Source organism: Chlorocebus sabaeus, chromosome 2, assembly GCF_047675955.1.
Source record: "Chlorocebus sabaeus isolate Y175 chromosome 2, mChlSab1.0.hap1, whole genome shotgun sequence".
NCBI classification, from domain to species: domain Eukaryota; kingdom Metazoa; phylum Chordata; class Mammalia; order Primates; family Cercopithecidae; genus Chlorocebus; species Chlorocebus sabaeus.
In genome coordinates this window covers 18,794,819-18,935,458 of record NC_132905.1, presented here as the reverse complement: position 1 = coordinate 18,935,458, position 140,640 = coordinate 18,794,819, and the positions used below count along the sequence as shown (strand labels likewise).

At 46.5% G+C, this 140,640-nt stretch overlaps 6 protein-coding genes across 10 annotated transcripts; 2 read left to right on the top strand and 4 right to left on the bottom strand.

The window, feature by feature from the left end:
- Positions 1–17,589: 17,589 nt before the first annotated feature.
- Positions 17,590–19,925, bottom strand: SLPI (secretory leukocyte peptidase inhibitor). The gene is made up of 4 exons (XM_008016163.3): positions 19,800–19,925; positions 18,921–19,079; positions 18,351–18,500; positions 17,590–17,770 (listed from the first exon to the last, which is right to left on the bottom strand). The coding sequence occupies exons 1-4, from the start codon at positions 19,882–19,884 to the stop codon at positions 17,766–17,768; spliced, it is 399 nt and encodes a 132-aa protein (XP_008014354.1). The 5' UTR covers positions 19,885–19,925; the 3' UTR covers positions 17,590–17,765.
- Positions 19,926–55,749: 35,824 nt separating this feature from the next.
- On the bottom strand, positions 55,750–72,180 carry MATN4 (matrilin 4). 2 transcript variants are annotated; one of them, XM_037982733.2, is made up of 11 exons: positions 70,786–72,180; positions 68,089–68,195; positions 66,483–67,052; positions 65,645–65,767; positions 63,603–63,725; positions 63,384–63,506; positions 63,169–63,291; positions 60,488–60,901; positions 60,236–60,388; positions 56,175–56,282; positions 55,760–56,092 (listed from the first exon to the last, which is right to left on the bottom strand). In XM_037982733.2, exons 2-11 carry the CDS (start codon positions 68,159–68,161, stop codon positions 56,034–56,036), a joined length of 1,869 nt encoding a protein of 622 aa, XP_037838661.1. In that variant the 5' UTR covers positions 68,162–68,195; positions 70,786–72,180; the 3' UTR covers positions 55,760–56,033. The 2 variants fall into 2 exon arrangements, with proteins under 2 accessions (XP_037838662.1, XP_037838661.1); XM_037982734.2 differs by lacking the exon at positions 65,645–65,767 and having other exon boundaries at positions 55,750–56,092.
- On the top strand, positions 68,781–80,648 carry RBPJL (recombination signal binding protein for immunoglobulin kappa J region like). Of its 4 annotated transcripts, none has more exons than XM_008016113.3 (12): positions 68,781–69,557; positions 70,754–70,862; positions 72,157–72,282; positions 74,201–74,271; positions 74,452–74,567; positions 74,837–75,011; positions 76,113–76,250; positions 76,682–76,791; positions 77,060–77,212; positions 78,808–78,963; positions 79,098–79,201; positions 79,307–80,648. In XM_008016113.3, the coding sequence occupies exons 1-12, from the start codon at positions 69,536–69,538 to the stop codon at positions 79,578–79,580; spliced, it is 1,554 nt and encodes a 517-aa protein (XP_008014304.3). In that variant the 5' UTR covers positions 68,781–69,535; the 3' UTR covers positions 79,581–80,648. The 4 variants fall into 4 exon arrangements, with proteins under 4 accessions (XP_008014304.3, XP_008014314.3, XP_072862382.1 ...); XM_008016123.3 differs by having other exon boundaries at positions 79,098–79,208; positions 79,307–79,541; XM_073006281.1 differs by lacking the exons at positions 68,781–69,557; positions 70,754–70,862 and having other exon boundaries at positions 72,256–72,282; positions 74,201–75,011; positions 76,136–76,250.
- Positions 80,649–87,055: 6,407 nt separating this feature from the next.
- Positions 87,056–109,926, bottom strand: SDC4 (syndecan 4). Its single transcript, XM_008016063.3, has 5 exons — positions 109,806–109,926; positions 97,312–97,450; positions 94,821–94,867; positions 92,166–92,364; positions 87,056–89,208 (listed from the first exon to the last, which is right to left on the bottom strand). The coding sequence occupies exons 1-5, from the start codon at positions 109,863–109,865 to the stop codon at positions 89,057–89,059; spliced, it is 597 nt and encodes a 198-aa protein (XP_008014254.1). The 5' UTR covers positions 109,866–109,926; the 3' UTR covers positions 87,056–89,056.
- Positions 109,927–124,546: 14,620 nt separating this feature from the next.
- Positions 124,547–129,197, top strand: SYS1 (SYS1 golgi trafficking protein). The gene is made up of 4 exons (XM_008016054.3): positions 124,547–124,742; positions 124,956–125,120; positions 126,728–126,795; positions 127,986–129,197. The coding sequence occupies exons 2-4, from the start codon at positions 124,959–124,961 to the stop codon at positions 128,224–128,226; spliced, it is 471 nt and encodes a 156-aa protein (XP_008014245.1). The 5' UTR covers positions 124,547–124,742; positions 124,956–124,958; the 3' UTR covers positions 128,227–129,197.
- Positions 129,198–133,637: 4,440 nt separating this feature from the next.
- On the bottom strand, positions 133,638–138,707 carry TP53TG5 (TP53 target 5). The gene is made up of 4 exons (XM_008016044.3): positions 138,633–138,707; positions 138,306–138,436; positions 136,113–136,626; positions 133,638–135,084 (listed from the first exon to the last, which is right to left on the bottom strand). The coding sequence occupies exons 1-4, from the start codon at positions 138,705–138,707 to the stop codon at positions 134,980–134,982; spliced, it is 825 nt and encodes a 274-aa protein (XP_008014235.2). The 3' UTR covers positions 133,638–134,979.
- Positions 138,708–140,640: the final 1,933 nt, after the last annotated feature.

The following is a 140,640-nucleotide window of genomic DNA, read 5'->3' as shown; positions in this document are numbered from 1 at the left end:
AACACTAAAAACAAGATGCTCTTACTCTGCCAGGCACACATTTACCTCCTGATGCCAATCCTAAAGTCTCTCGTGACCTCTGTACTAATAGGACCCCAGGATCTAACAGTCCCCCAGAAAGAACAGAGAAAATGTATTGCAACAAGCCCTAGGAAAGTCCCTGATCTACTAGTGCCATGAGTATTCCCCAAGTCCACAGCAGCACATCCCTTCACTTAGCTTAAGAATTGTCCTACTCCTATAGCATATATTTAGATACAATTACACCAAAGAGTGGTATGTGAAGTCTCCACCACTTCAGCAAGAGTGAGTGGATTTAAAAATGTCATCTGTGGATGGAAAGATCAGAGGACCAGGCCAGAGTCTTGGGGCAGGTGGTGTGTTAATAATATAAATTCTACTCCTTTTATGCCCTTTCACCCTCTATTCTAAAGATGCTTCCAGGGAAAGCCAAACATCCAGGAGAAGAAGCCAGAATAGAGGAATAAGAAAAATCACTAGCCTGGGAATAAGAGATCTGGATTCCTTTCTAGCTCTGTTTTAAGAACTAGTACATCTTTAATTAAATCTTTTCTTTCCTGCAAGTTTAAGTCCCACATCTGCACATGAAAAACTTTAACACAGTTAACTTCATAGTACATGCTGACTAAATATTGTAGAGCTTCCTTAAAAAGAAAGAGAGAGAGAGAGATGGAGGCAGAGGGAGAAGAGAGAAAGAGAGAAGACAAAGAGAAAGAAAGGAAAGAAAGAGAGACAGAGAAAGAAAGAAAAGAAAGAGAGAGAGAAAGAAAGAAGCAAGAAAGAGAAAGAAAGAAAGAAAGAAAGAAAGAAAGAAAGAAAGAAAGAAAGAAAGAAAGAAAGAAAGAAAGAAAGAAAGAGAAGAAAGGAAGGAAAAAGGAAAGAAGGAAAAGAAAAGAAGGGAAGAAAGAAGAAGAAAGAAAGAAAGAGAGAGAGAAAGAAAAGAAAGAAAGAAAAGGAAAGAAAGAAAAAAGAAAGGAAAGAAAGAAAGAAAGAAAGAAAGAAAGAAAGAAAGAAAGAAAGAAAGAAAGAAAGAAAGAAAGAAAGAAAGAAAGAGAAAGAAAAAGAAAGGAAGGAAAGAAGGAAGGAAGGAAGGATCTTCTCTATGAGGTCTCATATTGCTTGTAGATGTGTGATAAGAGACTTGGTCATAGTGTTATGAGAATCCTGTCTCTCTTCACTGCATCCTTCCCAAAAACACAAAGGCCCTGTGTTCAGCCACCTGCCTTATTTTACCAGCCCACCAGTTAAAGAGGAGAAGCTGTGTTGGGCTTAGGGGCCTTAGCATCAGGGAAGCTACAATTACCTGCTACAGTCTACTGAACAGACTCTCTTCTCTATATGTGGAGAGACATACATTCAACAGTTTCCCTGACATGTTGCTGATTGTGCAGGGAGGGAAACCTAAATTAGCATGCAAATAACCAAGACAACCAGAGTCATAAATGCTGTGTGCTGTGTTACAATTAGCTTGAACTGTGGATCCCACCGCTTGCATAGTCTGGGAAAGTAGAGTTCCTTCATCTTAATGTGGGGATAATAATAACCATCTCACAGAGGTGCTTAGAGATATTGAGTGAGATGATCTCAACCCCAGTGCTCAAAAAAAAGTGCCAGGACAACAAATTTGGAAGTAATAATAATAAAATATTTTTTTATTACGCCTTCTTTGAAAGAGAGGTAAAATACATATAAAGAAAAGCACAGATCTTGTGTATTTACTTGAATGAGATTTGACAAACACATACATGTGATTGCACAACACATAGATGAACATATGGAACATTCATCTTGCCTTATGTCCTTTCAAATTCAGTCCCAGTTCTTCAGGGGCAAATATTATACTGACTTCTAGAAACTCATAACTCACTGTTTTTAATTCTTATATAATGAAATTATGTAATAACATTACCTTTTGTGTATCACTGTTATTCAGTGTTGGGATTCATTCTGTTTTGTTGTATCACAGTTCATTCATTTTATTGCTGAATAGCATTCCATTGTTTGACTCTCCACATTTGTTTTCTATTTATCTGCTGATAAACATTTGGTGTTCCCAGTTTGGGTCATTGTGAATTAGGATATCACATAAGTTCTTGTACAAGGCACAGTAATATATATTTTTAAATATCTGTGGTAAATAACTAGGAGTAGAATTTTCTCCCAGTGTGTGGCTTGTTTTGTTTTTTTCTTAATGATGATGCATTTGGAAGAGCTAAAGTTTTAAAATGTGATGAAATCAAACATATTCATTTTCCTTTTAATATGAATATTGTGGTATCTAAGAACTTTTGCCTTCCCCAAGGCTGCAAAAATGTTCCGTCTGTGATGTCCTTCCCTAGAAGCTTCATAGGTTTAGCATCTATACTAAGGTTTATGGTCCAACTTGATTAATATTTGCATTCCACTCAAGGTGCAGCTCCAGATTCCTTTTTCCCAGATGCTCTTGTTTTTATTAATTATTAATAATGCTGCTATGGGCACTCATGTGCAAATATTTGCGTGAATACATTTTCAGTTCTCTTGGGTATAATTATGGAAGTGGAATTTTTGTATCTGGTGTGCTATAAGGTTCTAACTATATTCTTTTGCATGTGGATATCCAGTTTTCCCAGTATGATTTGCTGAAAAGACGACTTTTTCTACTGAATGGTTTTTCTACCCTTGTTGGAGATAAGTGAATTGACAATGTAACGGTTGATTTTGGGACTCTCAATTCTATTCCTTTGATATATGTGTCTATGCTTATGCTAGTACCACATTGTCTTGACATTGTAGCTTTGTAGAAAGTGTTGAAATAGGAAAGTATGAGTCTTCTAAATTTACACTCTGTTTCAAGATTGTGGCAGCTATTCTGGATCCTTGCATGTACACATGAACTTTAGGATTAACATGTCAATTTCTACAAAAAGTCATCTGGAATTTTATAAGAATTCCATTTAGTTTTCAGATAAAATATGGAAAATTGTCTGCCTAACAATATTAAGTCTTCAATCCACAAACATGAAATGGCTGTCTATTTTTATGTCTTCTTTAATTTCTTTGATCATGATTTGTTGTTTTCATGTAGAAGTCTTGCCATTATTTTCTTAAATAAATTCCTATGTGTTTCATTCTTTTCGATGCTATTGTAAATGGATTTTTTTCATGACGCAATTGAGAGGTATAGGTTGATATTTTGTCCTGCACCTTAATGAGTTTGTTTATTAGCTCTAATAATATTTTGGAGTTATGTGGATTCTTAAAAGTTTTCTACATATGCCATCATGTCAGTGTTTCATGTATGGGAAATCTAATGGTGAAAAACATGAAGTATTTGTGTACCTGGGAGTATCTTAATTTTTCCCTAACTTGTGAAGGATAGATTTGCCAAGATATAGAATTCTTGGTAGACTGATATTTCTTTCACCACTTTTAATATGTTCTGTATCTTCTGGCTTGCATGGTTCTAATGATAAATCAGCTGTAAAGCTTATTTAATAGTCATTTTGAATTACTTATCTCTTGCTGCTTTCAAGAATTTCTCGGTCAAGCGCGATGGCTCATGCCTATAATCCCAGCACTTTGGGAGGCCAAGGTGGGCAGATCACAAGGTCAGGAGTTCGAGACCAGCCTGGTCAACATGGTGAAACCCCGTCTCTAACTAAAGATACAAAAAATTAGCTGGGCATGGTGGTGCACACGTGTAATCCCAGCCACTAGAGAAGCTGGAGCAGGAGAATCTCTTGAACCCAGGAGGCAGAGGCTGCAGTGAGCCAAGATCGTGCCATTGCACTCCAGCCTGAGCAACAGGACGAGACTCTGTTTCAAAGAAAAAAGAATGTTTCTTTGTCTTTGTCATTGATATTTCCATTATAAATTGTCTAGGTGTGGATCTCTAAGAGTTTTTCTTAGTGTTCACTGAGATTTTTATACATGGAGATTTGTGTTTTAAAGCAAAATCAAATGTTTTTAGCCATTATATCTTCAAATATCCATCTGCCTCTTTCTTTCTGTCTCCTCTCTTCTGGGATTCCCATTATGCACATGTTTTTCCATTAGACTGTATTACACAGGTCTCTGAAGCGCTATTTATTTTTGTTTGTTCTTTTCTTTGTCGTTCCTCAGAGTGTATAATCTCAATTGACCTATAATTATATTAGTTATTCCTCTCTTCTGTCTATTCCTATCTGCTGGTAAGAACCTCTTATGAATTTCTATATCAGCAATTTTACTTTACAACCTCATCATTCATCATGAATTCTTTTTATGATGTGAGACTGATTTTTATACTTTCTGTTAATCTTTTTGCCCACGATTTTGTTTAGTTCTTTGAGTATAATAGCCGATGTCTTTGACCACTAGGCCATTGTCTGGGATTCCAAAAGGATCATTTCTATTTATTGTTTCCCCTCTTTTTTGTGTATGGGTGGTATTTCATGTTTCTTTAAACATCTCATAATTTTTAAATAAAATTGGACTTTCCACATAATATAATTTGGCAGCTTTGGAAATAAGACTCTATCTTCAGCATTTGTTTGTGTGGTTTTTATTGCTGAATACTTGCTTAGTAGCATTCCTGGACTAATTTTGTAAAGCCTGTGTTATACATCGTGTGCAGTCACTAAATTCCCTGTTTTGTTTGCTTGCTAGTCAGATAATGGACACCAATGACCGTAAAATCCTGTAAGCCCATAAGTTGGTCTTTTGACTTTATCAACTAGTGAAGTTTTCACACAGTCATGAAAACATTAAGACATGAATTAAATGAGAAAATTTTTTCACGAATTAAACTTAAAGTCCATAGTGCAAAAGGAACTAGAATTTTCATAAATCTAGAAATTGTCTTGCTAATAGATCAATATCTGGCTTTGACTTTCTGTCTGTGTTTCAATGTTAATGTAGTAAAAGTAAACACTTCAAATGCACCCTTGTCTGAACATGGCTGTGAGGAGTCGGTTTCAAATGTTCTGGATACACAGTGGGAAGAGGGAAATTGGTCAGTCCTGATGCAGTCCCTGGGAAAAACAATGCCCTCCTATTACCTAAAAATTCCACAGTATAAAGTAAGAATGACGAAGAGCCAAGACAGTTCTGCAACACCCTGAAAAAAGGAAAATCCATGGGGACTCTGAAAAATTACGCCCCAGAAGTTGTTTCACGTGGTTGCTTCCTGGAAGTGAAAGAAAACAGCTGGTGCTTCCCGGTCACGTTGAAGCGCCTCTAATCTCCAGCCCCCGGAGCCACAGCACCACCTGCTGGTGGGGCCCCGCCAGAGCTGACATAGGTCCAGCCTCCAGGTGCGCCCAAGCCCTTTTGAAGCTAAGCAGCCTCTCTCTATTCGCTGTGACCGTCCCCCTTTGCCTCCACCACATGGCCCAGCCTGGAGTCCTGAAAAGTGGCGGGTAGGGCGTGGCGACCCGTAGTGTGGCTGGAGTTGGGGAACCTTTCCTCTGAGGAGTCCGTGCGACGACCTGGCTCTCATGCCTGGAAGCCACTTGGTGTCCCCGACTCACCCTGTGGCATTTTTCTCCAGCTGCACAGAAACCTGGAAGTTGCCCAGAGTTTTCTCTTGACTGCCCTTTCATCCTGTTACCTATGTGCTGGCGGGATAAAAGCTGCAAGGAGGTCAAATGGTGTTGCTACTACAAACGTCGGCATCAGTATAGGGAGCCCTGCTGGACTTTGGATCGAGGTGAGGAGCCCCAGATCTGCTGCCCGTGAAACCTTCCTGCAGAAGCATTGTCTTAGAAGGAGTTGAGAACTGCCTATTCCCGTAGAAAATCACTGTGATCAGAGGTTTTAAATTAGGTCGGCCCATAGATCTGCCTCTGGACAATGAAGGGAGAAGCTCAACAGAACTCCTTGCTTAGATTATGCACCTTCCATTTCACATAATGGACTTCGCCCTTCTCCTCTCTGTAAAGAGGACATTTCAGCAAGACTCATTAAGATCCTCAACAGTTACTGGCTTTTTATTATTTTTGATTCCTATTTTCTGCAGCTTATAATAATGAAACACTTTCCTGTTCATATTTACATTGTGAGTGTTTATGTAATTTCACAGTTCCTTAGGATGGCTTGCCTAGAATCCCTGATCCCAGTCCTTGATTCCTGGATAGCACAAGCCAGTGTTCTTCGGAGGAGAATACGTAAGAGGATCCAGACAATGGCGTCCTATTGCCTCAAAATCTGCTGGATAAAGTAAGAATGATGAAGAGCCAGGACAGTCCTGCAACACCCTGAAAAGAGGCAGTCCATGAGGGCTCTCAGAAGTTACATCCCAGTTGTTTTACGTTGTCTCTTTCTGGCTTCCTGGAGGTGAAAGGAAACAGATGGTGCTTCCGGGTTAAGCAGAGGCACCTCTGACCTCCAGCCCCGGAAGTCAAAACGCCGTCTGTTGATGGGGCCCCACCAAAGCTGACATAGACAGGTCCAGGCTGCAGGTGCCCCCACACCGTTTTCTTGCATTATGAAGCTGAATGGTTTCACTCTACTCTCTGTGATCATCCTCCTTTGCCTCCACATGACCCAGCCTGGAGTCTTGAGGAGTGCGGGTAGGGCCTGGCGACCCTGGATGTAGTTGGGGGGGAACGTTTCCTCTGAGGAGTCCATGAGGTGACCTGGCCTGGAAATCACACATTGGTGCCCACTCATCCTATGGCTTTTTTTTCTTTTTTCTTTTTCTTTTTTTTTTTTTTGAGTCTCGTTCTGTCACCCAGGCTGGAGTGTAGTGGCGCAATCTCGGCTCACTGCATCCTCCGCCTCCTGGATTTAAGCGATTCTCCTGCCTCAGCCTCCTGACCTATGGCGTTTTTTCCAGCTGCACAGAAACCGGGATATTGCCCAGAGTTTGATCTTACCTGCCCTTTCACCCTCTTACCTGTGTGCCGGCGGGATAAGGGTTGCAAGGGAGTCAAGAAGTGTTGCTACTACAACTGTTGGCGTCAGTGTATGGAGCCCTGGTGGACTCTGGATTGAGGTGAGGAGCCCCAGATCTGCTGTTCTTCTTGCTGCCCCTAACTCCTTCCCTCAGAAGCGTTTGTCTTAGAGGGAGTTGGGAACTGCCCATGCGTTTAGCAACTACTGTGAGCAGGGCTTTTAAGTTGGGTCAGTCCACGGATTTGCCTCTCTAACGTGAAGGGGGAGGCTCAACAGACCTCTTTGCTCAGATATGCACCTTCCACTTCACATAATGGGCATCACGGTTCTCCTCTCTATAAATCTCTATAATGTCGACATTTCAACAAGATGATCTCTAAGGTATTCAATAGTTACTGGATTTTGTTATTTATTTTCAAATCCTTTTACTTACAGTTTACAATCATGAAACAGTTTCCTCTTTACATTTACATTGTGAGGTAAGTTTATAATTTCACAATTCCTTAGGATGGCTTGCCTAGTGTCCCTGATCCCCAGTCTCTGAGTCTTTGGCAGCACCTGCCAGTGTTCTTGTGAGGCGAATACCTAACAGAAATCACGCCTCAGTGCCCCTGGAACACAAAACCATGTGCCCTGTACATTTTGCATCTTCCTATATCTCTGGTTTCCTGTTCTCTCCCAAGGTGGAAAGCCCTTCTTTACCAGGACTGAGGAGACACAGGTGCTACAGGCTCAGACTGGGATAACTGGTCTCCATGTTGTCCATGATCGCTCAGGCCCAGGACTTCCTTTTAGCAAGAGTTAAATGTTTCTTACTATGATAACAAGACAAAGAAATAAAGCGTTGTATATTGAAAACTCCACGAACATTTGTAAGTCTGCTGGATTGATCTCTTGCTCTCTCTCTCTACTCAGCCGTGTTGCATAATCCCTCAGGAACTGTAAAAAGGACGGAGTTACTGTTTCACATTTAGTTTCATCAATTCCTGCACTTGTGTTTTTCTGATATGTTTGTCTCTTTCAATATCTCCTGACACTCAGATTCTCTGTTGGTCAGATTCCAGGTGCATTTTGGAGTTAAATTCTCTGTGTTTGCATCCTATGAATGGCATGCCAATTAATCCTGTAATGGAAGAGCAAGCCATTTTTGCTTCAGTTTTTCTGGTACTACTGCTGGTGGCCTTTCCACGTGTTGGAGTAATATGATCTGCAATTGGATTTGGAACTTAAGGTTGGAAATTGAGCAAGATGTACTTTAGTTCTAGGTACTTTCATTCCTAAAAATTGAGCCACCCTCTGTAGAGGACTGTGTGCTGGCAAACGAGAAGTTCCCGATAAGCCCTGCTCTTGCAAACAAAGCAGGACATTCCTTCTCTGCAAACAAGAAGGATAAAGGAGCCAGCTGTAAGCAGCGGGCTCTGGTAACTGGTCAATGTTTTACTGATCTTGCGAGTCAAGGAAAGGTCAGAGAAGCAACACATGTCCCGTGACTTGGCAACATTCCACAAACGGCTGGATAAAAATAAAGCAGTGTGTGCCGTTCGGGGCGGCCGCCATGTACGTCTTGTCCTGTGTTGTCTTGTGTGTTCATTCCTTTGTTTAGGAAACACGCGGACCCCAACACCCTCAATTTGGAGAACAAAATCCTTATGGTTCAGCCTACCTCCCTTGAGTCTTTGGTTGGGGGTTGGGCCCTAAGTCTACCTAATAATGAAGTGTAATTAGCCATGAATTTTCCAGATTTGTAACTCTGTGCTTCCTTAACTCCCACAAAGGTTTCAAGGGTCTGGGAAAGTTATTTTCCAAAATTTTATTTATCTCTAACAAGTATCTTAACAATTTTGAAAAACTACTTTTTCCCAAGCATGTTTCAAATTGACATCTAATATTTTTATGATCATTGCATAGTTTCTTTTTTTTTCCATAAATAAAATTTTATTGGAACACAGACACGTTCATTTGTTTACATATTGTCTATGTACGTTTTCATTCTATGCTGGCAAAGTTAAATAATTGTCACAGGGGGCCACATGACCCACGAAGTTGGCACAATTTACTGTGTAGCTCTAAATAGAAAAAGTTACTCACCTTCTGGATTTCAGCATTAATTCCTAAGAGAGAAATTAATACCTGAGAGAGGGTGCAGGTGCAGTACTGAGTACTAATGAGTACTGCATAGTACTGATGAGATCTGACCAAGCAGTGGCTGGATAGATTTAAAAACTAAATGATAAATGAACAAACAAAAACTCTGAAGATTTTTATGATTTTATGACAAATTTAAAGTTTTAAAATCAGGATTTGATAAAAACAAAAGCAAAAACAAAAACCCTAGCAAAACATAAACCTGCCAGTCAGGAATAGTCTAGATTTTTGTGAAATAACTTAGATGACAGCAGTCATTGTTATGGGGAAGCTGGATATAATGGAAGGATGTGGAATAAAACTATTAATTTGCTTTAATATGTATAACGTAGGCAGAAAATATCTAGCAGAGATCTCCTGAAAATAGTACAAAATGGAATTGAAAAAAGTGATTTAAAAATTCAGATGTAGATTGATACCCTTCAATCTTCTCTTTGCTGTTTATGTGCCAAGTCTAAGCAATTAAAATGCTTTACTAATTGCCCAGCACTTTGGGAGGCCGAGACGGGCAGATCACGAGGTCAGGAGATCGAGACCATCCTGGCTAACACAGTGAAACCCTGTCTCTACTAAAAAAAAAAAAAATACAAAAAAACTAGCCAGGCTAGGTGGCAGGCACCTGTTGTCCCAGCTACTCGGGAGGCTGAGGCAGGAGAATGGCGTGAACCCAGGAGGTGGAGCTTGCAGTGACCTGAGATCCGGCCACGGCACTCCAACCTGGGCAACAGAGCAAGACTCCGTCTCAAAAAAAAAAAAAAGCTTTACTAATTGAACACTATAAGAACCTAACTGGCTAGGTTATCAGTCTAGTCCTACTATAATCTACCCTTAAGAGGACATTCAGGCCAGGCACGGTGGCTTACGCCTATAATCCCAGCACGTTGGGAGGTCGAGGCGAGCAGATCACCTGAGGTCAGGAGTTTGAGATCAGCCTGGCCAACATGGTGAATCTCCGTCTCTACTAAAAATACAAAAATTAGCCAGACTTGGTGGCATGTACCTGTAGTCTCAGCTACTCAGGGGGCTGAGGCAGTAAATGGCTTGAACCCAGGAGGTGGAGGTTGCAGTGAACCAAGATGGCATCACTGCACTCTAGCCTTGGCAATAGAGTAAGACTCCATGGCAAAAAAAAAAAAAAAAAGCACATTCAAAATGATTGTCCTAAAGTAGAAAGTTTAATCATGCTGTGGAACTTCTGTAGCTAATTTTTATTATTATTATTATACTTTAAGTTCTAGGGTACAGGTGCACAATGTGCAGGTTTGTTACATATGTATACATGTGACATGTTGGTGTGCTGCACCCATTAACTTGTCATTTACATTAGGTATATCTCCTAATGCTATCCCTCCCCACTCCCCCAACCCTACAACAGGCCCCGGCATGTGATGTTCCCCTTCCTGTGTCCAAGTGTTCCCATTGTTCAATTCCCACCTATGAGTGAGAACATGCAGTATTTGGTTATCTGTCCTTGTGATAGTTTGCTCAGAATGATGGTTTCCAGTTTCATCCATGTCCCTGCAAAGAACATGAACTCATCCTTTTTTATGGCTGCATAGTATTCCATGGTGTATATGTGCTATATTTTCGTAATCCAACCCAGTCTGTCATTGATGGACATTTGGGTTGGTTCCAAGTCTTTGCTATTGTGAATAGTGCCACAATAAACATACATGTGCATGTGTCTTTATAGCAGCATGATTTATAATCCTTTGGGTATATCCCCAGTAATAGGATGGCTGGGTCAAATAGTATTTCTAGTTCTAGATCCTTGAGGAATTGCCACACTGTCTTCCACAATGGTTGAACTAGTTCACAGTCCACCAACGGTGTAAAAGTGTTCCTATTTCTCCATATCCTCTCCAGCACCTGTTGTTTCCTGCTTTTTTAATGATCGCTATTCTAACTGGTGTGAGATAATATCTCATTATGGTTTTCATTTGCATTTCTCTGATGGCAAGTGATCATGAGAATTTTTTTCATGTGTCTGCTGGCTGCATAAATGTCTTCTTTGGAGAAGTGTCTGTTCATATCCTTTGCCCCCTTTTTGATAGGGTTGTTTGCTTTTTTCTTGTAAATTTGTTTGAGTTCTTTATAGGTTCTGGATATTAGCCCTTTGTCAGATGAGTAGATTGCAAAAATTTTCTCCCATTCTGTAGGTTGCCTGTTCACTCTGTTGGTAGTTTCTTTTGCTGTGCAGAAGCTCTTTAGTTTAATTAGATCCCATTTGTCAATTTTGGCTTTTGTTGCCATTGCTTTTGGTGTTTTAAACATGAAGTCCTTGCCCATACCTATGTCCTCAATGGTATTGCCTGGGTTTTCTTCTAGAGTTTTTATGGTTTTAGGTCTAACATTTAAGTCTCTAATCCATCTTGAATTAATTTTTGTGTAAGTTGTAAGGAAGGGATCCAATTTCAGCTTTTTACATATGGCTAGCCAGTTTTCCCAGCACCATTTATTAAATAGGGAATCCTTTCCCCATTTCTTGTTTTTGTCAGCTTTGTCAAAGATCAGGTGGTTGTAGATGTGTGGTATTATTTCCGAGGGCTCTGTTCTGTTCCATTGGTCTATATCTTTGTTTTGGTACCAGTACCATGCTGTTTTGGTTACTGTAGCCTTGTAGTATGGTTTGAAGTCAGGTAGCATGATGCCTCCAGCTTTGTTATTTTGGCTTAGGATTGTCTTGGCAATGAGGGCTCTTTTTTGGTTCCATATGAACTTTAAAGCAGTTTTTTCCAATTCTGTGAAGAAAGTCATTGGTAGCTTGATGGGGATTACATTGAATCTATAATTTGGGTTTGACTTGTTCTTGCTTTTCTAGTTTTTTGAGATGCTTTTTTAGGTTGTTTGTTATCTTTCCAGTTTTTTTATATAGGGGCTTATTGCTATAAACTTGCCTCTTAATAGTATTTTTGCCATGCTCCATAAGTTTTGTTTTGTTGTATTTCTACTTTTGATTTTTCGAGGAATTTTTAATTTTATTGTTAATTTATTTTTTCATCCACTGGTCATTCAGGAGCATGTTGTTTAATTTCCATATATTTTGTATAGTTTTGAATGTTCCTGTTGTTTTTGATGTCTAGTTTTATTTTCTTATGGTCATATAAGATACCTGATATGATTTTGATTTTTTTTAATTTTTGAGACTTCTGTAATTTAGCATTTGGTTTGGTCAATCCTGGAGAATGTTTCATGTGCAAATACAACAAAAGTGTATTCCATAGTTGCTGGGTGAAATGTTTTGCAAATGTCTGTTAAGTTCATTTGATCTGTAGCGCAGTTTAAACTTGATGCTTCTGTGTTAATTTTCTATCTTGATTATCTTTCCAATACTGAGAGTACGGTGTTAAAGTCCTCACGTATTATTGTGTTAGGGTCTATTCTCCCTTCAGATCTAATAATATTCACCTTATATATCTGGATGCTCCAGTGTTGGGTGCATATATATGTATAATTGTTATGTTCTCTTGCTGAATTAGTTCCTTTATTATTATATAATGTTCTTATCTGTCCCTGCTTCCAGATTTTGACTTGAAGTCTGTTTTGTCTGATATTAGTATAGCTATTTCTGCTTGCTTTTGGTTTCTGTTTGCATGGAATATCTTTTCCGTACCTTCACTTCAACCCCATATGTGTCCTTACAGGTGATGTGAGTTTCTTGTGAGCAGGACACAGTTGAGTTTAGGCTTTTTGCCCATTCAGCTAGTCTACATATTTTAAATGGTGAATTTAATCCATTTATATTCAGGGCTATTGTTGAAAGGTGAGAGCTTAATTCTGTTATTTTATTGATTGTTTTCTGATTGTTTTATATATCTTTTGCTCCTTACTTCCTCTCTTATTGTATTCTTGATTCTTTTCTCTTCCTCCTTTGTGTATCAGCTCTGCCAGTGAGTTTTAGAGTTTCTTAAACTTTAATGATGGTGGCAGTTGTCTTTTCACTTCTAGACATGACTCTCTTGAAAATATTTTGTAAGGCCAGTCTAGTGGTGATGAATCCCCTTAGTTATTGCTTATCTATGAAGGATTTTGTTTCTGTTTCATTTCTGAAAGATAATTTTGCTAAGTATTCTTTTCCACTAGTTTCTTTTTTCTTTTAGTAATTTGAATATATTGTTCCATTCTCTTCTGGACTATAAGGCTTCTGCTAAGAAATCCCCTGTTAGTCTGATGGGTATTTCATTATACGTGACATTATGCTTTTCTCTTGTTGTTTTAAGAGTTCTTTCTTTGCCTTTGACTTTTGACAATTTGACAATAGTGTGCCTCAGAAAGGACCTGTTTGGGTTGAACCTAAATGGGGTGTTTTGAGCTTCCTGGACATGTATGTCCATCTTGCTGCCAATACTTGGGAAATTTTCAGCTATTTTTAATATGTTATTTATACATTTTCTGTTCTCTTTTCTTCTGGAATGCCCATAATGTGAATATTTGTTCACTTGATTTTGAACAAATGGTGTCCCCAGAATCCTGTAGGCTTTCTTCATTTTTATTCTTTTTTCTCTTTTTGTCTGTTGATGTTATTTCAAGTATCTAGTCCTCTAGTGTAGAAATTATTTCTACTCTGTTGTTAAAGCTCACAGTTGTATTTTTTTTTATTTTATTCATTGAATTCTTCAACTCTAGAATTTTTGTTTGGCACATACCTTCGTGGCCAGCCTGGGAGTGTTCCTGCCAGGGGTAGCCCATAAGGCTGTTTCTCAGGTGTGATTTTTTAAATGAGCAAAGGACCTAAATAGACATTTCTCAAAGGAAGTATACAAGTGGAAGACATACAAATGGCCAATAGGTATATTTCTTAAAAAGTTCAACATCACTAATTCTTAGGGAAATGCAAATTAAAACTACAATGAGAAAAACACTATGGGATACCACCTCATGCCTGTTATAATGGCTACCATCAAAAAGACAAATGATAAATGTTGGAGAAGATGTAGAGAATGGGGAACCCTTGCACACTTTGCACACTGTTGGTGGAAATGTAAATTAGTACAGCCATTATGGAAAACTGTATAAAGGTTCCTCAAAAAATTAAAAATAGAACTACCGTATGATGCAGCAATTCCACTTCTGGATATGTATCCAAACAGAATGAAATCAGTATGGTGAAGAGATAGCTGCACTTTCATGTTCATTACATCATTATTCACAATTACCAGATGTGAAATCAACCCAAGTGTCCATCAAGGGATTAATGCATAAAGAAAATGTGGTATATATATTCAATGGAATACTATTCAGCCTTTAAAAAGAAGGAAATCCTGTCTCTTGTGACAACATGAACATCCCAGAGGATGAGACGCTAAATGAAACGTCAGGCACAGAAAGACAAGTAGTGGGTGATCTCACTTGCATGAAAAACAGTTGAACCCATAGAAGTAGAGTAGAATGGTGGTTGCCAGAGGCTGGGGTTGGGGAGAGAAGATGTTGGTCAAAATTTCAAGTTTTAATTAGACAAAAAGAATAAGTTTTTGAGCTCTATTGCACAGCATGGTGAATATAGTTTACAACAATGGGTTATCTATTTAAAAACTGCAAAAAGAGTAAATTTCTAATGATTTTAGCACAAAAAAGTACATAAGGTAATGGATATGTTAATTAGCTTTATTTAATCATTCTACATTGCATGCATATTTCAAGACATTGTACCCCATAAGCATATACAATTATAATTTGTCAATTAAAAACTTAAAAAGAAATTTAAAATGTAGTGGCTGAAAAGAATAAACAGAAATCAAATAACCATGTTAGAGATTATTGTTAAACTCCATAAAAGTTATTAGTTTGAACTTTAAAAGAAAAAAAAGCCAATTGCTGTCATTACTAGTATGAGCTTTGCTCTACCCAGCTGTAAAAATTCCTCTCTTTCTTATAATAAATGTCCACAAATATACAAGTCTCCTTGTAGATAGTCTTTTTTTCATATAGTGTCACTCTCATGATGTCCTTGTAGGTATTCCATTCCACTGGACTATTTGTTTATTCCTGTGCCAACATCATACTACACTAATTATTATATCATCAGCACGTTTTGATACCTAATCTAGCTACCCTCCATTCTTGTACTTTTAAAAAACTTTACGGGCTCTACTGCAACCTTTATAATAATACATTAACTGTAGGATCACTTGGTCAAGTTCTTCTCAAAAATTGTATTAGGTTTTTTATTGTAATCACATTGGATTTAGAAATAATTTTAAAGAAATCATTATCTTTACCTTATTAAGTCTTCCCAAACATAAACATTATTTTTTTATCTACTGAGTTCATATTTTAGACCTTTATTTCTAAAATTTGTTTTTAATCCATGAAGGTCTGGCACAATTTGGGGGCTTATTCCTAGGTATTTTGTAGCATTTGTTTCTTTGACTACTTCTGGCTACTTTCTTTGACTATTTATGTCTACTTCTATTATTTCTGATTGGTTATAAACCATGTGTAGAAATGCTATAGAATTTTGTGTAGGCCTTATACCCAGCAACTTTGGTAAATCTTATTTTATCAGTCTTATTGAATGTCTCAAATTGTTATACAGGAAATGATACTGTCTGCAAATAATGACCATTTTGTATCTTTCTTCCCAATCTTTTCCTTTATCTCATTTAGCTGCACAGTTTTAAATATTTCACACATTGTTGAAAATACTGATGATCCTTATTGTCTTACTTCAGTGACAATGCCTCTGAAAAATTAACTTAATGTAGATTTTGCTACAGAATTTCAGGTATGTTACCTTTTCTGGATTTATTTCTATTTTTAATTTTAATTTAAAAAATTCACATTCACATTGAACTCTATGAAAGCTTTTAAAACCTTGATGAATTCTAATTTTTAGCATTTTACTTAGGATCTTCATACTTATGTTTGTAGAAGATGACATTGGCTCATAATTTTCTTTTACTGTCCATATTTGGTTGTAGTATCAAATTTTTGCTAAATTCATTGTATTGCTTATCAATTGCTGTATAACAACTTTCCCCAAAACTTAGCATCTTAAAACCATTAACATCAATTCACAATTTGAGAGTCAAGAATCCGCTTAGATTAGCTTAGCTGGGTAGTTGTGGTTCAGGGCCCTCATGAGATTACAGTCAAGCTATCTGCTGGGACTGCAGTCTTTTCAAGACTAGAGCGGGCCAGGTGCAGTAGCTCATGCCTGTAATCCCAACATTTTGGGAGGCCAAGGCAGGATGATTGCTTGAGCCCAGGAGTTCTAGACCAACTTGGCCAACATGGCAAGACCTCGTCTCTAAAAAAAGTTTTTTAAAAATTAGCTGGATGTGGTGACGTGCACTTGTAGTCCTAGGAAGCGAAGGTAGAATGATCACTTGAGCCCAGGAATTCAAGGCTGCAGTGAGCCGTGATCATGCCACTGCACTCCAGCCTGGGCGACAGAGTGAGATTCTATCAGAAAAAATAAAAGACTAGAGCAAGACTGAAAAACCCACTCACTCCACGCTCACTCATGTGTTTATGGATGGGCCTCCGTTCCTCATGGGCTCTTGGTCAGAGGTGTTGGATCCTCACCCTGTGGGCCACTGCACAGATGGCCTGAGTTTCCTCATGACCTGGCAAAAGAATGCCCTCAGAGTAAGTGATTGAGGAGAGAGAGAATGCCTCCACAATGGAAGCTGCAAACATTTATCATCTAGTTTCGTGAGGACATAACTGTCTCTCACTTTCGTAATGTTTTATTAGTCACACAAACTAACTGTGGAAAAATGCAGAAGGGGGCTACACAAAGGTGTGAATACCAACAGGCGAGATCACTGGGGGCCAACGTGAAGGGTGACTGCCACACTCATCAAATAGTTAAAATGGTTCTCCCTCTTTTTCCTCTTCATTGACTTGTTAATTTAATATATTCCCTTGCTGCTCTTAGAGCATTGTTTGAAAGTAGTAAGGAAGAATTTTTAGTTTACTGACTTTTTCCAGGAAAGGATTGAATGACAATATTTTTTAAAATCTTATCTAATCAAGTTGTCTCTTTCCTCTGGAGTCCACAGAGCAGAGCAATGTGGAGCAAGGCCCTTTGCCTGCTCCTTAGCTCTTAGCAGTCCCAGTTCCTGTTACTCCTGCTCCGTGGAGTCAAGGACACCACCACCCTTGCATGGTATGGCCAATAGTGTGCCATAAATGCTACCCATTATGATAACGTTCTCATCATAAAATAGAAGAAATAGTGTCTTGGGAGAGAGAGGAAATTAAAGAGACTCAAAATCACTCCAGTAGGCCACAAGTAGCCCCTATTTTTTGAGAACTTGCTGTGGCCTAGTAACATTGCTATTTATTACACACACAATGCTTCCTCCAATGTTCTAAATGCTGTGAGAAGTTGACTTTTATTGCCACTTCACAGACAAAAGAATTGAAATTTAGGAGATAAAAATCACTTGTCCAAAATCACAGAGCCAGCACTTATAGACTCATGATATAAATTCAAGTCCCCCCAGTCCCTAAGCCTCTTCCTCCCACTATATATCCATAGGAGGAAGGCCTCATAGCTAGATCTTCCCTCATAGCCTCCCACCCCACTCATAACCCCAATGAATCACAGAAGCAGGGTACAAAGAGAAATAGGCTCATTTATTTATTCATTGATCAACTGGCACTTCCTGAAATCCTGCTGTGTGCCAAGCCTTTCCCCAAAGGAGGATATCAGTGGTGGAGCCAAGTCTGGGGGTGGAAAGGACCTGGACCACACAGAGCAGGACTCCAGAGCCTCCTCCAAATCACAGGAATCAAGCTGTGAAAGAAAATCAGATAAGAGCTTCAGCATAGAAACCAGCCAAATCATATTCACATCCTTCCTCCTGCCCAAGGATCCTCCTGAGATAAAGAAAACAGCAAGATAGTGCTATAGTAGAGAGACTTAGTGTCAGGAGACAAGTCTCATTTTCACCGTAAAACTCTAAATTGAAAGCATTGAATTAGATAATCCTCAAACTCCACGGATCGTTTGGGATTTAACCTCAGAAAACATGACAGAAACAACCTGAATAATAAATTCTTAGTGCACATAGTGTTTTGCAGAGCACTTTCAATCTCATTATGTCCATTTTACCGATAAAGAAACTGAGACTCAGAAAGTCACTTGCCCAGGACCCCCACCCAGAGACACTAGAATAGAATCAAAGCCACAGGTGATCCTATGGAAATCCTGGCCCTGAGACCTAGAGAACAGTTCTCTTGAAGGACAAGGGAATCAGACAGAGGCTCTGCTTGGAATAGGGGTCAGGAGTCCCCCTGCCCATATGCCTGGGTCTCCAGAGGGTTGAGGCTGAGAGGGCTGGAGGGAGCTCAGTGTGCCCTCGGCCCCTGCTTACCTTTCACAGGGGAAACGCAGGATTTCCCACACATGCCCATGCAGCACTTCAAGTCACGCTCGCACTGGCCATCCATCTCACAGTAATTGGGGGGGTTAAGCATCATACATTGGCCGTAAGCCGGTGGACAACGCCCAGGCTTCCTCCTCGCTGGGTGAGAGTGAGGCTACCAGTCAGAGGCCTTGTACTTTACACAACCCCTCCTATCTCCACTTTTTAGAGTGAACCCCTCCTCCAACCTGAGCAGGTCGGATCATCGCCTCCCATCTCTATCACCACCACTTTCTCCGTAAGGCATCCCCCAAACACAGCACCTGGCTGTCCTAGAACATCAGGCCCCCGTTGATGCAGGGGGCCAGTCGTCCAGTGCTGACTAGGTGGGAGGCTTCCAACTACCTGGCTATCTAAATGCCCGCTGCTTCACCACCTGCTGGCTACCTTCCTGCTTAGGGCATGTGACTCATTGACTGATTGACAAGGAGGCCTGGCAGGACCCATCACCCAGTGCCCTCCCCCTAATGCTGTGTCCTCAGGCTCACTCCTCTCTACCCAGTTCCCCGATCTGCTTACTTGGGCTTGGGGTGTCAACAGGATCCAGGCATTTGATGCCACAAATGTCAGGACAACATCTCTTCTTCCCTAGACACTGCCAGTCACTCTGGCACTCAGGTTTCTCATATCTAAGGCACTGGGCAGATTTCTTAGGAGGACAGACTCCGGCTTTGAAGGCTTTTGAAGAGAAAGTCAAGAGGTCAGGAGTAGGCTGGGCACTGAGAAGTCATCATGCCTGCTGAACAAAGCACCACTTTTGAGGGGGAGAGACCCTTACCTCAGGAGCTATCCACAAAGCCCAAAGGGTCATGCCTGCCTGATCTCCGGGTAGATTGATGGGCTTGATTAAATTGGACAAATGGACAGGGGATGTTTCAGACCCAAGAAAAGGGCAGCAGGCTTCTAGTCAAGACCTCCCACCCCAGAGCAAAACAGGGCTACACAAAGGCAGAGAGGAAGGCTGGGAGTGATGGAGATGGAGAAAGATAAACAAAGATAAATAGAACCAGTATGAGAGAAGTTGAGAGCTAAAGCCCAAGGCAGAAACACAGAGACAAAATAGCAGAAGCGAAGACACAAAGAAGAAGCAGAGTCAGAAACTAATGATTTGAGAGTCGCAGACAGGTGAAGAAGGCAGAGGATAAGAGAGAGAGAGACAGAGAGAGAGAGAGTGGGATCTGGGCCGACAGCATGGCTGCATAGAAAAAGCATTTCCAGAAGCTCAGAAACCCTCACAGAAACCTTGGAGCTCAGCCAGACATGTATTCCACTCTCAGGGAGGTCTCCTGAAACTAAGCTGAGAGATCAGAGCCTACAGAAGGGGACACACGCACATCACCAGGAGACCGCACCTCTGACCCTGCAGCCCAGATTAGACCAGAATGACTCCCAACTTACACTTTCCGGAGCCTTCCACAGCCCAAGGTGCCAGGGTTCCCAGGGCAAGAAGCATCATGAAGGGGAAAAGGCCACTGGACTTCATGGTGAAGGCAGGAGTGACTCTGATGGCCAATGCCAAACCTCACTATTTATTCTTTCACTAGTGGGTGTGGCCCAACCAGAATTCTTTTGGCCTCTCCCAGCTACTATTGCGTAAGCAGGAAGCTTAGCCAGAGACCAGAAATCCTGACACCAAGGAGACGGTTTATCTTTCCTATGCCAGGTAAGGCTTTGAGGCCAACACAGTAATTACCAGAAAAGAAAGGGAAGAGGTTGGCCTGAGAGGTTGGCTGATTAAAGAGGCCATTTCAGTGTCCATCTGAGCCCTAAACATCACGAGACCCCAGGCCATTAGCCTTACAGGTGGAGAGGGGAAGAAGTGGTCAATTGCAAAGGTGCTACCTGGACCTGGAACTGAAACCAGATGCAGACCCCCAGCTGAGACTTCGTGCATTACATCCTATTCTCACATTACGAATTCTGATTTTCACATTATTGGACTCTAAGGCATTGTGAAATTCTACTGAATGCTCAATGCAGTTTCTTTCTCAAAAGTTCGGCTCATTCAACCAACCGATACTTAGTTCCCTGAAATATTTACACCGTTTATCCCCAGTGCCTGTCACAGGAAAAGCATTCACTCAACAAATGAAAGCTGAAGAAGAGCTCTGCTCTCAGCAAATCTCTTCAGAGCTCAGTTTTCTCAGCTGTGAAATGAAATGATACTAACAAGTCAGCCCTTCTCAGAGGGTTATGAAATTAAGGGCATGAAGGGACTCTGAAAAGAATAAATGAATTGTATCCCTTCCCACTAAAGAGAACTGAAATGAGTCTGAGATAAAGGGGGAAAGCAGCTCATCAGTCACTGTAATCAACATTTAGCTATGAGATAATTTGAGATCTTAGAGGACTGCTTCCTAAAATTCCCCAAAATCCCTTACAGATCTCACATGACAGCAAAAAATTAAACCCGTTCTATATGCTACCCAGTCTGCATAGATTGCTTCTATTTATAAAGAGAGTCATCATTATCTCTAAAATTCAGCCCATAGCTGAGTGTAGGGTCACATACATACAGTCTCAGCTGCTGAGGTGTGTGGATTCCTTGAGACTAGGAGTTTGAGATTAGCCCTGGCCAGATATTGAGACCCTATCTCTACAAAAAAAATTTTAAAAATTAGCCAGGAATGATGATGTATGCCTGTAGTCCCAGCTACTTGGGAGGCGGAGCCAGGAGTATGGCTTTAGCCCAGGAGTTTGAGGCTGCAGTGAACCATGATTATGCCACTACATTCCAGCTTGGGGAACAGAGCGATACTCTGTCTTAAAAAAATAAAATTAAATTAAATTCAACCAAAGCTCATCTGGCTGCAAACTCTAAGCTCTTGACTCATTATCTTCAAGCTTAGAATTCTCCCATTCATTCCTAAAGTGAAGGTTTGTGGAACTTTTCACAGACATGAAAGACCCACTTATTATCAAGTAGTGACAGCCCCACATGAAGTATTTAAGTATTCCACAACCAGATAGTCAACTGGCAGCAGATCTGTTTATGCAAAAGTCACTCCATGGTTTAAATTTTGGTGGATCAGAAGACTTGGACATAATCAATCAATCATCAATCAAATTTTGGTGGAAAAAGAAAAGGATGAAAATTAATATGCACGAGGTAACTACTATGAACCAGGTACATTCAGTCCTATTTGGTATTTAGTAGGGCAGGTAAGAGAGAAATGGAGGATATGATTTCCGCCAATGGGTAATGACACTCTTAAGTCAAGATTTTTGTTCTCATCTGCACCACCCAGGGGACAATTTGATTTCTCTCACATAGTTCCTGTTCTCTCTCCCTCTCTGTTCCTATTTTCCTCAGTGCTACACTCAATAAATTATCTGGAGTTTTCTAAATATTCGTTTTTTAAAGAATGAAAAGGGATTGGGCATGGTGGCTTATGCCTGTAATTCTAGCACTTTGGGAAACCAAGGTGGGCGGATCACTTGAGGTCAGGAGTTCGAGAGCAGCCTGGCCAACATGGTGAAACCCTGTCTCCACTAAAAATACAAAAATTAGCCAGGCATGGTGAAACGGTGAAACGCACCTGTAACCCCAGCTACTCAGGAGGCTGAGGCAGGAGAATCACTTGAACCCTGGAAGTAGAGGTTGCAGTGAGCCAAGATCGTGCCATTGTACTCTAGCCTGAGCAACAGAATAGGACTCCATCTCAAAAAAAAATTAATTAATTAATTAAAAGGAGAATGCTACAGCTTAAGGTTTTTTTTTTTTTTTTTTTTAAATCTCCAATTGGCTGGTTGCTTAATGTGTGATTGACCGATTAGAGCCAACTCCTTTCTCATCAGAAAAGTACCCTGTGCCCAATTAGCAATGTCTTCCATGGGTGTCAGAGGAGGATAATAATATATAATCATTATTATCTTTGACATAATTGGTTCTAAATCTTTACATCATAGAATGTGAAGACTAAAGAGGACTTCAAGGGTTTTCTAGATCAGCAAACTACAGTCCTTGGACCAAATTTCCACCTAGTCACCTGTTTTTATAAAGTTTATTGGCACATAGCCATACATCCATTAATTTATGTACTGTCTACGGCTATTTTTCCACTACAATGGCAACAGGGACCTAAAATATTTACTGCCAAGCCTAAAATACTTATTGTCTGGTCCTTTACAGAAAATGCTAACTCCTAGACCAAACCCGCAGCTTGCATAACAGAGACTAAATCCCTTAGAAGAAGATCCAGGCTCAAAGCTGCATAGCGGATTAATGACACACACAAGATTGAGCTTTTCTAAAACAGGTTACTCACATGCTGATCCCCAGAACCTGTTTGGTGGAGGACACTTCCGCTGCTAACCCAATCTTAACCTGAGATTGACTCATTAAATCTATTTCAAAGCCGGGAGCAGTGGCTCATGCCTGTGATCCCAGAACTTTGGGAAACTGAGGCGGGTGGATCACTTGAGTTTGGGAGTTTGAGAATAGCCTGGCCAACATGATGAAATCCCATCTCTACTAAAAATACAAAATTTAACTGGGCATGGTGGTGTGTGCCTGTAATACTCAGGAGGCTGAAGCAGGAGAATCACTTCAATCAGGGAGGTACAGTTGCAGTGAGCTGAGATCACAGTACTGGGCTATGAGAGTGAGACTCCATCTCAAAAAAAAATAAAAAAATAAAAATCTATTTCACACACCCTTTATTGTGTTCTACCTAAATCCTACAGATTCCTTCATTCATTTATACAATCCATTCCCACACAAGTTATTTAACATTTCTTACCGCATGTCAGGTATTGCACTAGGCCTAGGGCTACAGAAAAGAGCATGCACACAGAGTCGACACCACATGGTTTTGAGAACCTGAACTTCAAAGTCAGACTTACAGGTTGGAAGCAAATCACTGAACCTCTTTGAACTTCAGCTACCTCCGCTGTAAAATGAGAGTGTTGCTGCCTCTGGAGTCGTACAGCTGTTGTGAGGAGTATTTGGAAAGCACTTAGCACAATGTCTGGTCCTCTCAGTACAGTACATATTGTTTTTATTACCGGCGTGTCCCTGCACACATTAAGCGCACAGGGAGCTGTCAGTCTTTAACTGAATAGCTTAGTCCTTGGGTCTGGACCCATCTGGCTCTGCCCCATTAAATGTTTGACAAAACGTGGTCTCATTTCTTGACAAAATAGACCTGATTGGACCTATTGGTAAGTAGGTAGATAGATAGATCTTAACTGACAGATAGATATAGATTAGATAGATAGATAGATAGCCAGATAATCAGCTATTGGTTCTCTTTCTCTGGAGAACCCTGGTTGATGGAACCTACTTGCCTCTGCATTTCCCACTGCCATTTATTAAAGTTGGTACATCATTACTTGTGAGGCTGCATCATCTTTTACGTCTCCTCTGAATATTGGTTTCCAATTACTGTCTCAAATGTTGTTAGTGTGGTCCCTCGTCCCTGACTACCAGGGTGCTGGTGACAGAGGGAACCTGCTAGCTGGTGGGTCCTGCACACACCAAGTAGTAGGACAGGGACTCTGCACACCTCTGAGGGTCTGCACTCTCCCTGTGAGTATCTACATGCTTATGGAGGAGCAACAGCAAATACGTTTTTTAACACCATGGCAGATCTAGAGAGAAACTGCCAAAGAAAATTTAAAAATTAATTTTAGTACCTTTAACACTTTTTTTCCTGCTTTTGAACAAGGGACTCCACATTTTCACTTTGCATTAAGTCTTGTAAATTATGTAGCCGGCCCTGGAGGGGCTCATGGGTGAAGTGAGGGGAGCATCTCATTTGCACAAGAAATGTCTCTCCCTAATCCATCATGGCTCAAGACCGACCTGAGAGAGCACAGGTCAATCAGAGGCAAAAAAAAAAAAAAAAAAAAAGACATCAACTGAAAAGGCCCTTTGGAGTTGCACAGAGATGGCCTGGAAAGCCCTGAGGAAGAGACAGGAGCAGCCACAGGCTCCCACCAGGAGCCATCCAAGGCGGTAGGATGACTGCCCTAGATTCTAGCAATGGGGGAAGGAGTACAGAGTGGGAAGCACCCCCTTGGACTAGAACCTATGCAGTTCTCAGTCCAAGCTGGGATTCTCTGCCCCAGTGACACCATTGATCCTGGCTGGCTTCAGGCACTAGAGGGGAACATAGACAATTTTGAGGAAGATACCCCAAGGCACAAGGCGCCCTGAAGTGTGAGGTGCAGGGAAGGAGCCCCATTGCTCAGGCCTAAGGGAGACGTGTTTTGGGTCTCCCCATTCTGATAGCAGATGCCACCTTCACCCTTAGCTAAAAGTCACTATGTTCTTACCTAAAATTCACTATGTTTCCAAGTCTCAAAACCAAAAAACAACACGGAACAAAAAACTCTTTCGGAATCTGGCAGACGACCAGGTTTTCACAGTTCATTCCTGTGTGAATAAGGCAGCCACTACCTTTCACTGGGCCTCAGTTCCTCTACCTGTCCCAAGACGGTAACTGTGACTCTAAGAAACAGTTTCATCCTGCTTCCTCTGAGGCCATGAACTCACCCCAAGAGCCTCAGCCAATTTCCTGACTTTCATAGTTGCCTTTATAACTTAGCTTAAAATGTTGTCTTAAACAAAATACATAAAACGTTCAATAATGACGAAATGGGAATGGAGACACCAAGCCAGGGAGTATGGAGAAGTAACAGGTATGGTGGGGAGAGTACTAGGGGAAAAAACTCCGAGCTGGAACAGGAAGAGCAGATGAGAAAGAGATGACTGCAAGGGAGGTGGGGTCATTTCAATCACCTCTGGAGGTGTCATCCATAGGTGGTGGACATGGTAGCCGGATCTCCCCAGACCTTTCAGAGAAACAGATGGCTTAGCCACTCCTTAGCATTTCCCCACCCAAGAAAATTTGAATTCTGCAAGGATCGTACTTACTCACCTGCTGCTCATCATAGTTTTAATAAAACCTGGAAATGTGAGCTGTCCTTTCAGGCCCACAAGTGAATGGGTGAGGGGCAGTAAAGCTCTAGACAAGGGTGAAATCTGGACAAGGGTGAAAAACATCCATCCATCAAAGAATTAGCAGGAGAAATTAACCAACAATGGTGGATCTCAAGTGTCTTCCTACTTATTGCCAGGCAAGAGATGGTTGGTGTACAGATCAGGGTTCTGCACTTTATTCATTCAAAAGCTGTATGTCTGTCTCCCTAGAGGAAGAGATCCAGTTAACCTAAGGTTAAAGAAAGAAAGTCTGTGGTATGTCATGAGGAAATGCTTTAGGGACCTGATAAAACAAAAAGAAAAACAAGTGCTAGGCATTAAGAACACACACACAAAAATTAGCTGGGCGTGCTGGCGGGCACTTGTAGTCCCAGCTACTCGGGAGGCTGAGGCAGGAGAATGGCGTGAACCTGGGAGGCGGAGCTTGCAGGGAGCCAAGATCGCCTCACTGCACTCCAGGCTGGGCGACTGAGCAAGACTCCGTCTCAGAAAAAAAAAAAAAAAGAAGAAAACAGAGAAAAGAAAAACTGGATTATCAAACTGTAGAACAGAGCTAGAAGCAGCTTGGGAAAAGATTTCCCCAAATCACTGGAATCCATCTCCTTTGGTTTAGCATGTTTTATTACATTTAAGCGTCACACAAAATGTGGTAGATACTAATGTCAAGTCAGTTTACAGATGAGAAAAAATGAGTCTCAGAGAAACTTTCCTGTTGCAGATCAGGAGACGGCAGGATCTTGGATGGACATGGCAGACGATGCCTGGTTGATCATTACTGTGGGAGAGTTTGGCATCCAAGCCTGGGTTCAGTGGAGAGCACCATTATGAGGAACCCTCTGTGGCCCAAACAGAGCAGAGCGCCAGAAAGATCATGAAAGACTCACACTTGACAGCATCACTTCTGGCCTCCGGGGCCCTGTGGTCAGCTAGAGGGGTATGACGATGACACTGGACTCGGGAGACTGCTGGAATCCCAGCTCTGTCCAATTTGATGTAGAACCTTCCTTTCTCTGGGCCTCAGTTTCCCTATTTGTAAGATCAGTGCATTGGAACAGATGCTGTTTAGAGGCCCCAAGTCTTAGATTCTAGCTGGGTTTTTACCTTATAGAGGACTCTCAGGACCAGAGCGTTTACCTTCCTGAAGAAAAAGCCTAGGAATAGACAAGATGCATGACCCCGAACTTCACAGTGGTTCAAGCACTTTTATATCCCATTTTAAAGAAAAGGAAATGGAACCTCAGAGAGTAAGCCCGCTTGCCCAAGATGACACAGCAAGTCAGAGGTACTGTAAGATTCAAACCCAAGTCTTCAGAATTCAGCCACGTACTGCTTCATTATGGTCCCTCCAAGACGTCTTTAGTCCTAAACCCAGAGTTGGAGGTGCCTGGGATAGTAGCACTGTCCAGATAATCCTGCAGAGGAAAGTTAAAAAATGATCTTAAAGATGCAAGAAGTGAGAGTGCTGAATAAACCAAGAAAAATAGGTGTAATTTTCAGGTGCAATTTGAGCAAGGTCTCAAACTATAGCTCCCACAAGATTCTCTCCACGACAGTTCTCTTCATGTTGGCTTCGTTCTTAGTCAGACTTCCTCTTAGCATTTATAATATGGCTGTAGCATCTCCTCCCGTCTTCCCACATTCGTGTCTAGTAAGGGCTTTTTCTGGGCGACTCAACTAACTAGGAGTGGCTAGAATTAAATCTTTAAATCAATGATCGGGACCAGGGAAATGGGATGTACCGATTGGTTTAAGCCAAGGCCACAATACTCATCACCATTGAATGCTCCAAATCCAGTAGAATTTTCAGAGTGGGAGAAGGAATGATTCTCCTGGGGTAAATTAGGATATAGCTACCAGAAGAGGGGCAAAAGGATGCTCAGTGGTAAAAATAGTAGTGAGTGTTCTCTAAAGTCTACCCCTTTTGGTTACTGAAATCTACATAGCTGTAAATTTTTTCAAATACTTTCTAAACCAACATCTACATAAAATGCACTCAACCTCTCTCCCAAAGAAAGACAACAAAATGTCTCTCTGGGTACTATATTCATCTCCAGTTCTGAAATGTGGGTGAAAGCAGTTCTGTCAGTTAAATTTATAGTCTTTACAGATTAAGTTTAATAAGCTTAAGTAAATTTAACCACTTCAAATGCACCCAATATAAAATGGTAGAGTGAGGGCGGAATGACTGCAATAAAAAGTCCTATTTGCAAAAGGGAAACATAGGAAGATATATACAAATTGTCACTGGCCCATAATATAGATTGTACATCCTGTAAGACAGGGATGGGGGGACTTCCTACCTAATGTTGGAGTGACTTCCTTATTCAATAAATCCGAAGAATTCAGTTCTGCTGTCTGGAAGCCTCTCCCTTGCCTTCCATGGCTACATCTCAGAGAAGTATTTCAGAGGATGCCCTTTTGTTGGGGAAGGAAGGGCATCTGCGCCTTTTCAAGAATTCACTTTATACAGGTGCAATAGGACCTGGGGATTGACATGCGCAATCAGTGGCCATTTTGAGGCTTGGTTTTCATGTTTAGTTGGCTCCTGGTCCATTTGCTTCAAATAAAAGCATGAACTAGAAATTATTGTCAGAAATCTTGCCGAGTCATGTTTGCCTTTTATTTATTCTGCTTTACTCCAAATATGCACTTTTAATCTGAAGATGCATGTCTTAATTCTAAAAGAATAAAAAATAAAAATAAATAAATAAAAAAGTCCTTTCTTTATCTCTTTGAATATTACTTCTGTGCCATTCTCTCCGCTCCTTCCTGGAATTTCCACTGGATATTTACTAGACTTTCTATTTTTATTATCGTTGTTTTACCTTTCTCTTATATTTTTCTCTTCATCTCTCTGTGCTGGGCTCTGGGTGAATTTCTCAGTACTAGCTAACGATTGACCAAGTTTTCTTTCAGCTGTATCCAGTCTAAACTCTATTTTATCTCATGTTTTTCCAACTTTTATTTTAGGTTCAAGGGTACCTGCGCAGCTTGTTAACATGGGTAAATTGCATGTTAATATTTGCTGTACAGATAACTTTGTCACCCAGGTAATCAGCATAATACCCAATAGGGACTCTTTCAGTCCTAACCCTCCTCCAACCCTGCATCCTCAAGTAAGCCCCAATGCCTATTGTTCTCTTCTTTGTGTCCACATGTATTCAGTGTTTAGCTCACACTTATAAGTGAGATGATGTGATACTCTGTTTTCGGCTTTTCTGGGTTTTCTGTTGCTGCTTTAATTCACTTAGGATAATGGCCTCCAGCTCCATCCATGTCGCTGCAAAGGACATTATTTCAGTCTTTCTTATGCCTGCATAGTATTCCATGGTATTTATGTACCACAGTTTCTTTATACAGTCCACCACTGATGGACATCTAGATTAATTCCATGTCTTTGCTATTTTGAATACTGCTACAATGAATATATGCATGCATGTGTCTTCATGGTAAAACAATTTCTATTCCTTTGGGTATATATCCAGTAATGAGATTGCTGGGTCAATTGGTAGTTCTATGTAGTGAGTAATGAATTTTTATTTCAATAATCATTTATTTCCAGGATTTCCACTTGGTTCTTTTTTTTTTTATATGTTCATCTGGTAAATCTAAATAATGTGCAGTTGTCTGCCACCTTTTTACCAAATTAGGCAGGACAACCCTTTGGCCAATTGCTAGGTATCTGCATTCCCTGAAAATTCAGCCTCAATGCTTGTTTTAAAAGAAATAGAAAGAGACTTAGCATCATAAACAATAAGCACGTAACCATAGCTCTCTTGTTTGATCTTGTTCTTCCTCCTGTGAACATAAATCAAATTATCAATCAGCAATGCCTCTATGTGTGTTTATTTTTAAGGACCTCCTCAATTAGACAGCTAACCAAGGTCATCCCCTACAAAAGACGACATACAAGTTATAAATTGACACAGGCTGGAAAGGAAGGAAATTAGCATGATTTGCAAACCTAGAGTGTGCCTTAAGATTTTCCCATAGAAAGGAGGCAATTATATCTCTATTCTGGTGTCTGTAATCCTAGCACTTTGGGAGGCCAAGGAGGAGGATTGTTTGAGCCCAGGATTTCAAGACCAGCCTGAGCAAAACAGCAAAACCCCATCTCTAAAGAAAAATAAAAGAAAAAAATCATTTGTGGAGACAGGACAAGAAGAAGCTGAGAAAGGAATAAAAACATGGGAGGGGCCACATGTCCAGTCATCCCTGTTGGTCTAAGAGCAGCAACGCACTTCAAGGGAGAGGCTGGGTGTCCACCTCCTTCTCTTTTACCAGAAGGCTTGAATTCCCTTGGCTCGAATTTTGCCATTTGTCCAGGTTGGATTTTTCTTAGCAATTCTAGAGAGACTGAGAAAGGTGGTTGCCCTCAGAGAAAAAAATCAGCACAAAGAAGAGATAGAAAATTCAGGGATGGGGAGAGCTGGGATCTGGGGCAACAGCAGCGAATGTCTGAACCAGAAGTAGAAGCCAACATAATTCAATGGTGGCAGGAGAATTCAAAACCTCCCCGCCCAAGAAATGATTTGTGATAATGTTGGATTGAAGACCAGGATATTTCTCACATTTTTCCCTCACTGGCTGGCATGTCTCCCCAAAGGAAGACATCCGTTTACTCAATGACCAACAGAAAAGAAGCTGTCACTTGTCACTAAGGAAGTGGTGTGGGCCTTGATAAGACATAAAAAAAAGAACACGGCCTCTGTGGTGGTTGAACATGTGCTTGCTTTGTAATTGTTCTTTAAATCTTACTCTTATTTTATGTGCTTTTCCTAATGCATGTTTTGTTTTACAATTTTAAAGTTTTGTGAGAAAGAATGAGTATTGGAAATTAGGCAATTGTTAGCAATGCTGGCACCTACAGGGGAGGCCAAGAGGAGAAAGAAAAATGACTTATCAAACTCTAGAACAAGGAGGATGCAGACCCCAAGCTCCACAGCCTAGACAAACATCTCCCAAATTATCCTATATCCTTTTGCTTGATCTCAGCGACATTCATTAAAAGATTACAGACTTTGGAATCAGACTGAACAGCTTTTAAATCCTGTCTTTCTCACTTAATAAATATGCTCTCTTTGATAATTCTGATACTTACGGCTAATAATTACTGAGCATCTGTTTTGTGCTAGGCACTGTGCTAAAGGCTTTGCATGCTTTTTCACATTTAAACTTTAAGACAATGAATAAAGCAGGTACTACAGTATCCAATTTTACAAACAGGAAAAATAAGGCTCAGAGTCAGACTCCTATACAAGGTGACAGGAGGAAGGAATGCTTTGGGTGAATTTGACAGGGGCTGTCTAAGGAATAATCCTTCTTACCCAGGTCTGAAGAGCAGCCAAGAGGATTCCCTATGCCCAAAGCTGGGATAAGGAGAGAGAACCACTGAGGGTCACCTCTGCAGTTCATGCAATCGATGTGCCTGCTGTATAGATGGTGCGTGAGCTCCAGATAGAAGTATCAGTTAGCATAAACTGTCTCTGGTGTCATCTTGATTAAAAATAGGACAATCTCCAATTTTATAAACACATTTTTAAGTTGTATTTTCCACATTTAAGTCATTAATCCATTTGGAATTTATTTTTGTGAAAGGTTTAAGTAGAGACATTGTTTCATTTTTTTTCCCAATATGAAATACCAATTGTTCCCTATATCATTGATTCCCCCTATTGATCATAAAACTGTATTTATTTTGTACCAGTTTTCATATGTGGATGGATGCACTCTGCTAGGTTTTCTTACTCAATTTGCTCGTTCCCAGAACAATACCATACTCTTTTAACTTGCATCTATATTTTTTATAACCTGGTGCTTCACAATAGAAGTCTCTTCTGTTTTACTTCTTTAGAATTGTTTTGACTATCCCTGTGCTTTTACTCTACCATATAAACTTTAGGGTCAATTTGACAAGGTCCTTAAATACTCTGTTGAATGTTTACTATGATGGCATCAATGTTATAAATTACCTGGAAGAGCCAAAATATTTACCACAGTAAGTCTTCCCAAGTATAAAAAAAAATAAGTATCATTCTATTTATTCAAGACCTCTTCAAGTCATTTAAAAAATTTTTATTTTCATCATATAATTTTTGCAAGTTTTTCCTTGGTTCATTTCCAGGCGCTCATAAATTTTATGGCTGTTGTGAATAGTTTACCCATTGAATCTCTTGGATTTCATTCTAAGACAATCATATCATTTGTAAACACTCACAATTTTATCTCTCCCTTTCCAATCCTTACACCTCTTTATTTTTAAGTCCAATTTTATTGCATTGGCCTAAGATCACTATATGAGATTGACTGGGAATGGAGATGGAGAAATTCTGCCCTTGTGACTGTCTTTAAGGATGCCACTTACTTTTTTTTTGAGACGGAGTCTGGCTCTGTCTCCAGGCTGGAGTGCAATGGTGCAATCTCGGCTCACTGCAAGCTCCGCGTCCGGGATTCACGCCGTTCTTCTACCTCAGCCTCCTGAGTAGCTGGGAGTACAGGTGCCTGCCACCACGCCCAGCTAATTTTTTTGTACTTTTAGTAGAGATGGGGTTTCACTGTTTTAGCCAGGATGGTCTTGGTCTCCTGACCTCGTGATCTGCCTGCCTCGGCCTCCCGAAGTGCTGGGATTACAGGCGTGAGCCACCGCGCCAGGTCAAGGATACCATCACTGAGTATATTTGCTGCAACAGTTGGTAAATACTCTTTATCAGGTTAGTTATGTTCACTTTTGTTCCTAGTCTAGGGTGTTTCTATTTTTATTGTGCATGAATGTAGAACACAATATAGAACGATTTTTATGAAGCAATTTAGAGACTCATTTGGGTCACCTTTAAACTTTTAATTTGCTTAATCCCCTTGATAGATTTTTCTGTTCTTGAACTATCTTTGTATATCTATTTATTTATTATACTTATTATAGGGATCCCCTACTATTATAATAAATATCCTAGCATGTATTATACTTGTCACTTTGAAATATTTCAAATGTATGGAAAAAATGGGAAGAACAGTACAAAGAACTACCATATTCCCTTCACCTAGATTCACTAAATGTTAACATTTTGCCACATTTGTTTTGTCATTCTTTCTCTTCTGTGTGTGTGAGAGAATAGAATGCTTTATTCCAACCATTGAGAGTAAGCTGTATACATCATGCTCCTCTATCCATGAATACTTCAGTGTGTATTCCCTATGAATAAGGACACTTTTATATAACCACAGTACAGTTATCAACTTCAGGAAATTCAACACTGACAATTCCCTAACATTTAGGATTTTCCCATGTATTCTCATAAGAAAAAAATGTCCAGTTTCTTAAACTCTGATTATGATATCAAACACACAATATCAAAGATAAGCACCACAAAGTTTCCACCTCTGCTTTCCCTTTTTTCAGTCCCTGAAATCATTTGGGATAGAAATTTCTTGTAAATTTGGTAAAAAATGAATACATTTCATAATATTTCCCATTTTAAAATTAGAGATTTAATTATCAAATAAAAGCCTCTTAATCTGTTTTCTTTTATAAAAGGAGAAATTTAATGATTAGACATTTATTCAGGTTTTAAATTTCTTCTGAAACCAGAAAGAACAAAGAAGAGGAAACTTGTCATGCCTGGTAACCACTGAAGCAATTCATTTCAGATCTGTGTTACAACTCCTCATAAATAAAATCAAAGAGGATCACACCCACTACAGTAATTTCCAAATAGTTCCCAAAAGAAAGTGCTAAACCTGACCAACAATAGTAACATTCTCAATAGGAGGTGGAGTGAGGATTGGTGCCACAAGGAACTGGGAGCTGATCCTAAAGGAAAATAAATATCTACTAGTTGTTGACCTATGTCACTGTGCACTTGTCTCACAAACAATGCCTTTAATCCTCACCACCATACAAGAAAGGAATTATTATTAACTCCATACATACATGATAAAACTGATGCTCAGAAAGATGAATTCCCCAGCAATTCAGACATAACTCACACAATTATGATTCAAGATATGATCTGTCTCACTCAAAACCCACTATTGTTTCCACTCCACATGCGGAGAGCAAGGCCACAAATCCCACCGCCTCTCTCACTTCTCTCCTTTCTCCCCATCATCCCCCATGTCCTAGACCATGGGCCAGGTGCGGTGACTCATGTCTGTAATCCCAATGCTTTGGGAGGCCGAGGCAGGACAATCACTTGAGGCCAGGAGTTGAAGATCATCCTGGGCAACATAGGCTGGTCTTGAACCAGCCTATGAGACCCTATCTCGAAAGAAAGATAGAAAGATAAGAAAGAAAGAAAGAAGGAAAGAAAGAAAGAGAGAGAGAGAGAAGAAAAGAAGGAAGGAAGGAAGGAGAACAAAAGAGAGAGAAAGAAAAAGAAAGAAAGAGAGAAAAAGAAGAGAAAAAAGAAAGAAAAGAAAAAGGAAGGAAGGAAGGAAGGAAGGAAGGAAGGAAGGAAGGAAGAAAGAAAGAAAGAAAGAAAGAAAGAAAGAAAGAAAGAAAGAAAGAAAGAGAGAAAGAAAGAAAGAAAAGAAAGAAAGAAAAAGAAAGAAAGAAAGAAAGAAAGAAAGAAAGAAAGAAAGAAAGAAAGAAAGAAAGAAAGAAAGAAAGAAAGAAAGACATAAAGGGAAAGAAAGGAAGGAAGGAGGGAGGGAGGAAAATAAGGAAGGAAGGAAGGAAGGTCAGGTGTGATGATATGCACCTGTAGTCCTAGCTACTTGGGAGGCTGAGGCAGAAGGCTCCCTTGAGTCCAGGAGTTCAGGGTTACAGGGAGCTGTGACTGCACCATTGCACTTCAGCCTGGGCAACAGAGTAAGACTCTATCTCTTAAAAATAAACAGATAAATAAATAAATAAAGATGTTGGTTCTAACAGGGTGGAAAAACACTTAGATAATCTCTAGAGACTCTGACTATGATACAAGTCTAGGCTTGACTCAGCAGTCATCTCATGTCCATTCCCAACCCACCCAGAGATCCCAGCAAATCTGGGAGATCCTAGCAAACCATTTTTTAAGTGAAGAGCGGAGACTATGGCAGAATCTACAGACTGATGCACTCCACATCCATTTCAACAATGTTTTGTGTACCTCTCTATAATGCAGAGGCTAGAATGTTAAAAGCCACATTCTCCAGACTCCCTGAAGCTAGGCTCTGGCTGTGATTTACGTTTCACCAATCAGATGCACACTCACAAGAGTTGAACCAAGACTAAGTTGGAGGAAAGTGGAGTGTAGGACACATATTTTGCTGGTAGAGACCATGGCCGAAGCAGAATGGTTCTCCAGCCGAGAGTTTCCTGAATTGCGGCCAAGGCACCATGACTCAGGGGGAGGAAATTTTCCTGATACACAGTGTCCAGGTTTCTCCTTCAGCCCTCCAAGTGATTTTGTAGAACACCTAATCCTAATAATAAATCACTTTCTGTTTAAACTAGCTAGAGTAGTTCCTGGTTTTGTAACTGATGCTTAACCAATATAGAAGATAAGAGAGATACAGGAGTTTGATGAGGTCAATCAGCCAGTTGATGGCAGAGCTGAGATTCAAAGTCAAGAATCTTAGGATGTGGCCTTCTGCTTCCAATCCCCAAGTAACCTGCACTCTCAGGACACCGATCAGAGGAGTTGGGGTAAAAGGAATTCTTAGGGAGATCCTGTGGTCCCGGTTTTAGCTGACTCCTCTTCACCCCATTGGTGAAGGAGGAATTTCTGACCTAGGGTTATAAGGATGGCCAACCACATGACACCCAACACTGAACAGATGAGGTCCATAGCCGTTTATTATTCACATCCCAGCCTGGGGGACAAGGACACTGCATGCCACCCAGGGCCACACGGAGATTGCACTTGGGAACCCAGTGTGCCACCAGGGGCTGTGATAGGCAAGGTTTATAGTGTCACAAGGGTGGGATGTTCTCTGCCTCCCACAGGAGGGTATGACTGGCTTGCTTGAATAATCCTGCAGCCTGTCAGGAAACTGAAACCCATTCATCAGGAATAAGCAGGACCTGTAGCTGCTCCCTTAATAAGGAGGTTGTTTAGCTAGGAGACTTTTCCCATGGGAGTACAGTAAAGAGGGAAACCTGAGGTTAGTAAATTCCAGGTCCCTTCTGATTTTATCAGATGTCACGGCAGCAGATAAGATTGAATTTGAATTTTAAATTTTGGACCACATCTCCTTGAACAAAATTGTTGAGATGATGAGAAAAAAACAGTGTTGAAGATAGCAGTGCCAGGCAGATACTCCCTCTAAGGGATAAATAAGCAGGTGACCTCTCTTATGGATGGCCCAGGGCACCAGCAGTTGTGGTCATAAGTGAGTTACATGAAGTCAGCCTCTCCTGGATTTTTCACAATGTGAATACATGCTTTTCCAAACATGCCCTTACAGTACTAGAATTCATCTTAGCACTGACCTTTCTTCTCACAGTTGTTTGGGGGTTTGGGCATCACATACTGGCCTCTGGTACTTTCAGACCTTCAGCATAACAAGAGAGAGCAAGACCATATGTCATCCCTGTCCCTAGGATTCTGCCCCACCACTTTCTGTGGATGCAATCAAGCCTGAGGATTGCCTTCAGGAACAAGCAACCACCCTGTTGGCCAATGTTGAACTTTCCTTGGCAATACAACCCATAATGTTAGTCAGCTTCTGGTCTATTTGCTTCCACGGACTTGTAACCAAAGCCAAGTATCTTGTTCTATAGATGTTAATTAATTCATTATGCTCCATATTTCATGTATGCTTTAGAGGCGATCACTCACATCTTTCTTTAACTCTTTAAAAAAATTACTCTCCATACTCCAGCCCCAGTAGAGGTGAACCCTTAGCCAGCTCCTAGCTCCAAGCAGGTTTCTTTGGGAAGGGCAGGGGGTTCTTTCTTAAATGAGGTCCTTCTGGCTGTCCCCTGACTCCACTCTGAGGCCTTATTTCTCTATCAGGGCTTTTTTATCTAAGGTCCATACATCCCTTCTGGGATCCCTAAATCCCAGGAAATGATATGCCACTGTCATGTGCATTTTTCAGAGGAGTGAGTTCCTCAGCTTCTCAAAATGGCTTAGATCCCAAAAAGATTAAGACCCATTGCTGGAAGTCTAGTTCATCCCTCTATCACTTAACTTCTGATTTCCTTGTCTGTTGGCTGCTCCTCTGATATTCCCCAACCTTCTCCTTTTTTGCTCTACATTACATCTACCTGTTAATCTGTATCTCCCCGGACTGGATTGAGAGCCCTTTGAAAGTAGGGACTGTATCAATCTTTTTCACCTCTGTATTCATAGCAAACTAACACATACCCAGTACCGAATAACTAGGGATGCTAGCTCCATGAATGTAGGAACCTTTTGTGTTTGGTTCATATCTTTATCTTAGATGCAAGGCATAGGACCTGACACATAGTCAGTGCTCGATAAACATTAGATGCAGACAATAACTTGTGGAATGAACAAATGAATGCATTCAGAAAGAAGCCACTTCGCTCTCCATCTTTGCCCTTCCCTGGGGCCCCTAAACAGTGTTTGGACATTTATGGTTTTCTTTGTTCTTAATTACAAGGGTCCTTTAAAAATGATAACTCATACCAAGTTGGGATAAAGACACTGGCATATCACCCTCCAGTCTGGGGTCAGGCGACTGGGTTGGTGGCCAGATGCCCTCATGGTAGTGTTGGCCACAGTGAAAAAATTCTCTGCTAAGCTGGATGACAAAGAGAAAGATTGGGAAATGAGGAAAAATAAGGAAAGATCAGATCATTCAAATCCTCCCTGATAATCAATGGGTGACAGATGACAGATGGGACTGCAACATCTCCTCCTACACAGATGACAACCGTGTGGTCCAACCACTCCCCAGCTGGGGTTTTCCCACCTAAACCATTCCTGACTTGTACTTGTTAAATTTCCCCCCGCCCTCAATGATTTCCCAGAATAAAATTCTATGTAGGCTGGTAAGAGGGTGCTTCTCCTCAGAGATGAAATCCCTACAGAGGGGAGCTTGAGGTCTCAGGAAAGATGAGACCTCGAACCTGAGGCAAAGGCAGAAAAGGTTTGTGTTCAAAGATAGGGAAAGAGACTGGTAATGGGGGAGCTTGAATGAGTTCCACCAACAATCACCCCAGGAATGATTTGTGTCAGAGATATACTGGGGCGTTTCTGGTAATCTCTCAAGAGTTTAGAGGAAGGCATCCCATTTAGCAAATTGCTAATGAAGGAAGCTGCAATCTGTCATGAGGAATTGATGTTTGGAGCTCTGACAAGACCTTGAAAAAAAGATCATTGGAGATTAAGTGTCTGTCAACCAGAGCTGAACACTATCCACAAGAGAGGCCTGGGACCAGAGGGGGATTCTATAAACTATTAAACCCTAAAGCACAAATCATTTTTGGTTCTATCATACATGTAATTTACATTCAATAAAATGCATGGGTTTCAAATGTACTGGTTGATGTGTTTTAATAAATGTATACACACATGTAACCACCGCCCCAGCAAGATACAGAATGTTTCCATCACTCCGGAATATTTTTTTTGTGCTCCTTTATAATTAACTTTGCTACCCTCTAGGGAATAAATCCCTGCCCTAGGCAGCCACTGATCTGCTTTCTTTCACTATTGATTAGTTTTGCCTGTTCTAGAATATCAGATATATGCAATTATATTGTATGTAATCTTTTGTCTAGTTCTTTTGGTTAAACATAATGTTTTTGAGATTCATCCATGTTGTTGCCTGTGTTGACAACCTGTTCCTTTTTATTGCTAAGTAATATTCCATTATATGGATATCCACAATATTTTTATCCATTCTTCTATTGACAGGCATTTGGATTTTTTCTAGTTTAGGGCCATTATGAGTAGAACATTTTAAAATATTCTTTTCAAATCTTTATATGGACACATGCTTTCATTTTTCTTGAGTAAATGCCTAGGAGTAAAATCGCAAGTCATAGGGTAGATGTATATTTAACTTCATCATAAACTACCAAAGTTTTCCAAAGTGGTTGTACCATTTTGCATTTTCAGCAGCAATGCATAAGAATTCTAGCTGCTTCACATCCTCACCACCACTTAATATTGTCAGTTCATTTTGTCTTAGCCACTTTAGTGGGTACAAAGTAATGTCTCATTGTGGATCACATTTGCATTTTCTGGTAATCAACAATGTTAAGCATCTTTTCATGTGCCAATAATGACCATTCATGTATCTTCTTTTGTGAAATACCTGTTTAAGTCTTTGGCCCTTTTTTGTGTTTTGTCTTTGTGAGACTGAGTCGTAGGTGCTCTTTATATATCTATATTATGTTAATATACACATGTGCTTTGCATAATATAATCATCCATTGTCAGGTACATGTATTGTGAATATTTTCTCCAAGTCCTGGTGACTGACTTTCACTTTCTTAATAGTTTTTTTTTTTTTTTTTGAAATGCAGAAGTTTTAAATCTAAAAATCAACTGCAGCCTGAAAAATAACAACTCCCAAGGCCATCCAACTGGCTGTCTGCCCCAGGTACAAAAAGAAGATAGACTCTGACGTCAGAGTGAGCTGAGGTCCAATTCCACAGGCTATCTCTCATTTAATTTTCACAGTAAATTTTATGAACTAGCTACTTTTATGATCTTGTTATACCAATAAGAAAACTGAGATGTAAGGATGTGTTCCTATGTCACAGTTCAAGAGATATTTCAGACTTGAGGCAAAAGCAATGGTTTCCATGGCCACTTCCATGGTCAAAGGAGAGGACTGTTGGGAGGGGTGTTGCCTGCAGTTTTCCTGAAGCAGATCTTGGAGAGACACACTTGACAGTGGCATTGTGTGTCAACGCACAATGATAGACAGTACTGACCATCAAGGGCTAAGGAAAAGGCTATTGCTCTGATTTGAAGGGTCCTAATAAACCTTGAGATTCTTGTAGGAGCCAATGGAAGTGGGAGAGAGACTCAATGATGTAAATGACTTATATACCACACCAGTAGGTGGGGTGGGGTAAGACAAGATTTAATTTAATTTAGGAAAAAAAGCAAACAAAACATTTCTTACATCCAAATATTCTAAAAAGTATATATAAATATATAATATATAAATATATAAACATAAAATATATATTATATATAATATAATATAATATATATCATATATATATATATCTGTTCCTTACAGGCACTTTCCAGTTCTCTTATGAACTCTTCATAAACATCACTTTCATACCCACATGACATTGCATCCAGTAAAAATGTCCACCACAGTGTACTTAGCCAGTCCCCAACTGCCTGTTCATGTTATTTCTAGCTTTCCCTATTATAAAAGCCCTAACATAAATATCATCTCATCATGCACAAAACTTTTTCCTATATTTTATGTATTTCCATTGGTCCATATTTCCTGGGACAGATGTTCAGAAGTAAAACTATGATGTCAGTGAATACCAATATTTATAAATTCCTTGGTGTTGATTGCAAGACTATTTTCCAGGAAAACTGTACTAATTTGCAGTCCCATCTGCATGTCTGAAGGAGACTCAGCAACATTCTCAGTGACTGATTGGGTTTTCCATGTACCATAATAGAAGGAAGGGCAGGGGACAGGCTCCAGACCTCATACTTGAGTGTTGGGAACAGTGATCAGGTAGATACTCCATGGAATAAATTATTAGGGTATGTTCCAGACTCTCTCCAGGAGTGGCAAGAACTCTGGGCTTGATTTCAGCTGACTTTGATTCTAGGTGTCACTTGCTAGTTATGTGTTCCTCAGCAAGTCACTGCTTCCTCTTTCAACCTCTCTTTAACTTATCTGCAAAACGGAGACAATAATGCCTCTATCTGGAGAAGATCGCAAAGAGCAAATGATGCCGTGTATGTTCCCACTGTGTTATAAACCACAAGCTCCTGTGTAGGCTTGAGTCTTCTCTGTATTTGGTTGATGCACTCCATTCCTAGAACATCAGCATCTCCGATGAAGCTGCTAAGATCAAGTTTGGGAATGAGAAAAGTTGAAGACTCAATCCTAGACCCGGTCAGGTGCGGTGGTTCACGCCTGTAATCCCAGTACTTTGGAAGTCCAAGGCGGGCAGATCACCTGAGGTCAGGAGTTCGAGACCAGTCTGACCAACATGAAGAAACCCCATTTCTACTAAAAATACAAAAATTAGCCGGGCATGGTGGCACATGCCTGTAATCCCAGCTACTTGGGAGGCTGAGGCAGGAGAATTGCTTGAACCCGGGAGGCAGAGGTTGCTGTGAGCCAACATTGCACCAATGCACTCCAGCCTGGGCAACGAGAGCGAAACTCCATCTCAAAAAAAAAAAAAAAAAAAAAGAAACCTCCTAAACTCAGGGGTTCCACCACAAAAGCCCAACATTTTCTGCTCTTAGCACAAACACTTCAAAAGTCTGAACTCAATGTTTCCCCCTTCCCACCTTCCCGCCGTGTGTGTGTGTGTGTGTGTGTGTGTGTGTGTGTAGAGAGAGAGAGAGAGCTCTGAGCACTGTCTACCCTGCACTCCACTCAGGATGCCCCCCACAGGGTAGGTGTTTCCATGTTAGTGCCTTTCCCCTTTTCTAATAGGGGAATGAGACAAGACTCACTGCTGGGCTTTCCGTTTTTCCTTACACTGCCCCCCTTAGCAGTGTTAGGAAGGAAGGAAAGGAAGGAAGGAAGGAAGGAAGGAAGGAAGGAAGGAAGGAAGGAAGGAAGGAAGGAAGCAGGCATTTCACGTAACAAGAGCAGGAGCAAGAGAGAGTAGTGTGGGGGTGGGGGTGTTATACACTTTTTTTTTTTTTTTTTTTGAGACGGAGCTTCAGTCTTGTTGCCCAGGCTGGAGTGCAATGGTACACTCTTGGCTCACTGCAACCTCCGCTTCCTGGGTTCAAGTGATTCTCCTGCCTCAGCCTCCCTAGTAGCTGAGATTACAGGCACCCACCACTACATCCGACTAATTTTGTATTTTTAGTAGAGACGGGATTTCACCATGTTGGTCAGGCTGGTCTTGAACTCCTGACCTCAGGTGATCTGCCCGCCTTGGCCTCTCAAAGTGCTGGGATTACAGGCGTGAGCCACCGCACCTGGCCACACACTTTTAAACGACCAGATCTCATGAGAACTCACTCGCTATCATGAGAACAGCACGAGGGGATGGTGCTAAACCATTCATGAGAAATCCACCTCCACGATCCAACTACCTCCCATCAGGCCCCACTTCCAACACTGGGGATTACAGTTCAACATGAGATTTGGTGGAGACACAGATCCAAACCATATTACCTCCCATCCTCTCTTGCCTATGCCTACTCCAACCAGTGTGACCCCACCACCATCTTCTCATCACTCCACTGCCAACGTCTTTGTCAAAGTTACCACTGTTCTCCAGCTTGCTAAGTCCTTGGTCAGTTCTCCTCTCTAGTCCTAGCTGGCCCACCAGTTGCATTTGCCATGGGTGATTGCTCACTCTTCCTTGAATTACTTTCTTCACTTAGCTTCAGGACAGCATGATGTCTTGGTTTTACTCCTTCTTCATGGATTACTTCCTTGGTCTCCGTTGTTGATTCCTCCTCTCCTCCCCAAAGGCCAAATTCTGGGAATCCCTGGGCTCAACTCTTGATCTTCCTTTTTATCCATACTAATTTCTTTCCTTTTTTAACTATTATTTTAAGTTCAGGGGTACATGTGCAGGTTTGTAGTATAAGTAAACTCATGGCATAGGGGTTTGTTGTACAGGTTATTTTGTTACCTAGGTCTTAAGTCTAATACCCATTAGTTACATTTCCTAATCCTCCCCCTCCTCTTACCCTTCATCCTCAGGCAGGCCCCAGTGTGTGTTGTTCCCCTCTATGTGTCCCTGTGTTCTCATCATTTCGCTCCCACTTATAAGTGAGAACATGTGGTATTTGGTTTTCTGGCCCTGCATTAGTTTGCTAAGGATAATGGCCTCCAGCTCTATCCATGTTGCTGCAAAGGACATGATCTCATTCTTTCTTTTCTCACCAATATCATAGCTTCAAGTACCAGCTGAATGCTGATGACTCCCACATTTGCATCTCCAGCCCAGCCCTCTCACCTAAACTCCAAACTCATATATCCAGCTGACTTCCTGATGTCTCAACATAGATGCCTCATATACATCTCAAACTTAGTAGATCCAAAACTACATTCCTGAGCCTCAATTTCTTTGAGTCTGACATCAAAGAATGATGACATCATCCTTTCGGTCACTCCAGCCAAAAATCCTGACAACATCTTTGACTCCTCACTTACTTTCACACTCCATATCCAATCCATTAGGAAATCTAATTCATCCTACCTTCAAAATGTGATTATAAAAGTATATATGAAGTACCCGTAATTTCCTAAATTGAAATATTCTTAACCCACACAGTGGTGTAGGGGAAGGGGTCCACCGTTCCCTCCATCTCTTAACATTAGGATGTAACACAAAGTGACCCTGGAGTCCTTCCCAGCTTGAATGCTGCCTGACCCCAGCACATGGCTGCAGCACATTAGCCTCCAACCCTCTGAAGTTCTAGCTCTACCCCACCTAATTTCTATGTTCTGTACTCACTCTGATGTGCCCTTCATTCCTGCCCCAGCCTGGGCTACCACCTCCCTTCCTGCCATTTCCTCCCTGTTCCTTTGCTCTTGGCTACCCTGGCTCCCTCCTGCACCCACAATGCATACGTCTTCCCATATACTTCACCTCTGAAATAGGAGGTGTCCCCAGCTGGCCTCTCATCCCAGACTATATGCCAATCTAGACAAGCCTCCTTGAATTCTTTGCCACTGCCAGGTCTCAGAAAGTCTCTTTCTAAGACCTTACAAGCCAATGAGGTTGTCCCAGCTTCTCTTCTATATGGCTCCCATTTATCGAAGCTGCACCAAGAGGTGAGTTCAGGTCCTAGCTTTCACCTTCCTGGCTGTTTAATGGGGAAAATAACAACACCTACTTCATGCACCAATTCTGAGGATTAAATAAGATGTCTGGCACATAACAATCACGCAATAGGCGTTTGTTGTTGTTACCTTGCTGTTACTACTGCCCTCTGCACCACGCTTCATTCACATGCATGCTCTAATACAATCCCTGCGCTGTGGGTTGAGATTTACAAATCAAGATGTACTATCATTTTTTTTTTTAAAGAAATTGAGGCTCAGAGGGGTTTCAAGTGAGATTTTTTTCCAACACACTGCAGCTAGAAAGTGGCAAAGCAGAGATTCAAACTCGGGTGGGCCTGGCCCTAAAGTGTTAGCTCTTGCTATATGATATACTGTATCCTCAAAATGACTTTCTCTGGGGAAGAGCAAATCCATAAAATGTACATACATGCACACTCCTTCTAAAAAGTAATGAGGGGCCAGGCTCGGTGGCTCACTCCTGTAATCCCAGCACTCTAGGAGGCCAAATCGGGTGGATCACTTGAAGTCAGGAGTTCAAGACCAGCCTGGCCAACATAGTGAGACCCCATCTCTACTAAAAATACAAAAATTAGCCAGGCATGGTGGTGCATTCCTGTAATCCCAGCTACTCAGGAGATTGAAGCGGGAGAATTGCTTGAACCCAGGAGGCGGAGGTTGCAGTCAGCCGAGATCGCACTACTGCACTCCAGCCTGGGCAACAGAGCAAGACTCTGTCTCAAAGAAAAAAAAAAAAGAAAGAAAAATAGAAAGTAATATGGAAATATGTACCAAAAAGTCTTACAGATGCTTGTACAGTTTATAAAATGCCTAAATAAAACAGTTGGAGTTATGTATAACAAGATATTATTAGTTTCTTGTTTGTGGAACTGCACGTGATGTTTTACAGTCAATTACTATTTCTGCTATCTCAAGACCACTCCTGGCCAGACTCAGTGGCTCACTCCTGTAATCCCAGGACTCTGGGAGGCCAAGGCAGGTGGATCACTCGAGTCTAGGAGTTCGAGATCAGTCTGGGCAACACGGTGAAACCCCGTTTCTACCAAAAGAAAAAAAAAAAAACTAGCTGAGTGTGGTGGTGTGCACCTGTAGTCCCAGATACTCGGGTAAGCGGATCACCTGAGGCTGGGAAGTAGAGGTTGCAGTGAGCCAAGATCTTGCCACTCCACTCCAGCCTAGGCAACAGAGTGAGACTCTGTCTCAAAAAAAAAAAAAAAAGATAAAAGACCACTCCTTTCTCTGGGTTGCATGGCATAAGAAATTACAATGGGTATACAAGACATCAAGGAACAAAGAGACCACACCTCCTTTGCATGCCTCCCAGGGGCAACATGACTCTGAAATAGATGTGACACCCTCTGGGGGAGGGGGACATGAACAATCTCTGTTGGGGAAAGTAACTAGGGTCTTAATTTTCTCATTTCTGTTGCAAAATGTCATCATCCAGAATTCTTTCCAATAACACATCAGCCCCTTTGAATTTACCTCACACATTTTTAAAGGTGTTGTTTGCTTACTGTTTTTTCCTTTCTACTCTCTCTCCCATCCTGTTGTTTCTATATTTGATACAAATATTTAAATTAAACATAGTCGAAGAAGGATGGTTTGCATTAGGGCTTCCGTTGCACTTGGCCATGATGCCCAGGGCCCAGGTGCAGGTCCCTCCAACAGCAAGGCAGACACCTGTTAGCCAATGATTTTTTTATAAGAAAAATAATACAAGAACTTCTGATTAAAGACGGCAAAATGAAAGTGATGTAGCTCCACTTTCTTCTCTGAAACCCACAGCCTTCCTTCTTTGATGAAATTAGAAAGCAGTTTCAATCCTGGGCCGCAGTTGGTTTTGAAGATCTGGATGGGAGGGTAACAGGGAAACCCACTGGGAAGGGTTAAAGTGCAGCTCAAGTGAAAACAACAGAGGTGAAAGCCCCAAGCACAGACCCTGGCACGTAGTAGGTGCTCCATGACCCTTATTCATGAAGGACGCTTGTTTTCTTCAAGCAGAGGGACTGCTAAGCTTGAGCCAGGCTAGGAGGAAGGGTGGGAAGAGCCAGCATGATTGAGGGCCACTGCCAGGAGAGGTGTCTCTTTCTCTCACATACACACACAAACACACACACAACACAAACACACACCAAAACACACATACACATGGAAACACACAAGCACAATACACACACAAACATACAACACAAACACAACACACACACCAACACATACACATGGAAACACACAGATACATACACATGTACACACACACAAATACATATACACACACACAAACACATATACACAACATGTAGGAATATACACAAATACACAGAAGCACATCACACACACACAAACACATATACATGGAAACACACACACACACTTTCTCCAAGAGAAGGAACAGAGTCCAGGCCAAACCCATGGAATCAGATCCTGGGGCAGAACCAGCCACGAGTCAGCCAGTGGGAGGGGTCAGGGAGATCTGGAGGACATGTGGATGACTTGGGGGGTGGCCCCCACTCGAACCAGACCCCTCTGTCTTCTGACATCCCCAGCCTTCAGGCAAACCTCTGCCCGGCACCCAACCTGAGGTTGGAGAGAGGGTGTGGCTGAGCTTCAGCCCTGACAAAGGCCGCACCTCTCTACCAGCCACAGCTGTGGCCCGTAGATCGCAGGCTGGGGCCCAAAAGGTCTGGCCCCACCCAGCACAGCGATTATCTTGACATGTTAACTTGGGCAAGTTACTCTCCCTCTCCAGTACTGAATTTTCCCTTCTGTAAAACGGGAATAGCCACATTGCCTTGTCTTCCTCCAAGGGGATGGTTGTGTGACTCCGCTGAACTATTCACAAAAGGAAATTGCTTTGCAACTCGCCCAAAACATTAGTCACTGTGATTATTAGCAGCATCATCATCATTATTGTTCCTCAATCCACATGCCAACTGTCCTCCACCCTCTCTCTCCTCTTGCCCTCTGGAATGCAGCTGAGTTGACAGTGGAAGGCTCTCCAGCACTCCCACGAGTCCTCCCCTGACTTACCTCTCTCCTCTAAGAACCTCCACCTTTTGCCAGCTGGTATTGAGTCAAGGGAAGGACCCTGCTTTCACCCCAAACATTCTCCCCACTACTGACCACCCTGATGAAATGGGAAGAGCCCTGCCCATCAAGGGGCTCACTGATGGTTTGGGGGCACATCTCATTCTCTCTCTGACCTCAGCTGCCTCATCTGCAGAGGGAAAGTTGATGCAAACCTCACAGTGTTGGCATGAGCACTACACAGGATCATGTAAGATAAAGAGCCCATTTCAGGCCAGACGTAGTGACTCGTGCCTATAATACCAGTGCTTTGGGAGGCTGAGGTGGGAGGATCACTTGAGCCCAGGAGTTTCAGACCAGCCTGGACAACATAGTGAGATCTCATCGCTACAAAAAATGAAAAAAATAGCTGGGTGTGGTGGCATGCACCTGCAGTCCTAGCTACTCAGAAGTCTAAGGTGGGAAGATCACTTGAGCCTCCGAGAGCAAGGCTTCAGTGAACTGTGATTTTGCCACTGCACTCCAGCCTGGGTGACAGAGCAAGACCCTGTCTCCAAAAAAAAAAAAAAAAAAAAAAAAGCCGGTGGGGATAGGGTGCAGGTAGGGGCTGGAAATAGGCTCTGAGAAGCTTGTCATTGCATTTGTCTGTGTAGTGTAGAATAGCTAAACTATCCAGATATCCATCAATAAGAAATGATTAAGTGAAATACAACACATACACAGAGTAGAATACTATGCAGCCCTTAGAAAGAATGGAGCAAGGCATGGTCAGACTTCTTGGTTGCAAGCAACAGACATGCCACACGTGGCTGATATCAGAGAGACCATTTCATAACTCCAGGGTGCACCATCCACACTGGGTTCCATGTAAATACCTGCCTCCTGCTATGTTTTTTGAAACTGTGCAACTTTGAAGCTTTGCAAAGATACCAAGGAGTTTATAGAAATAACGATGAGAGGCCGGGCGCAGTGGCTTATGGCTGTAATCCCAGCACTTTGGGAGGCCGAGGCAGGCGGATCACAAGGTCAAGAGATCGAGACCATCCTGGCAAACATGGTGAAACCCCGTCTCTACTAAAAATACAAAAAGTAGCTGGGTGTGTTGGCATGTGCCTGTAGTTCCAGCTACTCGGGAGGCTGAGGCAAGAGAATCGCTTAAACCTAGGAGGCGGAGGTTGCAGTGGGCCAAGATCACGTCCCTGCACTCCAGCCGAGCAACAGAGCGAGACTCCATCTCAAATAAAAATAAAAATAAAATAAAATAAGAAATAATGATCAGAAACCAAGAAATTCAGCCAAAGTCACTGGCAAGAATCAACTGGTCAGGATTTTTTCAGTGGCTCTCAATATCATCTCCATTGTAAATGACTTTCCAACTGTTCCTACACCTTTGCCTTATTCTCTCAAGACTATATCCCCGAAGAAAAGGCATAGAATAATTAAACCTCAGCCATGCATTGTATTTATTAACAGACACTCATGTTTGTACATACTATATGCCAGGCACTATTGTAAGAATGTTAAGTAGATTGTCTCCTGATTGCTTTATTTGAATTAATTTAATCCTCACAACAATTCTATGAGGTTGGTGCTATTATTAACTTCATTTTCTGAATGACGGCACTGAGACAATTTGTCCAATTTATTTGACAAATAAGCAAACCTGGGATTCTAAACCAAGCAAACTGGTTTCGGAGCACTACGCTAGCTGCCTCTATAAGCATAGGAGACATCTAGAAGGAATCACAAGAAATCATTCTGCGGTAATCTCTAGGGAATAGGATTAATGGGAGCAGGGGATCTTTTTTCACTTGATAGGTTCTATGCTACATAGGAGTTATTTGTTTATTTATTTTTTGAGACAGTCTCACTCTGTCACCCAGGCTGGAGTACAGTGGTGCAATCTCAGCTCACTGCAACCTCCACCTCCCAGGCTCAAGCTATCCTCCCACCTCAGTCTCCTAAGTAGCTGGGACTACAGATGCATGCCACCATGACCACCTAATATTTGTATTTTTAGCAGAGATGAGGTTTCATCACATTGGCCAGGCTGGTCTCAAACTCCTGAGCTCAAGCGATCTGCCCACCTCGGCCTTCCAAACTGCTAGGATTATAGGCATAAGCCACTGTGTCCGGCCTAAGTTTTATTTTAATGATGACCCTGAGTGGCTTGTATGGTGAAAATATTTTTAATACAAAGGTTTTATCTATCTGATTTTTTTTCGTTTGTTTTACTCTGTGTATGTGAAGCCAAAAATTGAGCTAGCTCTGAGGAAAGGAGGGCTAGTGTGCGCAATGAGCCACCAAGGAATTCTGCCAGGGTTGGAGTTGGAAGGACAATTTGTTGGGGGCCTGAGATGAGAAGGAGGAGGAGGAGGTGATTGCCGCCAGTCGTCTGCAGTTGCTCTTAAACTTGAGCCTGCATCACAGCCACCCGGAGGGCTTTTGGAAACATTGCTGGGCCCCGCTCCCAGAGCTTTGAACTAGTAGATCCAGGATGTGGCCCAAGAATGTTCATTTCTAACGTGTTCCCAGATGATGCTCATGCTGCTGGTCCAAGATCACACTCAGAACCACAGCTCTACCCTTATTGGCAGCACTGTACTTTTTTTTTTTTCTTTTTTAGATGGAGTTTCACTCTTGTTGCCCAGGATGGAGTGCAATGGCAAGATCTCAGCTTACTGCAAACTCTACCTCCTGGGTTGAAGCAATTCTCCTGTCTCAGCCTTCCAAGTAGCCGGGATTACAGGCGCCTGCCACCACACCTGGGTAATTTTTGTATTTTTAGTAGAGACGGGGTTTCACCGTGTTGGTCAGACTGGTCTCAAACTCCTGACCTCAGGTGATCCACCCGCCTTGGCCTCCCAAAGTGCTGGGATTACAGGCATGAGCCACCGCGCCCAGCAGCTCTGTACAATTTACAGAACATGGGCATGTCACCTGCTCTCATCTAGTCCTCCCCACAACCCTGAGAGAAAAGAGGGCAGGCAAGGGCAGGGCAGCCATACCTGCTGTGTTGCTAAGGGGAACGAGGGGTGCCCACTTCGCCACAGCCTGCCATGCCCCAGTTATCCGGTCCCCACCACCCCTCCACCATCAGCTCCCACCACACTACCTCACCCACTCAATGCCAGCCCACAAGACTTCTCTCCATCCCAGAACTTCAAGCTTTGTTTACCCCTGAAGGCCCCCACATCTGCACTCTCTCCCCCTGGAACAATGGAAGGCTGCCTCCTTCTCAGACCTCAGTTCAAATGTTGCCCCCTCAGGGAGTCTCCCTTGACCACCTCACTTAATCACTCTCCCCTTCCCAGGTGTTCTCTATACCTGTGATGAGTGACACAGTGGCCACAAACCACATGGGGCTATTTAAATTTAAATTCTCTAAAATAGAACTTAAAATTCAGTTCCTTGGTCACATTAGCCACACTGCAAGCGTTCCACATATTGACTGCTACGTTGGACAGCAAGGATATAGAACCTTTCCACCAACACGGAAATCCTACGGACAGCGCAGCTCTCTACCCTTACTCAATTTCATCATCTTCCCAGCAATGCTCACTGGGTGAAACCTTATTCGTTTACTTATTTGCTGCCTGCCCTCTCCTAGAACACAAGTTTCTTAAAGACAGTGTAGGAGTCTCTTTTTCACCACTGAATCTCCAGTGTTTAGCACAGTACCTAACATATTCCCAAAACAGGTATTCAAGAAACATTCACTGGGAAGGTATTTTGGGGAGCAACTGCCAAGATTAGGAATTGGAGTCCTGTAATAGGGAACAGGGATCACTCAGATTATCTTGTTCATCTGGGAGAAAATACACCTCAACTATTATCTGCATAGTGTAGTTAGTTGTTAGTTTTTTTCCGTCTATATCCTCTATTAATTTCCATCCTCATCTCAGCTGCTGGAAAGAACACACATGCCCTGGCTGCCTAGAGAGGGATGAAGAGCAGCAGTTCCATTCACCACTTCAGGAAAAAGAATCATCTTGGACCTAGGAAAGAGCAGAGCAAGGGATGAGGTGGGCTGGAGATGGGATTGTCCAGGGCAGGATGAAGAACAGAAGGAAGCAGTGGCTCATGAATCTGGGTGTTTTAAATGTGCTTGGGATACCCTAGAATGAAAAATCAGTGCCCAGCTCTGGACTGACACAGTCTGGACTTGAGTCTCTGCTCCACGGCTTATTTGCTATGCAAATTACTTTCTGGGACTGGATTTCTTTGTCTGTAAATTTAAAAATAACAATGTATTTTTCTAATTAAGATGGTCATGGGAATTAAATGAGTTCTTCATAAGTCCTTAGAATGTCAGGCCCTTGGTATACATTCTTTTTTGTCACCTTTTCCAAAGCCCCAGGGCTGCCATTCACCTCCCATAACAAAAAAAATTGCTTCCCAGCGGTTGCTCATTATACCTCCCCTTCCAGCCTTCCCTTTCCTCTCCAGTACATGTCTCTGGACTAAAACCCTTGTGACTGAACCTGTCTTCTCTGCCCAGCCCCTGGGGACTCCTAACAAACTTGTAATACTTACCCTGGCATTCACACTTGCTTTCCCATTTGCTGTTTCTCAGCTTAGCTCCTCACATCTGCTAATTCGGTGCACAGGGTCTAGTACACGCCCACACTCAAGATCCTGAGACCCTAGTCTGCTCCTCTGCCTGGTGGAGGACACTGAGCCCTTGCCCAGCTCTCATGTCCATCACCAGAAGCTTTGTGTCTCCTTTCTTCCTCTGATCACTTGCACGGTGTCACCCAGGAGCTGGAACAAACAAAGATTCCTGGGCCCCACTGCAGGATGCTGCATTTTTAACAGACCCTCAGGTGATTCATAAGTCCATGAAGTCTTGTGGGTTAGAACCACTAACCCACAAGCCCTTGTCATGGGATGCAGCATGATCCACGTTGGGGACTGAGGGCGACTGTCTTCTCCAACCTCACCCTCCCCACATGCCCTTGAAAAGCCACTCGAGCCCTGTGCCCAGGAGCCCTCTCCTCCTTTATCATCTGGGGAATGTCTACCCTTCCTTGCTGGTGCAACTTACTTGCCACCTCCTCCAGGAAGACTTCTTGGAATTCATAAAGCTGAGCTGCTCATGCCCTCCTCTGTATATTTAACAGCAATTTGTTTTTCATTGTGTGATGTGGCCCAGCTTCTTCATTGGGCCTGGGGACCTGAAGCCACACCACTTCAAATGAGTGGGAGGGTGTGAAAAAAGGGCAATAATGGCCTGAAAAGAAGGGGGACCTTCCTGATCATCCACTGTGCATGTTCACATTCATCAATGACTTTGCTCTTTCCTTTTAACCTATGAGGTTGGCATTGCCCACAGGTTTTTTGTTGTTGCCATTGTTTTGTTTTTTGGTTTTGTTTGCTTGTTTTTGAGACACAGTCTCCCTCTGTCACCCAGGCTGGAGTGCAGTGCTGCGATTTTGGCTCACTGCAACCTCTGCCTCCTGGGTTCAAGCGATTCTCCTGCCTCAGCCTCCTGAGTAGCTGGGATTCAGGCACATGCCACCACACCCGGCTAAGTTTTGTATTTTTAGTAGAGATGGGGTTTCACCATGTTGGTCAGGCTGGTCTTGAACTCCTGACTTTGTGATCTGCCTGCCTCGACCTCCCAAAGTGCTTGGGATTACAGGTGTGAGCCACCATGCCTGGCCTGCCCACAGGTTTTACAAGAGGGAACACTGAGGCAAAAGCGTCCTGTGGAGGCTGCGCTGCTAACGAATGGCAGAGCGGCTCCTGCCATTCACCTGCACTGTATCTTGGGGCTTTGCTTTGGTCTGCTCCATAAGCTTCCTGAAAAAGTTTTCTTTGAAAAAGTCCAAATTTGTCCCTAATAACTGAAGGGTAGAAATGTGAAATGGGCCTACTCTGGGATCAAGACCATCTGGGTTCAAACCCTAACTTGGAAGCTCTGGGCCTTGGGCAACTAACTAGCCTCTTTCAAATTCGTTTTTCCTCCTGTAGGTTGAAAGGTTTCAACAAGACAATGCAGATGAAAGGCACAGCCTGGCCCCCAGCATGCGGGCCAGTGTGGTAATTGATAGTTTTCTCTCCTGTTTCACTATCCTAGGTCCAAAGAGCCAGAAGAGTAGACTGCCCTTGGAGACAGCAGCTGTGCCAGCTGCAGAAATGGAGAGAGCTGTGAGCTAGAATAGAAGAAGAGAAAGGCCAAAAACCACAGAGAAACAGAGCCAGACAACGCAGAGGTGAAATTCAGAAAGGGAGTCCAGCACTTGGCTGAAGTTACAGGCCCTGCCTGCCCTGCACTTTCCCACCCAAGGCCATGTCTAGTTCATGCTATTAAGTCTAAGTAACAGCTTCAGAAGTGGCATCTCTGCCAACCACTAGGGAAGATATTGTCCTTTTTTTAATGATTCAAACTCTCCAGGGAACCAAGGGGGCTGAGGGCGCTAAGTTCCCTCCACACACCTGGGCTCAGGACTCCCCCAATATGTCTGTGCTTTGTTCCTGATTTTAATCGGCTCTGAAAGTCACATAAACCACTGCTTGCCTAGCACCAAGAGACCCAGGCCTGGGGGTCTTTCTTTGGGCTCAGTGCCTTCTGCATCTAAGCTTTCTTGGCAGTTTTACTCTCCTCACACTGTTACTTGGGTTCTCACTTTCTGTTCTTGAGTTAGTGGATGTTTGTTTTCCTGAATTAATAAGTCCTTTGTAAGTCTTCTATCCCATGACGTAAGATGGGGGTATAAACAAAGAAGCAAGGGATAGATGACTTATGTGGAGCATGGTTAGGGAATAGGAATTCCATTATATCCAGCAGGGTAAAGGGGGTAGGAGGAAAAGGAAAAGGTTCCCAAGACAGGGCATCAGCACCTGTCAACACCAACACACACCTGGTAAGTAGCAGGGCTGGTCTTCAAATCCAGGACTATGGGGCCAATGTATGGAAACAGAAGCAGCTTGTAGACTTCCGCAGTGGGGCTGCCAGAGTGGGGGAATTAAAGGACAGGCTCTGCAGCCCAAGTGACAGATGCCAAAGGCCTGCAAGGGCTCTAGGACCCAGTTCCAAATCAGAGCTCCAGGCACCCTCCAGTGGCCACTAGCGAGATTACAGGAGAAAAGAACATGAGAAAAGAATCCCCAGGGAAGCTGGTGCCGGCCAGCTCCAGGGAGGAGGAAGAGGAGGAGCCTGGCCTTTGCTCTCAGTGCCCCCTATCGGTTGACTACCCTGCTCCAGTTGGACCTCCCCACCAGGTTTCTTCCTGGTGCAACTGATGTTTTCTCTCTGTGTGATCTTGGGCAGGCAACTCTGGCCTCTAGGCCTCAGTTTCCCCAACTGTAAAATGAATGATAAGGCAAGGTGAGGTCACATGCCAAGTCCATAGGTCTTTAGCTCATCTGATCCTCATGACCAAGTAAGATGATCATTCCCATTCCCCCATACTCCAGACCCTCCTGACCACACATAGTTCGTGCTTCACTCACCTGTAAAGTCCGCCGTGGCCTCCTGCAGAAATTCCAGCCACCATTTAAGGATCACCTCTCCAGGATTTCTCCCTCCTCTCATCTGAAGTTCCCTCTTTCTGCTACAGGTGTAGTCAGGTGGACCTCAGTCCTTCTAGCCCGGAGCTCCCTCAGCTCAAGAGTTTTTCTCAATCGTCAGTTTCTCCCTCTTCACCAAGCCTAGCAAGGTGCCCGGCACAAAGCGCTTAAGAGCAGCTGCTCTGAAGTCAGTCAGCCTGGTTTCAAGCCTCATGTGGTAGGCAGAATGGCCTTCCCTGCAAAGATGTCCACGTTTTAATCCCTGGAACCTGTGATTTCACCTCTCATGACAAAAGGGACTTTGCTGATGTGGTTAAGATAGAGAGCTTAAGGCCGGGCATGGTGGCTCACGCCTGTAACCCCAGCACTTCGGGAGGCTGAGGCAGGCGGATCACCTGAGGTCGCAAGTTCAAGACCAGCCTGACCAACATGGAGAAACTCTGTCTCTACTAAAAATACAAAAAATTAGCTGGAAGTGTTGGCGCACGCCTGTAATCCCAGCTACTCAGGAGGCTGAGGCAGGAGAATCGCTTGAACTGGGGAGGCAGAGGTTGCAGTGAGCCGAGATCGTGCCATTGCACTCCAGCCACCTGGGCAACAAGAGCAAAAGCTCCATCTCAAAAAAAAAAAAAAAAGCTTGAGATGGGACAATTATCTTTGATTATCAAGGTCATGCCAATACAGTCAGAACGGTCTTTATTAGACAGAGACAAGAAGCTCAGAGTCAGAGAGAGATGTACTGATGGAAACTGAGGCTGAAGTGTAGGGCCATTACCCAAGGAATTCAGGTAGGCTCTAGAAGCTGGAAAAAGCCAGGAAACAAAAGCCTCCAGAAGGAATAAACCCTTGCCAACATATCTTAGACTTCTGTCTTAAAAACTGTAAGGTAATAAATGTGTGTTGCTAGCCACGCAATTTGTGGTAACTTATTAGAGCAGCCACAGGAAACATCCTGTGCTTCGTACTGGTTATTTTACTGTTGGAAACTTAACCTTTCTATGCCTCGGTGTCATCTGTAAAATGGGGATGATAAAGGCAATAATTCTTATTTCCCAAGGTGGTTGCAAGTATAAAATGAAAATACCCGCAAATCAGTTACAATAACGCCCAACACTAAATATGTTAGCTGTTACTATAAGAATAGTTAATAGCTACCATTAATTGAGGGCCTGATAGGTACCAGGCACAATGTCACATGCCTTAGAAGAATGTCCTTGATTCTCCCCCATCACCCTTGGGGGTAAAAATTTCAATCTCCACTTTGCAGATGAGGAAACAAACACAAAATAATTTTCCCCAAATCACTCTAGGACCGGAAGCATTTTAAACTTCGTGGTTTCTTGCATGCACCTGGGAAATGGTACTGGTTTGTGTTCTTTGCTGATAGAGGTGTTTTGGGAGGGGTAGGCAGGGTGACAGAAGGAAGGCCACAGGCTGGGCAGACAGGGGTCCTGATACCTCCTTCTCTTCCTACCTAGTACAGGAGGGAGTTAAAATCGGGCAAACTCATCTATCCACTCCCACCCCATCCATTTCGGGGTTCAATTACTGCCTCTCACTTTCCCACCAATACCACCCCCACCCCGCACCCCCACCAGTACACAGTCCTAGCAGCTTTTGAGCCAGATTTGGGGGCACTATGGGATAGGCCTGGCCGGAGAGCGAAGCGTTCAATCCGCTGGGGAATGGGATGGCGCAAGCTTGCTCAGACCCCAAGGATTCCTGTTGAGCCCCCTCCCTTCCTGCAGCCTGCATAAGGAACCATCTGTTCTCGGCTGAATAAACAAGCAGGGGGAAGAAGCAGCGCCGGGTCTCCTGCCCCCGAGCCCGACCCCCTCACAATGCGCCTTTCTCCAAGGAGACGCCGCCCGGGCGCCGCCAGAGTGCGCTCCGTCTGGCTTCCCCTCCCCGTGGCGGCGCAGCAAGCCCCAAAAACGAACCCTGTGGAAATCAGATTTTTTTCTTTCTTTTTTTTTTTTTTTTTAAGAAAACAAATAAATCCAACAAAGAACTGAGCGCAGCACGCGGCGAGGGCATGCCGGTCTAGCACGTGCCCCTTCCGCCACCACCCGCTCTCCCCCTGGCCCAGCAGTCCGCCTAATGGTCCGGGCGAGGCCAGCTCAGCTCAGTGTCGGAAGCTCGCCAGCGCCACCGCCCCGACAGCCCAAGTCCGACGGGCCCAGGTTCTGCCTGGCCCCGGCGCACTGTCCATGGTGCCGCGCCCCAGCCTGGGTCTGGGCCGCCCGTGGCCCTCACTTCTGGTTGGCCAGCTGGTTCTCCAGATGCTCCAGGCGCGCCGTCAGCTGGGCCAGTGAGCGGTTAAGGAGGCCGTTGGGGTTCGCCGAGGTCCCCTCACTTTCCCTCCAGCCCGCGCCACCAGCCCCAAAGGATATGGTTCAGCGTCAGGCTCTCGAGCGCCCCCAGAGTGCGGCCCTGGAACTCCACGAGGCTTTCGCATTCGCATGGGCTCCGAAGCTCTGTCCCTGCGCTGATGCCCTCCTCTGTAAGCCGGGCACAGAGGGTCAGGGGGATGAGAAATTGCGCTAGCTTTGGCCCTCTGATTTCCCTGCACTGGGCCTATGGTTGAGTATATGGGCTTTGGATTCAGAGAGACCTGGGCTGAGTCCCAAGCTAAGTAGCTGTGAGATACTGAAAAGCTCATTAACCTTTCTAAGCTCAGTTTCCTCATCTATAAAATGGATATAATGAAAGAATGTATGCATTAGTGGCTTTGATGATTCATTCACTTGTGTATGTGTGTGCGCGCGCGTGCGCGCGTGCAACTTACAAGACTGTTTCTCAAATCTTAATGCTCATTGTAATCATCAGGAGAGCTTGCTAAAATATAGATTCTGATTCAGAATGGAGAAGGAGCTCAGAAGGTACATTTCTAACAAGCTCCCAAATGATGCTGATGCTCCTGGTCTGCGGACCACACTTGGAGTAGCACTCTCCAAATAAAATTTTATGCAACGATGAAAGTGTTCTACACCTGCCCTGTCCAAAGCAGTAACCACAAGCTACATGTGGCTGTTTAACACTTTAAATGTGACTGGTGCTACTAAAGGACTAAAATGTATTTTATTTTAATCAATTGTAATTAAATAGATACTGCCTACCTTTGTGAAAAAGCACAGATCTAGAACACTGCCTTGTTCAAGTAAATACTTTACAGCAGGGGTCCCCAACCCCCAGGCCATGGACCAGTATCAGCACATTACATGGACCAGTACCAGTCCATGGCCTGTTAGGAACTGGGTCACATAGCAGGATGCGAGCAGCCAGCAGGCAAGGGAGCTTCATCTGTATTTATAGCCGCTCCTCATCATTCCTATTACAACCTGAGCTCCTCTCCTGTCAGATCAATGGCATTGCTAGATTCTCATGGGAGCACAAACCCTATTGTAAACTGTGCATGTGAGGGATCTAGTACATGCAGCCTTCTTATGGAAATCTAATGCCTGATGATCTGTTTATTACATGATTGTATATTACAAAGTAATAATAGAAATAAAGTGCACAACAAATGTAATGTGCTTGAATCATCCCAAAACCATCTTCCCCACCACATCATGGAAAAATTGTCTTCCACAAAACCACTCTCTGGTGCCAGAAAGATTGGGAACCACTGCTTTATAGTGTATTTGAACTAGACCAGTGATTCTCAAAGTGTGGTCCTTGGACCAGCAGCATCAGCATCGTGTAGGAATTTATCAAAAATGCAAATTACCAGACAACACCCCAGACTTACTGAATTAGAAAATCTAGAATTGAAGCCCAGCAATTTGTGTTTGTTTTTGTTTCATTTTTTGAGCTCTGTCACCCAGGCTGGAGTGCAGTGGCGCAATCTCAGCTCACTGCAACCTCCACCTCCTGGGTTCAAGTGATTCTCCTGCCTGACTCCCGAGTAGCTGGGATTACAGGCGCGTGCCACCATGCTCTGCTAATTTTTTGTATTTTTAGTAGAGACAGGGTTTCACTGTATTAGCTAGGATGGTCTTGATCTCCTGACCTCGTGATCCGCCCACCTCGGCCTCCCAAAGTGCTGGGATTACAGCCGTCAGTCATCGTACCCAGTCGCAATTTGTTTTTAAAGGCCCACCAGATGATTCTGGTGTGACCTAATCTTTAGGAACCACTGACCCTGATCCAACTCTATCTCCTCACACATCAACATCTTGGGGGTTGGGCAGGAGGTCTTACAATTAAAATTGGCACATGTTTTTTCTTAGCAGTACATAAAATAGTGGTAAATCTTAAAATGAATGGTATCTTAGATTCACTGAAATTCTATAAGCATGTGCCATTGTTAAGATTACAGGGAGGCTGAGAGCAGTGGCTCACACCTGTAATCCCAGCACTTTGGGAGACCGAGGCGGGTAGATTACGAGGTCAGGAGATCGAGACCATCCTGGCTAACACAGTGAAACCCTGTCTCTACTAAAAATACAAAAAATTAGCTGGGTGTGGTGGCACGCGCCTGTAGTCCCAGCTACTCGAGAGGCTGAGGCAGGAGAATCTCTTGAACCTGGGAGGCGGAGGTTGCAGTAAGCTGAGATCGCACCACTGCACTCCAGCCTGGGCAACAGAATGAGACTTCATCTCAAAGGAAGAAAAAAGAGAGAGAGAGAGAGAGAGATTACAGGGAATAACTCAGAAAAAAAAAAAAAATGCTACAACAAAAGTACCTTAGGAAAAAAAGAAAAAGGATTATAGGTAGTGAAATAATAAACACAATGCCTGCCATTTAACCTTTGAAAACACTGCTGTAATGATTTAAAAGTTGTATCTTCATCTTAGTCTTATATGTACTATGAACAAACTGCTGTAAGTCTTGTTATTGATAACAATCCACAAAGACCCCTAACTTCACAGATAGAGAAACAAAGGGTTGGAGACAGGGAACAGTCATACCACTAATTGGTAAAGAGCTTTGACCACAGAACCCAGACTTCTCTTAGAACTCAAGAGCTACAAGTAACCTTGGACAGCTAGTGCCTCCCTTGTTACAGAAAAGTTAAGGTAGGTGTGGGGGTAAGTGACTTGTCCAAAGTCACACTGCAGGGCCTGTAAGAGTCAGCACAGGAAGAGCTCTGAAAGAGCCCCTAATCTGAAAGAGCCACAATAATTAGAATTAGCTGGGAGGCGGGAAGGGAGGAGAGTTGGGGAAAGGAGTGTGTGTGAATATTTGTATATGTATATACATGCACGTGTGTGTGTGTGCACACATACACACATATATATTATATAATACAGCACATATAGCATATTATATATACTTTTTTTTTCTGAGACAGGGTCTCACTCTGTCACCAGGCTGGAGTGCAGTGGTGCAATCTCAGTTCACTGCAACCTCCACCTCCCAGGTTCAAGCAATTCTCCTGCCTCAGTTCCCACCACCTTGCCCAGCTAATTTTTGTATTTTTTTGGTAAAGATAGGGTTTCACCATGTTGCCAAGAATGGTCTCGAACTCCTGATCTCAAGTGATCCACCTGCCTCGGCCTCCCAGAGTGCTGGGATTACAGGCATGAGCCACTGCACCCAGCTCCACTACATATATTAAAAAAAAAAAAAAAAACAGACAGATTCTCCAGACCCAGACCAGCCCTACTTAGTCTGTTTCTGGAGCTGAAGCCTGATAAACTGGAAGAAGAATCACATCTTAAGCCTAGGTTAGTGTCTAAAGTCTCTAGGGTAAAAGTTACCCTGGAGACATTCCCTATATCACCTAGAGCACAGTACACAGGACTCAAGAGCCCCCTTCTCCTCCACAAGTAGAGTTAGTCCCCTTTTCCTCAGCTGAGCACCAGATGATGAAGTAGAAAGATTGCACTTATGAAGTATGCTGTCCACAGTAAAGAAAGAAAGAAAGAAAGAAAGAAAGAAAGAAAGAAAGAAAGAAAGAGAAAGAAAGAAAGAAAGAAAGAAAGAAAGAAAGAAAGAAAGAAAGAAAGAAAGAAAGAAAGAAAGAAAGAAAGAAAACATGCCTTTGCATACTTAAAATAGACCCAGTCCTGCCACTTTGCCAAGTTCATAGGGTTGAATCCTAACAAGTTCAGGGGATATATGCTGTGACTCCACTTACAAATGCTGTCTGCTGTGCCTTCAAACAAAATTCCCAAATTATTCTGAACCTCCACTGATTTGGGGGACTGGTAGCCTAGTCTTGGGTTTCTTAGACTTTAATATGCTTACAAATCACCTGAGAATCTTGTCGAAGTGCAAATTCTGATTCTTTCGGTCTGGAGAGCACCAGAAATGCCTCAGTTCTAAGAAGCTACTGGGTGACTGCCCTGACGCTGGCCTGCGGACCACATCTGGAGTAGCAAAGCTCTGTCTAGTAAGCCTAACCTCTGGCTATAACTACAGAGGAGGTAGGGATTGAATAGGAAGGGGAGATATCAGAGGGCCGGCAATGAGAGAGAGGAGGAGCCCCGAGAGAGATGCGCTCACCTGGGCAGATGCTGCCTCTGAGGTTCTCCAGCAGGTGTGTCATGGTGCCGAAGTCCGGGGCGTAGGACACGTGCAGTTCAGCTGGCTCTGAGGCGATCTCACGCAGCTCCGCCTCCACCGCCTTGCCCACGCCCACGGCATACATGACGATGCCTACAGGGCCGGGGACTCAGAGGGTGCCCTAGGCCTTGGGAAAGCTGCCTTCCCGCGTCTGACCCAACCCCAGCCCACTGTGTCCCATGCCAAGCCCACCTTCCTCCTTGGCACGTGCTGCCCACACCGAGATGTCATCCTGGGAGCGGCCATCTGTGAAGACCAGGCCAACGCGAGGCACGTTGAGGGCACGGGGCCGCGCACCCTGTGCCTCTGAGAAGCTGTGCTCCACCATGTGCCGCAACGCCAGCCCTGTCATGGTGCCGCGTTCCATGTACTCCATAGCCAGGACCGCCTGCTTCACCTCCACTGCGGTGCCGTAGCGACCCAGAGGGAACTCGGTGCGCACGCGGCTCGAGAACTGCACCAGTCCCACGCGCGTGCCCTCGGGGGACACGTCTAGGAAGTCCACAATCTGGTTCACGAAGCGCTTCACCAGCTCGAAGTTTTGTGGACGCACGCTCTTGGAGCCGTCAACCAGCAGAACAAGGTCCACGTGGCCTTCCCGGCACCCTGCACAGCAGAAGAGCTTGAATTGAGGGACCAGATTCTTGATTGGCAGCAGCTGTCTATCCATCTAGTCGTTCATTAGCAAACATTTATTATATAACAGATAACATTTCCTGAGTCCTTCCTGTGCCAGGCAGTGTGCTAAATAATAATAATTATCAACATTATCATCATCATCATCACCCTTGATATTTATTCAGTGCTTAGAACAAACCAGACACTCTGCTAAAAGCATCTTTTTAACAACAATCATAATGACCACAATAACTACCATTTATTGATCATCTACTATGTATCAGGCACACTTCTAAGCATGTACCAGTATTAACAATAATAACAAAACCATTATTTACCAACAGCTTACAATGTGCCAGGTACTGGGTGAAGTGCTTATATATATTCTCAATCCTCCCAATAAGCTTGAGTATTGTCCCCATTTTCTATAGCCTGAGGTTCTGATGGATAAAGTGATTGCCCCCGATTTCATAGCTAGTACTGACTGAGCCAAGACATGAAGCCAGGTCCATCTGACTCCAAAACCCATGCTCCTGAATGACTCTACAATGTCACCTCCCCTATTCCGAGCCAGGGAATTTGCTAGGACCAAAATGTGGTGTGTGTTGGTGTGGGGAGGTTTTGAAACGTTTTGAAAGAATTAAAACATAATCCTGATCCATGAGGACGGAGCAGAGCAAGTCAGACATGCCATATGCTCTGGTCAAGGAAAGTGCTAGAAGAGAAGAGCATTCAGGGACCCCAAGGTAGGAATAGTGCATTCTTCCTGGAGTTGTTAAGGAAGGCTGCATGGAGGTGATGGCATTCTATCTGATTTTTGTTATAAACTGAATGAGAGTGTTTTCCAAAATTCATTTGTTGAAACCCTATGCCTTAATTTTAGTCTTGGGAGGTGAGATCTGTGGAGGTAATTAGGATTAGATGAGGACATGAGGGTACAGCGCTCATGAGTAAAATCACTATCCTTATAAGAGTCTGAAGAGGTCAGGCTTAGTGGCTCCCAGGACTTTGGGAGGCCGAGGCAGGCAGATCACTTGAGGTTAGGAGTTCGAGACCAGCCTGGCTGAGATGGCAAAACCCCATCTCCACTAAAAATACAAAAATTAACCAAGCATGGTGGTACGCACCTGCAGTCTTAGCTACTCTGGAGGCTGAAACAGGAGAATCAGTTGAGCCCCAGAGGCGGAGGTTGCAGTGAGCCGAGATTGTGCCACTGCACTCCAGCCTGAGAAACAGAGGGAGACTCAGTCTCAAAAAAAAAAAAAAAAAAAAAGAGTCTGAAGAGGGCTTGCTTCCTGTCTTCGCCATGTGAGGACACAGCAAGAAGACTGGTGTGTGTGTATGTGTGTGTGTGTGTGTGTGTTGGCGTGGGGAGGCTTTGAAAGGTGTGCCATCTAAAAATCAGAAAACAGGCTTTCATTAGATGCCGTATCTGCCGGCACCTTGGTCTTGGATTCCTCAGCCTCCAGAATTGTGAAAAATAAATGTTGTTTAAGCCACCTAGTCTATGGTACTTTGATATAGCAGCCTGAATGAACCAAGACAGTCTTGAAAGATCAGTAGGAGTTTGTCAAGGCAGTAAGGGACAGTCTAGAAGGTGGGATGCAGCATGTGCAGAGGCTTGGGATCTAGGGAGTTCCTGACACATCCAGGGAGGGGCAGGCCAGTAAGACTGAAATGTTCAAGTGTGGCAGGAGATGGGCAGATGGAGTTGGCTGAAGCTAGATCGTGATGACCTAAGGCAGTGGTTTCAAAATTTTTATCACAGCCCACAGTAAAAATAATAATAATGATAATACATCATGAGACATTTCACATAGAACTAAAGTTTCAGAAATAATATAACTCTACAGGCAGTAAACTCTATATTGTCTTCCATTCTTTATTTTTTTAATGTTGGTTGTAACCCAGAGATTTGATTTCATTATTCATTAATGTGGTTCTGCTCACCATTTGAAACACTTAGGGGTAAGTCATTTGATCTTTCTTCTGTAGGCATTGGTGAGCCATATAAGGCTTGTGCACGAAGGAGGAATGTAATCTAGTATGTATTTTTTAAATTAACATTGACAGCAGAATAGAGGATTGTAGAAAAGAGATGGAGGCAGGGAATGGCATACCCTCCAATGTCACCCCCACCACACACACACATTCACACCACAGCCTAGGGGCCACAGCAAGGGCAAAGTCAAGGACACTCTGAATGTGGGCAATGGGGCAGAAGCCAATAGAACGCCCTCCCACCCGTTACTCACGGTCGCAGCTCTTGCCATCTGCCTGAAGTTGCTGCCCCTCGGGGCACAGGCAGCGGTAGGAGAGGCCCTCACTCACACAGTGGAACTCACAGCCATGGTCCACACCATTGCAAAGGTCCCGGACTGAAAGGAGAGACAGGTCAGGATGAGTTAGGATGGACCCCACCAGCTAAGATCTCTTACCCCTCCCACAAATGTAGGACAGGCCGTCTCACCCTGACAGCTCCTCCCATCGGGCTGCAAGTCATGGCCCTCTCTGCAGTGGCACCGTGGCCCACCAGGGGTGCTAACACACTCATGCTGACAGCTATGGTTGCCAAAGCTGCAGTAGTCAATGGCTGTCAGGAGGGAAGAAACAGCAAGATGTTGCCTCTGATTGGAGCCCTCGGAGGCCACGGTCCAGGGTGTGGTGGGAGGGCGGGGGTGTTGCTCACCCCTGCAGCTCCTCTGGTCCTGCTGGAGTACAAAGCCAACTTGGCAGCGACAGAAATAGGAGCCCGGGGAATTGACGCAGTGGTGCTCACATCCATGGGTTCCTTCAGCACACAGGTCAATGGCTGAGGAAGAGATGGGGTCAGTCTATGCCCAGGGCTGCCCTTCTCAGCTCTGGTAGCACAACCACCTGAGGAAATTTGTAAGAATACCTATGCCTGGGCCCCAACCCCAATAATCCTGACCTAATTAGTCAGGGCCCCTGTCCTCAAGACGCTCTCTGACTTACAGAGGACAGGTTTGGCCACTTTACCTGCCTGAGCCTCCATTTTTCTATTTGCAAAATGGGAATATAATGGAAAAGAATGATTGCTATTCACAGCTTCCTTCTGTGGAAGTTGGGAAACTATTGCCCTGTTGAGCATTTTGATGGTCTGGACAGGTAAAGATGGCCGAGAGCTGGACTGGAGACACGATAATTACCTGTATAAAAAAGTGAGTATTTAGGGTTCCTGGAAAGGAGATGAGAGTGTAGAGAGAGAGAAAAAAAAAAAAAGAACAAGAGAGCAAGTATGAAGATGAGTAACTCTGTGGGTTGAGGCTGCCCGTGAAAAATCCCTTGTACTGGGCTGACTGAGGACTTTTAGAAACAAAGCTGTCTAATATTCAATTATAATGAGTTTGTGGGTGTGTGTGCACGCGCGTGTGCACGCTATGAGTTACTTAGCACATACACACTTGTGTGTGCCCCTGCATACAAGTATGTAAACCAAAGAAGAGGTTGATGAACACGCATGGAACAAGAACAGCATGTGCAGGGTTGAGAAATGAGAGAAGATCCATAAATCAAATGAATTTAGCAGAGGCTCACAGCAAGAGGTGACCACCAGAACGTAAGCACTTGGGGGATTTTCAGAGGTCTTGGAGAGGGATTTGAACGTTAAACAGTCATCAAATCAGAGTTCAAGCCAACTTTTAGTTTCTAGAAACAAGAAGACCCCGGCTGACATCTGTGTTATCAGGATTACATGATTTCTTTTTCCAGGTTGTTGTGAGGCTGAGAAATAATAATGTGTGTAATGCTCCTAGCACAATGTCTAATACTAACTTGGCACTCAGTAAAAAACCCAATTGCATAAGCAAGGTATACTGTGCCATAGCTTTTCAGAAGACAAAAATGAAGAACCAGCTCAGACCTGTAATCCCAGCACTTTCAGAGGCCAAAGTGGGAGGATCTCTTGAGCCCAGGAGTGTGAGACTAGCATGGGCAACATAGCAAGACCCTATCTCTTAAAAGAGAGAGAATCTTGAAATATTTTCAAGGCCAGAGGGGAGCAGCAAGGGCAGCTCAGGTGAGCAGCACACAAAGAGCTCACAGGCGGCATGAGTGGGGAGTCCCACCTAACTAAAGACCCCCCAACAGTATCTAAGAAGAGAAACTGTAAGGACATGCCTGTAAGAAGACAGAAACGGCCGGGCGCGGTGGCTCATGCCTGTAATCCCAGTACTTTGGGAGGCCAAGGTGGGCAGATTACTTGAGGTCAGGAGTTCGAGATCAGCCTGGCCAACATGGTGAAATCCTGTCTCTACCAAAAATACAAAAAATAGCTGGATGTGGTGGTGGGCGCCTGTGATCCCAGCTACTTGGGAGGCTGAGGTACAAGAATCGCTTGAACCCAGGAGGCAGAGGTTGCAGTGAGCCAAGATCACACCATTGCACTCTAGCTTGGGCAACAGAGCAAAACTCTGTCTCAAAAAGGAAAGGAAAGGAAAGGAGAGGAGAGGAGAACAGAAACAAGTTTGGGAGGAGAATTGGAGACTGGTCTGAAAACAGCGAGAAAGAGGGTAGAAAGCACACTGAACTGTGGGCTCCCACCAGGGATTTGTGTGAACCCAGGCAATACCTTTCTTTCTTAGGTCTGTAAAGTGACGGATGTGTGCTTTTACTGCCAAAGGCCCTTCCAGACTCATCGGTCTGATGTTAGGGCAATGGAGATTTAAAGGTTCAGGAGCAGTGAGATTGCAGGACAGGGGTAGCTCTCACCCAAACAGCTCTTGTTATCTGCTGCTAGCTTGTAGCCCGGGTTGCAGGTGCAGTGGAACGTGCCCGGGGCATTGACACATTGGTGCTGGCAACCATGTCCCGGCTCAGCACACTGGTCCTTCCCTGAGGACACACAGGACTAGAATCAGCAGGGAACAGATGGGCAGAAGTCTCCAACAAGAGAGAGCTGGATGGGGATGGGGTCAGAGGCAGGCAACACCTTCAAATGGCTTTCAGAAGTAAATAACTAATTTGAGAGGGGCCATACCAAATGGGAGGGCTTAGGGAAAGAAAAAGGCTTAAGGAGCCCCTGTGAGTAGGCTCAGAAGAGGAGGCACCCAATTAGACATGTCAGTGGGCTAAGACAGGACTACAGCAGGGGCAGGAGTGGGTAGGAGGTGGAGAGGTGTTAAATCGAGATGGGCGGAATAAACTCAAAACGTGACTGGAACAGCTCTTGTAGCATTTGTGGGAGGAGCTAAGATGATAACGGAAGAAGCCATCCCCATGTGGGAGGGCCACGACTCTTTGGAGTAGCCCATCCCTCTTAGCTTTGAGAATCACTGGTTCCTTGTGTGCAGGGGGTTGGTGCTGGAGTTTGACATTAAGCCTGTGGTAAGCTGTGGCGGGCAGGGCAAGAAACTATAGTTTGCTCCTTGTTGATGGAGCCTGAGCAGAATGGTCAGAGCTGAAATCTGACACAGCCTGCGGTAGGTCAGAGCAGCTCCAACTGGAAAGCGCGGGGCCACCCCACGGGATGGGATTTACTGTGGTGGGAAAGGAATCCAAGCATTTGGATTAAGAGTTCGAGCTTCACTCCAGCACCCTCCTAACTCACCACACAGCCGGCTCTGGAACTGCAGGCCGAACTCCTGGATAAGGTCGAAGGACTCTACGAGGAAGACGTGTTCGTCTAGCGGGGGCGATGCCATGGCGCGCAGGGAGCCCACGTCCGCGCGCTGCACCCCCACCGCGTAAATTTCAATGCCGCGGGCGCGGGCCTGTGCCGCCACCTCGGCCACGCGGTCCTGGGGCCGCCCGTCTGTTACGATGACAGCGACGCGCGGCACGCGCTCCTCCGGCGGGCGCGCGCCCTCGGCCACGCTGAAGGCCACGTTCATGACGTATTGGATTGCCAGTCCCGTCATGGTGCCTTGCGCCAGCGGCACCAGGTCACGGATGGCGCGTTCCATATCCTCGCGGCGCGAGAACGCACGGAGAGGGAAGACGCTCTGCACTTGACTCGAATACTGGATTACGCCAACGCGCGTGGCGTTGGCACCCACTTTGAGGCCTCGGAGGAGGCCCACGAGGAACTGCCGCATGGTCTCGAATTCGAAAGGGCGCACGCTGCGGGAGCTGTCAATCACGAACACCAGATCCAGGGGCCCCGTGTGACACCTGGGACCTGCGGGGAGATCAGTGAGGACTCTCCTAGGTCAGCAAAGCCTCACCTCCGAGGAGAACCCCAGGGAAACCCAGAGGAAATGCTGCTATGCCGGCATAACAGCTCCCAGCACAGCAAACGCAGATTAGATAGATGCACTCACTCGGCGTGTGCCTAGTACCTGGGCTAGGAGATTTCACAAATTCCCTCATCTTACAGCTCTGAGGGCTATTCTGAGGAGGTATTACCCATTGACGAGGGGGCAAGGAAGCGTCACAAACTCAAAGCCTGCAGGGACCAGGCAGGGAACATGGATGAACTGGTTGGGTTAGGATGGTGGAGACCCAAAGAGCCCCTATCACTCCTAATTGGGCAGGAAGCTCCATCCAAATGCTGCCATGCGCCTGCAAACTGGATGTTAGCAGATTCCTGGATTTTTCTTTTTTTTTTTTTTTTTTTTTTTTTTGAGACGGAGTCTTGCTCTGTAGCCCGGGCTGGACTGCAGTGGCCGGATCTCAGCTCACTGCAAGCTCCGCCTCCCGGGTTTACGCCATTCTCCTGCCTCAGCCTCCGGAGTAGCTGGGACTACAGGCGCCCGCCACCTCGCCCGGCTAGTTTTTTGTATTTTTAGTAGAGACGGGGTTTCACCGTGTTAGCCAGGATGGTCTCGATCTCCTGACCTCGTGATCCGCCCGTCTCGGCCTCCCAAAGTGCTGGGATTACAGGCTTGAGCCACCGCGCCCGGCCCAGATTCCTGGATTTTTCAAGAGAATTACTAAACAGGGATTTTTATGTAAAATTTCCTGGTTTTTTCATGTTTTCAAATAATTTTTCCAAATTAAAAACCCAATGGGCAGTTACTGCATGTGCCCAAAACTAAGCCACATCCTACAGATGAAGAAACTGGGGCCCAGAAAGTTGAAGTGGGAAACTTAAACCCAGTCCCATATGTTCCAAAGCCCTTGCTTCCCTCTCCCCAGCAGGAGGAGCTGGCTGCAGAAGAAGGACCTGCTTCCGCTCCCCTCCTCCCACTGGTGAGGTCTGGGCCCCAGTTCACCTGCCAACTGGAGCTGGCTTTCCCAGGGCTGAAGAAGGAACAGCAACACAAGCCAGCAAAGAAGGCCTCTCATGGCGCTTCAGGACAGAGAATGGAGCTGTCAGAGCCTGGAGGGAGGAAGGAAAACAGAAAAGAAACATGGTTTACAGAGCTCTTATTCTGGGTGATAGGTACTTGGAGGGGGAAGTGAGTTAGGGGTTTATTTTACTAATCTCTCTATTTTTGTGCATGTTTGAAATATTTCAGAATTTAAAAATTCTCATCACAGTGGAATTGGTGGGAAACACAAGAGATTCTTTTTTTTTTTTTTTTTTTTTTTTTTTTGAGATGGAATCTTGCTCTGTTGCCCCGGCTATAGTGCAGTGGTATTATCTCGGCTCACTGCAACCTCTGCCTCCCAGGTTCAAGCGATTCTCCTGCCTCAGCCTCCCGAGTAGCTGGGATTACAGGCTCCTGCCACCACACCTGGCTAATTTTTTGTATTTTTAGTAGAGAGAGGGGGTTTTGCCATGTTGGCCAGGCTGGTCTCCAACTCCTGACCTCAGGTGATCCTCCCACCTCGGCCTCCCAAAGTGCTGGGATTATAGACATGTGCCACCGCGCTCAGCCCACAAGAGATGATTTGTGGAACTGCAGAATACTAAATAAGAATAGATACATAGATACAAATACAAAAAATTTAAACAGAAAAAAAACAGGTCTTTCTTAAATGTCAGGCACAGTGTTAAATGCTCGTCACGCATTGTGGCATTTGATCCTCTCTGCAATTGTAAGAGTAAGGCTGTGATTGTCCCTATCATACAGACAAGGAAATTGAGGCTCAGAAAAGTTAAGCGCTGGTACCTAAAGTCATTCGGCCAAAAAATGGCTGCGACAGGACAGAATCCCACGCCTGCAGGTTTCTGTGAGCCATTCTGGGCGTTTGGTGCCTCTCCTCCTGCCAGGCGAATCTCTGCCCACAGAAGCCCTTCACCTCGGCCCACTCCCCTACGCACACAAGGTTCTGTGTGGCTGTCTTTGCAACTCGCCAACCACCCCCGCCAGACTCCTCCATACACACAAACACAGGCACGTACTGCCCAACCGCAGGCGGCGGGGAGGGGCTGCGCCCTGTTGCGGGGGTTGAGCGTGGTGGCGCGGCAGCGAGTGGACCAAAACCCACCGCGCACAAGAACGCGCCGCTTGGCGCCTGTTTCCCGCCTGCTCTCAGGAGCGACCGCCAGGGGACGCCCGAGACGGCAGGGGGCGTGGGAAGCCCACATCTGCCCAGCAGGTGCGCCAACCCCAAGCAAACAGGGGGCTGGGGCCCGGGGCCTTGGAGATAAGGCCTGGACAGGATATATCCCGCGCAGGAGCTAGGGAGCAGGGGTGTGCAGGGTTCCAGCCACAGCAGCACCGGACTCGTCCAGGTGCGGCGAGTGAGCAGCTGGGGCCCCGTAGAGCCGCCATGGACCCTGCAGAGGCAGCAGGTGAGCGCTCACCCTCCCGTGGCCCGGAGATGCCCTGTGAGAACTACGAAGGACCCCCCCCCCCCACCCCGCCCCACTGTACAAATAGGAAAACTAAGCCCCAAGAAGGCAGCCCGCCGAGCTGCAAAAGCAGGATTAGAACCTAGGGCTCCTGGTTCCCCTTCTCCCTCTTGAGGCCCCCTGGCGCCTAGAAGTCACTAAACCTCTTTTCCTTCCAGTTCCTACCCCACCCCCGCGCCCCATGCTGAAGCTGTGTTAGCCATTTTTCTGTTGCTGTTTCCTGGCAGAGAGAGCCAGCCGCCCCTAACCCAACCGCAGCCCCGCCCCCGCCCCCCAATTCCGTGAATGCGCCTATTCTGAGCAAGGCCAGTGCCTGCTTCTCACTCCAGGCGACCTTCTCATCCTGGATTCTTCTCCCCTTTCCCCTCCCAGGCCTGGTAGAAGAACAGAAATCCCTCTGGCAGGGCCGGTCGTGGGAGGGTGACCAAGCAAGATGTGGCAGAGCTGGTGGAAGTGGGAGGGCGGAGAACCCTTCTCTGGTTTGGGCCACAGGCGAAGCCAGCATCCCTGGGCAGCATGAGGGCTAAGGCACAAGGGGCCTCTGCCACCTCCCATACTTTCCCACCCGGAGACGCCTCTGGGCCCCCAAGTCTTGGTTAAGGTTCCCCTCATCCCATTCCTGGTCTGAGCCAACTTCTCACCTGGCACCCTGCCTCCACCCCAGGAATCCTAGAAAGTCACAATAGCGACTGCCTCAAAGTTCATCACCTTTCCAAACCCCTCATTCTACAAAGAAAGGAACTAGGTCCAGAGAGGGTAGTGTGTTGCTGAAGGGCACACAGCGATGTCTGGCAGGATTGACACTAGAACTTGGGATTCCTCTGAGGAGTTAATCCTTGCATTAAAAAGAAAGATTCAGAGATGCCCTGAGGTGGGGCTGAGGGAGTGGAGCAGCAAGGGAGGAGAGGCCTGTAAATAATTTCTCAAATGTCCCTTAGGGACATTTCAGGGGGTTCCTGGAGGGACGAGAGTAGAAAAGGGATGACCCTATTTTGATGGCTTTGCTGGTGGGGGCTCTATTTGGAAAGGACCCTGCAGAAGTGGGGAAGGGCACTGCAGGTCAGACAGGGCACCATAGGCGGTGCCTCTGCTAAAATACAGTTGCCTGATCTGGCTTGATGCCTACTCCCCTGCAGACCCCTCAATGCCTCCCAACCCTTTGACTCACCTGAGCCTGCGGGACAGATCAGAGATGCAACTGCAGAGCGAAGCCGACAGGCGGAGCCTCCCGGGCACTTGGACCAGGTAACGATGTGGCAGCGTGCCCTAGGTGGGGACTGCCAGGCAGCTGGAGCACGCAGAGGCGGCGGCTGCATTTAACCCAGGGCTGGTGGGTGGGGAGGGGAAGCACAGGCTGCAACCCCTCCCACTGGCAGGGAGGCATCCCCCCCTTCCTCCTGAGGCGGGGCGAACCCAGCACCCCCTGCTCCTACCACCCTTGGAGCTGCAGACAGGGCTAGCTGCGGGCCAGGCTGGAATTCGGCTACAGCAGGAGACTGGGGAGACTGGGGCAGCCACACTCCGCAGCCGGAATTCATTGGAAGCTTAGAAGGCACTTCCCTAAGGAGAGCCCCAAGGGGTGGAGCGGTTCTGGCTGTGGCTGCTGCCTGTCTGGCCTGGCTTTCGAGGGTGTGGTCCTACGCTGTCCCCTCCAGGAGTGAGGAGAGACTCCGGTCCTGCCAAGAGGATAAAGGGCTCAGAAGGACAGCCTCAGTTTTCATGGCTCTCCTGGCCTCAACATGCTAACCCCCCAAATGTCTCCCACCTCCCCTCCTCTACTTACTCCCTGCAATTGCTTGGACCCACCCACCCACACCGCTCAAGAATGCCAGGTTGAGAAGCCACCAGGCCTCTAGGCTCTAACCTGGCTAACTCTGCAGAACCAATGTCATCTGCCTTGACTTCTGTAATCAAGGGAAGGAAAGCCCACACAGCAACAGGTCACTTCTCATGGGAGAAAGGGAAGAATATGACTTTGGCCTCAGAAAGGCTCAGATTCCCCCAGGCCACCCCCCATCCTGGGGACAAGGTTTTGGGCCCTTTTCTGTTTGCAGGCAGGAGGCTAGAGAGCGCTCCAGGCCAGGAGCCCAACAAAGGCTCCCCCTTCCCCTCCCCGCTCCCTAGGATGGGGAAGCTTCATCTCTACCAATTCCATCAGCCCTAAAATACTCTTCTCCATCCCAAGGCCAGTATAAGTGTGGCCTTTGTGTCACAGCCACGTGTCCCTATGGCCCTGGGCTCCAATGGGCATGGTGCCAGACCCGCAGTGTGGAACCTGGGTGGTCCCGTGGGCTCCATACAGGCCTCATTGAGCACCTCGCAGCCTAAATATTTAGCCTACAATTTTCAGCCAAGTCTCCTCCTTACCTAATGCTTCCTCTTCCTGATCCCACGGGGGCAGAATATAGAGCAGCTCCCCGCCCCCCACTTACTCTAACCCCCTGCCCACTTCATTTTACTCAACCTGAGTACTTGGACCTTGTGCCACCTTGACCCTTCTCCTTCCTGTGGCCGGTCGACCTGCCTGCCCCCCTCCCAGGTCATCCCCAGAGCACACCACCATTCTGAGGGGAGGCGTGCGCAGGTGCCTGCAGCAACAGTGTGAACAGACTGTGCGGATTGTGCATGCCAAGGTGGCCCAGAAATCGTACGGAAATGAGAAGCGGTAGGTGCCTCGGCAGCCCCTCCCGAGTCTCTGCAACTGTCAGCCCTAGGCACCCCTCCATCCACCCATTGGGCCTCTTTTAGACCCAGAAGAGGCCTCAGGGCTGAAATCTCAGCTATTGGTCGACCAGGGCCTTGACCCTCAGCCACCATTAGCCCCCACTTTGGTCTATAGTTCTATAGCAGGAGATTTCCTGTGAATTTCCTGTCTCCATTCATTCACTCATTCTCCCATTTATTCACTTATGGATTCATTCAACAACTACTTACTGAGTGTTTATCATGTATGCACCAGGTACTGTGAGTACTGCTGGGCACTGGGCATACAGCTGAACAAGACAGAAACAGCCCCTGCTCCTTAGCCCACACTCTCACTCAAGTGTGGAAGAGACAGACAGTAAACTCCCCACAAATCAGTAAACAAGACACTTGCAGATTATGATGTGCAGTAGAAGGAAAACTGGACAAGGCCATTTGACAGAAACTGAAGGCAGGGGAGACATTAGCTAGAAAGGTCAAGGAGGTCAAGAGAACTTTTGGGAGGTAACATTGGAACTGAAACTTGAATGTTAAAATGGAGCCAGACAGGAGAAAATCTGGGGAAAGCATGCTACAATTAGAAGGAACAGAAGGGCTGGGCGCAATGGCTCACACCTGTAATCCCAGCAATTTGGGAGGCCAAGGTGGGCAGATGACCTGAGGTCAGGAATTGGAGACCAGCCTGGCCAATATGGTGAAACCCCCTCTTTACCAAAAATACAAAATTAGCTGGGCGTGGTGGTGAGCGCCTGTAATCCCAGCTACTCAGGAGGCTGAGGCAGGATAATTGGTTGAACCCAGGAGGCAGAGGTTGCAGTGAGGGGAGATCATGCCACTTCACTCCAGCCTGGCAACAGAGCAAGACTCAGTCTCAAAAAAAAAAAAAAAAAAAGGCAACAGAAAATGGGAAGACCTTGAGGCTGTACCAACTAGGCCTGTTTGAGGTACAAAAGAAGTCACAGTGGCTGAAATCAGAGAGGGGAGTTGTACGAAACAAGTTGGAGAGGGAAGCAGGGGTCAGATCGCAGGAGGACTTTTAATTTTTAGCCAGTGGAGGATTTTAAGGAGTTAACATGATTTGACTCACGTTTTTAACAAAACATTCCGGCCAGCTTGGTGGTTCATGCCTGTAATCCCAGCACTTTGGCAGGCCCAGGTGGGCAGATTGCTCGAGCCCAGAAGTTCCAGATCTGCATGGACAACATGACAAAACCATGTCTGTACAAAAACTACAAAAATTAGATGGGTGTGGTGGCTCGTGTCTGTAGTCTCAGCTACTCAGGACGCTGAGGTGGGAGGATCAGTTGGGGAGGCAGAGGTTGCAGTGAGCAGAGACAGCCGAGATCAAGCTACTGCATTCCAGCCTGCGGAATAGAGCAAGACCCTGTCTCAAAAAGTAAAAAAAGAAAAAGAAAGAAAGAAAGAAAGAAAGAAAGAGAGAAACAGAGGGAGAGAGAGAGAGGGAGGGAGGGGAGGGGAGGGGAGAAGGAGGGAGCACTGTGGCTGCTGTGTGAAATGGGAAGGAGATAGAAACAGAACTTTCTGGAAATAGACCAGTTTGAAGGCTGATGTTGTGGTCCAGGCAAAAAGTAATGGCGGCTGGGATGAAGGGTGAGGTGGTAAGAAGCCAGTGGATTCTGAATATATTATATTTTGAAGGTGGAGTGGATAAGACCTTCTGATGAGTTGAATGAGGGGTGTAAAAACAATAAGGGTTTGGATATGAATGGGGTTTACAGTCATGAAAAAGCGTGGGGAGGGGGGTGGGAGCGGGAGGAGGAAACGAAGGTTCTGCTGGGTTTATGCTACTACCTTGCGGTGCTTACAGGACAGCCGAGTGGAGATGAATGCACGAATCCACCACTCACTTATCTCCGCAGGTTCTTCTGCCCCCCGCCCTGTGTCTACCTCTCGGGGCCCGGATGGAGGGTGAAGCCAGGGCAGGACCAAGGTGAGGGCGGACTCAAGGGCTGCCGGCCGCCTGCTCTGTAGGGAGAAGCACGAGGTTGGGCCCCAGAGAGGGGCGGTTCGCAGGCGCAGTTTTCCCGCGCCCTCTGGCGGCGAGCGCTAAGCTTGCCTGGCCCCTGCGTCCTCCCGAGTCCTTCCAGAGCCAGTTCGCGTCCCTTTCCAGCTCACCAGGCCGGGGAGACGGGGCCCACGGTCTGCGGTTACATGGGACTGGACAGCGCGTCCGGCAGCGCCGCTGAGACGCAGAAGCTGAATTTCGAGCAGCAGCCGGACTCCAGGGTGAGAGCGCACGGGAAGGGGTCGGATTCCTGCTCCCATCCCTGCCTCTCCTGGGAAAGGAGGTCTCCTTTATTACTCCCTTCCGAAAGCCAAGAGATAGGCGGGGAGACCGGGAGGCCGGGGTCCTGCCTTAAGGCAGAGCCTGAGAGTCTGGATGGTGGAGCTTCTGGTCACCTCCGACGGGGCGGACGTCCGATATCTGGGAGAGGTTGGTTCATCCAACAGGGGAGGGCTGGGATGAGACGGCCCTGTCCCCGCGAGCCCCCTAGGAATTCAGCTGCGCCAAGACCCTGTACATCTCAGATGCAGACAAGAGGAAGCACTTCCGGCTGGTGCTGCGGCTGGTGCTGCGCGGGGGCCGGGAACTGGGAACCTTCCACAGCCGCCTCATCAAGGTCATCTCGAAGCCCTCGCAGAAGAAGCAGTCGCTCAAAAACACCGATCGTGAGCAGGGCGGGGCCTGACGCGGGAGGTGCATCCAAGCCCAGAGCAGCTACCCCAGGTGGGGGTAGGCTGCACTATAGGGGTGGGGTCAGAGTGGAAAAGGTAGAGTGGGAGCTGAGAAGGGAAGGAGTCTGGATGAGAGGGTGCGGCCCAGGCCTGGGGATGAGAAGAGTTGGAGGATGAAAAGCAGAGAGGAAAGGGACAGATACCAAATTCCAGGTTGGAAGTTGGGGCCCCAGAACAGACAAAAGTTGAACTAGGCAGAGTTTGAACTAGGCAGGGGGCTTGAACTAGGGACAGACTAAAAGTGACATAGGCAGGGCACGGTGGCTCGTGCCTGTAATCCCAACAATTTAGGAGACTGAGGTGGGCGGATCACTTGAGCCCAGAAGTTCAAGGATAGCCAGGGCAACATGGCCAAACCTTGTCTATACCAAAAAAAGAAGTTAGCTGGGCATGGTGGCCTGCACCTGCAGTCCCAGCTACTTGGGAGGCTGAGATCAGAAGATCACCTGAGCCCAAGAGGTCGAGGCTGCAGTGAACTGTGATAGCACCAGGGCAGTCCAACCTGGGTGACAGAGTGAGATGCTGTCTCAAAAAAATAATAATAAATAAGTTTTACTTTTGTTTATGAACTGAACGATGTCCAGGCAGCAAAAGGAGCAGGCAAAGGTTCCAAACCAGGACTGCAGCAGGCCCTAGAAAAATAGCTGTGAACTGGGAATGCCCAGTTCACATTGCCCAATGTGTCTAGGCCCATAGGCACATCAGCCAGGCCGGCACAGGGCCAGAGGATTGGAAACTGTCTGGAACATCCAAGGGACCAAGCCAGGCCAGGGCACTGATAGCACCAACTAACTTTAACCCTCACCCCCCCACACCCTAATCCTAACCCTTACCCTCACCCTCACCCCCTCCCTCACCCTAATCCTAACCCTTACCCTCACCCTCACCCTAATCCTAACCCTCACCCTCACCTTCACCCTAACCCTAACCCTCACCCTCACCCTCACCCTAACCCTAACCCCTAATCCTAACCCTGTCCCCTCACCCTCACCCTAACCCTCACTCTCACCCTAACCCTCACCCTCACCCTCACAGTGTGCATATCCTCCGGCTCAAAGGTCTCCCTCTTCAACCGCCTGCGCTCTCAGACAGTCTCCACACGCTACCTCTCTGTGGAGGACGGGGCCTTTGTGGCCAGTGCGCGACAGTGGGCTGCCTTCACACTCCACCTGGGTAATGACCTCTGCAGGCCCTGGGGCTGGCACTTCACATACATTAGCTTATTTAACTTCCACCACAATTCCTTAAGGAAGGTAAACTCTGCCCCATGTGATTAAGGCACAGAAACACAAAAAGACTTGACCACAGTCCCAATGAGCTGATGACTGTTCCAAGCTATTCTGACTCTGTTATCCATGCCCTTTCCCCTTATATCAACTAAATTGCCTGCCCCCAACCCCTGCCCCCAGGGCAGACATTTGTGAGGATGGCCTTAGATGGCCTCTCCAGAATTAAAAACTTCAGTGTTAGCGGCTCCCCTGAGAACCACCCCCTCCCGCAGGGCCCATGTGTGATGTGAGGAAGAGCCAGAGGCAAGAAGGCAGGGTTTAAGGCCTGCTTAAGGCAGCTGAAAACCTTGTCTCTTGCTTTTTTTTGACCCCCAGCTGATGGGCATTCTTCCCAAGGAGACTTCCCACCGCGAGAAGGCTACGTTCGCTATGGCTCCCTGGTGCAGCTCGTCTGCACGCTCACCGGCGTCACTCTACCTCCCATGGTATAGGAAGGGAGGGTATGCCTGGAAGGGTCCCCTCAGATCTATGCAAAGAATGTGGCACACACAGGCAGGGGTGGAGAGTGAGGCCCCAAGGCATGGAGACACCTATTCTCACCCAGTGTCACTTAGGACCAGACAGAAGTCAAAGCTCAGCGGGAGTCTGCTAGTGCCTGTGTGGCTATTGGAGTATCAGAGAGCCGGCTGGGAGGGCAGCCTCTGGATACCCAGGCTCCTTGCCACCACCGTTCTTACCACCCTTCCACTGCAGATCATTCGTAAAGTAGCCAAACAGTGTGCGCTCCTTGATGTGGATGAGCCCATCTCCCAGCTGCACAAGTGTGCATTCCAGTTTCCTGGCAGTCCCCCAGGAGGGGGTGGCACCTACTTATGCCTTGCCACAGAGAAGGTGGTGCAATTTCAGGTAAGAAGCAGAGAATACCAGCACCAAGTGTCCTGGAAAGTGAGAATGCAGAGAACCACAGAATGTAAGATCATCATCCTCACCATGGTTGCTACTTCCTGAGCAGCCTCTCATGGAACATTAAAATCATAGACCCCAGGACAGAATCATAGGATGTAGAAAAATAGTAATAAGTAATAGTATGAAGTGATATTCCTTCCCAAAGAATTTTAGAGTCGTAAAATAGTGGGATATAGCTAGGCGCGGTGGCTTACGCCTGTAATCCCAGCACTTTGGGAGGCTGAGGTGGGCAGAACACCTGAGGTCAGGAGTTTGAGACTAAGATTGGCCAACATGGTGAAATCCTATCTCTACCCAAAATACAAAAATTAGCTGGCCATGGTCGTGGGCGCCTGTAATCTCAGCTACTCAAGAGGCTGAGACAGGAGAATCGCTTGAACCCGGGAGGTGGAGGTTGCAGTGAGCCGAGATCACACCATTGCACTCCAGCCTGGGTGACAAGAGCGAGACTCCATCTCAAAAAATAATAATAATAAATTGGGATATAAAATTGTAGAATGTAAATAAAAATCATGATAGGTAATAGAGAGCAGAGAATTATTGAGCAAAGACTATCTGAAGCACAGATAAAGACACAGAATGTAGGAAATTACAGAATGTGGAAAATCATAATTATCATTAAGCAGTAGTACTCCCAAAAGAGTATTATCATAGAATGTTAGGAGATTGAATTATAATATGTGGAAAATAGCAAGTATTATTCCTTCCCCAAGAATATTCCTTCCCAAAGGAACAATATTCCTTCCCAAAGAATATTAAAATTGTACATTATTAGAGCATAGAATTGTACAAAGTGTAAAAAAAAAAAAAAAAACAGAATTCTGGAATCCCAAGAAAAAAGACCCTTAGAAATCAGCTATCCCAGGCCGGGCCAATGGTTCACACTTGTACTCCCAACACTTTGGGAGGCTGAGGCAGGAGGATCACGAGGCCAGGAGTTTGAGACCAGCCTGGCCAACATGGTGAAACCCTGTCTCTACTAAAAATACAAAAAAAATTATCTGGGTGTGGTGGCCGGCACCTGTAATCCCAGCTACCCAGGAGGCTGAGGCAGGAGAATCGTTTGAACCCACTAGGCAGAGGTTGCAGTGAGCTGAGATCAGGCCATTGCACCCAGCTTGGGTGACAGAGAAAGATTCAGTCTCAAAAACTAAGGAAGGAAGGAAAGAAGGAAGGAAGGGAGGGAGGGAGGGAGGGAGGGAGGGAAGGAGGGAAAGAAAGAAAGAAGGAAGGAAGGAAGGAAGGAAGGAAGGAAGGAAGGAAGGAAGGAAGGAAGGAAGGAACGAAGGAAGGAAGGCAGGCAGGCAGGCAGGAAAGGAAAGGAAGGAAGGAAAAATCAGCTAGCCCAACAAGCTTATTTAACTCTAAGTGAGAGAACTTAAGGGCACTGTCCAAGCTGAGGGGACAAGTGAACCCCAGAGCCTAGGATTAGTATCCAGTTCAGTCTAATGCAGAAGCCCACGTGCCATGCTGGCTCCCTAGGCTGGTGGCCACCATGAGAAGCTTCGGCCTCGTCCCCTCGGGTCTCCTCCCAGGCTTCTCCCTGCCCCAAGGAGGCGAACAGGGCTCTGCTTAATGACAGCTCTTGCTGGACCATCATCGGCACCGAGTCGGTGGAATTTTCCTTCAGCACCAGTCTGGCGTGTACCCTGGAACCGGTCACTCCAGTGCCTCTCATCAGCACCCTAGAGGTGAAGCCGGCCGCTAGGGGCGTTGGGCAGGGGGACCTTGCCTGCAGTGGAGAGTGGGAGTGCTAGTGAGTGGGGGGCATCAGGTTCCCGCCCTGCTCGGTTCTCTCACCTCACCTGGTCCCACCCTCCCCCAGCTGAGTGGCGGGGGCGACGTGGCCACGCTGGAGCTCCACGGAGAGAACTTCCATGCGGGGCTCAAGGTGTGGTTTGGGGACGTGGAGGCGGAAACCATGTACAGGTACGGGGTGGGGAGGCAGCCTCCCTTGGGCCCCGGGGAGCTGGGGAAGGGGGCGCACGCGTCGTCAGAGTCGCCGCAGTTCTCACCCTGGTGCTCCACCCCCAGGAGCCCGCGCTCCCTGGTGTGCGTGGTGCCGGACGTGGCGGCCTTCTGCAGCGACTGGCGCTGGCTGCGCGCTCCCATCACAATCCCTGTGAGCCTGGTGCGCTCCGATGGGCTCTTCTACCCTAGTGCCTTCTCCTTCACCTATACCCCGGAATACAGCGCGCGGCCGGGTCACACCGGCGTCCCCGAGCCCGCCACCGACGCCGACGCGCTTCTGGAGAGCATCCATCAGGAGTTCACGCGCACCAACTTCCACCTCTTCATCCAGACTTAGGCGCGCCCGGGAATCCCGGCTGCCCACCGCGGAGGGCTGTGCCCGAGCCAGGCGCGAGGACTTGTTTCTGGGATCTAGGCCCTGCTTCCTTGCCCCTTTGCTGTAGAAGGGCAGCTGAAGGCTCACCCTAGAAAGCGGGCCTGGTGGCTCTTACCCGGCTTACTCCCTCCCTCGTCCTTACACATACAGGAAGACACGACCTGAGTGGTGTTGTCTTTGTGTCCATCGTGTGTGGCTCTCCCTGTCTTCATCTCTTCTCACTCTGTCTCTAAACCTCTCTCTCTCCCCTCCCCCTCAGTACTTAGTCTATGGATCTATTTGTGTGGCCCTATCCCTCTGTCCTTTTCTCTCTTCAGCTCTCCCTGCCTCTCACACACAATTTCACATGCCCAGAGGAGCCAAGTCCGAGACATTTACCCTCCAGGCATCTGTGTCCTCTCTTGAAGAGAAAACACACAGCTTCACACACCCAGGCATGGGGGCAAGCTCTTGGGGCACCAGGACCCTGGAGCACCAGGTCCTGCCTGGAATATTAGATCCACGGGGTCTCTCTGAGTCTCACCTGGGGCATTTGGTCCCACCTGGGACACCAGTTCCCACCTAGAGCACTGTGTCCTTCCCTGGAGCACAAAGACCTGCTCCTCCTGAGAATCCCTCTGACTGCAGCCAAGCATAGTACCCTTGCCTGTGTTTGCTCCCTGGCCTACAGCTTTGGTGGCTGGGCAGGTGCCTGAACAGTGATGAGGTCTTGCCGCCTTAACTGTCCCCCAAGTCACTTCTCCCACAGGCCCAGCAGGATGCAGTCCTGAGGATCAGGGTTTCCATGGCTGCATTAAAATTAACCCTATCCAAGGCAGAGTTTGATCTGTATGAGCCTCCTCCCCAAGTGTGCCTCCCCCAACCCTCGCACCCACACACACAAAAAGGGGACCTGCACAGAAAGAAAATAACCACAAGTCTGATGGAGCAGAGCACCTACCTTTTTGACATTTTCTAGAGGAGGAACAGGGTGCAGAGGCAGTTGGCATCCTGAGTCCTCGTCCCTGCCCTGGGGATGTTACCCTACCAGCTATCTCTCCATCCCAAGCAAGGGTGCACCCCAGGCCCAGAGGTGACCACAGGACCCTTTCGAAACAAAGCTTTCCCAGGATAGCCCTGGGCAGAACTCCTGGGATTGACTGGGCAATAACGTAGTTGAGAGAGGGGCCTCTCTACATGGGGCTGATGGACAGAATCACAATCTATTCGTGACCACCCTACCCACCCTCTACCTAGTCTGTGCTAGGTAGGGAAGAAAAACAAACAAACAAACAAACAGACAAACAGGCAGAACACTGGCTTGGACTGTTGGAATCAAGGATACAGATAAGTATCATGGGTACCAGCTACCTGTACTAGCCTCTGGTGGTGCCTGATGGGAAAACTGGTCTGAAATGTGGGTTCCAGGTTCTAACCCGCTGGGGAAGAACTTGACCTCCTAAGGAAGAGCTAATTTCTTGTAAAGCTCCTCCTCCCCCAGGGTATGGAAAGTCCCATGAGAAAAAAGAAACTAACAATACCCAGAGGAGAAGAAACAAGGTGTGTTCTTTAGCCTTCCCAAAGTCTTGACTAAATTCTGTCATCTGCGGTCAGCAGGCTGCAGCCCACTGTGAGAGGTGAGGAAGAAGTCTGTGGCCCCTGAAGGTGAATCTTGGCGGAGGAATGCAGCGAATGAGTTGAATGGGAAATATCCCTGAAATGAGTGCTCGACTCACCGTCCATGGTGGTGTTGAAGCAGGCAGCCAGGAGGAAAGAGGCTGAGAAGAGTGTCATAGCACATCACATGGGGAATTGGGGCTCAAGCGCTCATTGTGCAGCCCTGCCCCAAAGTCTTCCTCCACCACTGCTCAAGGCAGGAGTCCTAGAAGCCAACAATCTAGTTTGGGCCAAAAGCCGAGGCCCAGCTAAACAGCTCTGTCTTAGTCCTCACCCATCTCAGGGGATCCTATAACCTTTGGTGTCACCAAGGTATCCATCTGGAAGTCTGTGACCAAAGTTGCAGCCCTGGCCTACCTTCTGAGTTCCAGCTGCTGAAACTGTCCTTGGAGGTCTTCCTTGCACTGAGTCTGAAGCCATCTTATATTGAACGCCTTTCCCTCTCCACCTGCCTTGGAGCACCAGCTCTAACTCCTTCCCCCACACCACCCACTCACCCAGGCCTAAGGATCCCACCTCCCCTTCCACACTACAATGTGCCTCCTGTTTTCCTCTCCCTCCACTACTGCCCTGCCAGGTCATATGTCGCCTCTTCCAAAATTTCCCAAACTACACTAGGTAGAACCAGCTATATCATTTGTGGGCCCCAGTGCAAAATGGCCCCTTGTTCAAAAAGTATTAAAGAATTTCAATTCGACCGAACACAGGATCAAAAAAAAAGAAAAGAATTTCAAGACTGCCACAGGAAATGATGAAACCAAGTGCACAGCCCTTTCAAGCACAGGCAGCACACCCATGAAGCCAGCCCTGGCCCCAGGTTTGTTTCTTGTATTACCACAGAACCACAGTGGGACCATGTTGGCTGCCCACTTTGGATCAAAGGTTTTATGTACATGCCGATTGTCCCCTCTAGGTTGTCAGCTTCATGGGGAAAGGAGCTTTTATCTCTGCATGACCTATAGGGTGCATCACAATGCCTTGCATGTTGCGTTGGTGCTCAATAAACAGCGAGTTGCATTACATGGCATTGGCAGATATTTAGATATTGCTAATGCAAAGTGAAACCAGCAGGTGGCACTGTTCTCCACCCTAGCATTAAGTTCTCGTTTTATTTATATTTCAAAACTGGGCCTTAATTCCAGCCCTTTGGTAGGCCGAGGCGCAAGAATCACTTAAGCCCAGGAGTTCGAGACCACCTTGGGCAACATAACAAGACCCCCATCTCTACAAAAAATTTTAAAATTGGGCCGGGCTCAGCGGCTCACACTTGTAATCCCAGCACTTTGGGAGGCCGAAGCTGGCAGATCACGAGGTCAGGAGATAGAGACCAACCTGGCTAACACGGTGAAACCCCGTCTCTACCAAAAAATACAAAAAAGTAGCCATGCGTGGTGGCGGGCGCCTGTAGTCCCAGCTACTCGGGAGGCTGAGGCAGGAGAATTGCTTGAATCCAGGAGGAGGAGGCTGCAGTGAGCCGAGATCATGCCACTGCACTCCAGCCTAGGCAGCAGAGTGAAACTCCGTCTCAAAAAAAAAAATTAATATACCGGCCATGCCATGGAACAATTCTATTAACATCTCTGAGTGTGGAGCTCAGGCATCTGTATTGTTTGAAACCCTCTCATGTGAATCTAGTGAGCAACCAGGGTTAAGAATCATGGCCCTAGTCAGTATTTCCTCATTTTTCAGATGGGGTAACAGGCTCCAAGAGAGGAGGCGAAGGTCACAGCAGATGGCAAAGCCTACAATTGATTCGAATCCTGCACTCCTACCGCTAAATCTGGGGCTCTGAGTTTCTCTTAATTCTCATTCTACCATGCTGCTGTGTGTAGGTGACATGTGTGTTGCAGAGGGTGAGGATGGGGCATGTAGTGAGGATAAGGCCCAAATCTCCCAATTTACCAGCTCTCATGCTGCTTGGTGTTCCACCATTATTAACAAGTTAGTTCCCCAGTTTAAGTACTGACCTTGGAGTTTCTCTCTTTCTTTCTTTCTTTCTTTTTTTTTTTTTAACTTCTATTAAGTTATAACCACAACATAGGTAAAATTATCTGATAGCTTCCCCCTGGGTAGGGCAGAGACCTGTGAAGATGGCAAGGGAAAGAGGAAGTGGTTTTAAGGGACGTGAAACCCATAACACATATATAAGGTTGTGGCCAGGCATGTTGGCTCATGCTTGTAATCCTAGCACTTTGGGAGGCCGAGTGGGGCAGATCACTTCAGATCACTTGAGGTCAGGAGTTCCAGACCAGCCTGGCCAACATGGTGAAACCCCGTCTCTACTAAAAATACAAAAATAAGCTGGGCACGGTGGCTCACACGTGTAATCCCAGCTACTCAGGAGACCGGGACAGAAGAACCGCTTGAACCCAGGAGGTGAAGGTTGCGGTAAGCTGAGATCACACCACTGCCTTCCAGCTTAGGTGACAACAAGACTCTGTCTCAAAAAATAAAAATACAAAAATTAGCCAGATATGGTGGCGTGCACCTGTAGTCTCAGCTACTTGGGTGGCTGAGGCACAAGTATCGCTTGCACCTGGGAGGCACAGGTTGCAGTGAGCCGAGATTGTGCCACTGCACTCCAGTCTGGGCAAACACAGCAAGACTGTCTAAAGAAAAACAAACAAACAAAACCATCTCTAAGGTCTTCCACAGACCAGCTCAAAACGGCCCCCTAGACAGGCTTGGCTCTGTTCCAGACCCTAAGGGACAAAGGCAGGCAGGGTAGCAGTGGCACAATAATGCATTTAGAGGGCAAAGTGATAAACCCCCACTACAGCTGGCTGCTTGCCACCAGATAGGCACTTTCACCTTTGCTATCTAATGTAACCTAATCACAAACCTTGTGGTATCCCATCATATTTACAGGTCCTCAAGGAGAGAGAATTATACAGGTTGTATATATCACAGGGCAGAAATCTTGCAGGCCATCTTAGAATTCTGTCTACTCCCCAAACAACGTAGCAAATCATACGTAGGGGAGATGTGTTTCGCTTGTAGGCCTTCCCACACCCCATGCAGGCATTGTCCCATGGTTTTACTGCCTCCAAAGACTGGCAAGCTCATGAATAAAAAGTGGGCCCATGCCTGGTTTCTGTAATTTAGTGGTTATCACATTTGCCTCACACGCGAAAGGTCGCCGGTTTGAGACTGGGCCAAAACACAAGATTTTCCCCCTAAATTTAGTGAGTTTAATCGAGGTTGGAAACAAACAGAAAACTAGTTAAACCTGTGCCTACATTTTGGCCAGGCGTGGTGGCTCACGCCTGTAATCCGAACACTTTGGGAGGCTGAGGCAGGCGGATCTCATGAGATCAGGAGTTTGAGACCAGACTGGACAACATGGTGAAACCCTGTCTCCACTAAAAACACAAAAATTAGCTGGGCATCATGGCACGTGCCTGTAATCTCAGCTACTTGGGAGACTGAGGCAGGAGAATCACTTGAACCTGGGAGGCAGAGGGAGCAGTGACCTGAGATCACGCCACTGCACTCCAGCCTGGGCGATAGAGTGAGACTCCATCTCAAAAAATAAAAATGAAAAGCAAAAAGTGGACCAATAGTGTCCAAAATCCATTTTGCATCCACTGCCCAATTCTCAGAAATAATATTATATATTATCAGAAATAATCAGAGTTGGCTTTCCAGACAAAGCCCTATTCAAGGTTGACCACTGATGGGGCTATATCAGCCAGCATTTAAGATGGCTTCCAATGAGTCTTGTATCCAGGTGCTCCTGCCCCTGGGTAGTCTCTCACGATGAGTAGGGCTGACCTGTGTGACACATACAATATTATGGAAGAGATAGTGGGTGACTTCCAAGCTAGGTCAGAGCTACGTAGATCACTGTAGCTTTCACTTGGTGGCTCTCTTGGATCACTTGCTCTGAGAGAAACCAGCTGCCACATCACAAGGACTGGCAATCAGCCCTATGTGGGTCCACGCAATGAAGAACTGAGGCCTCCTGCCAAAAGCCAGCACCAAGTTGTCAGAAATGTAACTGAGCCATCTTGGAAGTGGATCCTCCAGCCCAGTCAAGCTTTCAGATGACAGCAAGACCTGGCCGACGTTGACTGCAACCTCACAAGATGGAGCCAGAATCACCCGGCTAATGCTCCTGAATTCTGACTCACAGAAACAATGCGAGATAATATTTATGTCGTTACAAGCCCCTAAGATTGGGGGTAATTTTAAATATCAATGGATAATATGGGAGTCTTCTTAAACTAATGCTTTACCCAAAAAGATGGCACTGATGACGAAAACACCATATACTGAGCACGTACTGGGTGCTGAGCTCTGACTTACCTCCCTATAGGCTGTTGGAGCACAAGGTAACGGCTGGTAAAAGCTGAAACCCAAACCCAGAGGTCCTGACTCTCAGTCTCACACCATCCAAAGCAGCCCTAATAGGAATTTCTGCAACTGGAAATGTTCTGTGTTTGCACCACCTGATACAGGAGCCACTAGCCACATGTGGCTATTGATCACTTAAAACAAGGCTAGTGCAACTAAGAAGCAGAATTTTTATGGTTACAATTGCAATTAATTTAAATTTACAATATACCACAGTGCCCAGTGGCTACCATAGTGGACAGCACAGATCTAACAGATGTGAGGGCCTTCTACAAGACACAAGTTACAAGAACAGAGACCCACTCAACCTCATGGGACTCAGAAAAACAGTGTAGCAAAGTCTCAGGAGAGATTTAAGCGGACACGAGATTTGAGACCAGACTCACTGGTTCATAGGGGGTTTGTGGGAGCATGAACAGCCCCCAGTGAAGGAGCCTTGGGAGATATGAACCCCTTGATAGGCAGTGCGGTTGTGAGCACTCTAGAGCCCGACTGCCGTGGTTCAAATCCCACCTCTACAGCTGGTAAGCTGTGTAGCTTTGAGCAAGGTATTTAACCTCTGAGATATAGTTTCCCCATCTGTCAAATGGAGTTACCAATAGCAGCTACTCTGGAGCTCTGACAATTAAATGGGCTCTGGTATAAAGCCCTGAGAATGGGTTCATGGCCACATGGTGTGTATGCGAGGGTTTGCTCCAACTACCACCAATTCCTCTTTGCGTCCTTTCCCCAACCCCAGTAAAGTACTGGGCAACATGGTGCCAAAGGAAGACCACCACTGTCCAAGGACCTGAAATTAAGGTTCGACTCTCCAGACACACTAGGGGCAGGTTGGGTTACCCTCTTGGTAACAAGGATCCTCCCCACCTCACAGGATTGTTATGGTGGTCAAGAGAGATGGCCAATGCTGTTTCCAGAGCTGCCAGCCTGCCTGGCTGCAGGGGCGACCTGAGTGAAGCAGGCAGAGATGTTGGTGTGGAAAACCCACATCTAGATGGGTGCCTGCCACTCAGCAGCTCTCTCTTGTTGCCCTGCAGGCCGACAGTCGCCAATTTTTAAATTTCTTTTTCCCAAGAAAAGTGAGAAATCTGGATTTTTATGAGAAACCTCCTGATTTCTATGGATGGCAACTGATGCAAAGATTTTTGTGTTTGCTATTTAAACACAGTGCCACCTAAACAAAACCTTGAAGTAGGGGTGATATGCTACATAGGCCATCAGGGTGCATGTTCTGAAGTCTTCCCTCCTCTCTAGGCCCCTTCCTGCCTTCTTACAGCTCTGCTCCCACCCTCTGCCCACCCCCGGCATGTCTGGCACCCCATGGGGATTTGGTCAGGGGAGTTTCTTCATGCTCCACTGAGATCAAGGGGATACACAGCCCAAAAAGGATGACTTGTTATGACTAAAATGACAGAGGCAGGCAGTTTAGAAAGTACCAGGTTTTATTATCTTTTTATCAAAAAAAATCAGTAACAGACAACAGTATGAGAGGTGCCTATAGAGGAGGTGCTCACTCCAACACAGCCCGAGGAGAAGGGCACTGGGGGCAGAAGAGGACCCAGCCAGCTGGGACCCTGGGTTGTAGTGGTGACGGGAGCTAATGGCCACTGGTGCAGCAAGGGAGGGTGGTTCCCCTCACCCCAGCCACTGGGGTCAGGAGGAGACATGACTGATCCACCCGGGCTAAGCCACCAGGCCTCCCCTCTCAGGAGAGGGAGGATCCCAGACAACAGGCCCCAGCTGGGGCCTCATCAGCCCTCCCCCATTCCCCCTACCCCTACCCAGGGAGACAAGGGTCGTCCCAGCACAGCTGAGGCTGTGACTCGTTAAGCCAGTTCAGTTCTCTAGAACAGTGCTGTCCAATAGATGGACATGCTCTCTGCTGTCAATATAGTAGCCATGAGCCACATATAGTGACGCCTCTAGAAACATGGTTAGTGCAACTGAGGAAGGAATTTTTAATCTTATGCGATTGTAATTGGCTTAACTTTAAATAGCCACATGTGGTTACTGTATTGGATAGCACACCCCTAGAGCCTGAAGAAAGCAAACCAAAGAACACCAGCTGGGTCCCAAACAGAAGGCAGAAAGGGTAGAACCGTTCACCTCCACTATTCCAGCCCCATCAGAAGGCACCAGGAACAGGGCAAGAGAAAAAGGCAAAAACCCACCCAGCCACATGAAAATTCACTCGCTCAACCACCCAGCCACATCAAACTGAAAATACCACACTCTTTCCTGAAAAAATAGATTTATCTATTTTTCTAGAACCAAGGAAGAATAATAATATATTATAAGAACACAGACACAAACATTCCACCATCCCCTTCATTATATTTTGGGATCTGCTAAAAAAAAAAAAAAAAAAAAAAAAAACTATGTTTCAGTACAAGCTATTTTATAAGAGGAAGCAGCTTCAGAAAGGGCCAAGGCCATGAGGAGCAGGGTTTAAAGTATAAAAAAAAAAAAAAACTGGGGAAGGGGTTTAATGAAAGAGAACAAAGAGAGAAGAGGGGAAGGGAGGCCCTATCTAAAGCTATAAATAGTAAAAAAAAAAAAAAAAAAAAAAATTAATAAAAATCATCTCTCCGGCTCTTCTCTCATTTTCAAGAAACAAACAAAAACAAAAACCATTAAATAGAAACATAGCAGGTGCCGTGGAAATGTGCAAGAGAATGAAGACACCTCGGCACCTCCACACTCTTGCCCAGGCAGAGAGATACACTCTGCACAAAGGAATGAACAGTAAAAAAAAAACGAACAAACACTAAAAATAGATTTACAAATATTCTATAAATCCATTTCAGCATAAACTCTCAGCTCTTTTCCCCATCCTCCCCCCCAAATAAAAAAGATTGATTTCCAAAAGTCACTTGAAAGAGCCTAGAATGGCCCAAGGTATATACCACAGAGACTCCCGTAGTGTGATCACGAGTACCCATTTACAGAAACATCTCAAGGCGCGGGTGGTTCCAGTTCCTTCCCTCAGTTCCTGGCAGAGAGACCGGCTGTGAAAGGAAGGGAGGAAGGCCACTGCGGGAGGACCTCCAGCCAGGACTCCACACAACACCCGTTAGCCCCCTGGCTTCAGAGGGGCTCTGGATGAGGCATGGTCAGTATGGGCTTGAGGCCAGACCTGGATTCTTAACTGGAAGTTTGAGAAGTGATCCAATCCCAGGCTTGCCTTCAGAAAGGCCAGAAAGTTGAACCCATTTTTCTGCCAGGGAAACTGAGGCCCAAAGATCAAGAAGAACCTGGCAGAACAGTAGAAGACAATGTCTCTTCTGAACACTTCAAAGGTAATCAGAGCTGGAGATACTGACAAGTCAGTATTAGGTTGACCTCACCCTACTCTAATGTCCACCCTTCAAAATCCCCCGGCTTCCCTCCCTGCTAAAGTCCAAGCCAGTGCCCACAAGCAAGCTTCACGCGTAGAACTCATTGGTGGGCGCTTTCTTGTAGATGGGTTTCTTGCCCAGGTCATAGCTGCCTTCATCCTTCTTCTTCATACGGTACATGAGCAGGAGGATCAGGAAGACGGCAAAGAGGATGCCTACGACGCCACCCACAATCAGAGCTGGAGAGGAGGAGAGAGAAGAGGTGCCAGTGAGAGCTCCTTATCAGGACCTAGGGACCCTCTTTCCCCCACCATCAGTTCTCTTACAACTAGACGTCCTCACCGTCACCACTGCCTGTGCCAGGCAAGCTGACGCCTTATTGAAGTTGACCTCATGACCCCAGTTATAAGAAGGGGCTTGTTGGCATTTTAAGTCACTGAAGACCACAGGGCTAGTGCCAAGGCCACTACTTTTTTGTTTTGTTTTGTTTTTGAGATGAAGTCTCACTCTGTTGCCCAAGCTGGAGTGCAGTGGCGTGAACTCGGCTCACTGCAACCTCTACTTCCTGGGTTCAAGCAATTCTCCTGCCTCAGACTCCTGAGTAGCTGGGACTACAGGCACGTGTCACCATGCCCGGCTAATTTTTGTATTTTTAGTAGAGATGGGGTTTCACTATGTTGGCCAGGCTGGTCTTGAACTCCTGACTTCGCCCACCTCAGCCTCCCAAAGTGCTGGGATTACAGGCGTGAGTCACCGCACTTGGCCAAGGCCACTACTTTAACCCACATCTGCCTGAATCTAAAGCCCAGGCTCTTTCCAAACACCAAGCAGACTGCCCTGAAACAGCCTAGCACTAACTGAGCTAGGAACAGGAGAAAATGGTAGGCTATGGATATCCCTATAGACATATTTATCCTGCAGTCCTTAGCACAGGGCACTCTCTAGCTTTCCCTGTGTGCATATTTACTTATATAGCCTACCCTTCATGGACAGGTATGTGCATTCAAAGTGCACACATGCAGAACATACTAATTCCGAGCTCTTATGTTACGATTACATACAGAACTCAGTAGCTAAGGCCTGGTTTTCACTCCTACCTTTCCTATTTCCTGGCTATGTGATTTGGGGCAAGTTTCCTTCATCTCCCTACTGCAAAATGGGAATAGCCATACCTTTCTCATACATTTGTCCTAAGGATTAAATAAATTAATCCACTCAAAGTACTTAGAACAGTGCCTACTGCATAGCATATTCTCAAGATTCATTAACTGAAAAGGTTTGAGGTTTGTATCTGTGTCCCGAACCCCCGGAATCAGGTGTGCATAACAGGAGGTGCTTAGTAAATGACACATTCAGGCTCTGAGAGGAGAACCTGCCTAGTGTCAGGCAAAGATGGGCGTCTAACCGTGAGTGGGTCTGGCCTGTCCACTCTGCCAGGTGGCCTGAATGACTCTTTCCTGTTTGCTAGGGGCAGGGATGCCTCACAGAATCCCTTCTGTGGCAGATTGAGTCCCCTAATTCGGTCTTACTCGGGCTAAGAAGATTAATTTTCCATCCCTGCACACACTACAAATCTATGTACACAATGGGGACAGAGTGGCACAGAGGAGTCAAGCAAGGTTCTTGCTTAGGTAAAATCCTATGAAAAAGCAACAATAAAGTACTCCTAGGAGGTGCCAGAGAAAGCACATGGAATATCAGGCATCAACCCCATTCTTGTCTCTATCATCTTTCCCTCTGACGGCCCCAGTTGCTCCATGAGGCCCTAGGTCTGCGCTGGGACGACCCACAGGGTCAAGTTTCAAGCAGAGGCTTGGCAGCTGACTGTGGTCCTCGGTCCAAATGCCAGGTCTACCGCTTCCCGGCTTTGTGACTTTGGATAAGTTCTTTAGACTCAGTTTTGTGTTGTAGGGATTCAATGAGGGGCACAGGAATCACACAGTATACAGCAAGCATTTAATAAAGCTCCTGGGTGCTGATTAAAGCTTCTGGAATGGGGGATTCCACCATACCAACTAACAATGTAACTTTTCACATAAGGCTCTTAGGCTTGTATAATTTTCAAATGGAAGATCAAATAGATAACCTGGCTTCAGTTCTTTTCTTACTATGTGGCCCAAAGCCTGGGCCTCAGTCTCCCCATGTGTAAGAAACAGGTGCTTGTATTAACCAGTGGTTTTCAAATTTTTCTTTGGGAGCAATAGCACCTTTAGTTAATTAGAGCAAAACCTTATGCAAATCCAAAGCCTTATGCAAATCTTTTTACTTCTGAAAGAAAAGCAAAAAGAACTTTGGCTCTGATACCAGGAAGCCGGGGTCAGGGCTGAGGTGGGCCCAGTCACCTGGGGCTGTGCTTCCAGGAACCCTCTTTACAAAAGGCAGGTGAGATCTTTTATCTGTCCTGGATGAAGTCAGGCTCTGTCCCTATAGCTCAAGCCTCCTCGGAGCTGCTGGCCCTGCTGATTCCCAGGAGACAGGAGTTACCCAGCATGGGCCCAGGGTGCCCACTTGCCGGGCCAGTTCATCCAGACAGGCCCTCAGCCATGACCTTGAGGAGTTCCCTCCATCCCTCTTGTCAACACCCTGGGACAAAACATTCCTCATGATGCACATTCCAGTAAAGAACTCTCAACTGAGGCCAAATCAGAACAGTCCTTTACAGTGTGCAAAGTTCTTTCATATTTTATTTTTCATGGACTCATTATATCAACCCCAGGAGGTATCACTGTACCCATTTTACAGATAAGGAAACTGAGGCTGATCAAGTTCGAAAGCTTCTCAGCCAAGGTCACAAGGCTGCCAAGTGATAACAGTAGCGGGAGGGGAAGCTAACCCAATTTGAAGGAGCCTCCAGACTTGTAAGGGAAATTAACTTTTAATGATTAACTCCCAGATGCCAAACCTATACAGTGAAAGGCCTTTGAAAAATAAATGAGAAGGACTTAAGGCAAGAGAATGACTCAATGCCTATTTTCCAGAAGCCTTTGATAGGCACTTTTTCCTCTCCCTCCACCAGGCTGCACAGTCAGAGCCACCCCATAAGGTAGTCTTTCAATGTTCTAGAGGAACCTGAATGGGCAAAAGGAAGGGGCACCAAGGAGCCTCATGGGCTGGAGGCATCCCTGCCTGCAGGTGCTCTCCCCCACTGAGCCCCTTTCCACCTTCAAGACATCTTATAAGCAGCATGGGGCCTTACCTGCCAGGACCTCCGTTCTCTCAAAGATATTGCTGCCCTGCACAGTGCTGGACATGGACACCTTGTTAGACACATCCTCACTTGTTTCAATGGGTGAGATCCTCTTGGGAATAACCTCATTCTCCTCCAGTTTCTTGGTTTCAGTGGGGACTTGGCTCCCAGACCCTGCCTTCTCAGGGATATGGTTATCTAGAGGCACCTGGATGGGCAGAAAGGAGAAGAGACACTCAGCATATTTTGGAAGACTCAGGGCAAAGGGGACAGGGACATTCAGCCAGGCAGAGAATCTGGTTCTGCCATATTCAGCTGAACCATATGGTCCTGGAGCAGGAACTGGCAACAACCTTTCCACAATTATGCTGCCAAAATGCTTATCCCCAACTTTTCTAGTATATCTGTCTTAAATGAAAAATGAATGCGACCAAGGGAACAGGGAAGCAGGTGCTCTCCTGCACTGCTGGCCACTGGTTATTCTAGACCAACCACCCTGGAAGCAGTGTGGCAAAACCTTAGACATCATTTGCGCTTTAAGGTAGCAGTTTTGTCCTGGAAACTGTATCGTAAGGAGCTCTTCAGAGACTGCGTGTTAAAGACGCTTGCTGCAGCTCCTCTGCCTATGAAGTAGCCATTCTTTTATTCCTTTACTTTCTTAATAAATTTGCTTTCACTTTACTCTGTGGACTCACCCTGAATTCTACCTTGTGCGAGATCCAAGAACCCTCTCCCTTGGGGTCTGGATTGGGAACCTTTCTGGTAACATCTTTCTGGAGAACCACAGAAGAGATGAGATGCACAAGACCCCGGAACCAAAGGAAATGAACTGCAGCACTGATTGAAGGACTTTGGACATCACCTTTTGTCAGAACTAAAAGTTATGAATGGCCCTCACCATACTGGTGCTTTCTGACGGAGCTCCTCCCTACCATGGATACAAGAGGCCCTAATAGTTAAGCAGGAATATCATCACCCTATTCAGCATGAAGAAGTTACAGAAGATGGATCTTTGTCCCACTGCAACCTTTAGGATTAAGGGTTCTCTTATAAAAGGGAGGGGGAAAATGTCAGGTGTTTGAATCAGAGTGCCTACATCTTAAATAGGGGCTGGGTAAAATAAGGCTGAGACCTGCTGGGCCACATTCCCAGTAAGTTAAGCATTCTAAGTAACAGTATGAGATAGGAGGTCTGCACAAGATACAGGTCATAAAGACCTTGCTGATAAAACAGGTTGCAATAAAGAAGCCAGCTAAAACCCGCCAAAACCAGGATGGCAATGAAACTGAACTCTGGTTGGCCTCGCTGCTCATTATATGCTAATTATACTATATTAGCATGCTAAGAGATGCTCCCATCAATGCCATGACAATTTACAAATGTCCTGGCAAATCAGGAAGTTACTCTATATGGTCTAAAAAGGGGAGGACCCCCTAGTTCTGGGAATTGCCCACCCCTTTCTTGGAAAACTCATGAATAATCTTCCCCTTGCTTAGCATATAATCAAAAAATAACCATAAAAATGGGCAACCAGCAGCCAATGCCACTGCTCTAACTACGGAGTAGCCATTCTTTTATTCCTTTACTTTCTTAATAAACTTGTTATCACTCTGCAAAAATAAAAAAGATGTTTGCTGCAGTGTTATCATTTTAAAATGTTAAGAAATTATCAACCATTTTTCCATCAATAAAAGGAATCAGGTAAACTATTATGCAGCCTATAAAAATGACAAGAGCATTAAATTATACAGGCAAATAAATACTCATGACCAGTCTTAGGTGAAAAACATAGTTCACAGAATTATATATATATATATATATTTTTTTTTTGAATGGGAGTCTCACTCTGTCACCCAGGCTAGGGTGCAATGGCTCTGCCCACTGCAACCTCTGCCTCCCAGGTTCAAGCGATTCTCCTACCTTAGCCTCCCAATCAAGTAGCCGGGACTATAGGTGCCCGCCACCAGGCCTGGCTAATTTTTTGTGTTTTTAGTAGAGATAGGGTTTCACCATGTTGGCCAGGCTGGTCTCAAACTCCTGACCTCAGGTGATCTGCCTGCCTTGGCCTCCCAAAGTGCTGGGATTACAGGCATTAGCCACTGCGCCTGGCCTGTATATATACTTTTATATCAATGCTAGGAAATAGCTATAAATGTAGAGAAAAGGAGTTGGTATTGACGGTGACTATCCCTGCAGGGAGGATGGCCTACCAGCAAACTACAAAATGAGGCTGGGTCCAGATTTTTTTGTTTGTTTAACACAGTCTGGCTCTGTCACCCAGGGTGGAGTGCACTGGCACAATCTTGGCTCACTGCAACCTCTGCCTCCTGGACTTAAGCCATTCTCCCACCTCAGCCTCTCAAGTAGCTGGGACTACAGGCACAATGCCACCACACCTGGCTAATTTTTGTATTTTTTGTAGAGACAGTTTCCTCATGTTGCCCAGGCTGGTCTCGAACTCCTGACCTCAAGCCTCCCAAAGTGCTGGGATTGCAGGCCTGAGCCACCACGCCCAGCCCAGGGCCAGATTTTTAAAAAACCTTCCCGCATAGTGGGGTAAGACCCTTCACTTATTCTGCCTATGGGGGCTGTATTTTCTGCCTCTCCTAATAGGTCTGCTGTAGAGGAGAAAAGTGGAAGAGGCAGAAGCATGTAGCTACTTACCAAGGGATGGATAACTTCAGGGCCGATCGTGGAGTCTTCCAAGTCATCTGTAAGGTCAGAATAGCTGTGTGAGTGTGAGGCCCATTACCCCAGGAAAATGACCCCTTCAGCCAGGCTTGGTGGTAGCTCTACTTTACAACCAGCCTCCAAATGCTCAATGTCCAGCAAGCAAGCTTCCCCACCCCTACCTCAGTCATCTCATCTGTAAAATGGGGCTCCTCAGACCCACCCCCAGGCTCTTTCACAGGAATGTGTGAGCTGGCCGCTGGGCAGAGGCTTCATTTGCTCTAAACCCTTGCTCTGCAAAGTGTGGATCCAAAAACCAATAGCAACCCCTGAGAGTTGGTTAGAAATGTAGAATTTCAAGGCCAGGCATGGTGGCTCACACCTGTAATCCCAGCATTTTGGGAGGTCAAGGCGGGCAGATCACTTGAGGTCAGGAGTTCGAGACCAGCCTGGCCAACATAGTGAAACCCTGTCTCTGATAAAAATACAAAAATTATCCGGGCATGATGGCAGGCGCCTGTAATCCCAGCTACTCGGGAGGCTGAGGCAGGAGAATCGCTTGAACCTGGTTGGCAGAGGTTGCAGTGAGCCAAGATCATGCCATTGCACTCCAGCCTGGGCAACAGAACAAGATTTTGTCTCAAAAAAAAAAAAAAAAAATGTAGAATTTCAGGGCTGACTGAATCAAAATCTACATTTTTTTTTTCTTTTGAGACAGAGTCTCTCTCTGTCGCCTGGGCTGGAGTGCAGTGGTGCCATCTTGGCTCACTGCAACCTCCACCTCCTGGGTTCAAGGGATTCTCTTGCCTCAGCCTCCGAAGTAGCGGAAACTACAGGGGTGCACCACGATGCCCAGCTGATTTTTGTATTTTTAGTAGAGACAGGGTTTCACCATGTTGGTTGGCCAGGATGGTCTCGATCTCTTGACCTCATGATCCGCCCGCCTTGGCCTCCCAAAGCGCCTCGATTACAGGTGTAAGCCACCATGCCCGGCCAAAATCTACATTTTAACAAGATCCCCAGGGAATTAACTATTGAGAAAGAAAACTCTAACTGCAATATTAAAACATTTACTGGATGACTATGTGAGATGATGGATATATTAATTAACTCCACTGTAGTAACGTTTTTACTACCCATATGTATCCCATAACATCATGTTGTATGTCTTAAATGCACATAATAAAATGTATGTTTTCACTTTTTTTTTTTTCAAGATGGAGTCTTGCTCTGTCACCAGGCTGGAGCGCAAGCGGCGCAATCTCAGCTCACTGCAACCTCTGCCTCCCAGGTTCAAGCAATTCTCCTGTCTCAGCCTCCCAAGTAGCCGGCATTACAGGTACCCAACACCACACCTGGATAATTTTTGTATTTTTAGTAGAAACGGGGTTTCACCATGTTGGCCAGGTGGGTCTCAAACTCCTGACCTCGTGGATCTGCCTGCCTTGGCCTCCCAAAGTGCTGGGATTACAGGCATGAGCCACCACACCTGACCATAAAATTTATATTTTTAAAAAACCAAACACACACGTACTGAGTGCTTGGTGGGTGCCAAAAGCTTTGTCAGTTCAGTCTCCACAACACTGATGTACTTACTATCTTTATTATTCCCATTTTACAGATTAGAAAACTGAGGCTCAGTTCACACAGGGTGGAGGCTTGAACTCAGGACCATGTGACTCCAGAGCTAAAACTTGCAATCATTAACACCTCTCTGCACATAGGAGGGACATTTATTAGCTGTCTGGCCTGGAGGCCTTGGGCCCTTCACCCACTCCACTCCCACTGAAGCAGGGACTTGTTCTTGGTTTCCCAACTACATCTCTGCCCACTCATGCCCCCTCCCACCCCATCGCCACTTCTAAACTGCTACTTTTCCTTTTTTTTTTTTTTTTTTTGAGACAAAGGTCTCACTCTGTCACCCAGGCTGGAGTGCAGTAGCATGATCTTGGCTCACTGCAGTCCCAACCTCCTAGGCTCAAGGGATCCTCCCACCTCAGCCTCCCGAGTAACTGGGACTCCTACAGGTACATGCCACCACGTCCGGCTAATTTTTGTGTTTTTGTAGAGACAAGTTCTCACCACGTGGCACAGGCTGGAACTTTTCCTTTCAGAGAAAGGAAAACACTCTATGGATCCTCTTTCCCCACCCCAACCCTGTCCTGCCACCCATCCTACCCTCACCGCACCCCCACCATGCCCCACAGCAAAGAGAAGAGCCCATGAGGACAGGTTCAGGCTGGAGCTCAGAAAACCCAGAGCTACCAAGGACTTCAAAGCAGCACACAGCTTGTCCCCAGGGGCTCTCAGGGATGGAAAAGGTTAATCCATTACTTTTGTCTCCCCTTTTTTTGAGAAGGAGGAAGGGCATTCTAGGAAAAGTCCCACAAAAATCCAAGTCTCAAGGCATGGGCACCCTCCTGGTTGCTTAGGCCACCACTCCCTCCAGCTTTGTGCCTACGCCTGCCCACCACACCTTCCGTACCCAGATCTCCAGAGCCAGACAGCTCAAAGTCATCAGATTCCTGCCCGGGTCCCACTACATCCTCATCATCTGGTAGGGCTCCGGAGAAGTATCGGCCTTCTAGGAGGTCCTGGGGGTCGATGACCTCAGTCTCTCGGATCTAAGATAAAGAAAGGAGACACATCAGCCAACATCCCCAGTGCTCCATGACAGCCGATGCCCAAAAGCTAGTGAAGTGGGCATTTCAAAAACTAAAAAGAGACCAGGCCAGGGCCTGGAGACCTGCGTCCTGGATCCCACTCTACCTCTAACTCGCCGTGTGTCCTTAGGCAAGTCTCTTTCCCATTCTGGGCAAATAAAAATAGTACATGAGGCAAGGCACTGTGGCTCACACCTGTAATCCCAACACTTTGGGAGGCTGAGGCAGGCAGATCACCTGAGGTCAGGAGTTCAAGACCAGCCTGGCCAACATGGTGAAACCCCATCTCTACTACAAATACAAAAATTAGCTGGGCGTGGTGGCTTGCACCTATAGTCCCAGCTACTTGGAGGGCGAGACAGGAGAATTGCTTGAACCCGGGAGGCGGAGGTTGCAGTGAGCCAGGATCGTGCCGCTGCACTCTAGCCTGAGCTATAGAGTGAGACCCCCGTCTCAAAAAAAATAAAAATAGTAAATGAGGTAATAATCAAAGTGTTAATATGGCTAGGTATCATTTACCAAGCACTTGCTGTGTGCCGGGCCCTGTTTTAATAACTTTGGAGGCATGTTATTCACTTATTTTTACAGCCGACAGAGTCATTTTCTTTTGGTGACGCAGCTGGCGGATAGAAGAGCAAGGATTGCACACACAGGGCTGCCTGACTTCAGAGCCAGTAGTCTCCATGCACAGGACGCTGGGATGCTACACTCCAGGGCTCTGTGATGCAGGGGCAGCTGATTCACACAGGACAGGGAGTGGGCTGCTGGTTCTGGTCTTGCCCAGTCCAGGACACTTTTCCCAGTTGAGTCAGTCTGGGCCGGGACAGACAGGGCTGCCTCACACACACCCTAAGACAGCCTCAGGTCAGGGCGCTGCCCAGACCTGATGACTCAGGAGTGCACTCCTGGATTCAGTCTTGCCTTCCAAACATCTCCCACAGATCGGCTCTGCTGCCAGCACCAAGCAGACACCAAGAGGCACAATCCTCACCTTCACAGACCATCCACTCCAGTACCCATAAACATCACTCAGCCATTACCCCATGGAGACACAGCTGATCATGACAGAGTCTCAGGTCCACTCCCACCAAACAGCTTGCCAAAGGAAAGTGTCAAAGGTCCCGGGCAGCCCTACAGTACATCAGGTACCCTGCTCCCATCCTGTAGCTCCACAGAGTGGGAACAAAGCACCCTCAAGAGCACAGGAAACATTTGGATGCCCATCACCCTTCCTCCAGCTTCTGGGCTCAGGCTTCTGTTTGCCCAGAGAACAGCTGCTCTGAGCAAAGTTCATTATTCTATTAATTAATTCAAACATTAAAGTGCCTAGCATTTGCCAGGAGAGTTGGGGTTTTTCATTAAGCTCAATACACCATGCCCCTCCCGCTGCAAGACATTCCCATCTCCAGACCTCGTAACTGCGGGAGCTGGGAGTCTGCTTAGAATCACAGAATTCCAGGACCCAAGGAGCTCCTGTCCTCCCATTCCACACAACTTGAATCTGAGCCTGGAACACGGCAAGGACTTGCCCAAGGTCACACAGAGCGTTCGCTACATAACTCAGGATAGAAAAAGGTCAGGTCTCTGTTTCGGACACCCCAGGCTGTCCTTCACTCAGCTGAGACTGCCATTGACAAAAGAGGGGGTGTGAGAAGGAACATCTGTCCCTGAGATAAGGCTACTGTCACTGCAGGAGAGGCCCAGGAAAGCTGCCTCGGAGCCACTCCTGTACTCTCCCCCGGGCTTCCGGGGAGAGGCAGGTGGAGCCTGACCCTCATGCCCACTCTTCCACCCCCACAGAGGGAGGATGCTGGATTCCCGGAAGGGAGTGGGGTCAGGCTGCAAGAAAGGCAATGGCCAGGAATCACTCTCTCCCCAGGGAGTGGGGAGAATCTCTGCTGAACACTTGGCACCCGTGGGGGTGGAAAGCCAGAGAGGTTAAGTCCTGGTCAGAGATGACTTCATGACTCGGGAATCAGGAGCTGCTGGGCTGCTGGTGCTGGAATTCAAGCCCCCGCACATAGCCCGTGCCTGTGGCTTTGGTTTGGCAGAGCAGGAGGAAGGCTCCCTGTGGCTGCCCAAGTGCCTATACCTAAGGGCAGGGTCCCTGGGCTCCTACTTCCATCTCCTGCGGCAAATCCCCCAAGAACCCAAGTGACAGGCCTTAAACAAGCACACAGCCTCTCTAGGTCCTTTGAATAGTCCCTTTTTGCAGAGATGGAAACAAGGGCTCAGAAAAGTAGAGTCACTTGTCCAAGGCCACACGAGCAAGAAGTGGCCACATGAGCAGGAAGTAGCCACACTGGACCAGAACCCAGGCATCACTCACCTGGATCTTTAACCACAAACACATAAACACATGCATGAACACATATGCACACGGGGCCACCAGCCTGCCCCAGGCTCCAAGGGAGCCCTGTTAAGTGGGGTGGGGGGGGGGGCGTGGGGAGGGTCAAATCCAGCCGGGAGAAAGAAAGAATAGTACATTTTGGCCACTTGTTGACCAGGTGAAAGTCCTCAATAGGGGCTGTAGTTCCATCAGGAGATTTGTCTCAGGCTAAGAGACCTTTTCCCACTTCTCATTGCCCCTGGGAGCCACGGAATGTTGTTTATGCATCCAGCCTCTCTTCAGTATGTGAAAGTGCTAAGAGATATTTCAAAACAACCCATGGGATTAGCATGCCCATTGGCTGTTAGGAATTACCTCCGTTTTACATTAAAGAAATGAAGGCTATGAGCGAAAGTGGGGTGTGAAGATCTTGCAGCCAAGACAGCAGCAAAACCAAAGCTGAAACCAAGATTTATTTCCAGTTCAGCCTTCTTTGTGGGCACCTGTTCATCCTTAACCTTTCATTTTTATATTCAGTTTCCAAAAAAGAAACTAGTCTAGTCTAAAGTCACCCCGGGGCTCCGTGGCATGGCCAGGATTCGATACTATTCCAAAGTTCTGGAAAGATGGAGTCTTCAAAGGCTGCATTTAGATGAGCCCAGGATTTCCCTCCTACAGCAAGTCAAGGGGCTGGGAAGAAACTTCTTCCAGCTCCCAGTGGTGATGGGAGGACAGAGGGAATTAAATCTCTCCTTCAGCTCTGGAAGTCCCCTCTCTGCCCTGTTTTGGTCCCTTCTCCACCCATGACCTCTGACAAGAAGGAAGGAAACTCCCAAGTGGGTAAGAGCCATTTAGGACTAGGCCAGCAAGATGGGACCAAGCCCTGTGGGATTGTGGGCAATCGCTCTTTTTTCTGTAAAGGTTGGGAAGTCACCAGCGGCCCTCCTCTCCTCCGCCCTCTTTTCAGATAAAGCCCATTCAGTCTGGGATGGCTTTGAAGAACCAGGCCACCCAGCAGCCAGACCCAGCCCTGACCAGAGATGGACCCCGCCCTGCTCGGCTAAGAATGTGGTCTGTTCTCCTCAGCTCACCCCACCTTTGCCCAGGCATGTGTGTTCATGTGTGTACATGCAAAGGCACCCTCTGGGCCCTCAAGTCTCCTTGTATCTTTGTCCCTTTCATGAACACACAACAGAAATTACCAACTAAATAAGACAGTAGTGGCTAGGCACAGTGGCTTAATCCCAACATTTCGGGAGGCCAAGGTGGGAGGATCACTTGAGCCCAGGAGTTTGAGATCAGCCTGGGCAACATAGTGAAACCCCATCTCTACAAAAATTAGCCAAATGTGGTTGTGCATGCCTGTGGTCCCAGCTACTTGGGAGGCTGAGGTGGGAGGATCACTTGAGCCCAGGAGGTCGAGGCTGCAGTGAGCTATGATTGCGCCACTGCACTCCAGCCTGGATGACAGAGGATGACACTGTCTCCAAAAAATAAAAAATAGGGCAGTGGGCCTGGGTCCCACAGACCCTGCCAGCCCTGTGGCTGGTGGGGATCTGGGATTAGTGCCTGGGGGTTTAGATATCCTAGATTCTTCCCCAGACTGTTGGGGAGAAAGAAGGGAGGGCAAGTGCTCTTTCGTTCTATAGAAACTAACACCTGCCAACAGAAGGCATCTGATTTTATAACCTAGCAAACAGATAAAACGACAAGGGACTTTGCCAAGGTCATCCAAGCAGCTGGCAGCAGAGATGGACTTAGAACCCAGGTCTCCTGGTTCCCAGACTGGAATTACCTCCTCTCCCCTTCAAGGGTCTTGGCTGCCTGTAAGGGTCTCAGCAAATCCACAGGCAGCAGCTGTCATTACAGTTATACTCCCCATCTAGTCTTTTGGCTATAGGCATGAAGCTACGAAAAGATCCTATCCCAACCCTATCCCCAAATCCTATGGCTTCTGTCACTCCAGGAAAAGCATGAGTGACTAAAAGGAGTATCCACTACATGCCAAGCACCATGCTGGGTACTTTGTTTATACGAGTTCATTTAATTGGCAAAACAGCTTTGCAAGGTGCTCTACCCATTTTGCAGACGAGAAAACTAAGGTTCAGCTGAGTCACTTATCCAATGTCATGCAACTAGAAAGCAATACAGCTGGGATTCAAATCCAGATCTTTCTCAAGACCACATCCTAACCACAACTAGGCTTCTCACTGCCACCCACTCTTCACTTCTCTCCAGCCTAACCCGCCAGTCCACAACACACTGCCTGGGCCAGGGCTCCAGGGCACCCCTGCTCCTGCCCAGGAGTAAACAAAGATGAAAGTGATATTGCTTAAACAAAGGAACAGAAACTTGGCTGGGGCACCAGGGAGGAGTTCAGGGTCTGGGCTTGGATAACTGTGAACTAATGAGAGCCTCCCTCTACCTGGCTCCTCCTCAGGGGAGGTAGGGTGGTTGGGGACACACCTGACCCTTCTTTCAGGAGGCAAGACCAGAAGGGTAATAATTGGGTAAGCCAAATTTAGTGGGGAAAGGGGATGGCAAGTACCTGGGGCTCCAACACCTGGACCCACCAGAATGATTTCTGGCAGGCGACCCCCAGCAGTGTACACTAGTAGTAACTGTTCTTCCCCCCCACCCACCCACTTCTTTAAGGGCCAGACATTCCCCAGAATGGCTAAAACCTGGGACCCACAACTGTGACTCTACCACCCGGAGTGGTTGTGCATCAAGGCAGATTCACAAGTGTGAGTTCTGCCACTTCCTAACTATGAGCTTGGGAGTTTATTTCATCTCTGAAATCCTTGGTTTCTTCTTTTGTGACTAGGGCTGGTAGCACCTTGCAGGGTGATGAGGAGTAAGTGGAATGCATTTGTGTGTGCAAGGGACCCAGCACGTGGCCTGGTACACAGCAGGTGATCAATGAATAGTGGCTGTGATTAACCCCCACCTGCCTTCCTCCTGGCCAGTAGGATTAGTGCTCAAAGGATCAGAGGCCTGGGAAAACTTGCAGAGGCAGTTCTATTGCTGGAAGGAAGCTAGCCTGGGGACAGGGAGATGGTGCTTTGCAAACTGTAAAGGAATATAATCTATAATGGGTTATCATTTTGCTTCTGAGCCCAGATACTTTTCAACAACCAATCAGGTCCCTTCAGACTGTGGAAAAAAAAGATGCAGAGGTAGTCAGAGACCTGCCCAAGGTCACACAGCTTTGACCACCTGCCCTAAGCAGATAGAGGTAAAGACCATTTTTATTTTCCCCAAAGGTGCAAATGACAGTGATCAGAAACACCTGAAATTCTTCTTGGGGACCTGGGTCCCCAGGGACAAAAAAAAAGTATTTAGAAGGTAAAAAGAAACTACACACCAATCCATGGTCGGGTGCTCTGGTGCCTGCCTGAATGGTTAAACCAGGTCTGGGGTGGGGGTGGAGTGAGGGTTCAAATGTCGCCTTCAGGGTCGGGTTACTCTGAACACAATCACTCAGGAGAGAGCCAGGCCTGGCACTGCCGGCAACCAGCTTTTCACCAAGCCCCAAGGCAGTCCATTCCCACAGCAAGAACTCCAGGATCCTAGGGTGCCAACTTGAAATGGGGGAAGGGTTCAGGAGCCTCTGGACGTCTCCCTGCCAGGAGCTGATCCAGCACCTTTGTTATCAACTCCCTGGATGATCGTGGACAATTCCCTTCTCTGAGCCTCAGTTTCCCAAACTGTAAAAGGTCTCAAAGAGACAAACCTCCCTGTGTCCCAGCCCGGTAACCAAGCTGGGCATTGCTCCGATTACTGGTGGAGACAGCCAGGAGGGGGCTGGCTCCCTCAGGGCCTCAGAGACAGAGGTGCATTGAAGCTGGAGCTTGTAATCTAGGCAGCAGATCCGAAATCCTGCTGGATCTGAGGGCTAGGGAGGCTCTTGGGATGTAAACAAACCTCCTGTGTTCTCAGAGCAGAGAACCCACGCTGCAGCCTTGTCTCAGTTGATTAGATCAGCCCTGGGTCTGGCTTCCTGCCTCTTCCCAGCCTCCCTCACCACCCCGCAGAGAAGCCATCCTCCAGACCAGGTCAGTCTGTCCCACAGACGGCTCCGGCAGGGCTTCCCCAAGGCACGGAGTATCCCCACTCAGGGTAGCCGGGCCAGCCATGTGCCACAGCTGCCCCCACGCCCAGAGGCTGGAGTGACACCGCCAGTTCCCGCAGGCCGGCCACTGACTGCTGGGCTTCACCAAGTCACTGTTTCCACACATACCAGCCTCTCCCTGCCTCCCCTTTCCATTACCCCAGGTGTCACCTGACCAGCAGCCTCTTCTACTGTGCCAGAGAAAACTGGAGCAGCCGAGCTCCCTGGCCTGGAGGACGGGGGAGGGGTGAGACGCAGCCTGAAGGGGTGGGAGCCGCTGAATAGGAAGGTCTGGGCTGATGGTGGGGGTTGGGGGAAACTGGAGGCATGAACAAGGCTGGGAAGTGGGGGAGGGAGGAAGGATGACTGCAGAAAGGTCAAAGCCAGAAAGAACTGCTGAGATCAGAGTGACCTTTTGGGAGTACTGAAGCCCCCTGAAAAGGATAAAAAGGTCTAAACCTCAATAACTGTAACTCTTAGTTTACATTTTCAACACATGCACAGACACCACCTCCCCAAAGCTAAACTCTGGCCAGGTTAAGAACCCTTGTCTAGGTGCTAATAAAGCCAGAACTTTACAAGTTTGCCAAACACCGATTATGACCTTTGAGTGCCACAGGTGTTTTATAGAGGACACTGGGGTTCACATCAACAAAGTGACGTATTAACTGTGTGTGTCCCTGGGTGAGCAGCAGAGCTAGGACAGGGACTGGCGTTTTTCTGTACCGTTTTTCAGTCACCCAGCCTTCAGCAGACAGGACCAGAGAGGCCCCAGTGAGGTTCAAGAATGCGCCCAAAGGTCACCACTGAGTTAATGACAAACCAGCCCAAGAAGTCAGGCTTGTTCTTCTAAGGTTAAATGAGACCCCAACTGTTGACATACGTGTTCTCTCTCCTCCCTCTCTAGGGCACCATGCAGTGAAAATATACGAGAAACTGGCTTTTCAGAGCACTGTACCTTTTCTGTCCACCAACACCTCACCCCGCAAAGTGCTATTTGCAATTACTCAGCCTCCTTAAGAGTAGAAACTCTGCCCCTCCAGCACAGGAGGGTGACCCCAAGTCCTGGGCAGTGTCCAGAGTGGTCCGTTACCCTTGGCAAACCCCCTGCCCCCTCTCCCTCCAGGCTGCAAACTGTTCAGCACGAGGCTCCAGCAAATCCCAGCAGGAGAGGTGGGGCTGCCCAGAACTGGTTCTTGTTTAAACATAAACCCATTCAATAATTAGCAAACAGCCCACTTCTAAGATAAACAAATAGGAGATTCGGACTCCAACAACCCCACCCTAGACTTCTCCCTTCCCACCTCCCAGTGTGGGGGTAGATAAGGGGGATAAGGGGAATGGGAGAAAGCTTTCCAGGAGGAGATAGGACCCCCTGGCATGAAGGTGGCCTGGGCAAGGAAGGGAACTGTCACTAAGTAACACCTCCTCCCTACCAGGCATGGTACTAGGTGCCTTTATTTACAGGCCTGTCGTCTCCTTTAAGCTTCGCCACACTGGTATCATGATCTTCTTAACAGACTGGGAGGCTGGGGCTCAGAGGTTGAGTAGCAGGACTGAGTTCATGTAACTAGTAAGAGGTGGACTTAGCACGTCTGGAGTTAGGTCTGCCTAACACCAAGCCAATGTTTCAGTGCCCTCTGGCCAGCCCCAGGAAGCAAAGAGGGGTCATCACAAATATCAGAAAATCCTGGGGTCAAACCAAACCTGAACGGTACCAGCTTCTGCTCGATGAAAAAATGCAGGCCAGTTGCAGCCTCAGTTTTACCTTAAAGGGGAAAACAGTACTACCTGCCCTGCAGAGGTCTAAAGCCCAATTTTGAGGACTGGCTGCACAACGTACAATGTCAAAGCCCACACGTGAAAGTGCCGGCCCTAGTACAAACATTTCCTGTATGTCCCCTCAAGGCCCTGGACACTGAAACAATGACTCCCAAAGGACGAGGTAAAACTATGAGCGCATTCCAACACCCCCACCACAGAGCTGTCCTATTAGCCAAGAGTTTGAAAGGAAATGGGTGACTCAGGCAGGCTACGCTAGCATGCAGTGACTCACAGCGCTCGGTGCAGCCCCTTACCCCAATTTTAAGCGATCATTTGGAAATCATACCTGCCTGTCCAGTCCGGGAGGTTGAAGGACAGCTAGGAGCCAACTTCTCTCAACAGGGAGCTGGGGCTGGGAGCCCAGCCTGGCTTCCCCAGCTCCCCATTCAGGCAAGCTCAGCACTCAAAGTCCTTGGAAAAGCCCTCTGTTTCTAGGAGCTGGGGATGGCAGGAGCCGAATGTCCCCTCACCCCCACTTCTCTTCTGAGACTGGGATTTGTTTAGACTTTACCAACGAGACCAGGAAAGGGCCCCTCCCCTCATCAAGGGGCTCTCCGGGCAGGAAGGACCTTAGACGGCAATGGTCCAGCCTCCTTATTTTAGAGATGGGGACACTGAGACCCAGAGACAGGGCATGTTTGCTCAAGGTCACCCAGCAATGCAGAAGTAGGACCTAAGGTATCTACCTTCAAACCCAGCAAATTTCCTCATCTGGAATATTCTGAGGACACTCAAACCAGACACCTTGCCCTATCAGTCGGACCTGATTCTGACCTTAGCAAGCCACTGCATTCCTCTGAGCATCCATTTCCTGTAAAAATAGAGAAAATAGTACCTTGCAGTACGGGGAGATATTCATACTAGAGATAAATAACATTAATGAACCATTTAGAATAAAGTTACATGCATGAATTTATTCATTCATACAAGCATTTCCTGAGTACTAACTAGGGGACAGGTATTTCACAAAAACAAATAGAGCAGAGTTCCTGCCCTGGATGTGTGGGGGTGGAGGGGGAGGGGATTCAGAATTTGGTGGAGTATGTTCATTCCTTCTTAATTCCTTCAAGAGAGACACCTCTTTTGAATAGTAGGTACTTAAGTTATTAATCAAATTCAGAGACGGAAAGGACTCGAGGCCACCCTGTTCAAATCTTTCATTTTATGATGGGGGATGTCAGCCCAGCAGGGAAAGAAGCCTCCCCCCAACCTCATGGAACCCTCCAAATCATGGCCCAAATATTTTCCTGGGTGTTTGATAACTCCCTGGGCTCGAGAAGTCCCAAGAGCTCTCACTGTTCACTCAAGGGTCCTAGAAGTCCCTAGGCTTCCGGCCCACCCCTGCTCAAGAAGAGGACGCTGTAGAAGACCAGAAATGTCCTTAAACTATCAAGTACACTTGATAGGTGGGGGACACTTCCCCGGAACTGCCTGGGCCTGGGGCCAAGTCAGTAGGCTGTGCCCTGGGGTAGAGACACCTTTGGGTGGAGGGGACTCCCTAAACAAGGCTGCCTTTAATTGGCCTGAGAGGGAGTGGCAGGAAGGCAGATCAGGGAATGCTCCCAGCTGGACAGGAAGAACTGGTTTAGTATAGCAAGCCCAGCCAAACAGAGGAGAGGACAGCTGGGTACGGAGCCTGGGTTCCCTTCCAAAACATGGGGGTGGTAAGGGGAATGATGGAACAGTGGGGGGAACACCACTCACAATGGGAGGACTACTAGTCAGAGATCCTGGGGTCCTGGATGCTCTCTGCTAACTCAAAGTAGTACCATTTTACCTCTCACATTTGGAAAGTGGGCATAATAGAATCCCCATGTGACAGGTCTTTTTTGTGAGGATAAAATGCACCAGATCTGTCATACAAAAAGTACTCTATCAATCCTAGCTGCTATTAGCAAAGTCCTTCTCCCTGGGCCTCATTTTTCTCTACCTGCAAAAAGAAAAGGACATGCTGGATCATCTCTTCAGTCCAAGCCAACTGTGACTAGGTCTGATTTTTCCAACCACAACCTAGAAAAGAGGGAGGGGATAGGCCAAAGGGGAAGCCCTGTGCCCCACTTACAGGCAGGAGGTCTGTGATATTAGCCAGGAAGGAGAGCGCTGAGGTCAGGATGAGACTTGATACCTTTCTCAGGAAGCAGCTGCCCAGGGCTGATGTCTCCTCCAGCTGACGGGTCACCCAGGCAGGACTGACACAGTCCCCTTCCCCCAAACCACATCCTTCAGAATGTCCCCAGGACACAGCTGTCTGCTCAGCACCCTGAAGCACCTGCAGGCTCACAGCCCCTGGGAGGAAACTGGCATGTGACTGGGCACATGGTGACCTCAGCAACCTCCTGGATCCTTTCCTCTTTTTCCCTGTACTGCCCAGGAGGTATCCCTCCGGATGCTTCCCCAGTTGCTTGACCCCAACACATCCTTCAGGGCCTAGTTCAGAGCACTGCGCCAGAGGCAGAAGGCTTGGGTCCTCAGCCACTAACCTTTCAGGCAAGGTAGCCCTTGGTTTAGGTTAAGTCATCACCTTACTGGCCTTGTTTCCTTCCCACCTCAGAATTCCTTTGCCTTCCAGCCTAAAATCTCAACCGATTCTAAACCCGTCTTGAGTTACCAAGTATGGGACGCTTGGAGTAGCACAAAGCATAGAAGCTAAAGCAGAAACTTGAAAGCCTGGCTGCCTAAATTTCAATCTGACTCACCGTTTATTGTTTATTAACTGTGTGACCCTGGGCAAGTTACTTAACCTCTCTAGCCTCAGGACCAGTTTAAGAACAATACACAGTAGGATTGTTGTTGGAATTAAGCTCCTTGATATACCCATTAGAAAGTTATTAGAACAATGTCTGGCCCCCCCACAAAGGCGCTAAATGTTTGCAATCATCATGGCATGCCTGGAATTGTGCTGAAGTATTGCCTAGGGTCTCATTCATTCCTCAAGAAGAGCCTGCAGGCAGAATCAACCTTCCCCTAAGTAAATTCAGAGGAATAGGAGCCCCAAGGCTTTCAAAGAAATTAACATTAATGGTTAAACTGCAAGGACTCACTGTCTCTGAAAACTGGAGCTAAAGGGCACAAAAGGGGCACAAAGCTCAGGCAGTGGGGTACAGATTGCCTTCACCAGTAATTCCCATGCCCCCAGTCTCCCAGATGAGATTGACCCCCTCCTCCTCAGCTGGCTGTGGGGATGGATAGAGCTTCTGCTGGCCTAGGGACAGTAATGACAGAGACCAGTGGACAGTGAGAAGGTTTCTCTGGGCTGATCGAGGCCTTCTCTCCCCTAACCCTCTTCACCTCACTCAAGGTGGATGCTTCAATTTTCTTATCTGCAATTGAGAAAAAATGAACACACTTCTTGCAGAAACCAGAAGCTCAGCTCCTGGCTAAATGTTGAATCTAAACCATTCCTCTCCTCTGTCCTTGAAAAGAACAGAGTCCCCAACTTTCTAGAAACCCTAAAGCAGTAGCAGTCCCCTCTTGCCCCATTCCCTCAGATCCGTGGTGCAGTATTGGGAAGAGATTCAGAAGGGCAGGACTTTGCCCTAAGTCACAAGTCAATGACAGAGCTGGGGCCACAACTGAGGTCAGGGCTCAGTTCTCGCTGGTGTGTGAAAGAGGGCCTCGCACAACCCTAAACCCCTCCCCCTTCCGAGTACACGCAGCCCCCGGATCCCCAGGCCATCTCGGATCCTAAAGCTGTCCGCTCTGGGCGCCTAGAAAGAGAGAAGGGGATTCAGCGCTCCAAGCCTGCCCCAGGGTCACCAGGGAAGGGACGAGGGTGTGGGAGTTGAAGAGTTGACACCAGCTTAGTCACCAACGAGCCCGCAGGGCCAGGGGAGGCGGGAAGAGCAACAGGCGAGGGGCGCACGGCGCGTGAAGCCAACCGGGAGATGGCCCGTGACCCTGGAGCAAAGTTTCCAACAAAGTTTCCAGGGCCCCGGTGTCCGGCTGGGGGTGGCGTACCCCCTGATCTGCCCCCCCATCCCACGCTCCGAGGAACAAAGGAGGCACCGGCCTGAGGTCCCCCCGCCCCCCCGGGACCTCCAAGCACCCACCGACTCGGCGACTCCGCCTACGAAGAGCAGCAGCAGCGCGAACAGACGGGCGGGGGCCATGGCACCGCGGACTGGAGAGGGCGCGCAGGCTGCAGCAAGTGGCCCCAGGCGGGCGCGCCACCCATCTTATAGGCGGCCTACCGGCCCCGCCCCGGCCCGCCCCCGCCCCGCCGCCTGCACCCCGCCCGGAATTCCCCAGTGGAAGCGAGGCCTGTGGGGCACTGCGCCCGCCCGCGGAGTTGGAAACCCCAAGGGACCCACCCTGCCAGCGCCCCCCCGGCTCCTAGTCAACCCCTAGTCCTACCCTCCAGGAGCTACAACCTCCTTTATTTATTTGACCCACTTCGAGGCAGGTCCCCAGAGATCACTGCGTCTAACCCCATTTTACAGTTGGGGAAACTAAGGCCCAGGGACGGGAAGGACTTGCCTAGGGTGTCGAGTTTAGACCAGCCTTCAAACCGAGTGTGCTCCCCTCTGAAGATACAGAACTTCCCAAATGGGATGTGAACAGTGTTAAGACCGGGGACAGCAAACTATTCTGTAAAGGGCTAAATATTTTAGGTTTTGCGGGCCATAGGATCACTGTGGCAACTAATCAAACTCCAGCGTCGTAGCTCAAAAGCAGCCATAAATACTAAAGGAATGAGCGCGGCTAGGTCCTAATAAAGCATTATTTATAGACACCGACATTTGAACTTCATATAATTTTCATGTGTCGCGAAATACTATTATCCTTTTAACCTTTTTCCCAACCATTTAAACATGCAAAAATCGGCTGGGCTCTACGGCTCAGGCCTGTAATCCCAGCACTTTGGGAGACCAAGGAATAGGAGGATCCCTTAAGCCCAGGAATTGGAGACCAGCTTGGGCAACATAATGAGACCCCATCTCTACAAAAAGTTTTTTAAGAAATTAACCAGGCATTGTGGTGCACCCCTGTGGCCCCAGCTACTCTGGAGGCTGAGGTGGGAGGACTGCTTGAGCCAGGGAGATGAAAGCTGCAGTGAGCCATGATTGCTCACTGCACTCCAGCCTGGGTGACCAAGTGAGACCTTGTCTCAAAAATAAATAAATAAATAGATAAATAACATTTTAAAATAAAAATGCCGGACGGATGTAGCGAGTCATGCCTGTAATCCCAGCACTTTGGGAGGCCGAGGCGGCAGATCGCTTGAGCTCAGGAGTTTGAGACCAGCCTGGCCAACATGCTGAAACACCATCTCTACAAAATACAAAAATTATCCAAGCATGGTTACCTGTGCCTGTAATCCCAGCTGCTCTGGAGGCTGAGGCAGGAGAATCATTTGAACCCAAGGGGCAGAGGTTGCAGTGAGCTGAGGTCTCCCCACTGCACTCCAGCCTGGGCAACAGAGCAAGACTCTGTCTCAAAAAAATAAAAAATAAAAATGCAAAAACCATTCTTAGCAGTGGGCTGAACAGAAATAGGCAGTGGGCCTCAGCCACTCTGAGACCACTTAGTGACCACTGACGCTGGTGTCAGAGTGGCTGACGTCTGTTCTAAGGGCTTCATCTTCCAGATTTTGAACTTTCTTAAAAGTTTGATCTCTCTGAGAACTGGTCTGCAAGTTTATTTCCATCCTTAGGTCAGCTTCCACTCTTTATAAGTGAAAATTGTGTGTCCTCCTTACCCTTCATCCTCCTAACAGTGCATTGGTGGGAGCAGGTTGGGGGAAGAAGTGGAGGGGGTTGCTATATGGAGACTGTAAAATTATCTGGGGCCCCAAGCACAGGTACTGTTGGAATTATTGCAGGGTGTGAAGGTGGGCATCCTATGATGATCAAAGTACAAAAGAAGCCTAACCCTGTTTCTCCCTGACTTACGTATAAATCTTTCTAAGGGTGTAACATAGCCTTAGAAGTAGGGCATTTTGGTCTCTGTTGGCATATTATGAATTCATACACTTTGTGGAGTGGAGAATTTGTAGTGACTTCCCTTTTTCCACCCCTTGGTTATCAAAGGATAAAAGTCTCTTGTGGCAGAGAACCTTGGCAGTAAAGCAAGCTTCAAATGCTGACCATGGGGTTTCCACAGATTTAAAGGTAAGCAATTACTTTCAGTGGTTTTTAACATGCTTCCCTAGGATTTGGAACAAAACTGAGAAAATGAAGAAATCTCATGCCAGAATAAGAAATCCTTTTGCAAGTTAAATGGTTTGCAGTCTTTGCTTTCCACAAAATTGCAGGGTGGCCTAATCTAGTTGTCAGTAGATAGATCATTAAATATAGAATAGATAACTATGTGATTTTAGTTATCTATTGTCACATTGTTGTAACAAGAGTTCTTCTGTTCCTACTAACTTTTATAAGTGAAGAAAGTTTCTCAGCACTTACAGCCAGTGGTGTGCTGGCAAATGTTTGACAATTGGCTAGGGGAAGTAGCGAGCGCTAATTTGCCAATTTCTGTAGTGTAAATACCACCAGCAATGGCTGGTTTCAAGCTACCAATGAGATGTCACTGAACATGGAGCTGGGAAGATATATTTCTACCACACAGATACAATAGGTGCAAATAATCTCAAAAGCATAGATAACAGTAAAGTGTAGTGAGATAATTAGTAAGTGATGAGTTTTGAGTATTTATTTCCTTTATGGTTTTGTTTTTGTTTTTGTTTTTTTGAGACGCAGTCTCACTTTGTCACCCAGGCTGGAGAGCAGTGGCGCAATCTCGGCTCACTGCAACCTCTGCCTCCCAAGTTCAAGCGATTCTCCTCAGCCTCCTGAGTAGCTGGGACTACAGGCACATACCACCACACCCAGCTAATTTATGTATTTTTAGTACAGACAAGGTTTCATCATGTTGGCCAGGATAGTCTCGATATCCTGACCTCGTGATCCACCCACCTCGACCTCCCAAAGTGCTGGGATTACAGGTGTGAGCAACTGCACCCAGCCTCCTTTGTTTTTAATATAATTGTATGTTCATATAATTTAATTTTTAGTAATAGTTATGTTTAACAACTGGCTGACATAAAACAAACAAACAAACAAACAAACAAAAACCAGGGTCTCTCTCTGTAGCCCAGGCTGGAGTGCAGTGGCAAAATTATGGCTGACTGCAGCTTCGAACTCCCAGGCTCAAGAGATCCTCCCACCTCAGCCTCCTGAGTAGTTGGGACTAGACACACGCCACCACCCACAGCTTATTATTATTATTATTATTATTATTTTGGTAGAGACAGAATCTTACTATGTTATCCAGGTTGGGTTTGAATGCCTGGGCTAAAGCAATCCTCTCAACTTAGCTTACCAAAGTCCTGGGATTACAGGTATGATCCATGGCACCCAGGCACAAAATTTCTAAAAATTGACTTTCAGGAACCACTACAAGATGGCTTTAGCACAACATGGTTTGACAGCTATAATAAATGAAAGATAGAAATAAAATTATTGCTAAAACCAATTTCATTCTAGCAATATTCATTAAGGCATTTGTCTGTTTGTTTGTTTTTGACAGTCTCACTCCATCACACAGGCTGGAGTGCAGTGGCACAATCTCTGCTCACTGCAACCTCAGCCTCCCGAGTTCAAGTGATTCTTGTGCCTCAACCTCCTGAGTAGCTGCAATTACAGGTGCACATCACCACGCCAGCTAATTTTAGCATTTTTAGTAGAGATGGGGTTTCGCCACATTGGCCAGGCTCAAATTCCTGACTTCAAGTGACCTGCATGCCTCGGCCTTCCAAAGTGCTGGTATTACAGGCATGAGCCACTATACACGACCTCATGGAGGTGTTAGTGAGCTAATTGGAGAGAAAAAATTGCCTCAGCCACCTAATTAAGACAGGTATTTCTTAAACAATTTTACTTTTTGTATTTAATAATTATTTATCAAAGTTTGTAGGACTGGTTTAGAGAGGGATGTGATTTGGATGTTTGTCCCCTCCAAATCCCATGTTGAAATGTGATTCCCACTGTTGGAGGTGTAGCCTGGAGGTGATTGGATCCTGGGGCAGATCCCTCATGAATAGTTTAGCATTATCCCTTTGGTGATAAATGAATTCTCACTCTCAGTTCATGCTCGATCTGGTTGTTTAAGAGTCTGGGACCTCCACCTTCCCTGTCTCTTGGTCCTGCTGTTGCCATGTGAGATGCCTGCTCCCCCTTTACCTTCCGCCATGATTGGAAGTTTCCTGAGCCCCTCACCAGAAGCAAATGCTAGAGCCATGCTTGTAGAGCCTGCAGAACTGTGAGCCAATTAAACCTCTTTTCTTTATAAATTACCCAGTCTCATGTATTTATAGTAACGCAAACAGCCTAATACAGCAAGCATATATTTACGTCAAATTGTATACTTTAAATATGTATAGCTTATTTTATGCCAGTTGTACCTTAATAAAGCTGTTTAAATTGCTGTTGAACTTTTTAAAAGAGTCATCAGTAAGCCTCTGATGCATTTAAAAACACACACACACACACATTATGATAAAATTTTGTGGTAGACCATGGAGCAGAAATTTGAGTTCAAATAGAAAAAGAAATGATACAAAATGTCTGATCCTTAGAAAAGAGCATGTTCATCTATTTTTTAAATGGATGATTGTGGGTATCGAATTCCTAGGGCATTTAATTTAACTGGATACATTTAAAAGAGTGATGTAATTGTTTTACTTTTAAGTGTATAAATTTACAATATGCCAGAAATTACAACCTTTGCAATTATGTAAACTTTTGATGAAAAATGTTAAGCTATCAATTAAAAATTGTGCCAAGGAGTACATAGTCTTAAAATAATTATTTAGAAAGTACACCAGCAAAAAAACCCAAAAAACATAAAACTGAAAACAGATTGTTTAGACAGTTAATGGAAGTTCTCCTATAAAACTATCTTAACCTCCTGGAATTAAGGATATAATTAATAATTTCTCCTTCCCCAAGTTCTGAGAATCTCTAAAGGGATGCAACATGTTTGAATATAGTTATCTGTGGATGTATGGGTTTTTAACCTGGGCTCCGTGACTGGGGGCAGAGGACACATGAATGGTCAGTACTCCTCTAGGTTATGTGTCTCTGCATACATTATTTTGGGGCAAGAAACTTCAGATTCTTTCTTTATATCCACAAAGAGAGTATGTTTGAGGGATCCTCCTTTTGGGTGATCCTGATCCCCAAAGAGTTAACAATAATTTGTCCAAAACCTGAGATTCTTTGAGAAGTTTTATTGGGTTCTTCTTTGGCCTCCAAAAAACAAAATGCAGTAGTCAAAGGTTTGTAATACTGAATAGGAGTTCCCAATTTCCTGCATGGGGCTGAGGTACAAAAACCCAACCGACCAAACAAAACCCACAGTGTTTAGAGCCAGAAGTTCTTCATTAAAATCCTGTTTCCAGGACTTGCCAACTGGAGGAAAGTTTGTGAGTCCTTTGCTCCTCCCTAAAATGGAGATAATTCCCTCTTGAACTAATTAGGAGAATGGAGTAAGGTGAAGTGGTGAGCGCATAATACATACTCAGGTACCTATGTTGGGTTCAGCACCCTTTCTGTATATTCTAACCTGAAAGTGAGTGAGTCTGAGAGATGGCATTGGTCAAACACTTTACATCCTCCCCCTAGCTTCCTTTCAAGCAAAAGGAAATGATCCAAGACATCCACAGGCAGCCCCCCTCCCATGGAGCTACAAAATGAGCTGAGACCCAGCCTATAACAGAGGTGAAGGTGTCCTTCCCCCTTTTCTCAGACTTCCTAGCCCACAGTTAACCAAGGCTAAGTGCACACCTGGTACATCCAGAGACACCTTAAATGCTGCCTTCTCCTGGAAGCCTCCATCCTCTTCTTTTAGTTCTCATTTCTTCCTGCCTTGAGGTTTCTAGGACTCTATCTGTCCCACTCTTTGGGCAGGCATCCCTTTCTCACTCATGTTAGTTTTAGGTTAAGAGCAGAGTCTTCAAAGTTAGAGAGACCTAGATTGCAATCGTGACTGGCTGGTATGGAGCAAGACACTTTTCCTTTCTGTGCCTCAGTTTTCTCATGTGTCCCCCCATGTAATTTTAGGGTTATTATACTTCTTAACATCATAAGAATGTTAAGACTACAGTACTTAGCATAATATGGAGCATCAAAGTGTTATCTATTTTTATAATCAAGGGGGCCTCCCCATAAGAGTCTTGATTTATTCCCCTCCCCAGCAGCTCCTCACGCATGGTAAATAACAGGTAATCACATTACTGTTTTCAGAACAGAAAAGGGATTGGGCCGTAGGGCTCTCTCCTGGAACGGTGCCAACCCTTTCTGGTCTTCCTCACTTTATGTAAATCTCTCTCCAGCTACAGATAATGACAGCCTGGAGTTTCCAGGGGCTATGGAATGTCCAGGCACTGCCTTGCATAACCACAGAAATTGAGAACACTAGGCCCAGAAGGGTCCTCTCAAATCATTCAGTCCAACAGTACCCGCATTGTAAGATAGGCAAACCAAGGCCCACTCGGTAAGTCAGCATCCACCACAGGCATTTTGAAGAATTCTAAAAATAACATCTCCAATTACTCTTTCCACTTGTTTTGCTTTTTGTCATAACATTTCCCTTACCTGCCATCACGCACTTATTCTTTTACTTGTTTATTTTCTGTTTCCTCTGCTAGGTGTAAGTTTCATGAGGGCAAGAACACTGTCGTGTTCACAAATGCATCCCTTGCACCTTGTCCAAGGTCTGGCACAGGTTTACATTCGGTGAATACTTGTCGTATGGATAACTGGAAGAATGCCATTTGGACATTTTCCCTTAGAGGCTCAGATGTAGCAATTCACTCACTTGGTCATTTATCCAAAAATCATCTGATGAATATCTTGTATGTGAGAAGTTTTTCAATAAATTCTGGTGAACAAGATCTGTCCGTGTTCTTAAGCAGCTCTCTGATTAGTGGACAATAGCTGCCAGCTATACAGTAGACTGAGGATCTACTATATGCCAAGCTGTGGGCTGGTAACTTATATGCATCTTCTGGGTCTTAGCTCAGTTCTTGCAATTGCAAGGAAACGTGCCTCACTCAGGACTCCTTAAGAAAAGGCTTAGGAGTTATTAGGAGGACCAGAAGGGCTAAAGGCTAAAACTGAAAGGGAAATATCAAGGACTGAGATGATGCCACAGGCTGGCTGCTCTTTAAGTCTGCTTGGTCTTTCTTTAAGAGTGTCTCTTCTTTTTCCTGGATGTGTGCTTCTCTCTCTTTTACTGACTTACTGGTTCTTTCTTCTAGTCTAAATTTTGGGAGGGGACCACAAGACTCATTGGCTTGGCCAATGGCCTTCCTTATTCCTTAAGTGAGCACCTACAGCCCAGATCACTTTTTGGATTACTATTCAGCCTAGAGGGTGAACATTTAGCTTCTCAGGTACCCTGAGCAGAGGGTATGTTTAATCAGAAGGGAGTGTTGAGCATCATCTTCACTTGGATGCTGTGAAGTAAGTAGTTTTATCTCTATTTTACAGATGAGAAAACAGGCTGAGCAAGGAGAAATGACAACAAAACTGTAACTGTAACAAAGCTGCCCTAACCCACCTGCAAACTTATGATTGAAAAATCCATTGCTGTTGCCCCTGAGATTTGTGGGGTGTTTGTTATGCAGCAAAAGCTGACTGATACAAGATTCAAACGCAGGTTTCTTTGATTCTGTCTGTGTCACCATGCTGTCTCACTGAGCTTACAGCCCTGATTCCTGTTCCTGATTCTCAAGTGTCCTGTCCTTAAATCGAGCAGAGATAAATATTGTATTCATCCATTTTCTGATGTTATAACAGAATCCCACACTGTTGGTGTTCTGAGTACACTGACATTCCTTGATGCTAGATTTTATATTGTTGATTGACTTATCATCTCTCTCCTCTACGAGATTAAAATTTTCTCTTTATTCACTGTATTTTTATATCCATACCACCTGGATCAGTTTCTGGCACATAATAAATGCTCAATGAATATTTATCAAGTAGATGATTGAATGAATAAATGATGATAAAAAGGAAGGTGGGAAAAAACAACTTTTCATCTTAAAACAAAGCCCTGAGTCCTTTAAGGTCAGAATAAAGAATAATTTCTAGGTAGGGACAGAAAGTTTAGTACATGATGGGGTCAAGAATCAAGGTAAGAAAACTTGAAGGTGTGAGGCTGGACAAAGTGTCTCATGCCTGTAACCCCAGCCTTCTGGGAGGCCACAGTGTAAGGATCACTTGAGCCCAGAAGTTTGAGACCAGCCTGGGCAACACAGTGTGACCCCTTCTCTACATAAAATAAAATAAAAATAGCCAGGCCTGATGGTGTGCACCTGTAGTCCCAGCTACTCAGGAGGTTGAGGTGGGAGGATTGCTTCAACCCAGGAGTATGAGGCTGCAGTGAGCTATGATAACGCCAGTGCGCTCCAGCCTGGGTGACAGAGCAAGGACCTGTCTCTAAAATAACAACAAAGGCCGGCACAGTGGCTTACACCTGTAATCCCAACACTTTAGGAAGCTGAGGTGGGCAGATCGCCTGAGGTCAGGAGTTTGAGACCAGCCCGACCAACATGGTGAAACCCCTGTCTCTACTAAAAATACAAAATTGGTCGGGTGTGGTGGCACATGCCTGTAAATTCCAGCTAGTCAGGAGGCTGAGGCAGGAGAATCGCTTGAATCCAGGAGGCGGAGGTTGCAGTGAGCCAAGATCACGCCATTGCACTCTAGACTGAGCAACAAGAGTGAAACTCCGTCTTAAAAATAAAATAAAACAATAACAATTAAACAACAATACAACCATGAAAATAATACAAATAAAAATTAAAATATAGTATCACAACGATTTACATTGTATTAGATGTTTAGAGATGACTTAAAGAATGTGGGATGACTGCATAGACTATACGCAAATACTATACCATTTTATATAAGGGATTTGAGCTTCTCTGGGTTTTCATATCTGCCAGGAGTCCTGGAACCAACCCCCCATGGATGCTGAAGGATGGCTGTACTCAGAGGTCCTTCCACCCACTGTCATGCCTGGCATCATCCACCCTGCACAGAGAGAGGTTTGCGGAAAACCCCTGATCATTAGACACAGAATACAGAAAACCAGTTTCCTGACTCCCTCTGGTGTGAAGGAAAGAACAGGGAGGTTGGGGTGGAAAGTTAGATTGGAAAGACAGACACTCCAGATGTTTCTTAACTTTTGATGATTCCAGCTGACAAGACATGCCACACCTCAATGTGTACTGAGTGTGAGTCGCTTCCTTCTCCAAGCCTCAGTTTCCTAATCTGTAACATGGGGACAATGTTTATACCTATATCCCTGGGGATGTTGTGACAATAAGATAAGGTCAGGTAGATGTAAGCTGTATGTGACTGTAATGTCCAGTGTCCTTTTTTTTTTGAGACAGAGTCTCACTCTGTCAACCAGGCTGGAGTGCAGTGGTGCGATCTCAGCTCACTGCAACCTCTGCCTCCCAGGTTCAAGCCATTCTCCTGCCTCAGCCTCCCAAGTAGCTGGGATTACAAGCATGCACCACCACTCCTGGCTAGTTTTTGTATTTTTAGTACAGACACTGTTTCTCCATGTTGGCCAGGCTGGCCGAGAACTCCTGATTACAGGTGGATCCACCCACCTCAGCCTCCCAAAGTGTTGAAGAGGCGCGAACCACCTTGCCCAGCCTCCAGTGCACTTTTTGTTACACACTGAAAAGGAATAGTGTGTGGAGTCAAACTGACCTGGGTTGGAGTTCAGCTCTACCACTCACTGGCAGCATGGCTTTGGGTAAATGCCCCTTCTCTGAGCCTCAGAATCTGCATGTGTTCAGTGGGGCTATTAATAGTTCTCAACTCACAGGCTTGTTTTAGAAATTAAATAAGGATTAAATTATATAAGTGCCTGTCGTACAGTAGATGCTCAGCAAATGTTCCTCCCCAAACACAGACACAAACAGCACTTAAAGCAACCTGGGTAACAAAGGGGTTTTCAGTCTGAGGAGAAAACAGGCAGCTAATGAGCTCTCTCTCCAGTTTCCCTTCTAAGAGAGGAACTCACTGGCCAGAGTCCAGGATGGTCACCGATGCAGAGGACAGGCAGCCAACTCCAAGCTTCCCACGTGGGATTTCCAAAAAACTGTGAGCACAGAGTTGCATAACCTGTCCCTGAGACACGGGTTTCTACTGAAGTGTCTTCATCAAATATTCCCAGAAAGGAAACATGGGAGCAGGGCAGTAGGGCAGCCTAGCCAGGGAGGAAGGGAGAGAGGGAGGGATCTAGAGAACACGAGAGTAGGGGTGACAGGAGGAAGAGAAGGTACCACATTTAATGTGATCCTACTATGGGCCAGCCACCAGGCTTGTTTTGTCTGATACATTGTTAGATCCTCGCCATAAATCTCAGATCAGGCATTTCTGTTCCCACATTCCAAAGGAAGAAATAATAACAATCATATTATCATTGCTGATGTTAACATATCGCCAACTACACATCAGGCGGTGGACTAGGCACACGTTTGACCCTCAGGACAGCCCATAACATGGGTATTATTCTGAACTCCACTTTATAGAAGAGGAAACCAACTGAGACTCAGAGACATGAAGTAACTTTCCCAAGGTCACCCAGCAGGACAGCAAGACGGCTGGAGAGCCAGGATTTGAATCTGAGCAGGGCTCTCAAGCCTATGGACCTATGGGAGAACATTTCCCAAGGGATTTATGGGGGTGGATTCAGAAGATGACCTTAGCAATTGTCCTTACATGCACGCAGTGCGGCCCCAGTGTGAGAGTGACGGAAGAGACCAAGTGACCAGAGGCACTCCCCTCCCCTCCACCCAGTGGACAGTTTGTCCCAGCTTGTGGCTGTTCGTCACTCTGCCTCTGACCTAAAGTTTAACATTTCATTCATAAGTTTGGAACCACAGACTTGGCAGCATAGGAAGAACCCTTGGAGACCGGCTATTCAAATCCAAACCCCTCATATTACAGATGGAAAAAAAACCCTGAAGCTGGAATGTGACTCGCCAAGGTCACAGAGCAGTCTTCTGTTGGATGAAGGAGCTGGTTTAGGGTCAACTACAGATCATCTTGTGCTGTAGTTACCAAATGTGGGTGCCCCTCTGGATCACTTGGGGAGCTCTTTAAATATGCAGATCTCCACAATTCTGCTTTGGGAGATTTGGACTTAGGTTTGCAAACAAGGACTGGAAATTTGAATATCCAGTATGTTCCTCAGGTGATTCAGATGGCACAGCTCCACGACAACATCTGCAAGTTGGAGTCCCTCTTCTTTCATTTGATAGTTTGGGATACTGGGACCCACCGGGGACTCGCCCAAGGTAACATAGCAAGCCAGTGGGGCTCTAGTTCAGACTCTGTGGCCTGAAGCAGACTGCTTGTGTTCAAATTTCAAGATGGGCCACTGAAGCTAAACAAGGGGGTTGCCATGATTTTCCCCAGCTCTTGGTTTCCTTCTTGGATCCAAATTAAGACAGAGGATGGTATGCATTTCTGAAGCTTGGCAAGGCGGGAATCCAAGAACTGAATTCCTGAAGGGAAAAGGAAAGGGTGGGAGGTTAGCTTGCACGCCCATTGGGGTTTTCCCAGAGGTGAGCTCCGGACTCCAGGGATGACATCAGACATTCCAACCAGCCCTAATGTCGAAAGCTACCTGTGTTTTCTAGTTCAGCAGAATGGGTAGAGAGGGCCTTCCCTATTGGGAGGAGATGGGGTGGAGTGGGCCCAGCTGTGACGTGAAGGGGGCAGAGTCCAGGAAGAGCCACGCATTCCAGCACCTGCAAGGAAGACATCGGCCCTGGCTATTGTCACCCTTTTCCTAAGCCTTTCCTAAGCCTTTCCTCCCATTTCTCCCTAATCCCTCACCTCAGGGCTAACTGAGCAGAGAGATTCACTGCCCCTTTTCCACTTCCTGCTACTCCACCACCTGACTATTTTACTATCTCCCTTCCTTCATCTCCCTCTTCCTCCCTCCCTTCCTCCCTTCTTTCCTCTTTATTCTAAAATGGCATCTCAGCTGGACACAGAGGCTTATGCTTGTAATCCTAACACTTTGGGAGGCCAAGGTGGGAGGATTGCTTGAGCCCAGGGTTCAGGACCAGCCTGGACAACATAGGGATACCCTGTCTCTACAAAAAAATAAAATAAAATAAACTGAAAAATTAAAAAAGTCAAGTGTGGGCCAGGCATGGTGATTCATGCCTATAATCCCAGCACTTTGGGAGGCTGAGAGGGGCAAATCACTTAAGGTCAGGAGTCCAGACCAGCCTGGCCAACATGGTGAAATCCTGTCTCTACTAAAAATACAAAAATTAGCTGGGCATGGTGGCACATGCCTGTAATCCCAGCTACTCAGGAGGCTGAGGCATGAGAATCACTTGAACCCGGGAGGCGGAGGTTACAGTGAGCCAAGATCATGCCACTGCACCCCAGCCTGAGCGACAGAGCAAGAGTCCATTTCAAAAAAAGCCAGGTGTGGTGGCACATGCCTGTGGTCTCAGCTATTTGGGAGGCTGAGGCTTGGGCCTGGGAGTTTGAGGACGCAGTGAGCCATGACTGCACCACTGCACACCAGCATGGGTGACACAGTGAGACCCTGTTTCAAAGAACCAAACTAAACCAAACCAAAACTAAACTAAAAGGCATCTTGATGTTTGGAGTCAGTTGTCCTGAATTTGAATCTCAGCTCTGCTCCCTGTGAGCTCTCTGACCTAGAGAGTCACACCACCTCCCCCATAGCCTAGTTTCCTCCCCTATAAAAAGGGGATAATAGCTGTATTTTCTGATTGTGAGGATTAAACAAGATCATGTAAACACTTAAGAAACAGATGTTTTCTCAGAAACACTAGATCATGTGCATCATCAGTGAACTAGAGGAATTTGAATACATATTTGTTGAACTGAATTGAGGTGCCTTAAAGAATGGTTGAGCTGGAAAGCACCTAAGAGATCTTTGGGCCTTAGTAACTCCCAAACTGGTGTCCAAGTCAACTGTTCAGGGTATTTCCAAATGATAAGGACAATCGCATACTCTCAATAAAGTCTCAGGTTTCTTTACTTTTGTCTGGAATTGTATCAGCTCAAGGTGATAACATGGCTAACACAAGCCATTCAGAAATTCTGATTGGCAGTTACATGGCTCTTTGATAAGTTTTTTTTTTTCCTTTTTTTGAGACGGAGTCTCACTCTTTCCCCCAGGCTGGAGTGCAGTGGCCGATCTTGGCTCACTGCAAGCTCTGCCTCCCAGGTTCACACCATTCTCCTGCCTCAGCCTCCCGAGTAGCTGGGACTACAGGCACCCGCCCCCACGCCCGACTAATTTTCTGCATTTTTAATAAAGACGGGGTTTCACCGTGCTAGCCAGGATGGTCTCAATCTCCTGACCTCGTGATCTGCCCACCTCAGCCTCCCAAAATGCTGGGATTACAGGCGTGAGCCACCACACCGGGCCTAAGTTTTTTTTAATAAGAAAATAATTACTGGAAGGTAGATTAAATGGTGGAAAACGTTAATCATGTCCAACTCCTCATTTCATAAACAGGGAAGCTGAGGTTTAAAGAAGGAAGTGGCTTCCTGGTCACACTGGGTGGCATAGCTGGCCCTAAAACCCAAATTCTTTTCCTGGAACCAGTTACTTCCCTTCTTTCCACTCCAGAGAGGGGGAACCTAGGATCAATGAAGTTGATGGGTTTTCTTCTGCTAGAGTAGGAATAAGTGAGTCATTGACTTGCTGTTGCTTTCTCTGTTCTTGACTCATTCAGCAAATATTTACTGACTGTCCACCATTTGGATTTGGAAGATAGATAAAATAGTCATGGCAGCAGAGAGGGTCAGGATTTACTCCTAGGTGCGACTTCAGAATCTGTGCTTTTTCCCATTTGGCACCCACATTTTAAAACACCCACTACTCTGCTTTCTAATGTAGTTCAACTGTGTCTCAGGGCAGGGACTGTCTTACATGTACACGTTCTAGCCTTCCTGCCACCCAGTGGGTGCGAAATCAATGTTGTAGTGTTTAGGAACACTTGAATTTAATTTAATTAATTAATTAATTTAGAGATGCAGTTTTGCTCTTGTTGCCCAGGCTGGAGTGCAATGGCACGATCTTGGTTCACCGCAACCTCTGCCTCCCGGGTTCAAGCAATTCTCCTGCCTCAGCCTCCCGAGTAGCCAGGATTACAGGCATGCGCCACCACGCCCGGCTAATTTTGTATTTTTAGTAGAGACTGTGTTTCTCCATGTTGGTCAGGCTGGTTTCGAACTCCCGATCTCAGGTAATCCGCCCACCTCAGCCTCCCAAAGTGCTGGGATTACAGGTGTGAGCCACCGCACCCGGCCAAAACTTGAATTTTAATCCTTACTTTGCTACTGTGTCGTTGAAACAGTATGTTGCTTTCCTTTTCTGGCCATTAGCTTAACTATCCGTATAGCGGGAACAGTGGCAAACTCCTAACTGGAGGAGCTTGCAGGTCCATTTCAAGCTATCAGACTCTAACTGGGAGAAAACACGGAGAATTTAGGCTGAAAATAGTGACACAGTTTATCACCTCGTTAATTCCCAAACATCATTACTGCGTCCTAATCCACCCCACCTCCCTCTCCCCTAGCCGCCTTCCTTTAAAAAGAAATTTCCCTCTAGAGGGCGCGCAAGCTCTGCGGCCTTCGTTCCTCACTTCCGTTTGCCTTCACTGTTCCTTCTGCGCATGTGCTCAGTTCGCTATCCGGCTGCTAGTACCTTGTTCAGGCAGTTCAGGCAAAGGTTGCACCCACTACGCCTGCGCAACCTCAGCCCCGCCCCTTCGCAGCTTTCCCCGGAAACGCTTCTTTCCTACGGAGTCGCTCCCGCCGCTGCGGTCGCTGGAGCTTTGCCTCTCTAGGCCGGCAGCGCCTCTCCTCCATGGTCATGTCTGTCAGCGCTGTTTTGGGAGCCCGCGGGTGAGGCCGGGCGACGCTCGAACACTTCGATCGTCGAGTCTGTCACTGGTGAGTAGACCCCAGAGGAGCTCGTGTACGGGCGGGGGCCGCGCAGCTGGAATGGGCTGGATTTCCCCTCACTCTGAGAATGGGTCTGTCCGCCCCGCCTTCCCCCTAACTCTTGGAATGGGCTCACCCCTTGGTTCCAGTCCCTCCTCCCGGGCGGGGCGGCGTTGCCATGGCGACGGGCCGCTGGCTGAGGCCCGGCTGGTGTCCCTGCAGGGCATGGCGGGTCAGTTCCGCAGCTACGTGTGGGACCCGCTGCTGATCCTGTCGCAGATCGTCCTCATGCAGACCGTGTATTATGGCTCGCTGGGCCTGTGGCTGGCGCTGGTGGACGGACTGGTGCGAAGCAGCCCCTCGCTGGACCAGATGTTCGACGCCGAGGTAGGGTCCCCGGGCTGGCGCGGGTGGGGTCTCGGCCTCCCCGACTAGGCTTTGTGATCCAGCACTACTGTGCTGTAGACCTGGCTGGGTCACCTTCTTGCTTTGTAGCCCTGGGAAAGGGATTTCACCTTTCTGAGCCTCAGTTGCCTCATCCATAAAATGGAATGACAGCAGAGGCTGATTAGTACAAAGGAAAGGGCCTGGATGTTAATACAATAAACACGTCTGTGTTCCAGGCAACTGTGATACATTTCCTTCCTGATACTCTAGGAAAGTGACTTAACTTCTCTGAGCTAGGTTCTCAGGTGCCACACCGGAGAGAGGAGTAGATAAAAGAGCATTCATGCGGGTACAGTGGAAACTGCCTGGACTTTGGGGTTAGGACAGGCCTCCGTTTAAGATCCACTTACTAGCTGTGTGACCTGGGGCAAATGTCACCTCTGTGAACTTGTTTTCCTGTCTTCAAAACCATAAGACTAGTTGCAAAGAGGTCGTGGACTGCAATATAAAGAGCATGTGCGTTGGATTCAGAAAAGCAAGTGTTCAATCTAGGCCTAACCATATAATATTAGCTGTGGGACCTTGGGCAAGTTGCTTCCCCTTCTGAGCCTTTTCTGAAAAGTGGGCAGAATACGCCTGTCATGTCACCCTCAACAAAATGTTACAAGGCACAGAGGGGCTTAGGAATGAGAAAGTACTTCGTAAAGTGTAAAGGAGGCCTGTAAGTTGTTACAGCTAAGAGGCAGCTGTGGCGTGTGGTGGTGAGCACAGTTCTTAAAGCCAGGAGACCTGGGGTGGAGTCCTTGCTCCTGCTGCTTGTTCTCTGTGTAGCCTGTGGGCAAGTTATTGTCCAAAAAGTGATAAGAATCAAAAGAAGAATGACTTTGTGAGGGTTTTTTAGGGATAATACAAGATTGTGTATGTCAAAGACCTTTCTTTGTCAGCTGAAAGTGTGTTGCAGATGTTTGGCATTTGATAGTATTGTGTTAGATAGTGGAGGTTGCACACCCACCATGTGCCTAGTTGTAGTCTTGTAGGAGCCTCTGTCCTCCTGGGAAGAGCTGTGGGAATGCTGGGCTTTGTTGAAGAGCCATCTGATGCACACCACCTGGGTTCTAGACTAGGGATCAGCAAACCTTTCCTTTAAGGGTGAAGTAGTAAGGATTTTAGGTCACAATTACTCAGCTCTGCCATTATAGCACAGAAGCTGCTATAGACAAATATGTAAGTGAATAGGTATGGCTGTGTTTCAATAAAACTTTATGTACAGGAGTAGATGCCTGGCCTATGGAGCCATAGTCAGCTGAACGCTGTTCTAGACTTTACTCTTGGTGTTTATTACTTTGGGCAACTTAACTTGTCTGAGCTTTTACGTCCTCCTTTGTAAAATGAAAATAATCCCTTTCCACCTGCTGTGAGAAACAAATGAAATCCCATAATGGATGTCTATGAAAGCACCTAGTTGGAAATAGGCTGCCGTACAAATGAAGGGAGGTATTATCTTCTGTGCTCCGGGAAGAATGCTTGTTCCTTAGGAGGCTTGCTGAGATCCTGGGGCTCTGCCAAGTCACTTCTCCAGCATATTTCCATTTGTGATTCCCCCTCAGATCCTGGGCTTTTCCACCCCTCCAGGCCGGCTCTCCATGATGTCCTTCATCCTCAACGCCCTCACCTGGTGAGTATCACCAGTTTGGCTATCCAGCTTTTGGGCTCTTAGCGCTGGGACTAACTTCCTAAGTTTGAGCATGAGACAGGTTGGCACTTGTTTCTGGGGAGTGGTGGAGTAAGGTGGGTGACAGAGGCCAGTTCTGGGACCGGCTGTATCATGGGCTTCCTTCCATTGCTATTTTGACTTACCTGGAAAGCTCTTATGTCACTATGTTTGTGCTGCCTGCAAGACAACTTCCATCTCAGATAACTTCCCTGATGTGGAGTGAACTGAGGAAAGGATTCGACCGAGAGGCAGGAGAGCTGAGTTCTGTTCTTGGTTTGTGTGCCATTGGCCAAGTTACCTGCCATGGGCCTCAGGCTCCTCTTTTGTCCATGAGGGGTTGGACTCGGTGACGTCTAAGGTCACACATAATCATTGCCTGTCTCTTAAGAGGCAGTTTAGCATAGTGATCAAGGTCTCAGGCTCTGGAGGCAGACTTATTTGGCTTTGAACCTCAACTTTACCACTAGTCTAGTAACTTTGGACAAGTTAATCAACCACAGTTGCCTCATTAGTAAAATGGGGCTAATAATATTACCTACCTCATAGTTGTAAGGATTAAATAAGTTAATTCACAAGAAGGACTTAGAACAATGCCTTGCACGTTATTATTATTCTTGTCCTTACACTGGAGATTGAAAACTGGTGGGCTGACTTTGACCTAAATTTGTCTTCCAGATAGGTTCTATTTGGCTTACATAGATGTCAGCCCACACATGGTGTTTAAAACATTTTTTTCACTTAGTTGAAAATCAGGCTATTTTATATAAAAATCCAGATTTCTGGCTTCTCTTGAATAATGGAATGACTGATTGATTCCAGGCCAACCTTCTAGCATGATAAGATTTGCCTAGATGCAAGTAACTACTGCCCCCACTTTAGCTAGAACATGTGTGCTTCAGGGTGTCATAATCCCCACCAATTCCTAGTATCCCCTAGTGACAATTGCCATCAATCATCAAGCTCATACTCAGTCAGCTTCACTCTTGACATTACCCGCCAGGTTCTTCCAGGCATCTAATATCATAACCCTTGCTTCACACTTACCTTGTCACTTCTGACCACTATGCTGCCATCCTAATTGTCCCTACCCTCCCAAATAACCTAAGACCAGGACAACCCAGTGACAACTCACTGCTGTCCTCTCCCCACAGTGCCCTGGGCTTGCTGTACTTCATCCGGCGAGGAAAGCAGTGTCTGGATTTCACTGTCACTGTCCATTTCTTTCACCTCCTGGGCTGCTGGTTCTACAGCTCCCGTTTCCCCTCGGCGCTGACCTGGTGGCTGGTCCAAGCCGTGTGCATTGCACTCATGGCTGTCATCGGGGAGTACCTGTGCATGCGGACGGAGCTCAAGGAGATACCCCTCAACTCAGCCCCTAAATCCAATGTCTAGAATCGGGCCCTTTGGACATCCTGCTGACACTTGGGCCCCTTAACACCTTGGGCTGCCCAGACCCTACAGATGAGGTCCAGCCCAGATTTGAGAGGAACCCTGGAAATGTGAAGTGTCTGTTGGTGTGGGAGAGATAGTGAGGGCCTGTCAAAGAAGGCAGGTAGCAGTCAGCATGACAGCTGCAAGAATGGCCTCTGTCTGCTGAAGCCTTGGTATCTGAGAGGTCAGGAAGGGGACCTCTTTGAGGGTAATAACAGAATTGGAACCATGCCACTTTTGAGCCACAATACCTGTCACCAGCCTGTTGTTTTAAGAGAGAAAAAATATCAAGGATATCTGATTGGAGCAAACCACTTCTTTAGTCATCTGTCTTACCTCCCTGGGACAGCTGTTACCTTTGCATTGTTGCCAAATCACAGCAGTTATGTTGGAGAAACGCTTGGTTTCTGGATCCAGAGCCACAGAAAGAAATGTAGGTGTCAAATATTAGGCTGTTGTCAGGGAGAGGATGGCAGATGGATGCATCAAGCACAAGGAAAATGCACAACCTGTGCCCTGTTACACGCACATTCGTGTGCACCCAAGAACCTATGACTTTCTTCCAGTTCCTTCTGCCAGGTCCCCATCCTGCTGCCAGCTCTCAACATAGCAGGCCATAGGACCCAGAGAAGAATCCCAGCATTGCTCAAAGTCTAACCGTCATAAAGACACTGCCTGTCTTCTAGGAATGACGAGACACCCAACTCCCACTGGACTCCAGTTCTTTTTCCTGCCTTATTTAGAATTCTGTGGCGGGAAGGGTATGATGGGTTCCCAGAGACAAGAAGCCCAACCTTCTGGCCTGGGCTGTGCTGATAGTGCTGAGGGAGATAGGAATTTGCTGCTAAGATTTTTCTGTGGGGTGGAGTTTCCTCTGTGAGGGGCTTGCTGCTGTCCTTCCTGTGTATATAAATACAGTATTTTCCACGGTTCTGCCTGTACTTACTTTGTAATGCCATGGTTGAGATTGAGAGAGATCAGCGCAGCCAGGCAAGGGAACTTTAAAGAATTATCAGGCCACCTTCTCCCTTTCCTGGACCCCAGAGTCATTCCTCCATTTGGTTAAAATACTCAGTGCAGGGAACTCTTACATCCTGTCTCCTTCACTTGCAATGTCCCATGCTATGCCTCAGGTGAACCACGTGATTCTTGAGTTTCATTTCCTACTTGCTAGTGATTTCTGAACATGTTCAATGGAGTGGCACAAAGTCTAGACCCACTTCTGCATTGAAACCTTCACTGTTCCTCTTTGGTTTCTTGGGAGTTTTCCCAAGAGAGCTGTCAGTTTTCAGCTGTCAGTGTTATGGTAAGACAAATGAGTTTTGCTATCTCCCTGAGAAGCCCATCCGACCTCCTGGCTGTCAGCCCTACAGAGTAGGGAGTTGATACTGACAGGATGAAAGTTTAGGAGTAAATATGCCTGGGAAGAGACTGGGAAGGTTCTAGGGTGAGACACCTCAGTAACTCATGGTGCCTTGGCCAAGTTGGAAGGAAGCAGTTTGTTAATGGGGCGCGGTAATCCTGGCTGCAGGGTCTAGAAGGTAAGACCAGCTGGGATGACCTTCCCTGGGTTGATCAGTTTCCCTCTAAGCAACACAAACTGTACAGGCATGTGACTGACTTTGAAAGAACACCCATCATGTGGCTGCTGTCACCCTTGACCAGCTGTGGTGGTGGTTACTCCATCTGTGGTTGGAGCACCTCTTTGGGATTCACTTCAAGGTCTTGTGCCACTTTTTCTGCATATCTTCTGTGATGACAAATCTCTGTCCCCTTGAGTGTTAATTTGATTTTTAGAAATGGCCAAAAGTCACGTGATCCAAACCTTTTTTCAGTTCTATGGAGACTGAGCTGCATGATAGTTGGGGATCAAAAATATGTGACCTTAATGAGATTTTTGTGATTTCTAAAGTAACAATAAAAGCAGTTTTTAGAGTTGAGTTCCAGAGAGGGCAGGGCAATGGCAGTGACATGTTTGTCATTTTAATAATAAATAACATTTATTGAGTACTTAAGAGGTGTCCAGCAGCGTGGGGTGAGTGCTTTATGTCTCTTTTCAACATCTTCACAAGAACCCTCTGAAGTAAGAAGTAACGTCATCTGTATCTTACAGATGAGGGAACTGTAAGGAACTTACTCAAGGTGACTTTTTAGGAGCTGGCAGAGCCAGGATTTGGGCTTTGATAGTGATATTAATAAGCTCATTTTGAAGAGGTCAATAGTTAGGGATGTATAAGTTCTGACTGGTTAAACAGTCTGGTTAAATAGTCTATCACCTTATCATATCATGTTATCCTGTCATATTTTTTTTTAAATACCAAGGATGAATAGTACCTTATAAACATTATTAGCTTTCTAAGAAAAGCTGATATGCAGTACATTAAATATAGCCAGACATTTCCTTTTTTTTTTTTTTTTTTTTTTTTTGAGGCAGGGTCTCACTCTGTCACCCAGGCTGGAGTGCAGTGGTGTGATCTTGGCTCACTGTAGCCTCAACCTCCCAGGCTCAATGATCCTCCTGCCTCAGCCCCCCGCCGCTGGGACTACAGGCACATGCCACCATGCCTGGCTAATTTTCGTATTTTTGTATTTATTTATTTATTTATTATTTTTATTTTTTTAGAGACAGGGCTTTGTCACTTTGCCCAGGCTAGTCTTGAACTCCTGGGCTCAAGAGATCTACCTGCCTTGGCCTCCCAAAGTGCTGGGATTTTACAGGTGTGAGCCACCAAGCCCAGCTGGCCTTTTTTTTTTTTTTTTTTTTGAGGCAGAGTTTCACTCTGCCTTCATTACTCAGGCTGGAGTGCAGTGGCCTGATCTCAGCTCACTGCAACCTCTGCCTCCCGGGTTCAAGCGATTCTCGTACGTCAGCCTCCCAAGTAGCTGGAATTACAGGTGTGCACCACTGTGCTTGGCTAATTTTTTAATTTTTCATAGAGACAGGGTTTCATTGTGTTGGCCAGGCTGGTCTCAAACTCTTGGCCTCTCAAGTGATCACCCACCTCAGCCTCCCAAAGTGCTGGGATTACAGGCCTGAGCCACTGTGCCCAGCGTTGGCCAGAGATTTTCAAGTGATCTTAGGAATGTGGGAAATCTATTTCCAAAGGATAAAGGATGGTACCTAGATAAGAGAGTACTAGCCCACTACTGAATTGGCATATCTCTTAACTCTCCAGGTGTCTGAAGTTGACCTCCCTTTTTCCCACCCACCACGTGAACTCGGGCCATTCAGAGAGAAAACTGGAGACTCCTACATAGCTGATGCTTAGAATAGTTTATAACCCTTAAAGGAGAACAGGAAAGGAAAAAGGGATGTCTGGCTCAGAGGGTACTTCTAACCCCTCGCTCTAGGCAGCCCTGACCATATCAGTGCCAAATGAGAGCCAGGATGGCAGCCAGCAGACATCAGAGGGTACAATCTGAAGCTCCAGGACTCCCAACATCCTGGAGGGTACACAGCTCAAACAGGCTCCCCTGGACAGGAATCCCCCTGGACTCCTTCTTCCGTGACTCCCAGGTCAGAGTAGCTTCCTTCTGCCAGCCCCAGAAGGCAGTCAGTGCACAGGTGAGGAACACCTTGTACTGGCAGCCCGGGGACCACGGAATCTCAGAAGCAGGGCCCTGGGGACCTAGGGCAGGAGGAATAGGGATAGAATCAGCGTACAAGAGAACTCTTCTGTGGAGAGATTAAAAACCACTGTCTTAAGGTTTTCTGTTGGAAAGTAGTAAAGGGTGGTAGAAATAGCATTGAGGCAGGAGGGAGTAGAGGGAGCCGAGGGTTTTAATCTTTGCCCTGCCACTACCTGGGCAAGTCACAGTCATAGGGGTCCAATTCTGAAAGGCTTTAGAGAGCTGCAGTGGAGTACAAAGTCCTGGAGTCCCATTACTACCTGTGAGATCTTGGGTAAGCTATGTTATCTCCTTTACCTAGATTTCCTCATATGTAAAATGAGCGTAATAATGGTACTTATTTCCCTGGGTTTTGTTTTGCCTTGTTTTCTGGTAGGTCAACACTTAATTCTATAAAATGAAAAAAGTGCTCCCTCCCTGGTTTTATCGTGAAGATGCAATGAGATGTCATGTGTAAAGCGCTTAGCCCAGCACCTGACATGTAGGAAGTGATCCATAATTCTAGGCAATTATTAGGCTACTGCCCCCCTATCCATTTTACAGAAGAGGAGACATTTTTCTTCTGAGCCTGTGTTTTCAAATGTTGGGGGATAGGCTTGCCAGTCCTCTCGGTACCACTACCAAGTATTGAGCTCCTATCTGGCATGTACTGCAAAGTGATTTATGTGTATTCTTACTCAGTCCAATAAGGTAAGCACCACTCTTTCCCCCATTTTGCAGACAAACTGAGGATTGGGAGTAAACAACTTTTTCCCCATTACGAAGTTGATAAGAAGCTAGGCCTGTCTGCCTCATCCTCTTTTCACATTCCAGTTATGTTTATGTGTGATCCAGACAATTGTGAGACAGACAGACTTAGGGATCTAGATGCCGTATGCCGTATTAGCAAAAGGTTGTGAATGTAAACATACATTTGGCTTGTTAACAAGTAGATGGCTCCCTAAAGGTGGGTAGTTAGGTAGCTGCTGATGAGAAATGGAGCCAGGACTGACTGGCCACAGGGCTTTATGATGATGACCCTGGTATGGCATGGGAAAAGGCCAAACATGTGCTCAGTGCCCCACAAACTGGCTTCTCCTACATCAAGCTTGATTTGCTTAAAACCCCCTGAAACAGACATTAGTATCACTATTTTATAAACATGAAATAGGCTCAGAGAGGTCAGGTGACTTCTAAAAAGTCACTCAATATAAAATCAGATTCACACTCTTCAATTTTTTCCCAGTTAACTGTTAAGCAGCCATTTCTGGGGTGGCTTCCTCCCCAAATCAGTGTTACTGGGCCCAGAGGAGGAGCTTTAGGTTGAAATGGTTAAACAAAGGGAGGTTGGTAGTGGGGAGACCCCGGTTGTGGAATTGTGGGAGGCAGGTGGCCAGAGGCCTAAGTGCCTGGGCAGGTGGGATGAGGTGGAAGGAGCCTACTGCTGGGATTCCTTCACTCCCAGGCCTGCCCCTTGCTGCCCTGGCCATGCTGGGTCCCCGCCTTCACACACAGCCCTCCCCTATACTCGGTGGCGTTCCCAGTGGGCAACTGGGGCCCAACTCCAGCTCTCTGGAGCGAAGTGAAGTTGCCAGTCTCACTCAGGCCCACCCCAATCCAGCCTCCACTTGGGGCTCCCTGGGCAGGCCCCTATGAAGGCTAGTGCAAGGGGGCTCCCCAGAAAGGGTCGGGTTTTTTTAGCTGGGAGGGCGCTGTCTTGACTGTCGCTGACAGCGCGCTCAGGACAGAAGTTCACGCAAAGGTTGATGGAATGAAAGAGTGAGTAGAGATTATTTTCGACAGTTGATGGAATTGAAAATACCCAGCAAGGGAACCGCAATGGAGACTGTTCAGGAAATGGACTGGAGTGCAAGCTGGATGGGAAGACCGCTGGAAGTGGAGGTTACTAGGGTGGAGGTGGCGCGGGAAGTGGCGGGGTGATGGGGGCAGAGGTAGGCACCCTACGGGAGCTCTGGGAAGATTGCGCTGGGAGGTGGAGCTCAGGAGCGCGCAGCAGCCACTGTGTGTGCTAAGAAGTCCCCGCGCCGTGGCTCTGCCCAGGCTGGTCCGCGCGGCTGCTGATGCCCAGTCTTGGTGCCCAGTAATAGTGGGGAGGAGTGTGTGAGTGGGCGGGGTGGGGGGCGAAGTCCATCCAATCGTTCTCCCTCTCTCCCAAACTGGAGATCTATCTTCATCGCTGCCCTGACCCCCACCCCCGGAGAGCTGTGTGCCCCTCAATGGCTCCACTGCTCTCCTGAGGGCGCCCACTCCACGCAGCCTGCCTCTGGGGAATATGGAGCCTTTGTCCGGAGAAAACTCGGGCTCCCTTGGCTTTCCTCTCCGCAACGTCTAAGTTAGGGCCCTGTGACTCCTACCGACAGAGGGTGACCCCGGCCAGATGGGGTCGACCAGGGCTTGGGGTTGAGGTCTTCGGATTGAGGGTGGACCTGCCATGTCATGCTGGAGCAGTAGAGATGCAGTACCAGCTCCTCCGCCTGATCCGGTGCCTCCTATGATCTGTGACCAAGGCAGGACACATTTGGAGGCCCAGCTGACATCCACTTTTTGACACCAGCCGCAATGCAATCAGTTTTTGACAATCAGTTTTTGACAATCAGGTCGCAATGCACGCGCATGACCCACAGGGTGCTGGGGCTATTCCGCCTGCCTCGTGACTTCGGAGCAGTCTCTCATTTCACCTTTTCCCTTTCTTGGGAAAATGGAATGGGGAGCAACCAGGAGCCCTTGCTCCTGCCACTTGCTAGCTGAGTGAGCCTGGACAAGTTAGTTTCTGCCTCCGTGCCGCGGTTTCCTCTTGTGGGCTCACGGGGCGATTGTGAGGCACCTTGCATCCAGGAACACACGAGCGCCCTGACTTCATAGAGCGCACCACTCAGGAGACCAGCTCGTGGAGGTGGGGGAGGGGTGCAGCTCGCTGGCTTATTTGGTTCTAGACTGACCTTCGGGGCCTGGGGGTGGAGGTGGGGGAAGCCTGAAGTCGCGACAAAGGCTCCCTCTATCGAAGGCCTCTTTCCTTCATCCTTCCCAGCCCCAGACAAACAGGCAGAGTAAGCAGTATTCATCTTAGGTGCCATATCTAAGATTTTATTTGTAGACTCGTGAATTTCGCCACCCATCCCTCCCCTTAAGCTGACTGCGCGATCTCCACCCTCTGCTCGCACCTCTGGCTCCCGTCCAGGTCACATCAACCTGCCAGCAGAAACCTCGGTGTTAGATGCTAAGACTGTCCCCAGGGGGCGCTGGTCGTTTGGGGAGCGGGCGCAGGGACAAGGGTGCTGTGGTGTCTGTGGTAGGTTGGAAATGGCTTTGCTAAAAAGGAAAAGCCTCCCTTTAAGCTAGACCCGGTGGGCACTCACCCCCTTCCTTTCATGGGACTTTAATTCTCCCACGAAAGGGCTGGAGTATTTTCTTCTTTTTTTGCTAAGGAACTTTATGTTCAGAGTAAATCTCTTTTTTTCCTTTCTTTTTTTTTTAAGACAGGGTCTTGCTCTCTTGCCCAGACTGGAGTGCAGTGGCGAAGTCACAGCTCACTGCAGCCTCGACCTCCTGGGCTCAAGCGATCCTCCAACCTCAGCCTCCTGAGTAGCTGACACTACAAGCGCAAGCCACCACATCTGGCTAATTTTTAAACTTTGTAGAGACAGTGTCTCATTATCTTGCCCAGGCTGGTCTTGAACTCCTAGCCTCAAGCAGTCTTCCTGCCCTGACCTCCCAAGGTGCTGGGATTACAGGCGTGAGCCACCATGCCTAGTCTGTTCAGAGTAAATCGTATTTGAGGCATGAATAAATCAAACATAAATGGAGAGTTGAATTGATCTAAGAGGGAATGGGATGCAGCAAAGCCCTACTTGACCATCTCCCCCTCCCACATTTGGAAATCCTTAAACCCACTTATGTAGTCCTCTGACTGTGAGATTCAATGCCACAGCAGTTTCCACCTCTGCTAAGGCCTTCAGGCAATGAAGGCTCACTTCAGTGTGCCTCCTTCCCCAGGTCTCCTAGCTGTATCCTAAGAGGCCTCAACCTAGTCACTACCCTGCTGTATGATGTTGGTCTAAGGCTCCCCCATCTCTGGACATGAAGGCGGAGCCTCCCAGCACTGCCATCCACATACCACTCAAGACTCCAGATCCTGAGCCCTGACTCTGGGCCCCAGCTCTGGGCCTGGCTTGGGACTTGCATCTCACCTAGCCTGGCAGTGTTGTTATCACACCCACCTTGTATGGATGCCACATAGGCATTTCAAGTGATGCGGAGCAGAAGCGGGTGCAGCGGCGCTTGACCCAACGCAGGGTGGAGGATCTGCACATCACCCGGGGTGCCGGGAGGTGGATTCGTGTGGGCAGCCCCTCAAACCAGATCCACTGGTCGGCTACATTCAGCTGCTTCATGTGCCCCATGGGAGTTCTATTGTGGTAGGGCTTAATGAAGATGACTCGGGGGCCCTCAGTGAGTAGTTGCCTCCCCTGGGCTCCAAGGTTCAAGCCATGATCCCTCGATGTCCTTGGAACCTCAGGCTCTACATGCTTTTCTTTCCATGGCATTGCCGCCGATGACGTTTTTGCCTTGTTACTCATCCTTGACTGCACCTGGGGCTTCCACTCCTTGTACTCTTTTTCCTTAGGGTCCCCTGAGGATTCTAATTTCTTGGACTTGAGTTCCTTCTTGGAGCACCCGATCTCCTGGAACTCTTCATCATTTTGTTTTGCTTTATTGCAGGCACTGTTTTCCCTGGCAGGGAGAGGAAAGGTAGTCAGCAGAGCAGGACCAAGGCCCTGGTTGCCTAGCCTTGCCCCGAGACAGTTGATATGTAGTCAGCTCAGGGGAGCCTGTTAATAAAGCTAGAGGGGCATGCAAAGAAACTTCTCTGTTGCCCAGAGGCCTTGTGCTGGTGTGAGGGGGTGTGATGAGCACTGGCAGAAGGGATGTGAGAGATTGGGAAGGTGAGAGTCATGACTAGTAGTTAAGACCCCTAGGAATGGATATTGTCTACATCATCTGCCACTAGATTAGAATTCTGTCTCTCTGGACTTCAGGTGGGAGGGTGAACAGTCCAGTAGTTTTTCTAAATTGTGCTCCAAGAAGCCTTAGGGTTCTGAGGAGGTGTCTCAATGTCACTTCCCCTGACCAAATGGGGGCAGGATACCTCCTCCCAGCCCATAACAACACAATTGGGGCTTGGGAATAGATATTTGAACAGAGGTTTCACTGCTTTAATAAGGTTGGAAAACTATTCAAGACCAGCGTGGGCAACATGGTGAGACTCTGTCTCCATACAAAAAAAAAAAAAAAAAAAATTAAGTTGGAAAATGATGGGGCTAGATGATCCTGATCCTTCTAGCTCTGTGTTTCCTGATTGCCTGCAACTAGAGGCCAAATGAGAAAGAGGAGCCCAGAAGGATGGCCTTGAGAGAAATATTAAATGCTGAGACTTTCCCAAAGGGTGTCTGTAACAGACTGGGCCCCCTGCAAAACCCCCAGTGGCAACACCATCCTAGCTAAGGGTGTGGAGAGAGATGAGGCCTTGGGCTGCAGATATGGCAATACTGTGATGATAATAATGGCTCCCGCTGATTGAGTCCTCACTCTATGCCAGACTTGGGATCCTTACAACTTGGGATCCTTACTACTTCTGTAAAGTAGAAGGCAGTGAAGCAGAGTGGCTTACAGAGCACAGGTATTGTTGGGTTCAGACAAACGGGCTCAGATTCTGCTTCTGCCTCTTACCACCTGTGTGATTTGGGCAAGATATTTAACCTCTCAGAGCCTTAGCTTCCTTATCTGTAAAACTAGGATAATTCTGTTTATGTAACAGGATTGTTGTGAAGAATAAACTAAATGGGAAAATTCTTAAGTGCTTAGCATAGTAGATGGCACTTAGCAGGCACCAATCAATGTTAGCTTTCTTAGTACTCTCATGTGACTTACGAGGAAACGGTTTGAACTTGTCTCAGAGGCATGGTAAAAAAAAATAAAAATAAAAATATATTAATAAAGAAACTGAGCCTCAGCAAGGTTAATCCTCAGATTTGAGGGGTCAGTCTGCAGGTGACTGTCTGGGTTATATTGACTTGCGAGGGGAGGAGGAGGAGGAGTGACCTGTCTCAGTGCCCCACGGTGGAGTGAGCACCACAATTGGATGACTACAACCATTGTTACGGCCACAGCTCTGATATCAGACAGGAATGGCTTCAGATCCTAGCTCTGCCACTTATCAGCTGAGTTAACTGAGTGAGACAAGTCACTTCACCTCTTGAGCCTCAGCTCTCCAAGAGTAAAACAGAGTTAATAAATACCTCTCTCACAGAGGCTTTGTGAAAATTAGACTTGTTCTCTAAATTCCTTAGCACAATGCCTGTTCCCAGTAAGACGGCATTTGGGTCCATTACGGGGGCCAGGCCCCAGCTTACCCAGAGGAGATTCGGAGAATCTTTGGAACACTGAGCAGTGAATGCCAACACCTTTTGGCCAGCTTATGCAGTTCTTGGATCCGGCGGTTCGAGCTCTTGAGTAGCTTCAAGAGCGACAAGTTTTTTAACACCTGCCGGGGTCAAGAAACCAGATAAATAGAAGCTTCAGCTTTCCTGGACAGCCTCCCTCTCCCCTGCCTGCCTTTAGCTCCGCTCAGCCAAGGGCCGGCCTGCTGGCTCCCCTGGGCCACTCAGCCTGGCAACCAGGGGCAGCACTGCATAAGTATACGAGCTTCCCCAAGCTGGGACCAAAACAGGGCATCTCACCGTTCTCAGACGGTTCCGCTCAATTACTTTGCTCAGAGGCTGCTCTGTCTTGTCCTGCGGTTTCTCATCTTGCATCTGAGGGACAGAGGATAAGAGAGAGACATAAACCCAGAGGAATCAGCCAGGCGTGGTGCCTGATGTCTGTAATCCCAGCACTTTGGGAGGCCGAGGTGGGTGGCTTATTTGAGGTCAGGAGTTCGAGATGCCTGGCCAACATGGTGAAACCCTGACTTTACTGAAAAAAATACAAAAATTAGCTAGGTGTGGTAGCATGTGCCTGTAGTCCCAGCTACTCAAGAGGGTGAGACAGGAGAATCACTTGAACCCAGCAGGTGAAGGCTGCAGTCAGCTGAGATCTCGCCACTGCACTCCAGCCTGGGCGACAGAGTGAGACACTGGAGAAATCCTCCTGTACTCCTCCATGTGCCTCTCCATTTGGCCGAGCATGGTTTCACCAATCCTAGGCTGGGAGTTTTGTCATCTTGGTCTGGGGACAGAACTGGGAGACCATTTTAACTTTCCTGACCTCCCTTCACCCTTCACCTTTGCCTTTTCTCCCCTGCTGGAAAGTCCCGTCCTTGTCATGGTGATTCTTTGTTAAGGTCCCCTCTAGGGACTCACCCCTAGGGTCTAGTCCCAAGTCTGACCTTGGAAACCCTGCTATTCTTGGGCCTCTTCTTTGCTGATGGACTCATGCTGGGGCTGTGAGACCTCAGAGACGAATGGAGCAACACCAGTGCCAGGCACCCACCCTGCTCCTCTCAGTTCAGCCAGCACTCAGGCTGGGCATCAGATGGTGGCACTGGCTCTGTACCACCTGCAGCTGTGACATCACTGAAATGTGACAGTAGCAGGGCTGGGTCTCCAAGGTGTGTATGTGGCAGAGGTGAGGGGTAGAGGGTGAGAAAGAAATACAGACAATAGGTGACAGACAACTGTGTACATTGTCACTACCTCCCTGTGAGGTAAGAGGATTATCCCCTCTTTTTAAATGAGGAAGCCAAGGTTCAAAGAGGTTGAATAATGTACTCAAGGCCACACTAGATCTAACCCAGCTAGATTATAGTGGGCTGGAAACCTAACAAAGTCTGATAGTCAACCCATGAAACCAGGGATTCCCAAACCATGCTCATCCATTCAGTCATGTCGCCTGTTTTGACTGGGCGCCTGCTACATGCTAGGTGCTTTTTCTTTTTTCTTTTTCTTTTTCTTTTTTTTTTTTTTTTTTGAGACAGTGTCTTGCTCTGTCGCCAGGCTGGAGTGCAGTGGTGAGATCTCTGCTCACTGCAACCTCCGCCTTCTGGGTTCAACTGATTCTCCTGCCTCAGCCTCCTGAGTAGCTGGGACTACAGGCACCCGCCACCAAGCCCAGCTAATTTTTGTATTTTTAGTAGAGATGGGGTTTCACCATGTTAGCCAGGATGGTTTGGATCTCTTGACCTCGTGATCCGCCCACCTCCGCCTCCCACAATGCTGGGATTATAGGTGTGAGCCACCACGCCTGGCCTTGCCAGGTGCTTTTTTCTAAGTGCTAGAATAACAGAAAAATTCTTGCCCTCAAGCTTACATTCTCTAGTGGAGGGGAAACTGTGTGTGTGCTTGTAAATGTTTAATAATTGGCCCTGTGAAGCAAAATGTATGTGTGTTTGTATTATAAATTTTACTGATAAAAACCAACAAATAATAAAGTCCTATAATACTCTTTATTGTAACTTCTATTAGTGAGTTGCTTCTTACAGTATGCTTTTCTTGGATTTTGCCTAACCCTTCTATTTGTAGCCAACCTATGGTTGTAGTGGATAAACAAGTATAATACCAACATTAATGTTGGCATTTTCATTTACACTAAATAGTAAGAAGAAGGTGAAAAAGTGAAACAACAGAGATATTGAAATTTAACTCATTTATCAATGACTTCATTGACCTATTTGCTGAATTGGACCATAATTTTTGAATACTGGAAGTATATTTTTCAGATTCTTTTTGTTATTTACAATTGAATAGCTAT

Coding starts and splice junctions, on each gene's coding strand:
- SLPI (XM_008016163.3), bottom strand. CDS start 19,884: ATGAAGTCCAGTGGCCTTTTCCCCTTCATGATGCTTCTTGCCCTGGGA. Junction 19,080..19,799: donor TGTGGAAGGCTCCGGAAAGT/GTAAGTTGGGAG, acceptor TCTCTTCAAAAG/CCTTCAAAGCCGGAGTCTGT. Junction 18,501..18,920: donor TGTTGACACCCCAAGCCCAA/GTAAGCAGATCG, acceptor ACTCTCACCCAG/CGAGGAGGAAGCCTGGGCGT.
- SDC4 (XM_008016063.3), bottom strand. CDS start 109,865: ATGGCCCCCGCCCGTCTGTTCGCGCTGCTGCTGCTCTTCGTAGGCGGA. Junction 97,451..109,805: donor TAGGCGGAGTCGCCGAGTCG/GTGGGTGCTTGG, acceptor TCTTTATCTTAG/ATCCGAGAGACTGAGGTCAT. Junction 89,209..92,165: donor GAGAACGGAGGTCCTGGCAG/GTAAGGCCCCAT, acceptor CCTCCTCTCCAG/CTCTGATTGTGGGTGGCGTC.
- TP53TG5 (XM_008016044.3), bottom strand. CDS start 138,707: ATGCAAGATGAGAAACCGCAGGACAAGACAGAGCAGCCTCTGAGCAAA. Junction 138,437..138,632: donor AGCGGAACCGTCTGAGAACG/GTGAGATGCCCT, acceptor TGACCCCGGCAG/GTGTTAAAAAACTTGTCGCT. Junction 136,627..138,305: donor ATTCTCCGAATCTCCTCTGG/GTAAGCTGGGGC, acceptor TCTCCCTGCCAG/GGAAAACAGTGCCTGCAATA.
- MATN4 (XM_037982733.2), bottom strand. CDS start 68,161: ATGAGAGGCCTTCTTTGCTGGCTTGTGTTGCTGTTCCTTCTTCAGCCC. Junction 63,507..63,602: donor GGACCAGAGGAGCTGCAGGG/GTGAGCAACACC, acceptor CCCTCCTGACAG/CCATTGACTACTGCAGCTTT. Junction 60,389..60,487: donor AGCACGTGCCAAGGAGGAAG/GTGGGCTTGGCA, acceptor CCGGCCCTGTAG/GCATCGTCATGTATGCCGTG.
- RBPJL (XM_073006278.1), top strand. CDS start 74,043: ATGAATGGGGTTTACAGTCATGAAAAAGCGTGGGGAGGGGGGTGGGAG. Junction 78,964..79,097: donor CTCTCATCAGCACCCTAGAG/GTGAAGCCGGCC, acceptor ACCCTCCCCCAG/CTGAGTGGCGGGGGCGACGT. Junction 79,202..79,306: donor GAGGCGGAAACCATGTACAG/GTACGGGGTGGG, acceptor CTCCACCCCCAG/GAGCCCGCGCTCCCTGGTGT.
- SYS1 (XM_008016054.3), top strand. CDS start 124,959: ATGGCGGGTCAGTTCCGCAGCTACGTGTGGGACCCGCTGCTGATCCTG. Junction 125,121..126,727: donor ACCAGATGTTCGACGCCGAG/GTAGGGTCCCCG, acceptor ATTCCCCCTCAG/ATCCTGGGCTTTTCCACCCC. Junction 126,796..127,985: donor ATCCTCAACGCCCTCACCTG/GTGAGTATCACC, acceptor CTCTCCCCACAG/TGCCCTGGGCTTGCTGTACT.